Source organism: Tauraco erythrolophus, unplaced genomic scaffold (assembly GCF_009769465.1).
Source record: "Tauraco erythrolophus isolate bTauEry1 unplaced genomic scaffold, bTauEry1.pri scaffold_52_arrow_ctg1, whole genome shotgun sequence".
Lineage (NCBI taxonomy): Eukaryota > Metazoa > Chordata > Aves > Musophagiformes > Musophagidae > Tauraco > Tauraco erythrolophus.
Window position 1 is genome coordinate 69886 of NW_028238620.1, and position 123209 is coordinate 193094.

The window sequence follows — 123209 nt, forward strand, 5'->3', positions numbered from 1 at the left end:
AACAGCTTATAACATGGAAGTGCATGTCCAAGGCTGTCTTGTCCTCAGTCCAATTGTAGATTTTTGTTGGCGTAACACATAGATGAATCTGGCCAAAATACATGAGAAAGACTTCAACACCTGCCTCTGGGGTATTATTGTTCATCTCTCTCCTTTGGAAATCACAACGGACTGGAAGAAAATTACAGCCAGTGCTTGGAAGGACTACTGCCTCTGGCTGCTGAAGGTGAGATGTGTGGTCAGGAAGCCACGTCCAGAACCATTCTCATCAGCCATTTACTCAGGCTGGGTTGCATCACGAGAGTCTGGCCTGACAGGAGCTTCTCTTTCAGCGTGTCCTCAGTCCCTTCACATGCCCCTCGGGCTGCAGGGACCTGGCAACTCTCTCTTTATTTTGGCCACTGCCTCTCCTGGCTGAACACTGCTGTCAGCAAGTTAGAAAGGCAGTAGGAACCGGAAAGGCACTGGTTTGATTCATAGCACGGTTGTCATTATCTTATCCCATCATTTCACTTCTCCGTTTCTCTGTAACTGGATTGTCTTTGTTGGTGTTTGAAGGCACGATCCGTGCCCTTGCTCAGAGGTTCCTGCGCGTGCTTTAGGAACGGCACTTGCCACGGGCCTTCTGCAGCAGTATGCTGGCTAGCAGGGTGTCTGTAGCTGTGGGGGATTAACAGTTTTCCTGTAAGAGAAACTGGAAAGAAGGAAAGTTTGGAGATTGTCCGTGTTTTAGAGGGGAGGATAGAATAGGCCTTACTGCTTTCTTGTTTTGGACTAGCTGAGATCTGTCTTTGTTTTCTGCAACACTGACTAATGGTGACCTGCAGAGAGGATTTGAGTTTTTCCCTGACAAAGTGCATTCACCAGATGGTGCGTGATCCCGTGCTACGTATTGCATTGTGCTTGGTTGCCTTCCTTCAAATCTTTTTCATTTCTCAAAAACTATGTAACCATACCCGTATCAGAGTTAGAACCTGAACCTTGCAAATCACATCATTTTATGAATAGAGAGCAGTGACAATGGGAAGGAGATTTTTCACACAATATCCAGAGGGGAAACACAAGAAGAGAGAAGACTAAACAGGACCATCCAGTCTAGCCCTGAGTGCACAGATAGGCCTTAATGGCCCTCACCAGCCTCTCCTGTGGCCTTTACCCACACCTGTGGTCCATGGGTCCAAGATCTACATGTCACCTCGAACCTGTGCCTTCTGTCCTGCTTGAGCTACAGCACAGGAGTACTGGTGTCCAGCCCCACGACAGCTGTGCCCATGCCTGGCTCTGGCCTCAAGCCCTGGCTGAGCACCCAGCTCCATCCCAGACCCACCTTGTCGTTGTGGACCTGCCCAGGTGGCAGCTGTGTCTGACCCTGGTCACTGTCGTTGGACCTGACCCTGACCAGTGGGCTGACCTCCCAGTTTGAGCTCAGACCTGCCTTGTCACCACCAGCTTGTCTGGTGGTCTGAACTCTCAGCGGACCAGTCTGCCATCACCCCTGGGCTGCCCTGCTCCCGCTGCCCGGGCACTGCAGGACCGAGCCCTGGCTGGCCAGACCACATTATTGTGCTTGTCCCCAGGCTCACCACCCCTTCAGGAGCAGCTGGCGCTCTGCAATCCCTGCCAGTACACAAGAGACATGTTACCTACCCCAAAGAGACCATAAGCAGAAAGAAGCCAAGGTGACCTGGAGAACAGGAACTCATCTTCTTCCGAGTCGCTCACTTCAGCATTTCAGATCCCCTGGACTCTGTTGCAATGGGAGAGGAGACGGTGAATGCGCCTTTTGACTTAACATCTGCGACCAGTAATTGCTGCTGCTTCTGGTTGTGGTCTGTTCCAGACACTTCATTTGTATCGATTACATTGTCTGGGGTAAGTGCAGCTTTGCTTGCTTCCTTCTGTCTATCTAGGCTGAAGTTGTTTAACAAGATCTTCCTGGTTTTATTCCAACCCAATATCAAGAAGTCACAGGTACTGACTGGCCCTGAGCACTGACCTTATGTTTTATGCAGTGAACACATGCTTTATGTATCACTGAAGAATTCACAGGTCTCCAGGCTTTGACTTCTCAACCTTGCTTTCCTGACAGGTGCTGAAGAAGTCTCTTCAGAAACTTGCCTGTTTCATTCCCCTCCCAGTTCTTCATAATATTTTTTTATTGTAAAGAACTCTTTTTTTCCCCAAGTGTGACTGTGGAGAAATCCAATATTACTATGTAATTACTATGCTACAAGGTAGCCTTGTGTAGTTTCGCTATTATCCTTAGACATTTTTTGGGATTCTTAAATAAAAATTACCTTAAATTAATGGGCTAGATGGGGAGTAAAAGAGGAAGAATCACTACTGTGAGTATCTTTTTGTACAGCAGCATTTTTTGGGTACCAGCACAGGGAGGGGGGTTTGTTGTATGGTTTTGTTTTTTTTTTTTCTTACCAGAGAGTTCTGCTACTACAGCTGTCCTTTCCTTCCAGGGAAAAATGCAGGAGGTGACCTAGTGAATGAAGGTTCCTGTGATCAGATAACTTGGCCTTAACCTGTGACTAGACTGGTAAATCCCCAGTGCAGACAGGGTGGTATTCAAGTTCAGTGTGGCTCAACATCCAGTATGATCCAATTCAGAGAAAACACATCTGCTGGGCCTGGCCAGTTAAAGTCTCCCCACATGAAAAAGGCAGAACAGATCTCCTGTGCCCAGAGCTCATCGCTCCGTTTGGCAGAGTCTCTATCTTCAGCTATAAAAGTCACATTTTAATTTCTAACCTTGACTTTATACAAACCCATAGTGTAGCATGTAGAGAAGACGCACAGACTTTAAAGTCAGAAGATGCTCTGAGTGTTTTTTCTGTCCTCCCTGAAAAGATGAAAGAACAGCACTTAGCAGTGGATGTGTATTTTGGAAGAATGTTGGTTTAAAGTAATTAAATAAAGAATTCAGCAAAACCACAGGCAAATAGTTTCTGAAGAACTGCACCTTTTTATTGTCTGAAATTGTCTAACTTCAGTGTCCAGCTGTGGAGCGAAGGGGTCTGCAGAGCTCTTCCGGAGTCTCCGTGCGCAGGAGCACTTTGCTCCGTGTCCCGTCACCTTACTCACTCCAGCTCCCTTTTTTCTGCAAACTCTCCAGCCTCTCCAGTGCACCTAAGGAACACTGTACCTTAGTTACAGATGTGCCTCCATCCTTCGTAGCGCCGTAACTTGCACCTTGCTGAGACACTTCTGCCCTGACACGCCGACGCTATGGGCAGTGGGGCACCGCGCACGGACGTGCCACCCCCGCCGCCTCTGCCCCCTCAGCTCCGCTCCGTCCCCAGCCCCCGGGAGCAACTTCAAATTGCTGGCAGCGAACACGGCGCCTGCGCGGTGTCACTGCAGCTTTTGTTTAGCTTCCTGAAGTTCCTTCCCATTGCTGTCTTCCATATTTCAATGTAATTTGCTCTTTTCCGTTTGCTTTTCAGAAGATACGGTAGTCAGCTATGTGGTAACCTCCAGAAAATTAGAATGCACAAAAATCAGTGTTATGTACAGCACGTTTTAATTCACGCCTTGCGAGTTTGCACCTAGAATGATGTCCCAATGACATTGACTTCCCCTCCATACCCGCAGTAGCAGGTCTCTGATTCACTGTTGCTGCATAATGCCTTCAGCTGCAAGATTCTCTCTTGCAAACCTTCTACTTAACCAGTTGTACTCTGGTCTGTATTTGTGCAACCTTGAAGATCTTTGCATTGTCCCTATAAAATTGAACTGCTTTTTTTCCCTATTTATAGTAAAACGTCCACCCTAAATAAATTTCCTAAGTTAATGAAAACTAAGAGCATCCTTCTGGCATGTCTAAAAACTAAGGGAAGCTATAAAGTTCTGAAAAATATTTTTTTGGTTGTCTTTCGCAGTCTTTACTCCAATAGCAGAGATGATTGTGTGCTAGCTCTGTGGATACTTTGAGTTGCTATCATAAATCAGATACTCTTGCATGGACACCTTTTCTGGACCTTCATCTAGCAGAGCATTTGGAATTAGGCCCTACTCTCTTGCTTCTCATCAGCAGCTTCGTCATATAAGAAGCAAAGCTGCTGGAGCGATTTTCTAGTTCTGAAACTCTTCTGAATATACTTGCTGTTAAGAATTCCAGGGCACCTTCCAACACAGCAATCATCTCTGGCCTCCTGTTCATACCCTAGCTAGAAACGGGGCCTTTAACATGGACCCTCTGGGGAAATCAAACAAATGAGTGTGGATTTCGCCCCTCCGCCCGCTGCGTATGCGATGGACAGGTATGTTATGGGAGGCTTCCAGGCTGCCATTTCAGTGAGAGGTGTGTGTTACTACGTGCTTTTGTCTGAAAAAAAGATGCTAATGAGCTGCTTCAGTTCTAACAAGGATGCTAACGACGTTTACGAGAAGGTGTTTACTTTTGTCTAATTGTCCATTGCGTATGTCTGAATCGCGGCTGGGTGCGTTAGGCAATGTGTACGCACGGAGCAGGACACCTGGCCCAGGAAAGCTACAGTCTAAGGGGGAAGAAAAAAGATACTGAAATGAGGTTCTTTTTGAATTCCATTTTATAGGAGAGGACCTGTGAAATACATTGTTTGAGTCTGTGTAAGGCTACGCTTTAGACTCTTTAACCCTCCAAGCTGAACTACGACAAAATTGTTCCTGTGGTACCGTGGGGGATGGTGAGGTCCTTTTCCACCTGTACCTGCAAGCGAACAGTTGCAAAGGACGGAGAACGAGGCCAAGGTCCAGCATGACGCTGTTTCTAGAAAAAGGAATTCCACCCTCTTCCTACCGAGGCTGCTTCTCTTCCTCTGTGCCGGCACACCTTGGTGGCCACCCATTGATCCAGACTGAGGAAAACTTGTTTGGGCTAGGTGAAAGGTGTTCGTTTTTTGCCAGTTAAGCTGTATTTTTGAAAACTTTAATCATGTAAACAAAATAGCATTTTTTTTTTTAAGCAGAACCAACTTAAAAAAGCCAAGAGGCTTAAGGTGTTGTAATACCTACATCAGCTGATGAGCAGGGCTTGGGCTGTGCCTCGCTCCCAGGCCACTACCGGAACGGACACCTCGTGCCCAGGGGCTTCTTCGCGCACACACGCGCTGCCGCACACTGCCCTGGCAGCGGGTCGGATGGAGCCTTTGGGTTGGTGCTCCATGAACTCGCCCGCAGCCGGGACACGCGGGGCCGGAGCAGCAGGTGCCCCAGAGCTCAGTGGTGGCAGAGGGGACCGGTGCTCAGTGCCACAGACAGCAGCGTGGCACGGGGCAGCCTGCACGGACAGGCCGGGCACGTCGGTACGTTTCGTGCCTAATCAGGCCCCCGCATGGATGGCGTAAGAGTCTCTGCAGTTAGATCAGAACTTGCCATTCCTGAATTTACCTCCCTCTCCTGTATGCCATGGACGGGATGCTGGTGTTCCAACAGGTGTCACTGCTGAACATGACAACCAAACCACTGTACGCTCCATGTATCATCTCGCCTGTTTGTCCCCGTTTCCTTTCCCCACATCTACAGCTTCTGTGGAGCAGAAACCTTTGCTGCCCTCCCTCCCCCCAGGAGCGAACTGCTACTTCCAACAGCAGGAGTCCCTTTCAAACTGCGGAACGATGGAGCTAACAGTGGTGTAGGTTCTCTTCTTCCTCTTTCAGCACAGATACCAGTTTTCTACCAAATTTACATGAGCAGCATGTGCTCATCTTGATATTCCTGCAGTTGGCATTGATTTAGGTGACCATTAATTTCTGCAGAGAAAAGCAGGAAAATCATTAGTATGTTTGCTAATTACACGGTGACTAATAGTCAGAACCGAAGCATTGACATAGAAATTGCAGACTTCACACAGGGCAAACCACATTAACTAAAGGCTCTAAAACGTAAAGTAAACTTTATTATCCTTGAACCACAAAATAGATTTCTTTGGTTGTACAAATGTCACTAGTTACAGTCTTGATGCGCTAATTTTCCCTCAGAGTCTCTCAGGAGAGAATGGGAGAGAACCCAGAGCCTGGCACCAGGTACCGCAAAGGGAAAGGAAAAAAGAATCACAAGTTAGTCACCAAAACCAATCCAGATTGTTTCCAAAATTGCCGTTGTTAAAAAGCAAACACTAAAATTAGATTTAAAAAGGAAAAGCTCAAATTGCTGATGATGGAAGCAGTCACAGCTGCGGTTTGAGATTATCAGAGTTCCCCCTCAAGTAAAATAAAACTATAAGAAGTCAGTTAACATGATCCACTGGATTTTGGCATGAAGAGAGATTCTCAACTAAAAGAAACTGCATCCAGTTCTTTCACTCAGCAAATATACACGCAGAGGTGCCCGTCGCTCCCAAGCCACTTCGAGTCACTAAGAGGCTTGAGGTCCAACTCTGGCCTTACTGCTGGAGGGGTTCAGCAGAGAGCACCAATGTATCAGGGTGGACAGATCAGATCACTGTCAAGCTCAGATGCCTGTCTCCATATTAGAGGCATTAAAAAAAAAAAAGAAGGGATGTTTTATTTCAGTAGTGGGCAGTAAAGCAGCAGAGACTGATTTCAGACTATCAGCAGCACCAGTCTCCTCCCCCCCTGCAGAGCTCACTTGATGCAGAATCTGTTCACAGCCCTCGTTCCACTCACGGAAAGCAGGAATCACACCCCTGTTCTTTTTTCATTTTTTCCCTCTTGCATTTTCCCTATTCTACATGGAAAGGGGCCTGGGCAGCGAGTAGAACTGTGTAGTTATTGCAAGGCATAGGCCAGACCCATCCGACTTCACTGTGCTCCCTGCCTGGCGGGCGCTCCTGCAGAGCCCACACCGGGCACCCCGTAACATCACGTTTCATTTCACAGCTAGTGGCAACGCAGTGGGCTCACCCACTAGCATCCTCCTACCTGTAAGACCCCATTACTGCTAACCGGACCCCAGCAACGCCACTTCCTACCCTCCCCTGTTTCCTGCACCCTACCCCACTATCCTGTCTGCTGTTTACACGTCCTAGCTCTGCCACTGCATCCTAATCCCCAGCTACTCTGCTCCCCGTCGCTGTCGCACACGCACGCTGCTACACTCTCGCTACGGCTGTTCGGCTCCTTTCCCATTTCTGCCCCAGTTCACCAATTTAGCCACGGTGCTGCCAGAAGACAGATACCTGTCCTCCTCTGACGCTCGGTGGGTGTGCTTGTAGAGCGGTGCACACTGTGTGCACGAGACACGCACGGTTAGGTGCACGTCTGGGTAGGGTCCTGTCTCCCAGGATAGCACACAGCACTGGCAGAAGCAGTTTCCTACATGGATAGATTGCTGCGCTCACAGAGGCAGGTGGCACAGAGCTGGCACAGGCTCCTGCTGATTCAGTCACCTTTGCTTGAGCACATAGTGTCAGTGTTAGAGGGAGGCACTTCACTGAAATTCCTTTTTTTTTCTTTTTTTTTTTTTTTTTGCCTCCAAGCGACCCATTTCCACATACTCCCAAAAGAAACTGAGGTGACACGGTGTGGGAGGTGGAAGGAGATGCTTTTTGGCAAAAGACTGGAAATTAAACAGGAGCAAAGGCAGGCTGGACCTTCCTTCTAATCCATACCAAAGTAGAAGCTCCCATATTAACCACTAAAAAAAAATCCAAGTTGAGGAAATAACAGCTGGAGCCCAACACACTCTCACACTCATCTGTTCTCCCTGTCCTACCCTTGCCCCACACACAATATTTACAGGCTAACAAGCTGCAGCTGCCCACTGTCCTACCCACACCTCCTCTCCGTTCGCCATCAGTAAGTCTAGTGTTGCCCCCCTTGGTTCAGGACATGCCCCAGTGCACGATCGGGTGAGAAAAGAGGGCGGTTCACAGCCTTAAAGGAAGTTAGTTGACCACAATGCTCCCCGGGGTGCTCGGTTCCCATCCAGAGCCCAGGAGGCAGCAGTGTGGGCAGTCCAGTGCTGTCCCTGGAGCACAGGAAGCTTAAGAGTCCTGTGCTGGGCTATTCCATCGCCCAGGTGCATCAGATCTTCTACGTCGGGACAGCAGCCTCCAAACTGCGCCGGCTGTGTCGGAGTTTGCGTTTGCTGCTGTACAGGGCCATTTCTTCAAGTGCTGATGGAGTAGGTGTTGATGAGTCACGCGTTACTAACATTTCCTCTTCCTCTGGCTGCCCATCCTGCTCCTGAGGAACTGTGTAGACAAGAAGAGTTAGGGTTCCCAAGTGGCAGGTTAAGGTAGAGCTGACGCGGTTAGCGCAGGCGCGAGGGCATCCCCGGCGCGGGACGTGAGGCAGCGCTGCCGTGCCCGGGACACAGAGCTGTCTCGTGCCCTGGGCCTTCAGGTGGCCTGTGGCTCCGGTGCTGACTGCTGCGGATTCTGGGAAGGAGGCCACGTGCGTGAGAAGACATCTGCCCCTAACACTCACAATTCCCTGAAAATTATCGGAAGTGTCGAGCCTTGGGAAAAATCAAGTACACTGAAAGGATTCAGGTGTGTGCTCATGCTCCCAGCATCTCACCAGTTCCACCTGCAGGGCAGTGTGGCTGCCAGTACCGTACGCCACTGCCAACGGGACAGGTCAGCGTTTCGGCCTGGCTTAATGTTTCTTCCACGACTAAGTCCTTTCTGCCGATCCAGACTGTGACCTGGGTCTGCCGCCAAAGGAACCCACCAGGAAAGACAGTCTGGCAGAGCAGGCTCTCAGCTTGGTCTCAAGGCCTTTCAGGATGTGTTCTGCACCTCAAGTACACTGCTGGCCCAGTGGCTCCTTACCCTCCTGAGCTTACCCGATGTGCTCGGACATACTCCTGGAACATCTGCCCTCTGCAGTAACTCAGCTTCAGCAACTACTGCCAGATACTTGTGTAAAAAGGGAAAAGTTCCGCAAACCCACAGATCTTTCCCTTCCAGTGCAAACTGGCTCCTGGGAAGCCTCTCTAAAGTCTTTGAACGTAGCAGAGAACCTCAAATACAGGAATCTATGAAGGTATTTCAGACCAAAGGTGCACAGTCTGCTGAGCTGTACCCAGTGGCCCACCCTCTGCTCTAGAGCCAGGCTTCGAGACGCAGCATCTCCCTTGTTGCGGTACCCAAGCGTGAGTAGTTACCACTCAGAATCCTCCTGAACTATCACCTGCAGCATTAACCTGTTTGAAATCTCGGAACCAAATGAACGTGGGTGACAAATGTGACATCTTGAAAGGATGTTGGGATTGGGAAGCAGATGACTGACTTCCAGACAAGGCAAACAGGCGTAAAAGAAAGGCACGGGCACATGCAGATTAAAATCCAATGGGGAGGAAATCAATGTGGCTTAGAGGAAAGTCATTCCTTTTAGACACTCTTAGACTGGAATTTGCCAAAGGAGCCACCAAACATGCACGTTAAGTGATCGACACAACATACCGAACCTTTAAAAAGACTTTTGATTGTTCCTCAGTCCAAGCTCTTACGGAAAACAAGCTGCCACGGGATAAGAAGGCGCATCCTTTAGTAGGTAAGTAGTTAAAACACAGAAAAAGCGCAGGAAGGTACGACCTGCTCTCACGACACAGACCAGCTATCTGGATTAGGGTCAGCATTTGGTAACTCATGCGGAGGAGCAGAAGTAATGAAGACTGTACTGAGAGAAGCTGCTGATGACACCAAGCTGTGTATCAGAGTAGTCAAATAAAACTCAACCACAAAAAAGGGTATTAGGATTTTAGAGCTGACTGAGTGATGTGGAAGGTGAAATTTACTGCAAATGTGAATAGTGTCAAGAAAGAAATAACTCTAAAATTAAAGGCCTCTGGCTTAGAAGGTGCTAAAACACAGGTTGTTGGAGCCTGGAGTAGAAATTCTGGAAGGAATCATTTTATGCTTTTCTTCTTTTATGCTCTTTTCTTGGCATTCCCAGTGGCTGGCATCAGACACAATATCAGAGTGGCCAAAACCTCGTGCTGACTTAGTAAGTTTATTTTTACACTACTGGATGATGCTTAAGCTCAATAAAAGTAATTTGATCCTGATTGCATACAAATGCAACATCCTTAAAATGAGATTATGAATCTGTAGTCATTAGGAGGAGCTTTCTGAAAACACTGGCACATTCTTCGCATTATCATTTCACTCTTCAGGATTAGATACCAGAAAAACCAGAACATACAGAGCACCTGCCACTGCATAGACTCATCCTTTACTTACAGTTGCAATACTACATGCAGTCCTGTTCTCCTTCTCTACCTTAAAAATGGCATAGATGAAAAAGGTCCAGAGGAGTGTGGGAACAATTCCCACAAAGAAGAACTAGGATTCTTCAGCCTGGAAGATAACTGATATCCAGCCCCTTGACAAGAAGGGCAACTAAACTGGTCAAGGGGCTGGAAAATAAAACTTATGAGGAGCGGCTGAGGGAGTTGGGGCTGTTTAGCCTGGAGAAGAGGAGGCTGAGGGGAGACCTGATTACGGCCTATAAATACTTGAGAAAAGATGGTGGGGAGTTAGGGGAAGGGCTCTTTACATTAGTGATGGGTGATAGAACAAGAGGAAATGGGCATAAGCTTAGTCAGGGGAGATTCAGGTTGGATGTTAGGAAGTATTTCTTCTCTGAAAGGGTTGTCAGCCACTGGAATAGGCTGCCCAGGGAGGTGGTTGAGTCTCCATCCCTGGATGTGTTTAAGAATAGGGTGGATGAGCTACTTGAGGATATGGTTTAATGGGGATTAGGGATGGTTGGACTCGATGATCTCTAAGGTCTTTTCCAACCTAGAAATCTATGAAATCTATGAAATCTATGATATGATACTGGCCTACGTGAATGGTACAGAAACAGTGAATACGACAGTTATCCACTGCATCCCAGAAGGCCCAAGGAAATTATCAAGAAACAGAATGAAAACAAACAAAATGCCTAACTATGGAACTCAATGCCACAAAGCATCATGAAAGATTAAATAAAAAAACCCAGACTTTTTAACTGAGGATCAATGCATTGATGATCTACACGATACAACACCTGGCTCAAGACATCCCTACTTAATAGGTGATTACAGAAAATTGAGAATATGCATCTATGCAAACTCGTCTTCTCTGTTTCTTAGAGTCTTTCCCTAAAAACTCACTTCTAGCCAAACAGGATACTGGTACATTCTGAACCAGTACAAGCCTCCCTTACATGCTTCCTATCTTATGACAGGAATCAGAAAATACTGGACGAGAGCACAGGCATTGCAACTAGTACGAATCCAGAAAGTCTGGCTTCATGAAGTTTTGGTGAGAAAGTCTGGAGAACGAAGAGGTGAAGGCAAGTCTTTGGCGTGAAGATGTGGCTAAAAAGGCTGGATGGGGATAAATTAACAACACCAGAAGGCGGAGAGATCGTCTTTCATTCCTCTGTGTATACAAGCTGCGTCCTGGACAAAAGTAATAACACAGCAGTGATTAGTCCAGTGTAGGATAAAAAGATCTCTTTCCTGTGTAAGTTGCTGTAGACATTAGACATCCCAAGTGGACAAAGGCCATGAGGACAAAAGTAGTTTCTTACATACCATAAGTAGGTGTCCAGTAGTAAGTGCAAAACAAAGTTATCAAGGGTCTATTTCTGAAACCTGATGATTATAAAATCGGGAAGCAAAAGACTCTGGCTCTAAGCGATCCGGAAAAGTTATGTCATAAAGCAAGCACACAGCACGGTTCCACCCTAAAAATGCCATTATGTAGTTCAGAGACTTCATGGCCTCTTGAAAACCTTGGAATGAAGGTTTTTAAACACATCTGAAAGACGATGACCCTGAAGCCAGACCCGAATGGAAAGAACTATTTCTTAAGGCCCATCTGCAATGGAGAGGAAGAAGATTGCTTGTGCTTTGAGACGTCCAGAAGAGAGAGATGCTAATGCTTTCCTGCAGCCAGCAGTACGGTATCCTTGGAGTTTCTCTTATAACGCTTTTCTAGCATAAAGTTTAGGAATTGCTTATGATTTTACCATATGACCAAAAAGCTGAAATCCCATGATCATGGAGAATTCTGATTAAAATCCCAGTGTGTGCAGAGGGGTACAGAGAAAAGGTGTCACTAACTGTAGCAATTAGATCTCTTTAAAGTTGCCTTAAACACCCACACGAGTGAACGGCCTGACAGGATGTGTCAAACCGGCGCCTGAAACGCCGGGAGCTGCAAACGAAGCTGGGAGCAGGAGGAGAATGGAGGCACAGAGCGTTGGTTTGAACTAGTGCAGCAAACACTGCTTTATCTTTGGTAACTGGTTTTCTTTCAGTTTCCTTTATGGTAAGGAAAAATCCAAGTAAAAATCACTCCAATTCTTAAATATTTTCCCAGAGAAATACTCTATTCCAAATATTTTCTCCATCTGTTCTGAAAAGGATACCTGAAAAGAGACAAAAGCAGGTCTAGCAGGAGGCTGAAACTGATGCAGAAAAGGAGGATTTTTAAAATTCCTCATACAGATGTTATAACTTGCCAAAAATCTATATAAAAATAAAAATCTGTATGTTGGCTGAAATGCTACATTGCCTGGGAGAATTAGGTTTGGGGGGAGGGAGGAATCTAAAAAGCACTTGAGAGCTTTGTCCCACACCAGAAAAGCTTAGCTGCATCTTCACCTGCTGTCCTTCCAAACTGATTTTGGAGCACCTGCATGTTTCTGGTACCTCACTCACATCACATCTCACCTCACAGTGGGGACTTAAGGATTACTTCAGGACTGGGTTAAAAATCTCTTAGTAGAGCACCATGCTCTTTTCTTTATGGCTTTTACTCTGTTTGAAGACCCAATGGACCGATGACAGTGAGGTCTGAAGCCCCGATGCAATTGCTGATTATTTCCTGGCCCTCTGGTGACCTCCTACTTACATACATGGACTGAACGGACGACCTCGAGGTAAGGACCCAGCGTGGGGCGCTTTGCTCCGAGGGAGAACAGATGTTGTTCTCAGGAAAGTAAGTTTTTCTTGAGTATCTTTGCAGCAGAACCTCCTTCTGGAATTGGCCCACACATGGATTAGCTGTCTGGAGTGGAGCCTTTACTCAGAGAGGTTTGCCATGATAAAATTGAGAGAGAAACTGTTTCTTGTGTAAAATTAAGGGGGGCAAAAATAGCTGCAAAACAGGTAGAAAAACCCCAGCACGGCTGTTGAAGGAAACAGAAGTACTACTGAGGATGCTGAGCTCTGCGCTACCACTACAGCCCCGGAACGAAGCAGGAGACAGTCTGAGCCTGTCCGTGACAGCTGGGACAGCACTGTCACAGCCAGGACAGCCTGGAGACACCCAGCAGTCGCAGCTTTAGCTTCTGTTTATTTAGGTGACAGTGCACACAGCTCTACTAGCACAGGCTTGGAGCCCCCTGGGTGCTCAAGCACGCCGGCGCTCTCAAGTCTCCAACCCGGACGAGTTATCTGCAGCTGCCTGCTGCGGGCAACAAGATGCCTGGCTGTAGCAAAAGGGGCACAAAGCAGACCCTGCATGAAGCAGAAGGGTCGTTACCCACTTACTGCAGGTGACAGAGCCCAAAACTTCCCACTCACATTCCACCACCACTCTTTACTCCAAAACACAAAACCAGCAGAAAACTCCGCATGCTCGTTACACACCACTGTCAGCAAACTGGCCATCACTAAAACACAATGCAAATATCCTACCCAAAACTGGACACGGTGAGCTTGGAGGTCTCATTCTAGAATGGACAAAACAGGACATTGCTTCAAGCAGCAAAAAGTTGAAGTCCTCAGGGCTGATTGCACAGGCAGGCAAAGGGGAACCCTCTAGAACCATGGTGGGAAGCAAGTGGTATAAAGACACTGCCTTCGGCCACGAGCTTACCTGAGTTGTTTCGGTCATCTACGTATCTGAGGTCATCAGCTGCATCAGGTGACTGGAAGAAAACAGAAGATATCAGCATCCACCTTTGTAACAGTAGTGCCAGGTAATTGCCCACCTCCAGCCTTCCACCACACTACCAAGGACCTTCTGCTCTCAAGGTGCTGGTAAGGCAGCAGCCGGGGCAGGACCCTGGGTGAAGGCACATGATTAGAACGTTAATCCTCTGGGCTGAAGTCAGCAGCCCGTGGCCGGAACTGCAGGATGAGGTATGAGTCTGCCCATCACAGCTCTCCTCTCCTTACTTGTGTAAGAAGGAAAGGATAGTGACAGGAGGTGACGTGAAGGCACAAAGAGGAAAGTCAGTAGAAACATGGGAGGAGGAAGAAGACATGAGCTACGCTTCCTTGAGAGCCCTGCATCCTAATTCTGCATCGGCACTGTTCCCAGGCAGTGTTTTCTTACACAAAATCAACTTTCTGTTGTACGTTCAGGTGAGTATGGTCACAGTAGCCACTGTCTGGCTCAAACGGAGTCCATGGCTCAGCGTTAGCACCAGACGTGCCGAAGCCTTAGGCTGAAAGCTGGGAGCCTTCACTGGGATATGCTGAACTTATGCTCAACTTTCACTCAGCAAAGGAAGGCCCCAAACTGGTGCGAACCAGAAAGATAAGGCAGCTACAACCATCAGCAGAACCTGCAACCATCAGATATGAAAACGAATGGCCGCCTGGAGGCAGGAAAAGGATCCAATGAGGAACAGAAAGACCTCAGACCCAAATACTAGTGTTGGACCAACCCATTGAGAGAGGGGAGGGGAACCTGGGTCGCAAGGGTGTAACTGCCCAGGATTCCTTTGCGCAGGGTTCCTCCCGGAGGCACTCAGCTTGAGCTGGAACCTGCTGCTGTACCACCAACAAATTCACCTGAAGGACGCTGTAACGGGAGGCTCTGCCTCGGGGAACCTGAAGGAAGAGCCTGAAGGAAGAGGAAGTGCCTGCGCGTGCTCATGGTCATGAACTTGAGGTGGCTTGAAAATCAGCACTACTCTGGGGACAGACATAAATATCCCAAGCCATGCATATTTTGCCAAAATAGATAATTTAATCTAGCTGTATATAGTGCTTGAAGGACAGAAAGGTCAAGGTGTTCTGTTGAGGTATTCCATTTCCCTCAAAAGTGGCTGCACTTGTCACTCCTGCTATTCCTTCTAGGTTTGTACACAACACTTCCACTGAGCTCAACGCTTCTCCGAACGATGCAAATGTAAGGACAGGCTTTCGGAAGAGCTCAGTATACAGCAAGTTTAAACTCCTCTAAAAGTTCTGGCCACTAGTGATCAAAATCTGTCTTTTAGGGGTCTTCTTGCTCAGCTCAAGAGCACAAGTGAGGAGTAGCTTAATTTTTCTTTAGTTGTAGGATAAAGGAGGGCAGCTCTATACACTTATATGGAAAGCATTAGGGAAGTTTTGCAGCTGTGAGTACAAGAAGCCCTCATCTCCACACAAACACGTAGTTTGTGCAAGCAGTGAAACTGGAGGCGGCAGGAAAGGGGGAGATTATCTCAGTCCACTTAGTGCTTTAGAAACAAAGTGAATGTTTGGTAGAAGTCATGCTCTCCATGAACAGCAGAGAGCAGAGCTTTTAGGGGTCTGTGCTGACTTTGGCATGTGTTGCTGAGGAACACGGCCCAGCCAGATAGCACTGCACTGATCCAAAGCGAGTGACATAGTTGTGCAACTATGGCCAGGAAGAAATTCAGTCTCTTAATCATAGAATGGCAGAACGGTTGGGTTGGAAGGGACCTCACAGATCATCCAGTTCCAGCCCCCTGCCATGGGCAGGGACACCCTCCACTACACCAGGGTGCCCAAAGCCCCATCCAGCCTGGCCTGGAACACTGCCAGGGATGGGGCAGCCACAGCTTCTCTGGGCAACCTGGTCTAGTGCCTCAGCACCCTCAGAGGGAAGAATTTCTTCCTTAGATCCCATCGAAATCTGCCCTCTTCCAGTTTAAAGCCATTGCCCCGTGTCCTGTCACTACACACCCTTGTCCAAAGGCCCTCTTCAGGTACTGGAAGTTGCTGGAAGGTCTCCCCAGAGCCTTCTCTTCTCCAGGCTGAATTACTGCACTGCTGAGAGAGGTCCAGAGGAACTGCCCGATTTGCCGGTGTAGTCTCCTTTGGAGGCACCTTCTCAGCTGTGTGAAGACCCAGTGCTGCACCGTGGCCTCAGCAGAAGACTGGGGAAACTTGCATAGTCCAGAGCTGCCACTGGGCCTGGAGTGGTCAGCCCTCTAACTCACCTGGTACAGAACCTGGGGCAGGTGCACACTCCAAAAGGGACAGGACTCTCAGAGAAAAAGATGAGTGACTACCAAGGGCTGAGCAATACCACCCGTGAAAGGAGTCAGACAAGAACATACGCATCAAATAACGTACAACTGCCTGAGAATCCTCAAACTGCATCTCTGCTAAAGTCAGCCTGGCTTTGGGGATGACACCTTGGACCTGGGATCTGTCTCATGACAGCAGGTTAAAGCTCAAACATGTCAGTACTTGCTAGCTCCCCACACGCAACTCAAACGTGACTGCAGGTATCTGCTTCATTGTCTTTATGTAAAACTAAAAAAAAAATAAATTACAGACATCTGCTCAAATCAGCTGTCACAAATGCAATCAGTTAATGACTAACACAGACAATAGCAGAAAGGCACCTCATGGTCCTGGGCACCTGGCTCTGCCTGAGCAGGGGGCTCGGACAAGATGACCTCCAGGAGGTCCCTTCCAACCTCAACCACTCCGTGATTCTGTGACAAAGCAGCTTAAATGAAATGAGGTTCTTTTAGGAGGGAGTGCCACCTCCCCATGGCACTCAAAACTTGGTGTTCTCTTACTACACGATTACTTCACAGTTAATCTACAGCAGAGTTACAACATATGAGAATTGTCACCACAGCTGCTGCTTGGGGAGGATGCTGGGTACATTCCAGTTCTAAGTTCACATTCGCTCCAATCCGCAATTTCTTGGCAAACATTTCTATAGTTTTTTCTTCCCTTTTAGTTCTCATCTTTCACTTAAAAATATTTCAGGATCAATTAAGGTGAAGATGTAGTTGCTTTATTTTTGCAAAGGTTTTGTCATTCACTTTAAAACCATCTGGACCAACTTTTTCCACAATTCCACTTGACTGAAGTCTCCAATAAACCCCCAGTTATACGGCATAGCTGTCCCACACAGACAAGGCCTTTGAAGAGGACTTCCTCAAATCATTCAGCCTCTGCTCTGAAGGTCATCACTTCACGTGCCAGCACATCCCTCAAACCAAGCCGTAACCGCTCTAACAGGTGGTTCAGCATGCAGTTTATACCTGAATTTCGTAAACAGGTTTGGAGGAAGGAATAGCAGCAAACTCCCGGTAGTCAAACTTCTTTTCAGACATGGACTAGAAAGGACAGCAAAAGAGAAGAAACAGAGAAGAGAGAGTAAGGGGAGAGAAATGGATGGAAAAACAGCAGCAAGCTGAGCAATCCATGCAGAGACAAAAGCAGAAGCAGAGCATCATTCTCAGTTAGTGCCAAGAGTGCCTGGATACAGCCTCTGAAAACGAGGCACCTCTGGGACATTGTCCTTTTAGCTGTTCTGGTGTCAGGACAGGGGCTCCAAGTTGCAGAGAAAACATTACGTGCTCCAGTAAACTGCGTATACTTGTCAAGTGAAGTAAGACACCTGGTCTCGTGGGAAAATTTGTGGCAAGATTCCTGATGGCTCTAGCAGTCAGGATTTCGATCCAGAATTGGCTGCATTGTGTGACCTTGGGCAAAATCAGGTTCCCTCTCTGTGCCGCTGCTCCCACTCTTCTGTTTGTCAGTCTTACTAATTTTGACAGTTCTCTGCAACAATGTCCTGTTGCCTTTATACAGTGCTTAGAAAAAGGAAAATGCCGATTTCAGCTGAACTTCTCAGTTTCATGCTATTTAGCAAACAAGGGGCCAAAGTCTCTGAAGTGAAAGGCTTTCTGAACATGGAGATGGAGCAAACAAACCACAAAAGGGATGAAATAATAAACCAGGGAAACCGAAAACAGATGTTACATTGTAGAGGTGAAAAAGAGGGGATGTCTCTAGCAATGGGCATGGCAGAGCTCCATCCACTGCGCTCTTCACAGTTCTGTACATCATGCCACCAGACCTGGCTTCAGTATTTAAGCAGGGATCCCATGGCCCAGATGCAGTCCACACCCAAGCTGAGTAACAGAGAAATCCCAGGATTACAGGCGAGATAACAAAAGCAAGCAGAAGCACGTCATACCAGCCTTCCCGGTGAGGTGACGTTTCTGGGACTGCAATCTGCAAAACAGGGCAAAACAGCACTATTTAGTGAACGGCTGTATCACACGCGGCGCTTCCCCGAGCGCTGCCCCGACACTGCCCCTGCCATTTAGCAGCACTTAAACGTGACGACGGACTGCGTTCAGGAAAGACACTGCCTTCTCACAACACATGTCTCCTTCCCGCCTTTGTAGTCATGATGCTGGTTTTATTTCTGCTCTGCTTTCCTGGAACCACACCTCAGATGTGCTCTCGTGTTTTCTAGCGCTCAGGCCCATCCCCTATGCTGAAAGGTGTCATACGCCCCAAAGGATCTTCCAGTCTGGGCTGAAGGAAGAAACTGCTTTCAACAGGTCTGCCTTCAAACACGTGAAGCTAGAGAGCCATTCACTTTTTTCCCCAAAGACAGCAATGCAGTACCTTCCAGTGGCGTTGGCGACGGGGTAGGAGCAGGTGAAGGTGACTCCGCCAGCTGCTCCAGCGTGCTGCGCTTCTTCCCCTCCTTGGACTTGGCAATAACCATTTGGGCTTTAAGAGCATCCTGTTCGAGCGATTTCATCCTGCCTCAGAAACGAGGGAGGGAGGAAAAACCATCAGACATTGCCTTCTCTGTCAGAGACAACGCCGCCTTCTGCGCCCAGCAGCCAGCCCGCGGTCACCGGGCTGAGCGCGGAAGGCGGGCAAGCACCCGCGGCTCCCCGGGGCAGGCAGGCTTCAACGGGCTGCGGTCACCCCGAAACACGCATGCCATCACGTGTTGGAGAGACAGAGTCGGGAGCCAAGCACCAACGCACTGAGAAGCTGCAGGCCTTTCCAGAGGTGCCGCATCCGATGGGAGAGCAGCCCAAGCTGGGAAAGGAACTGCAGGGGCTCAAGCGAGCAGGATCAGTTCTCAGGGCTTTACTCTCCTCTGTGCTCTCAGCGTGTTGCTGCTTCACCCTCTGCAGCCATCAGGAGATTATGAAATAGCTACGAAAAAGGGGGCTCGGCCCTCGGAAACGTCTGCTCCCTTCTCCCCACCACACTCGCCCAGCATCCCCCCGACTCGTCGAGACAACTGCCGGCAGTCTGCGAATGTCAGGGAATCGAACACCAGCAACCGCTGAAACGTCCTCCCTGCCCCTGGCAGGCCACGGCTGGCAGCACCGCGTCAGGGACGCAGACGGGACCGCTGAGCATGCAGCTGGCAGGGAGGGGGCTGTGCACACCTGGATTGGCTTCCTGACCCAGGGGTTCTCGAGGCGTGACTCTGCTTGGGACTAGGCATCTGAGCTGGCCTGGCCCCGGGAGCAGGTGCCCACTGTCGGGACTGGTACAGCTTCCTGGCCAGATCCTGCTCGTACTGTTTAATACTGTCTTCAAGAGTTGAGGATCTGAGGAGGAGGAGGAGGAAGAGGAGGAGGAAGAGGAGGAAGAGGAGATGATGGTGATGAACATCGCAGTGGACAAGCGCAGGGAAAGAAACAGACAGATACAGGAACATACCCTGGCAAGGAGAAATATGGGTCTGATATAGGGGTAGCCTTGAGTAGAACAGGCTCCTATATCTGATCCTGTCCAACACCAACTGCTGCAGAAGAAGCAGGAGCCTCCAGAGGGCAATCTGCGATGACGTGCCCAGAAGCATTGGCCTTCGGAGCCTCAGCCCCTGGAGTCTGCCCTCCTCATGGGCTAGCAGGAGAGGACTGGACGCACCCAGCGGACCAGTGGGAAGGCCCAGCAGGTAGTTACAAAGAAGCGTGTGTATGTGAAGCACGGGTGAGTGTGCACACACATCCAATCGTCTCTTAGTGTACGTTTACATAGGTGTATCTGACCACCTGCTGGCATGCACCTTTGGCCACGAGAAAAGGGGAAGCCAAATGGACAAGCACATTACAAAAGGTCTGTTTGCCACAGGCCCCGGAACACATGCGATCGAAGAGGGAGCGCGTCCGTAAAACAGCCTGTGCATGGTAGGAAAAGTGCCAAGATGCATACAGCCCTTGTGGGCACCTGCCCCTCAGTACGGGCCTGTCCTTTCTCAACCACACTCTTCCTACGGCACGAACGCCAGTGGCGTGTGTGCTCAGGACACCCATGTAGCGTGGGTCCCAGTCTGTTTGTCCCGACAGAGCACGGGGGGGCGGTGCTGGGGGGGGCGGAGGGTGCACATCACGCGTCCTGGCAGAGCACTGATGACACAGGGAGAAAAAGGAAAGCCCAAGAAGGTGCAAACTGATGGGGTCACGAGTGACAGCACACAGACCAGAGAACTGGAAAGAAGCAGAAGATAGAAGATTAGAAGGAGTGTAACAAACTCAGTGGCATGCACTTAAAGAAAACACAGGTTAGTGAGGCTGCAGCACCGCGTGCGGGGCAGCGCAGTCCTGCCCCACAGCACACGCGGGGCTGCCCGGGGACCGCTGGAAGTCAGACCTGCGCCCTGGCTGCCAGCATGTCACTGTGCTGCTCGAGCACTTACAGAAGATGGGCCTTAGGAAGACCAGACCATCCTGGGAGACCTGTGGTAGCAGGGAACAGTCCATCCCTGTCTTACGAAAAGGAGCACACTATGGTGACTGACTGATTCCTGCCAATGCCAAAATAAGCAAGGTCCTCACCCTACCCAAGGAACGAGCCCGGCACTTCTACAGGAGCTGAATAAAAAGCTACACCTTGGTATCAGAAGCAAAGTGAGAACCTGGTCTGCTGAGCTTACAAACAATCACACCGGATCTGATAACTGAAAAGCCAGACAGCTGCAAGTCCCTTCTGCTTGCTGTATATTCTTACCTCTAAAAGGCTCTGCCTTCACTAGATCGCTTTCCACGAACAAAACACGCTTAGAAGAGACGGGACTGAAGTCTGGGATGCAGCAATCTCTCTGCTGCCCATAGTGGACAAAACCACTGTACTCGACAGCCACCAACCCTTCTACAGTGTAACGTAAAACTTTTTCTGTGCCCTAAGCAACTTCAACCCAAAAGCAGTCAGGTGTACAGTAACATTACATGGGCAAATGATGTGATCACCTAAAAAAATCCTGCCCTCCCCCCGGCAATTTTCAGATTTCTTTGTCTGCTGGCAACAGCAAGAAGCTCCTGGAAGAACACAGCATCCTGAGGCACGTGGTGCACTGTGACATGAGCAATGTCCTCCTAATGGCTTTGCTGTCAGAGGTTTGAGCAGGACACGTCATGCTTCTCCTTTATACGCCCATCTTAAACAAAGCTTTTATTACAGCGCTCCTTGGCTATGTCCATGCGTGGGCTTAGGAGGAACCAGGGCTGAGGTTACCTCACAAAGCCTGCCCCAGCCTATGAGGAAATACGCATGGGAAGAGGAGGTGTGAGGGAGAGAAAATCCTGCGTATCCAATGGGGAAGGGATGACAGATCAGTCTACCACCTCTCCAAGCACAGTGATGTCGATGTGCAGGAGGAAAAGCCTGACAGACAACCTCTGTTTTGTTGGGCCAAATAAAACAGCGGAGACTTTTTTCTTCAGGTGCAAAGATTGAGCAGCAACTCTGTGCAAGATGTCAACTCCTGACGATACCCCGGTGCTTGCACAGCATCACATTGACAGTTTTTAATGTATTCAACACTCAGAGCCTTCCTGGGAGACAGAGAAGTGCCACTACAGTCCTCTCTCTGTGCATCTGCAGCACAGAGGGACTCAGTGATCTATCCACCATCGCAAGGAAGTATATGCCAGAGCAAGAATTCGGATCTGGTCACCTCAGTCCCAGCGATGGTCTGGAAGCACATGTTTGGCTCTACAACACCTACCCAGCTTGTGGCCCTATAGACAAGGGCAATGCATCTTTTTTGGCAGGCATTGTTCACAAATTCTCTTCCACTTGTATTTTCGTAAAAGGGCTGTTCCTGGCTTAATATGAAAATACAGAACTTCCATTTGCAAATGATGCCACCAGGAAAGTTGTGCCACAGGAGCCATGGGAACAGCATCAACTAGAACAGGCACGAGATGCCAACTACAGCAGCACGTTCAGTGAATCAGAGCAGCAGACAGAATCCTGCAGTATTTGGAGCATGAAACAATAGCACAGGCTGGAAAAAGTCCTGCCAGAGCACACTGGCTGTGCCTGTCCGCCCGCATCCCCGTTAGTGGGGAGCTGGGGAAGGAGAGATTGCGAAGTACAGTCTCACAGAGTAATTCAGGCTGGCAGGGACCTCTGGAGGTCATCTGATCCAAAAGCTGCTCAAAGCAGGGCCAGCTTCAAAGGTCTAACAAACATGCTACAAGACGACAGAAATCCATCACTTCCAAACCAGGGTTCCATCTCACAAATAGGCTGTCCAGTGACCTGTTCAGCTTTCTGACATTACAGGTCAGTGCAGTGGAACTAAGGCAGTGCTTCAGAAAAAAAACCTCCAGCTGAGACAGACCAGGCAAAGGACTCATCCAAGGCAAAGAGCTGGAGCACACCAAGAAAGTTTTTCTTGACAGGCAAAAGCCCTGGTACTAGGAACATCAGTCCCGCTCTAAAGAAACCACAAACAGATCTGTTATATGATCAAGTAACAACGGGAAGCTTTGCACCCTCAAAGCCCTGGATAATTAGCCAGCTCTCACTGAGGATTCCACTACGTACTTCTTCATCCTCAGAGTCTCCCCAGAAGGGGACAGCACTATTACCATGCATGTCTAAGCACAAACACTGCAATTCCCAAGTGGTAAACACTGGAATTGCCACGTAGTATCACAACTCACGGTAACCCCTCCAGCATCTTATCTAGCAGGCTGGCAAGGATGAGTCACTGGCAGCCCTGGTCCTCTAAAAGCTCTCATTCAAACCCCAAAAGAGACTGTTTCAGATTGTCCTTTGAATGCCTCCTATAGGAACATTACGGAAAGAAAATTATAATTAGTTATAGGAGCAGTTTAACTAATTTTTGAAAGGAATTATATGACACAGTAAATGCCTGCGTTAGCTTCAAGTCTTAAGTTCTGAGGCAGGAAGTTCTCTTTCTTCCAAAACAATTTTCAATCATTGTTTCATAGCTGATGAAACAGCTTGTGTGGAAAAGAATGCCCTTGTCTTGCTAATTGCTTGACTTCGGCAGTTTTCTGCTCTAGCAACACTGGATATGTGAAACATCCTTTCCATTTTGCATGTTGAATATGGAGCTTCAATGAATATCGTATCTTTCATGTGCTGCGTGCTGAGAGGGAAGGAATGCATTCACCATCACATAAAGGTGTTTATGTTTTTTATAAAACTCCACTGTCTTCATGATTGTGCAAGCGCTGCTGAAAGATGAGAGACATCTCGCCCACGTAGCTGTCCGAAGCAGACGAGCTCACCCAAGTGGCGGATGCTTTGCAGTGTTTGAACAGGTACTACATGACCTGCCCTAATCTCTGTCTTGGGAAGGCTCGTCTGTTCCCCGGGTTTAATACCATGTAACTCAAAAGACATGCAGGAGGTCCCCTTTTCCTGAACTAGCCTAGCAAAGAGAACAGTGAAGGTTCTTCTGTCTCACCGTGCTGCCCTCCACATGGCTCGTTTCTCTGCCTCCAGAGCACGACGTTCTGCTGGAGAAAGCTCCTTCTCTTGACCACTCAGAAGCTCAGGACTCTGCATGCGCAATCGCTCCTGGTGCCGCCGTTCAGCTTTGGCTGTCCGCACAGGTGCCACTGGATCCCCTGCTCCAAGATATAATGGACTCAACCTGGGCAGAGAGAGACACAGTGAGAGGCAGGCTGGCCTGATCCACCACAACTCTTATCTGCCTGTTTTCAAGACAAAAGGTGATGACCAACACCCTCCATCAACTGTTTAGTACCACATCCAAGGACATCATCTTGGGAGATGGAAGGACACATAACAGAGGTGAGTTTCTGTTAAGTTGGTTCTGATCACGGTTTTCCCTTCTCCACAAAATCCTTTTACACCCTATGTCTGCTAAAAAGCAAGATCCATCTGCTCCATCATCTGGCAATTCCTAGGCAAAGGACACTGCTGACCCACTTACCCAGACATGGAGCTGGTTCTCTGTTCGGGCTTGATTCCCTCTTCCAGGGAGTTTCTCTGTGAGCTGCTGTTCTCACTGACCTCCGAGGGCCTAGAGCAAAGGAAGCACATCAGCGAGCAGCTCCACACGCTGGCATGCCCAGGAAAGGTTCGGAACAGATCCAAGCCCCAGAAAACAACAACTAGTTCAGTCTGAGGACACAACCTTTAATGATTTTGCTCAACAGCTCCTTCTCCGTTGCTGCAGGACTCCTTTTTGATTTCATAAACGTTGATGCTCACTAACATCAGAACTAATCTCCTTCACTTGGAGGTCAGCCATGCTCCCTCCACTAACACCCCCCCCTTCAAATGTAACGCATCATGTTTGCTGACAAGTTCTTGCACAGTTCCAGCCTGGCTCTCTCCAGCTCTCATTACATGATGGGCAGCCTGGCTGCTCCCAGCTTTTTCCTTTGCTGATGTCAGACACGCATGAACGTTACCAACGGATGACCTTCCCGGGTTGTAAGTGAACCACGTGTGGGCTACGGACGAACGCCCAGTGATGTCAAGCAGTGATTCCCAGCGTGGCCACTCTATGCACAACTGCTTGACACGCTGAGGATTCATGCTCACAACCAAACTGCTGTGAGCTTCAGATCAGCTGCGCTGCCATTACCGTCTGCCCTCCAGCTGTGCGCACGCAGACGCGGCGCGGTTTGATCCGCAGGGCACGCAGGTCGCACAAGCCTGTTTGCCACGGGTTAGGAACACGCGCACGGTTGCTGTGGCTCCGTTGGCAGTCAGAAAGTTTATCATGACTCTGAGCCCTTGTTTTTACTGCTCAAGTTTACTTCAATTAAATTTCTGATTCTGCGCTAGCACGACAAAAAAAATATTTCAAGAAACACAAATTCAGTCTATTCTACTGCGTTGCCTTTGTTCGAGCATAAGTAATAAGCACTGAAAGTTCCTGTTCTCTGACCTCCCACGTTTCAGTATGAAAACAGCAGGGGCAAGGGGGCCTTCACGTCAAACCAAGAGGCTGGTTTGCCTTTGGCTGCTGTCCTTCCTTGGAGCTGCCCTGTCGGCACAGGAGGCGGAACGTCACGGTGCATTCATTATGTGAGAAGTTCCTCAACAGAGACTGGACAGAAACAACGCAGAGAACTGAGCTTCAGAGTGACAGGACAAACACTTTCAGCCACTGAAAGACTGATGGTAGAAGTGTTTGTGATGAGAAGAATGTCCGTACCCAAGTCTCAGAAGAGAGCCAGGTAAGGACAGCTTCAGCTGCAACCTTAGTTTTATCTGAAGACTCATGGGAAGCCTTTTCTCGTTCCCCAGTTCTATGCCTAAGAATTAGAAAAACATCAAGGCAACTTGGAGAAGAAGTCCAGGAGAACCAGAAATCAAAAGCCCAAATAAACCGCAAGCCTAAGTTCAGCATCAGGGCTTATCTTGAATTAGCTGTCTCTAAAAATCAACATCTCTGCACACCCAAGTGCACAGCCGACGGGGCTATTTTTCCAGCTCTTTCTTTTGAGAAGAACTCACCCTTTTCTATGCTGAAGAAGAACTACTGCCCAGCCCTCTTCCCTGAAAACTACTGATACTGGGACACCTCCGATGCTTGTGGGTGGTACTGAGCTACCCAGTCGTGTCTTACCGCGTTGCTGGAGCCTGGACGCTCCTTCCATTTAGTCTCTCAATCTTGTACTCAACTCCTTCGATGATGACGCTGGACTGCGTGCTCCTCTCATGCACCTGCTTCACCATCTCGTCCTCTTCTGCCTCTTCCTCCAGCAAAAGGCTGCGTTTCTGCTGCAGTTTTCGAGCTGCCAAAATAAGACAGACTCATCTTATCCCACAACGCACTTGCTAAACCCCCACGAGGACACAACCTCCGGGCAGGTCCTTACGAGCTCAGCGTCCCTGCAGGCCTGCGCTATTTTAAGTCTGTACCCTCTTCATGGATGACTTTGTTTCTCTACTCCACTAATGGTTCAGATGTAACAAACTCTACACCCTTCCCTCAGTTCCTCCTCCCTTATTCACCAAACTTCCATTCCCGAACGCTCTACAGAATAGATTCCCAGCCGTTCATCATGCTGAGCGTACTCATCCTCAAACTGGAAGTTGTGTGCAGACTCTTCTGTCCCCTTTCCCAGGGTGGACGTGCACCCTATGAATGTGCATACATAGAATCCCAGAACAGTTTGGGTTGAAAGGGACCTGAAAGACCAGCCAGTTCCCAACCCTCCTGCCATGGGCAGGGACACCTTCCACTACACCAGGTTGCTCAAAGCCCCATCCAGCCTGGCCTGGAACACTGCCAGGGACGGGGCAGCCACAGCTTCTCTGGGCAACCTGTGCCAGTGCCTCAGCACCCTCAGAGGGAAGAATTTCTTCCTCAGATCCCATCGAAATCTCCCCTCTCCCAGTTCAAAGCCATTGCCCCGTGTCCTGTCACTACATGCCCTTGTAAAAAGTCCCTCTCCATTGTGAAGTCTGATCTTCCCACTCGTCTCCTGGAGAGACCAAAGCCTGGAGAGCTGGTGACAGGCCTGCACGTGTGGTGGTGGGACAGGGGAACCATCAGGCAGCCGGACACACAGGCCACAAGAGGATCAGGGACCAAAGGGGCCAGGGCAGCAGGCTGCTCTCTGCAGGCAGCCAACTTCTTACGTTGGACTTGTGATTCTTTTGGCCACAGCGCATTGAAGGAACTCAAAATGACACGTTGCAATTTCTTTTGCTTCCTTCCTTCCTATCTGTTACGACCTTACTTTTGTCTTGAAATGTATTCATGTTCCTGAACAGCCTCGGAACAGAAATATAGGCGGGAAGGTGGGAAAGAGAAAACTAGCTATTTATAAATTCTACAACAATCTTTGCAAGCAAAAGAGTCACAGCTTCCAAACCCAGGAGTCCAATTCCAGTTGTATTTTCTTATGGAACAGGACAGGATTTCAACAGAAGCCCTTTTTTTCTAATTAACATCATTCCTCATCACCTTTTAAAACAACTTTCAAGCAGAAGGAAATTACATCAAAAACTACGGCAGTGATTCTCGCTCCTGTTGCAAGCCCTGTGCAAAATCAGAGCAGCACCCTGAGCAGTGAAGGCTCTGCTGTCAGATACTGCGTGAGGATGCCATGGACAACCCCACGTTGCTGCACACCAGCCTGGGCAGCTTACAAAGAAACATCATCATTTATAGTAGCTTTTTGAAATTTTATTGACGTGTTTGCCAACGACGGGAAACCCTGACACCACGGCACTTCCACCAGTCCACACAGTAACGGTGGAGCATCCGCGAAACTCCTTCTCTTACCTCAAGCTACTACCAGGACTTATGAATAACCAGCCGTGGGCTTCTGGCAGTGCTGGACCTCTGGTGTGGGCGCTCTCTCGTGCCTCCCACTGAGGAAGGACTCGCTTAACAGGCCAAATGTCCTTGCACAGACTCTAACGTACCTTCCTCCTCTTTCATTTTCTTCAGGTCATCCTCTCCTACCAAGGAGACACGCTTGGGAGGCTTATCCATCTGCTGCTGCTTCACCTCGATTTCAAAGTACTTCTGCCTCTCGCGGAAGGATCTCTGCTCGGGGCTGTGCAGTCCTGCGGGGCTGTGGGCGGCCACCTGCGAGAGCCACAGCGGCACTGCCCAACCGCCCCGCACGCCCCACGCCTGCCCGCCCCAGCCACGCGCTCCGCACCCTCCTCCTCCTCCTCCCCAGCCCTCCCCTGCGCGCCCACGCTGCCATCCTGCTCCGCATCCGCAGTCCGGACAGCTGGAGTCCTCTGTCAGCCCCATCCTCCTTCCAGCTCCCGCCACCAGAACTCACCTCCGGGGCAGTTTTGGGATTCTCTGTGCTGGTCTGACCCGGCAATTCCTGAGGATACAAAGAAACGGACACGTTCCAGAAAGAAGGTTTCCTGCCACCACTCGGGCCCTCCGGCCACGCGCCACCGACGCCACGCGAACAGCAGCAGCCCCGGCCACGAGCCCTCGGACGGGTTCACCAAACCGTCCCAGAATTAACACACGGCAATGCCGCTGCAGGCTTCACGGTCGTGAGTGACAGCGATTTACGTTAAATTAAGGGCTAAACAGGAACAGATGGTGACAAAAGTTTTCTATTTTAAAAGGGTAGAAACTGAAAAACGTGGGGAAACAGGTGAAGAACAGGAGCAGAGGGCTTAGCTTAAGACGGAGGCAGCTTACGCTTCCTTTAAATCAAACACGCATCTACTGAAATTTTCTTCTAAGAAGTGGAAATACCATCAGGAAAGAAATAAATCCATATCTACCAGAATAAATAACAGAATATTGGATGAGCAGAACTACAGGGGGCAGAAAAAGAAATCAATCCACAAAATTAATCTGTGAACCAGAAATCGGCAAAGATAAAATGAGAACTGTCAGCCCCAACTCCCTCCCTGCCTGTCGGCTGAGGGAGTTGGGGCTGTTTAGCCTGGAGAAGAGGAGGCTGAGGGGAGACCTGATTACGGCCTATAAATACTTGAGAAAAGATGGTGGGGAGGTAGGGGAAGGGCTCTTTACATTAGTGATGGGTGATAGAACAAGAGGAAATGGGCATAAGCTTAGTCAGGGGAGATTCAGGTTGGATGTTAGGAAGTATTTCTTCTCTGAAAGGGTTGTCAGTCACTGGAATAAGCTGCCCAGGGAGGTGGTTGAGTCCCCATCCCTGGATGTGTTTAAGAATAGGGTGGATGAGCTACTTGAGGATATGGTTTAATGGGGATTAGGGATGGTTGGACTCGATGATCTCTAAGGTCTTTTCCAACCTAGAAATCTATGAAATCTATGAAAAAGTTATTAAAAATGTGTGGTTTTTAATGACACAAATGAAAAAGAACCACAAGAAGAGAGCAAGTAGACCATCTTCAACTTCATTCAAATGCAGTCAAGAAAAACCCAGAAAATTTTCATTTTGTGTAAGTAAGGAGAAGGGCAGAAGGAAAAAAAAAGGGCAAAATAACCTGTTTCTAGCTACGAAGAAAATATCTGGAAATAGAAATTCTTGCTGCTAACACAGAAGAAAACCTAAGAGCTCAACGCACTCATCTACAGGCCTGGCAGTGTTCCAGGCCAGGCTGGATGGGGCTTTGGGCAACCTGGTGTAGTGGAGGGTGTCCCTGCCCGTGGCAGGGGGGTTGGAACTGGATGATCTTTAAGGTCCCTTCCAACCCAAACCATTCTGGGATTCTGTGATTCTGTGACAAGACAGTCACTGTTCAGCAGTTCTGAATGAAATGACTTGTGAAGCTGCAAGTCTGCCAAGCACAGATTTTTAATGGACTTGTTCAATTAGGTGGCAGTTCATGTCTAAAAAATAGCTAATATCTTCTTAAAAAATCAAGAAGCAGGCAAAAATCATTTGAGCAGCAGAGCTATCAGTCTGTTCAGTTTCAACGGATGAATGTAATTAAACCAAAAATAAATAAAAAAGATTAAGCTGGAAGCAGTGAAGATCAATCCAATATCCTTCTTTGACAATATAAATAATTTTTGAAACAAAGGAAGTGCATAGATTTGTCTGAGACTTCAAAGATCAGTTTTGTGACCAACCTTGCTTAACATTTTCATTGCCAAACTGAACTCAGAAACCAGGACGGCGTGAGTAGGATTTGTGACTGGCAAGGACCAGAACACAGATTCAGAGAAATGCAGAGTTGTCCAAGGCCTCTGCAAATTATTTCGTTCATCCCACTCCACTGAATGGGGACAAGTATTGTCAAAATTCAAAGTAGTCTGGAATATCATCCTGGAATGACAGGTTAATTTGAGGAGGATGAAAAGAATTTAATTTAATAGTGCAAAATACAAGGTGATCTACTTCAGGACAAGTAATTGTTTCTTAAACCATGACGCATCGGCTGGAGACTATGGAGATGGAGAAATCGTCTGTGTACAAGATACAATCTGGCTCACGAACTTAGGGCATCTGGTAGGTCACAGATGCCAACAGAGACAAGTTCCTCTTCCTTTTCATCCTAGGCTTAGCTAAAAACCTCCCTGAGCTTCTACTGACAGTCATCTGACTCTGAGTACATCAGTCCACAGTGCTAAAATGGCCAAAAATCAACCCTACAAACAGTCAAGAAAGACTTGTAAGCCATACTCATTTTCCGAACCAGATCAATCTGATGCCAGATCAGCACCAACACAGGACAGAGCAGACAGTGGGAGGACAGGATTATCTCGGGTACAACACATAGTTACTGTCACGAGTCACTGCAGAACAGCCATAGCTCCCAGTACAGCTGGATTATGGAAACGTTCGCCTGATCTATTGACGTGTAAGGAAAGGTATTGTCAATTAAGAGAAAGCAGAAAAGAAAGAAGGAAAAAACCAACACCACAGGAGAAAGAAATCTGTGAAATAGGATATCTCATTTACACCAAAGATGTGCCAGCAAGAATTCAGACAGGAAGAGGTGAAAAGGAAGCAGTCGGGTGACCAAGAGAGCAGAGGGTCTTTCCAAACGCAAGGTGTGAATGGGACGGCGTTTTGCCTCTTTAGTTCAGTAAATGAAGCGACAGTGCGACTGCCTGTAAGCGGACAGCTCTGGAGATCCCGCACAACCGGGGCGCTGCCGTGCACGGACACGAGCTCCTCAGGAAGGACCGGCAGGGATGGCAGCACGGGTGATGCCCCAGCAGCTCGCCGAGCACAGCTCAGTGAGATGCCTTGGCAGAGCAAGGGCTGGCTGCACACGGGTCTGCCCGCACACGGCGCGCAGCCCGCAGGCCAGGGAGCAATCCTTCCTCCGTTACTGACACCAGCAGCGCGCCCAGTCTGGGGCTCCCCAGTACCGGAACGCCGCTAACAGCCTGCGGCACGTCAGGCAGAAGGCCATCACAACGACTTAGGGGGCTGGAGGACATGACATTTGAAAACAGGCTCAGGAGGCTGTGCTTGCTCAGCCTGGAAAAGAGGAGGCTCAGGAGAGAGGGATCTAATTCCCGTGATCACCTTCCCAGAGGAGGTTACGGAGCACAGGGTCAGGCTCAGGGGTGTGCTGCAGAAGGGTGAGAGGCAACAGACACAAGTTGCAGTAAAAGAAATTCTGATAAAACACATAGAAGGAGAGATGGTCATACACTGGAAGAGCCTGCCCACAGTGACCTCACAATCTCCGTTTCTGGAAATTCGGAACTCAAGTGGACCAGCCTGGGCAGCCGCATGTAACGTCCCAGGTCGCCCTGTTTGCATGGAGGACTGAGGCTGATGAGCTCCAGGGCCTCATCTGGCCTGAATGGCTCCACGATTCAAATACGTGGAGGGGAGAAGGAACGGTTCCAATTAAGTTAAAGCTCAAAATCTAATCAAAACTTCCTCAGAACAGGTTTAGTCTGGCCCTGAAGTTCAGAGAGTTTCTTTATACCAGAACAGCTCAGTTGTACAACAGCATCCTAACGGCCAGGGAGAACAACAGCGACATGAAATTCAATGAGCTTCCAGGACCTCGTGTTCATGGACAGGACTCCGCAGGGTGACCATCCACAACACGGACAGACTCCAGCTTCCAAAGGGACCTCCTTTGTGCGTGTGCCCCTCCTTCAAGACAGCTTTCTTTGGCAGTAATGGATCACCACCTCTGTCCTGTTCACACTTGCCTTGCTCACCTGCAATGCTCAACCTCCCGTTTGTACCAGTTTGCGGGACATCCCCCCAGCCAGCACCAGTTACCTGTGTCTCGAGCAGAGGGTGTGACAAGGGCACTGCTGCAAAGGTCTTGTACGCTTGCTTGACATTGAAGGGGATCTCGTCAGGAGACGGTGGCGAAGGTGGCTTTTGCTACAAGGACAAAGACAACCACAGATGTCACAGAACACCAAACGTGGGGCACACAGCACAACTGCCAGCTGCAGGGCGGAACACGTACAGGGACAGCTCCTGCAGCCTTGGGCAGGAACAGGAGCAGCACTGTGTACACGCCGTGTACCCAGCACACCTATCACGGCCCCGTTTTACTTCTTGGATGGTGGAGGAATGATCCTTCCGGTGGTACAGATCCTCACTGACTTGACCAGAATTTTGTGACTGATCTCTTGGCCAAGGGGCCACATTGCTGTCACCGTGCTTAAAGATTTCCACCCAACCCAACTAGCATGTGCCTACTACACTCAGTGGGCTTTTGGGGCTGGGACAGGACATCCACACAGTTGACTCTGACCCCTACTTAGGGCTGAGAAAGCCACATGCAGTTTATTAGAAAATTAACGATAAGCCCTGGCCTTATCTGGCATCTGACTAAAGGGTCCTTCATTATGGGAAGTCATCTATTAGTCTCATTCAATTTTTTTTTTTTCCAGTGGCTACTGTACTTCTGTTTATAAAACGACCAGTGCGTACCTCTGTGTACTGCACGGCTAATGGTGGCAGTCTCCTCAACCGAAGTGGCAGCCCCTTCAGGGATCTATGATCTGGAGAAGACCTGCCTTTGATCTCAAATTTCCCTTCACAGAATTCCACTTACTCAGAAACATCTGATAAGGTCCAAGAGGACCTTGCTTCTGCTTGTCACTTGTCTTTCCTGGTCTTTTCCTCACCTGTCTTCCCCATGACCCCTCCTGTCACATTCATTGAGGAAGAAGAGTTGGGACGATCTGCTCAAAGCATCACAGAAATGAAGGGGAGTAGGGGGAAAACAATACCACCACCTTCCTTTCCAGTAGGAAGCAAATTCCCTTTAGTTGCTTCACTCCTTCGATCGCTCTAGCTGCACTAACTCAGTTTCAGGTGTCTGTGTTTTTTCTTTGTGCTGGACTGAGGCTAAATTATGTTGTTCGATGATGTTCCCTTCTGCATAGGCTAAGGAACAGCGCGTCAAGATCAGAAGAGGTTGTGAATCTTGGCCAATTACATGGACTATATAGAGCTCTTTGTCTGCAAATCAAGTCTCTTATTTGGTATCACATCGTATAAGCTTCAGTAAAAAGAGAAGGGCTATATTGCAGGTATGCAAGTCTTCTGTCATGACAAAAGACCAAAATACCCAAATATTTCTCTCCCATCAGCACACAGCCTAGGGAATATGAATCTTTCAAAACCAATAATTTTGCAAATAATAAAATTTATTATCAGGAAGATGGTATTGGCTCTTACTCCAAGACGCAAAACATTGACAGACAAAGGTTCTGAAAGACTTACGCCCCAACGGAATGCAACACCTCATAAATAAAGGTCTAACTAACACTGTAACTGCTCTGTGGATTTCAGCCGCAACACAATTGTTTCAGCAACGCTAACATCTTGAATGGGTAAGTGAAGACACAAGGCAGGCTGGTGAGGCTCATCTACGTTAGAAAAATGAGTAAGATGGACTGACCGTGACTCTACATGTCAAGAGTATGGGTTCTTACCCAGGGCATCCAGACGGATGCATAAGCAAGACCAGTCTCAGCTAAGCCACGTGATGTTTAAACTGCAAAATCACCACTGGGAGAGTGTGTTCAGCCTCCCCACCACAAAAAGTGGCACTACAGCAGCGCAGGGCGGACAGGCACAGCTTAGCAAGAAGGAACTGCAGGCCACTTACAGAGTTCTGGATATTGACGCACAGCTCAGGTTGCTGGAAAGGATTGGGGCTGTCCCCGTCCTCCGAGTTATGCGAGGCAGTGTTTTGTCGCACGCGGGAAAGAGGCTGAATGACGCCTGGCTTGGTCTGCTTGTGTCAGTGCCACACGACAGGGGGAAAGGCAGAGGGAGGGGAGGGGGGTGGAGAGAGAGAGAGAGAGAGAAGAAAAATGAGCAGTTAGGGCAGCAAGACGTCTGTGCCATGCACGTGAGTAAGACAAATCCATGCATCTGAGCTCAATTCCGACTCCAGCTACCAGACTGGGAGGGAGCGCTACTGAAGCAAACACCAAACAATGCCTCTGGTGCAAGTACTTTGGACAGGCAAAGAGAATCAGATGAGTCAGGGTCATGATAGGACCAATGGGTTACAGAGAAAGCCAGGACACAAGGAAGACTTCGCCATACAATTAGCAGCTGCAAGGGCCAGAGGGGCACGGTGTGAGTATGTCAAAGCTTAGGGAACATAAGCATCATGAACGGAAGATGCAGTTGGGAAACATCAGCCAGGAGAGGGTATTGGCAAAAGCCTGTGATGAAAATGAGCCAAGACCCAGCTAGGGCTCCAGTTAGAAATGCAGACATAAGAGCAGACACAGGAGTCTGAGATTTGGCCTAGATGTCATCACTGCTGGATGCTGTGTGGAAGTGAACAAAGCATCTAATACTAAAGACAGCAGAAGCAGCAACTGAGTATGCCAGCAAAAACTACAAGCTGCAAGGGTAAACAGGAATAAAAGCTGCAAAAAAACTTGCATCAGGTTTTCAAATTGACAATATTTAAGACTTGGTGCACTTGTACAAACGAGGTATAGTGGAGGGCTGAAGAAGACAGAGTAAGAGCCAATGGTGAGACTTGCAGGGCTGGAAGTGAGCACACGCAGAAGGAAGAGGCAAGCTTCATGTGCTGGAAAATGTGTGGGAATGCTACAGTGAGGTCTCATGGCAGATGTACTTACTGATTTACTGTCGTCCTGCGATGTAATGAAGTTAATGGAAGCCTGAAAACAGAAATACAGGCGTAAATTTGGAGACGGTAGAGGAGGCCTTTAGTTTACTCTGTTCTATACAAAAAGAAACAAAAAACCCCTCCCCTGCCCCACCACCCGCCCTGTACAGGGAAAAGCCCCCAGGTCCCACACTAAGCCCCACCGTACCTTCTTCTTCATGTGAGGAGCAGTCCGGAGCCCTCCCCCAGCAGCTTCTCCCAGTTCCTCTGCTATGTGGAAAGGCTCTCACAGCTCCTTCTGCACATGTCTGGGCAGGGACCCCCACCCTCCCCCTCTGCACTCCAGCTCAGCTGGTCCTGGCCCTGCTTTACATCCCCGGCCCTTGCACTTGCCACTGAGCTTCAGCAAAGCCATCAGCACTACAGCTGCTCTGCCAGAAGCGTTCACAGATGCCATCTCAGCCGTGGCGAGCAGGGAACAGCCCCTCGTGCTCGGCTGGCGGCCCCAGGGCTGCTCTCCGCAGCGAGCCCTCGTGCGCAGCAAGCCCACGAGCCGGGAACGCCGAGCTGGAGGAAGGGCGGCAGGGCAGCGGTGCCGGGTGAGAGCAGCACGGAGCAGCAGCGCACACTGCACACCAACAGGCACTTACAAAGCGGGTCTCCCTGCCCGGCAGGTGAGCCGGCCGAGGGGCTGCGGGCGTCTGGAGAGGGGCAACGCCAGGGAGGACCATCAGGGAAGAGAAGGGGAGAGAAAATGAAGAGACCGGGTTTTCTGCGTGAGAGGCTGAGACAAGCACCTTCCCCAGCACAGAGACTGCAGTGACCCAGAGTCGTCGGTGTCCCCACACAGCTCCTTGCTGCCTGCCGTGGAGAAAGCCCCTCTGCCCTCCTTGGCACGCACACACGGACCCACCACAAACACCTCCTCCCTCCCCTCGCCTGCTCCCTTCCCCACCAGAGCTTGCAGAACTCAAGGCCAGGCAAGACCATCACGATGCCAGCCTCAGCACAAAGGATTCAACTTCCCTCAAGAATTCTCCAAGAGCTCTGAAATAAGCCTATAAATTCTGGCTGGATTACAAGATGTCAAACCCAAAGAATTCGCATTAAAAATAGCAGCAGAGAATTTGAGACGCAGTTCCTTGGAACTTCTACTCCAGAGCAACCACCTGAACATTTTGCCTAACATTCACTGTCCAGAGAGAACTAAATCTACCAGATACAGCCTTACCTGACACGCAGGAGACTGCTGCGGAAGGCTCTGATCCAAAAAGTACCATGTCATGTAAACGTGACAGAAAGCTCACGTACAGAACGCGGGGCTGAGAATGCCACTAGCAAGACAAATGGCTCAGCACTGCAGCACGAAGGCACCTTCAAGAACAACTGCCAGTCACTAATTTGTAACAGCCACAGCCCAAGTAAGGAAAAAAGGCTATCAAAATGACACACAGACTTGATCTCAGAAATGAAAGCAGTGAGCAAACCTGCTGAAGACCTTAAAGGGCTAAAATAAAGGACGAAGTCATGAAATTGGCTCTAAATGCTTGAAGAAATGAATAGAATCTCTCATGGCATACTCACCTCTGAACAAAGAGATAAAAAGAGAAAACAAGAAAAAAGCTGTATAGATTATTCAGTACATTGCTCAAGCTACAGAGAATCCATGACACGAAAAACCCGAAGCGATAGAATAGACTACAAATTACAGCAAGTGCTACATAACAGAGAGTTTGAGACACCCAACTTCAAATTGGAAAGACAAACGCCTGCATCTGCAAAAATGCTGCTGAGGTGTTCTTAACTCCACAGAACACATTAGTGAGATCTTCTTGATCCCTCTCAGAGCCTACAGAGGAGACTGTGAACAGTTTCACCAGGAGAGGTTCACTGTCAGAGCAGTGACTGCTACCAGGAGACAAAAAGGTCACTGTTGCCAAAGGAACTGGATCGTGATAAACCACCAGACTCTAAAGACAAACAATTTATCATTGAGCAAGCCTATCCCCAGTTAGAAGAGCAGATGGCATCATAGCCAGAGGGTTGCTAGCTGCAAGGCCATTGGCACTGAGCTTCCAATGCCAAAACACTGATAAACAAAAACAAGGGCACTACAGAAGTTGCCTACGACAAGCAGTTTCTACTGTAGAATGAGTATGACCCCACCCTGTTCCTTCTAGATAGAAAGAACTCTACCTCAAAGAAAATTTGCACTTGTGAAAGGAAAACTTACAGACAAACAGCCCAAAATAAACATCCAATCAGCAATTAAGTACACATGTGCAGCTGGAACAGAAAGCATCGAAACAGCATTACTACAATGAACAGTATCTTCTAATCTTATCGTGCCCCGGCGGTCACTCAGTCTCAAAGGATCTAAGAACTGAGGGAGATGCAAGACAGGCCAAGGAAGCAACAGAAGATGGACTGACCTGTTCCTCACCACAGCTCCGCTGTCCTGTTTCACAGCTCCCAGCTACATGGTCCTGACCTTTCTCCAGAGTCAGTGTTAATTGTCACCTCACCCCAGGATGATGCAACCCATCTCACTCAACTGAACTAACCTAGCAGAAGTGCAGACAGCTTTTGTCCCGTTTGAGAAGTGAAATGACTCAGGTAAAGATCAGGTAAGTGCCAGAGCTAGTGAGATCAAACAGTGAAACTTGTGGAACCTACTGCCACAGGATGCAAAGTGAAATCCAAGGCTTGGCAAGATTTAAAAGAGAAGATCAGAGTTGATACGAGAAATAAGAATGGCTAGTGAGAACAGGCAGCGCTTACAAAAAATAATCAAAAATTACAAGAAATAAACTTCCCATTTCAGAGTGAAAGCTGGCCCCTAACCAGAGAGTTTTGAAAAATCATTCCCTAAGGGCAGGCTAACCTAGAACTGTCTGCTGCAGGATCCTTCAGCTTTCTTCAGCACAGCTGACGTGGGCTGCTGGCAGAATCACAAACAGAACCAGGGACCTCTCTGTCAGACTGAGAAGCAATGGCTTACAGACCTGAGATGATCCTCCAAAACCTGACTTCTCCATTTCTTCTGGCAGATCAATTGCCAATTTAAATACTCTCTGTACAAGGTTGGTGAGGCCATTCCCAAAAAGACAGACAACTACCATTTTGCAGTCACTCTAAGTACTCCCCCTGCTCATTACCCTGAGAATTAAGTTACCCCTCAGAGTAGCAACTTTCCACTGGGTTTATGACTAGCTAATTACACTCCTGGGTCTCTGAGACATTTTGAAGGAGCAGAGTTCTTCCCCTGGTTCTCCAGTTGCCTTCTGTGATGGATACCCTCCATCTCAAAGGTATCGCTCTCAAGGATGGAAATTGTACTCAGCTTCCTCCGCCCTCCTGCCCTGGTGCTGTCCTGCCCTGTGAGCAGCCCCCCCTTCCCTTCCCAGTGCTGCCTGTCCTGGGGCAGTCTCACCTGCTGGTTACCAGGAGAATAGGGGGTTTCACGCCTGGAATTTCCTGTCCCAGACTCGCCGGCAGGAGCCTGAAAGAGAGAAGACAAAGCTAGATAGTTACTGCACAGCAGCAGCTCCACGCGTCTCCCTTAGCAGTGAGACCAGGAGGCAAGGGAGACCACGGCATCCAGCCCAAGGCCAGCTATGGGCCACCACGCTGCGCGAGAGCAGAGTTAGCACTGGGCCCAACAGCAGCTGTCACATGGCAGAAACTTGCAAAAAGCGCTAGAAACAGCAAGGGAATGACATTAAACATTGGAACTGAGACCATACCCAAATGTCCTGCAAGGTCAACTGAAGCAGGTTAAAGACTTCTGCCTTGTAAGACATCCCCAGGAATCCTCTCCCCTGATTTCTCTTTAGCCCTCAACAGACTGGGCCACAGTCTGGGCAAACGTCCTGCTGTACAGACACTGAGCAAAAAAAGCCACTCACAGCTGAAAGGAGACAAGATTCACCCCCAGCCACGTCCATTGCTGCTGGCCAACTGGTAAGACCTTTACAAGTAGCCCAGAGCACGGGAAAGACAGGGCTCTCACCCCTTCCGCAGGCACCTGGGACCACCGCTGCTCAGGATGAGCCAGCCTACAGCCAGCCCCAACAGCTACAACAGGAGAGCAGGGTCCCAGGAATTACCTGCAGCCTGCCTGCAGGGTCAAGGAGCACAATTTAGAAAGTATTTTAGACACCTAAAGATGGAAACAGGTCATTTGGGATTTAGAGAACTGGCTAAGCAAATCTATGGTTCCGCAATCATTAATACCACACCCATGCACTAATGAATCATGCTAATTTGATCCGAGTCAGCTTTGGGCAACTGTATTTCTACTGACGAAGCCAGGAGATGTGACCTGAAGCTTATATTTGAGCACAGAAAACATTTGATCCTTCTTAGCACTGTGATGACAGAGAACACGGCAGTACCAACTCATCTCCTTCCATGCCTCCACTGCAAGGAGTGTTCTTGTCACCCTGCTTCTGGCTACTACCACCCGAGTCCTCCCATGTGCCAGCACATGCAGTTCACCAGCCCACCACGGAAGGAACTGTTCTACAATGCTGTTTTCAGGGACTTCAGCTCCCTCACCCAGCTGACACACAACTGCTCCGGTTCTGGTGTCGGCACACGAGAGGAGAACACGCAGACAGGGGGAACTGATCCCTTTCGACAGCAACGTGGAATCAGATGAGCTCCAGCTAACCGTGACACCCACCTCCAGATGGACGACAGCTCACCTGGCCTGAGGTCAAAAAGGGACCCTTTCAAAAAGGGTCAGTGCTTTGTCACTGCTGCTTCTTTGTTCCCTTGCACTGCAAAGCTGGACGTCTATAATGTCCAAACCACAGCCTTTGACTTTTAATATACTGAGAGGTTACAGAGATTTAAATACATGCCTTGCTCTACGGTTATTCGTCTGCACATCTGTGAAAAACAAATTCTCACCAAGGAGCTAAGCTAAAAACATCTAAGGGAAAGTGTTGTTTCATTTTTTCTTCTGTGTGTGCGGGCTGTTTGTTTGCAGCCGTTCTGCTTCTCTGGCTCACGACCTCCCGAAAGGCTGAGACAGGAAAAGGGGAGAGTGGTGTGGTGCTCAGCTGGAACATCTTCAGGTCTAGTCCTTGCTCTGCCACAGGCTTCTGTGCAACAGTGAGCAAGTTAAACACAGCCTCCCCGCAGCCGGAGGCAAAGCCCTCCCCTGGAATCTGAGAGCCCGGGCACGCTGCAGCGTGCCCCCTCGAGGAACAGCCTGGCCCGGCTGAGATGAGCTGTGCCAGCTGCACAGCCTCTTCGTTCTCCGCCGCCTAAGAACGGCTGTCTGTCCAGGCCCAGACGCCTAAGTGGGACACCAAAACCCTTCTGCACCCCCTGCCGACTCCCCGCTCTCAAAGCGGAGCGGACGGGGATCCCCACCGCTCCCGGCCTGCGGCACACCCGGAGAGGTACCAGGGAGAGCCGCCTGGCATCACTGCCACCCCTCGCAGAGGGGCTGAGCAGCAGCATGCGGGCAACGACCGCGGTGCATTAGTGGCTGGAGGACAATTCACCATTGGCAACCGACGGCCCGGCACGCGCCGCTGGAGGAGTGCAAGTGTTAGGTGGGACGCCCCGTGGCGCCCGGGGAGCGGTGCCCGTGCGGGGTTTAGCAGGACGCCAGTGGCCTCGGCTGTGCGATGGCATGCGGCACGCCGAGGGGCTGCTTGCCTTGGAGTACAGGTTGGTCTTCAGCACTCCCCCCCGGCCGTAGCCCAGCGGCGGGCCGCCGAGGCAGGCCGTGCCCGCCGCCTTCCCCCTGCGGTTGGCCACCACAAAGGGGTTCTCGCTGAAGAGGATCGGCTGAGAGTCGACCATGCACTCTTGCTCTGGCATCTGTGGCGTCTGGTCCTGGGACAAGGGGCAACCCGCGGGGTCCTGCTCGTCTAGCCGGGGCTCTCCTGCCCCGCTCGGGCACTCGCCGGGTGACGCAGGGTGCTGAGGAAGGCTGGCCGCGCTGCTGGTGACGGGGCCAGCAGCTGTTTCTGGGCACGAGTCCCGGCTGTCCTGTGCCACGGGCAGAGACAGCACAGCGCCGTCACCCTCCATTCTGGAGCTGGCCTTACTGTACTGAGCGAGCTGAGAGGAAAACAAAAGGATCAGAAAGAAATAAGGAGAACAGAGTAAGGAGAGGAGGGAGAAAACAGAGCAGCTGCTGCTGCGGAAGGACAGGGAGAGATACTAATGCCCACACAACCATCCCTGCCCTCTCCTCTGCTCTGCCACCCAGCTGGTGACCCTGGCCACGACTCCCAAGAGAGGACGGTGCTGTTGGCATGCAACACACACACCGAGCAGCTGGCAGGCACGGGCACACCCCCTGCGCTTTCCCAACTCCCATACGTGTTCCAGCCTGCACTTAGCAGCTCACCAGTTACACTGCTGCTCTCCAGCAAAACCGACTGCCAAAACCTGCACAAACACACGTCCTCTCCCATGTCACTGCAGCGTATCCTCGATTCAGCTCCACCTTCACGCGGCCAAACATCAGCTGTCTCAGCCCAGACCTCTTACGAGCAGTTCCAGTACTGCCACACAGAATAACACCTCCCACCTCACCCCAGTGCGTTTCCATACAGTTACACAGTCACCACCACATCGTCTACCCCATGCAGTTGGAATCAGAGAATCATGTAGGTTGGGAAAGACCTCTAAGATCATCGAGCCCAACCGTTAACCCAGCACTGCCAAGTCCACCACTAAACCATGTCCCTAAGCACCACATCTACATGTCTTTTAAATACACCCAGGGATGGTGACTCCACCACTTCCCTGGGAAGTTCCATCATACCTGCATGGGCAAACACGCTTTTATGGCCCCACTTCATCGTAACACACACCAGCACGTAACAGAGAGCTAAGTCACAGCTAACACAGACCCCTCTGAGCACTTACTGAAGGCAGGACAGAGACAGAGCTCCAGCTCTGCCTGGGCCCAATGGCACCCATCCAAGATAAAGCACTAACCTTTCCTCCTTCAATACTGCAAAAGAGAGCTTGTTACCCCAGCCAAAGCCTTCTTCAGGGGAGCAGAGATAATCGGAGCGCAACGATCGGATCTCCTTCTATCCAACTGCCTGCCAGGCAGCAGGAAGAGCTCTTCTGCTCAGGGCACATTCTCCAACTCCTGTGTCATGGCAGCATTCACAAAAATAGCTCTCAAGGGCTGGGTGGGCTGGTGACTACAATGGCAGCTGAGAGGCTCAGGAATTTCTGAGGCCCTCCTCCAACCCCTCAACCCCAACCCAACCTAAAGCACTGGCTGGCAGAGCCCTGGTCATATCATATTTCTTCAGACAGTGAAGCCTGTGCTACCCTTAGAAATTTTGCTATTGTAGCTATGTGACTTTCCAATATAAAAGAACCCTACGAAAAAAAAAAACAAATTCCAACTTTCTTCTCCCAGAATGCCATAAACTACACCAGCAAAAACTCTACTGCACGTAAAGTTATGCAAGGCAAGAAGTGCTTTCAGGAACATCATGCGTTCAATGAGGGTGCAGCAATGAAAACGCCACCAGCAAACCACCACCACCAAGGGTTTGCTGGTCCTACAGCTGGGCACCTCTGAGCCTACTGCCACGTTCCCTTGCCAAGCAGAAGAGCACCAACACTGACCCACCTGGGTTCCAGTGAATCCCACCAACGCCAAGGCCCACCTTGCCTTGCACAAAGGGAAAAAGTAAACAATGCTTTTAGGGCACTGTGGAGGTGGCCATTTCACCAAGACCATATGAAGTCTGACAGTCGATGGGGAGCCTCAATCCCTGTCTTGTTCATGGACACGACTGGAACCGAGCTTCGTCTACCCCTTGCCTGAATCTCCAGCGCTTTGGCTGCAGCACTGTATTCCAGTGCAGGATGACTCGCTCCCTCCACTTCGCAGTGGGCTATTTTTATCAGAGAAGCAACAGTTTCTATTTTGAGTAAGCAAAGATTTTGGCAATGCAGTGTGCTTTTCCCAGCTGTGCCTCTGTCGCTCCCCAGTCTGGCAGACAGGACAACCCATTTTACCCTGCACCCTCCAAGGCAAATCCAGAAGAAATGCATTTGCAGTTCTGATCCGTCGCTTTGCCCCAGACGCTGAAACGAATCAAATTTTAAATCTAACGAACAAGCACCGAGAAAGAATCAATGGCTACAAGTCGAAGAGAAATAGATTCAGCCTAGAAAGTACAGATTGTTAATTAACCATGGTGACACCTACTGAGAGATGTCAAGTATTCTCCATTTCTTACAGTCCAGAGAGCAAAAATAGATTTTAAACGTTTTGCTGTGGCCAGGTGCACTCATCCATGGGTATGGTTTTCAAGGTTGTCCTCTGAAGAAGACAGAGACTGTCACAGCCTCTGTCACTGCGACGGCAGTATCCAGACATTGTTGTGCACTGAGTACACTGCAGACACTGAGTACACTGAGAGGCTGGCACAGCCGGAGGGCATCGCCAAGATGAGCATTCTCCTGCAGCTTTCAACTGGAATTTTTCAGCTGGAGTTTTAAAATTCTATGAACAAAACAGGCTTGCATCTCAGTAAGCCTTTGTCAAACCTGGCTCACAAAAGGACCAATACACCACAGCAATACAGATTACTCCAAGGCAGACAACCATCTGCTCCCTTCTTCGGGGGCAATTCTTGGGGAATCCTCAGGACAAATTCCACCCACAACCTACAGCGGTCACGACAGAGGTTGCACCTCCGCCTGTTCAGCAGTGTGAAGAACAGCAAGCCCTGCAACTCCCTTGCAGGGAACAATACAGCAACAAAAGATAATAGACACTGTTTAGAGAAGAATGTAGGTGGTGAGAATTTGGCCTAGAGACAGGAAGAAAGAGGAAAATACTGTGAGAGCTGGGCAATGGCATTAGTCACCTTAATCCAATCAGACTGTCTGCAGATAGACCACCTGTTAATTGAACCTCATGCTCTTCTGCTGGCCACACTGATCCGTGTTTGAGCGTTCCAGGCAGTCACCAAGCAGGCTGGGTGCAGCTCCTGAAGGGAAGCTAGAACCTTGCTGACCTTGGAGCCCGTATCTCCCCGTACTTACGATCTAAGCATACAGATTTTTTCAAGCAGAGCAAAGACAGGGCTGGGCAAAAAATACAGCTGGAAAGAAAAACATGGGCACCAATCGGCCCTTCCCCTGGAACGAGACATTTATAGATGCCGCCCATACACCCCGGCATTCCAGCGTGTTCGGCCCCACATTCCAGTGCAGGTCTCAAATGCTGCTCTGCTCTGGACGACACCAGGGCTGTCCAGCAGAGAGGCAGCTGCTTGCGTGGGGCTGGCTCTACCCTTGTTTCCAGCTACTAAGTTACACTAAGAGATGCTAAAAATACGTTAAACCTTTTCCTGGTAACACTCTTCTGTGTGAACAGCCAGGAGAGAAAACCCAACAGCTGGGGCGTGTGGGGAGGAATAGAATGGGACAAAGCTGGAGACAAAGCAGGGCTCTAATCAGTGTGAAAGCAGAAAAGCAAGAGGGCCAAAGGCAATGAGAGGACAGGTGAATAGGAGAGGAGACCTGTCTGGATGGAATGAGATGGAGACAGTAAGAGATGACCCTGAAACAATGCAATGGGAACGCAGAAGCTGATGACCACAGAGAAGAGGTGGTCTTGCCGCAAAAGGAGGAAAGGAATGGAGGTGAAGACTGAGGATGTGTGTGAAGGAGCAGGCAGACACCCAGTGGAATAGGTATGGTGCAGGGAAGATAAAACATGACCAAAGGAAGCACAGATGGAGAGGTGAGGTGAGATTTTAAACAAGACGGGACAGACAGATGACTGTGACGTATATGAAATCTGGATTTTCTCTTGGCTGAGCTGGCACTACGTAATCAGGGGCTGAAATGCAGCCACAGGGGCAGGAGCATGCCAGGCTGTACCAGGGCTAAGTCAGGATATGCAACCACTGCCACGCTGCCTTCTGCAGTGCCAGATGGATCTTGGCTTTCTTTTAATACTTTTGGTATCAGCACCCTGCATCCCTCCTCCTTTCTAAACACCGTCCCACAATGAATTTACAACTTAGCTGTGCACACAACATTGTCATCTTCTGTGTCAGGAAGAATCTTCCCCTCCCTCCTCTGCAGCTTTCGGTAGCTGCTTCCTTCTGTGTTAAATCCCCTGCACTCTCTCATTCACACGTGTCCTTCTCTCCTGCTCGGCTGTCCTTTCTGCCTTCTTGGAGGCACTTTCTTTTGCATCTCAGCAATTACACGGGCCACCTCCCTTTCCAAAATGTAAAGCGACCTGGCTCTCTGCTCTCCTCATTTTTCTTATTCTAATCTTTCTGTTGTGGCTTCCTCCTGTTTCAGACAGTGTCAAAGCCTACCAGAGTTGTGCCTCCGAGTGTTCCTCCGCAGAGGGCTGCCCTCTCCCACGCCAGGGCTCACGGAGAGCGCAGTAGCAGAACGACCACAGCCTCCCCCCTCAGGGACCCCCATCTCCACAGCCCCTCACTTACGGTGCGGTTGATTCTCTGTAAGCCACTGCTGGGCAAAGCAGCCAGGGTCCGGTAGTCCAGTCTCAGAGGTTCACTGGTGGCGTTCTGGAGAGGGGGTGGGGGTGGAGGGGCAAAAAAACACAAACACCAGGAAGAGATCAGGCCAGAAGTCGACTAAATCAACTGGAGAGAGAGCAATTAAAAGGACACCAGCCCCAGCAACAATCTTATCTCCAAGCTCTGCAGGAAGTTCCCATTGCTGGGAAATGAACCTGGAATTGTTCCAAACGCAACCATGGGGAAACGTGACACTGGCTGGGCTGAGAAATACTGCAGAGACCACGTCGCTCTGGGTCCGGGTCACCCACCAGTGCACAGATCCCACCATTCCTCCGGCCCCCACATGCTCACGTCCACTCCCGCACAGGGGGAGAGGAGAACGTGATCTACATACCAGTTTTCTCCTATTTGGAGAAAAAAATATTTCTGCTATTTGCATCCAGAAAGGCTCTGTCTAGATTTGGAGACACGTGAGAATGCAAATCCCCAGCTCCTTTACAGTATCTTTTCTCAACCCTAACTCAGGCGCATCGTATAGTTTCGTTTGATTTCGCCTCCCATCTGCACCCGTCTGCCCTTCAAACTCTAGCCATTGCTCTCACCGTTCCTTCCTCAGCCACATCACAGATTTCCTCCTTTCCACCGCCTCCTCTTACACCCAACAGCGAAGCCCCTTTGCGGGGGCGAGCGGAGAACAGAAGCCAAGGGGAACAGGCACTTCTGGAGGTTCCTCTGGCCCTCAAGTGCAGGGGCGGCTCCTTCCTGCCACTCTCCAACCCGCCCATCGTGCTCCTCACCTCCGCCTCCTCCTCCAGCTGCTGCGCGGCTGCCTCCCGCTCCCTACGCATCCACTCCTTCCGCGGACAGGACAGAGGCAGAGCAGCATCCCGGCAGCGCAGGCAAAGAGAGAGGGAGAGAGGTCAGCACCGTGCTGGGCAGGAACCGAGCAGCGGCCAGCGGAGCAGAACAGCGCCGGCGCCGGGACAGGGCGAGCAGAGACCAGAGACACGCCGGGCCTGGGGACAGGGGGGCTGGAACTCTGCACGAGCTCGGTCATCGCCGGGAAACGGACAGGAACAGACACCCCCCGGGACAGCAGGGTGAGCGGAGCAGAGCAGGTGTCCCCGAGAGCCTCCGCGGGGTCAGTCCTGGGGAACAGCGCAGGGAGCTGAAGCCGCCCCGGGCACGAGCTGCGCCGTCGCCAAGGGAGGGAGAGGAGTGCTGGTTGCCAGAGGAGGCACTTGGGCAGAGCACAGGCTGGAGAGGCTGGGAGGGAATGGGAAAACAAAGCTACAGGGCGCAGGCCCAGTTGTCACTAAGGAAAAAGCCCTAAAAAAATGACGTGCCTGTAAGAGCAGCACAGCCCAGAGACCACGTGTAGGGACAGAAACTGTACGAGCGCAGGGCAGGGCTGAAAGCCAGCCGGTCGGCTCGGCGCCGCTCGGCGCGGCACCGGAGCCCCGCAGGAGCGACCAGCGGCTCGTGCCACCGCCCCAGCCGAGGGCTCGGTGCCAGGCTGCGCGAGGAAGGCACGCAGGTGCTGCGTGGTTACCGCACGGCTTCTGTGCGCTTGCACTTCTGTGACTTTGTGCCCAGCACCCGTGCTGCCGAGCGCGGCTGCGGACAAACGCAGCATCGTTCTTCCGCTCTGCTGCGTATCGCAACCCTCCTGCCTGCAGCCCCCAAACAGCAGCAACCAGACGGCCCAGGGCTCCAAGGGCTGGCAGGACGGGAGGTGGGAGGCGTCTGAGAAATACAGAGGGAGCTAACTGAAAATTCTGGTGTGCATCTAGGCCCTTCCTCCAAAAGCTTCTGTGCACTACCACTAGCAAATAGCCAGTGTCCCACATCACACCCCTGAGCTCCAGACAATAATGAGCAATATGAGGAGACATTAAGGACCACAAGACCCACAGGGATATTTAGGGATATTTAAGCTAAAGTCTGTTCTGAATCTGATTATGCTTATTTTGGACAAGTATTATCTGCAAGGTTCAAGCTGACAGTGATCTTGTATGCGATCCTTCTCTGAGGTCTTAGGCTGAAGAGAGGCAAGAGCACCAGCCTGCTCAGATGGAGCTGTGCAACGTTCAAAGTTCATCTCTGACAACATCTGGAGAGCCTGAGGAAGCTCTGGATTAAGACTAGGAAAATAACTACAGCTACAGAGCTGGGACAGAGAAATGCACCAAGAATCAGCCCACAGAGATTTGGAGTTACTAATATTGCTATCTGAATTATCAAAGAACTGAATTTCAGTTGTATGCAGCGAGTGCAACAGTGGTACTGGAAAACCTCTACAGGACTAACAGCGAGCAGAGCAAAGCCAAAATTCTTCCCATGTCTTCAGTTCACAACCTTACTGTACAGAGACATGTTTGAGCTCTATCACTCTCGTGCAAAACTGAACATGAAACACCAAAGGATTAGAGGAAAGGTCCAAAAATGGTGACACAAACAGCGTTACTGAGGATCGAGAGCAGCCCTGAGGAGAAGGACTTGGGAGTACTGGTGGACGAGAAGCTCAATATGAGCCGGCAATGTGCTCTTGCGGCCCAGAAGGCCAACCGCGTCCTGGGCTGCATCAAGAGGAGCGTGGCCAGCAGGTCGAGGGAGGTGATTCTCCCCCTCTACTCTGCCCTCGTGAGACCTCACCTGGAGTACTGCGTCCAGTTCTGGAGCCCCCAACATAAGAAGGACATGGACCAGTTGGAGAGGGTCCAGAGGAGGGCCATGAAGATGATAAGAGGGCTGGAGCACCTTTCCTATGAGGACAGGCTGAAAGAGTTGGGGCTGTTCAGCCTGGAGAAGAGGAGGCTCCAGGGTGACCTTATAGCGGTCTTCCAGTACCTCAAGGGGGCCTACAAGAAAGATGGGGAGAGGCTGTTCAGGAGGGCCAGTTGTGATAGGACAAGGGGTAATGGGTTTAAAATAGAGGGAGGTAGATTCAGGTTGGATATTAGGAAAAAATTTTTTACCATGAGAGTGGTAGAACACTGGACCAGGTTGCCCAGAGAGGTGGTGGATGCTCCATCCCTGGAGACATTCAAGGCCCGGTTGGACGAGGCCCTGAGCAACCTGATCTAGTTGGAGATATCCCTGTTCCTTGCAGGGGGGTTGGACTAGATGACCTTTGAAGGTCCCTTCCAGCCCTGACCATTCTATGATTCTATGATCTGACACTGAGGTGGGAACTTCCCACAGCCTTACAATGGCTACCATACAGTGCTGGCTCCACCAGCAGCATAAACATCAGCAAAACCAGTCTTAGAGATAGAATCCCAGTTTCAAGGTCATGCTAAAAGGCAACAGCAGAAAAACGTGTCTTTGCTCTTGAGTCTCAGGCCGTCGATTCCAAGAACTCGGGAGTCAGGAGCATCCATCACTACCTCCCGCTAGTACCCCAGTGAAAGGGGCGCCAAAAAATATAAATCTTTAAAAGGCACAGGCGATTCTGGAGGGAGTCTCTGCTGATCACCAGGCTCCAAGTGCACTTCTCAGCTCTTCAGAGGCTGGGACAGACAACATTGTAAATATACTAAGCCACACTATAGTGAAAGAAAAGGCAGTATATGGGAATATGGACCTTAGAAGTCCTTAAATACATGTCAGTGCAACCTCAGAATATTGCTTTTAAATCTGTCAAAAGTAAAACATCCAAGAAAGATGAATCAAGATTATGGTGTGTTGTTCAGCCTCCAGGAATAATAATGATATTTGTTATAAGATGCCTACCATTGTTTTGAAATATTGCTGATGGCTGAATGACTAGTTATTGCTAAGTTTTTTTCTTTTAAATTTACCATTTTAATAAAATTTCTAATTTTCCATAAAAAGCTATCATAATACCATCAGCACTTTTAAAAATGAGATATTGCCAAGGCTACATCACCAATCATAAAGGTTTTTCTGTTTTTTTGACAAAATCTCTGGGGTATCTTTAAGTAACCTCAGCGTAAATTTTGCAAAAGTCTTTATCTAAGACTGAACAAATGCAACCTGCTTGGACAGAGCAGCATGGCTTTGGGGCCAGACTTGCTCTTGGTTTATTCAGAGGTGTTAGAAATGCTGACAATGGCTCATAGTATGAAGTCTCCTAGAAAGTATTCAAATCCCTATGCTACCAACACAAAACTGGTAGGAATACCCTGTGCTGTAACAGTAACACTATGAAACCAGGTTTTCTGAAGCCACAACAAACCACTCTCAGTTCCTTCCTAGGCCCGGAACAAGAAATTTTATAGAAAAAAAAAAAAACCAAATCTGATCTAAATTGGCTCTGAGCTGAACCAAGTGACCTGCAGAGGTCCCTTCCTACCCAAATTATTCTGTAAGGTCATTCCACTGGAAGAATTCCCATCTACCTACAGATCTCAAACACCATCAGAACACCTTGCAGATTCTTAGGACAGAAATCCCTGTCCTCCTCCTGCCCATGCTAACATCAATATAAGCTGTAGGTCTGCAAAAATAAAGCAAAGCTTCCAAAGGGAGTCCCTACCCCAGTCCTTCATGAAACGGTACTCTGCATTCCTTCAGCCACTGACAGCAGGATTATGGAAATATGAAATATATTTATGTCTATTCAATGATTACACATACCACGTGCCTGAAGGGGCATAAGGCCATTTTCTTGTTCATTGCTCTGTCCTCTTAACAGTCTGTGCCATTGACTATTCAAAACACTCACCATTTTTTCCAAAACAGGTAAAATCTCAAGTGTAAAGTAAATGATAAATATCGCCTCCATCCAATTGCCAACATAACTACAGTCTTATGGGGTGGCAAACGTAAAAACAAGCCAAGTGATTACAACTAGAGAAAGAACCTGGAGAAATATCAGGTGTATCTGACTTGGAAACCTGAAGAAACACTTGCAAAATTCCCACATACTTATATGCCAGGAGAGCAGATTCCTAACTGATGATACTGAAGGATTCGATTTTCCTTCATCTTCCAAAAGAATCTGACTGAATAAATCACCATTTTAAGAGGGATAACTAGAAAACCCAAGTCCTTGAGGGTCTTGACTCTGCTAATCTATCTCTATGAAAGGCTGAAATTGTGGCAGAAACACAGAATTCTCATAACCAGTCAGAAAAACGATCCAGTAAACCGAGGAGCACAAGCTTGGAATTGATTAACAGTGCCACTTCTTCCCATTGTGCCACTCCAAACAGTGCCACTTCTTCCCATTGTGCCACTCCAAACAGTGCCACTTCTTCCCACTGTGCCACTCCAAACAGTGCCACTTCTTCCCACTGTGCCACTCCAAACAGTGCCACTTCTTCCCACTGTGCCACTCCAAACAGTGCCACTTCTTCCCACTGTGCCACTCCAAACAGTGCCACTTCTTCCCACTGTGCCACTTCTTCAAATTCAGGGCAACTCTGAGCTGTGTGTTCTCATCTTTGCTCACAAAAGCTCTGCCAGGTCATGGAGTGCTGTAGAGAGAGAACTGACTAAATTGGGACTTCCAGGCTAACAGGCCAGTTTTCTCCAAGTTGCAGCTTGGCCAGAAACTCCCCGCAGGTCACAGAGACGCACTCTGTGGGCACCACACGAGCACCACCACCGAGGTACGTGGGGTGGCATGGCAAAGGCGAGAAGCAGCCAGCCTGAGCGGAGCACTACGGAGAGAGCAGGCTCAGCCCCGCACGGCACAAACGTTTGGGTAGAGACAATCTGGAGCATTTTCCTTCGGGCTCACAGCCTTGGCAGAACCGCTGTCAAGAACAGATTCTGCTACGTGAAAAATCTCTCACCACTTTCTCCACTTCTTCTCTCTCCCACTGAGTTGCTTCTTTCACCATTTCCATCTCCTAGGAGAGACCAAAGTTAGAGCCACTTCACCCAGTGCTCTCTCCCCACCTGGAGCACCTGTAACCTCCTGAAGATTTCAGAGCCCTGTCCTAGCGCGTTCCTGATGAAAGTGCTGGGACTTGCTGATCCCATCAAAAGGAAGTCCACCACTCCTTATGTTGCAGATTCCACGCAAAATGTCTCCTTCCAAAGGAGACATTAAAGATTTTTCAGAAACTTTTTCCACTCCATAATATTCTCCCAGCTGTAGCCAGAATACCCACCTTCTGTAGGATCTCCAGTTCTTCAGGGCTTAAATCCCGATCAATAGAAGAGATACTTTCCAGGCTATTCTTGCGTCCAATACCAGCAGCAAAAGGGTTTGCAATGATTCCTGGGGACATCTACAATGCAAAAAGGTGACAAAACATGGCAGAGGCCCATAGTGTGCCATACAAAACATCCCATATCCTGGGCTCCCAGATGCAGAGTACCAAGGTGATCCTGGGCAAGTCAGAATGCTTTCACAACCTGAGACCTTATTTCAGCTGTCAATTACTCAAGGAGCTTGAGGTCTGAGAAAGATTAATTTAAACTGAAACAGGTACAGAAAGGGGGCAAGGTGGCCAGGGATTGGGTACATATTCTAGAGGAGACTAAAAAAGCTTACTTGCTAAGCCTCAAAAACCAGAAAGTAGAGAAGGGACGGGATTACTATGGGCAAGTGCTTCCCTGCAAACACCAATAAACAGACAATTTACTTTAAATATAACATAGGCACAAGAAAATATAGGCATAAATAGCCTGGAGAAAATTAGCTTGAAAACTACATTTCTAACCAGTGCAGTGATATTGTAAAACAATTCTGTAATCAGCAGAAGAGAGACAGTCTTCAGAGAGTATCACTTCTATGAACTGGCAACCACCTCCAGTTCATGTAGTAGGAGACCAGACTTTGAAACCTGGGACCTCGGGGAAAAAAAAAAATCTACAGCAAGAGGTTGGAAAAATCCAGTAATCTTCTCTGAAAAAAGGGGTGGGACCCTTGTGGTACCGGTCACCACGAGGGCACCCCGCACTTCAGTTCTCACCTCGATGGCAGCTGCAGCCTTGGGATCAAAGCCATCGCACACCAGCACTAGGAGCGCGTCACCCACACTCCGGAGTATCTGTACGGCCTCTGTGTGTGTCATTCCCAGCAAACTCTGATGATTCACCTCCAGGATCCGCATTCCCACCTTCAGACGGCCATCCCGGGCCGCAGCCCCCGAGGAGCTCACCTGTAACAAATGGGGGGAATCAAGGTGTCACCTAAGGAGGTACGAGAAGATTAGACGGCATGGGGACCATCAGGAAGAAGGAATGAGAGAGGACAACATACAAAGGGAATGGGGAGAAAAGACTGTGGCTACATGTCAGGGAAAGAGTATATATACTTACGGAGAGGGTAGAAAGGGAAGAATGAGCACGGTTTGGTAGAGGAAACAGGTGTGGAGATATGGGAGATAAAAAGAATCTGTATTTGAAATGTGTTGTCCCAAGGAAAGAAACTGCTTTTGCTTTGTCAACGAAGCAAGTCAGAAAGACAGCTCACACATCCATGATTTACCTTCACAGAAAAGCAAGTGTAACCGTTTTTTGTTGGGAGACAGACGGAAAATGCAAGCAAAGGGATCATTTTTGTGGGTAAACGAGGCATAAAGACTTTTTGCTGTCTTTGTGGTAGAGACAGGTGTAACAAATCACACGTATCTGTCATTTTCCATCCTGTCTGGCAGAGGAACAATGTGTAACTCCTGTTTTCTTTCCTCAGCGAGTCACAAGGATTCGCACTTGCCTCATGTGCACGAGCTGCCCAGGGGAAGCAACGACACGCAGCGTGTTGATAAGGCACAAAAAAAACGGGGTTTGCCTTAAAGAGCGCAAACCTCCATGTCTGTTTGGAGAGAGAATGACAGTGCACGCTCGGTCAGCGGAACAAAGGCAGCAAAGGCAAGGAGTTTTTCCCTTTGGAACAGGGAAAAGAGACTGCAGGACTTGCCGTGGGTACAGAGAAAAAGAAAGGAAAAGAGAAAAAAAACCAAAACCAAACAGGCAAAGATGAGATTTTGCTCAGGAGAAATATGCAAGCTAGGGAAGGGAGAAAAAACTGAACAACGGACGTAGGAGAAGCTCCCATCAGGAACTGGACAGAAATACAGGATACAACTTCAAGTGTCTTAGAGAAAGGAAGAGAATCACCAAACGATCATTACTTTTTCTCATGGGAAACCAAAAAACTTGGAACAAAACGGGATGTACACACAGCCCAGCCAGACCAAATGACGACCTTGGTACAGTCGGTATGGGACAGACTTGGAACACCAGAGACAAACGGCTTCACTTCCAAGGCCCAGACTAAAGCCAAAGAACTACCCTGACTAAGCTTGACAAGGAGAATTATGGCCAGTGCCACACAAGGCCTTCGCGGGAAGAACACATTCACGTCAGGGGTCTCACGCAGAGCCCGTGGATCGATGACAAGAGAACGGGGAGAGCACAGGGGCAGGGCTGGGGAAAGGCAAGGGCTTGCGTGACGGGCTGTCAAGGTAGGATGGAGGCACAGGTAACACCAGAGGAAGGAAAGAAAGGACAGACTACTGCACACCACATGTTACTGGGATGAGAGAGGCAAGAAACCCCAAATAAACCAAAGGCATGGGAGTTTATTGGATTTATGAGAGCTGCTTTGGAGAAAAACAACAGATACATGTTTAATGAAGTACCTGTAAAAAGAAGAGAAAAAATGCTGCATGCGTTTGTTTATTTTGCTTTCGGTTTGGGGCAAGGAAAGCAGCCATGCACGCCCCACGGCACTTCTCCGGGGAAAGGCAAACCTTTACGCTGGCGTGAGTGCGTGTGCATGCACATGCAGCTGAATGGAAAAAGACTGAGTACTCACAATTTCTTTTCCAGGGAGAGCAAGTGCATAAGTGTGACAGTAGAACATCCAGAAATAATGGGAGGAGGTGAAGTTAATGTAGAAAAATACCCTTAATGCCAATTGTCATCTGTGTTATCGATACATCACTGAGGGACACTGAGCTATCCCCATTGAGACAGATCATGAATTGCAAATTGTAGATACAATTTATATTTCTCATGGTATTCAACTTGTAATACTTCATCAAGAAGGTTTTAAAAAGGAAGAACCAGATTACAACTTTTTTAAAAAAATTACAATTAAGGGACTCAATGGAAATGCAAATTAAGAAAAATAAAGGCAAAAGAAGGTAGTAATCAGACATCTACAGAGGAGGAAGAAGAAAAAGCCCTACTTTATCTCTCAGTTACTAGAAATATACAGACAAGATAAGAGAAGCAGGAAAGACACTCTGGCTAGGACAGATAAGAGGAATCAAGCCGAAGTAACACGGCTGAAGGGAGAGCAGAAAGGTTCAGTGCCTGGGTTCTCCACAGGCTAAACCGACTTCCATCGAAAACCCTGCCCTGGGGCTAAACCGTGCGCCTTCCCGACTCCTCACTGCTGTCACGCTGAAGGAGACAAAAATAAACCTCATCACGAAAAATAACAGTAGGTTACAATCACTGACGGTTTTCTTTTACTGCTATTAAAAATATTGCAGTTGAAAGTGCAGCTTGACTTTGATAGAGTGAATTTACTCTTTTAAACTTAAAACTCGGATAAAGAAGTCATATGTAAGTAATAAGTGCCGAGCATTCCCGTCCTTTGAAAGCAGCCAGTTAGTAGAAAGGGTTAGCTGGCAGTGATGGAACGTCCACCATCCCGTAAGGACTATTAAGATCTCTAGAGCTAGAGCAGAGTTTCTACCCTACCGTAACAGCTAAAGAGGGGAACCAGTGACACCAGTGTGAACATCCAGAGTCCCACTTTGGTCAGCAGGAAGACCAAAAATTACACCACTTACCACTGTGCTTTGTTGCTAAAGAAGAGGCAACAGCTCTTGGTGAGGGTTGGGAGGAGCACAAGCTTACACACCAGTATATTGTTGGAAAGAAAACAGGCGTCACTCCTTGGGGAAAAACGACGTGGCAAATCAGCAGGCAGCCACGCAGCCGCTCACGAAGGGAAGGGAACAGAACGCCGCATGCGGAGCAGGGCGCAGGGGGAAAGGTGAGCAACCCATAATGCTTTCGACGGGAGGAGGAAGAAGCACGCGTGTCGAGTGAGCAGGAAGGCCACAGGCACTGGGGGAAGCAATAGGAATGGAGGGGAAAAGGAAAGGTGTATGGGTTCCTGTAACACCAGGCAAAATAAAGCAAACTAGGAAACGAATGAAGAAATTTTGTAGCTGTTGTAGAGGAGGAAATATGAAAGGAAACAGGAATGTCTCCTTCAGTGGGAGAATACTCCAGGAGAACTGATGTACCCAGTGAAAAGTGGAGAGAGCACATGGAACAAATTCCACAGGGATCACCCTTTTCCCTAGCAGTCCTTGCATGCAACCAAGCTGCAGAGTTAGTGGTCTGATACCTTAGAGATGAAGATGCCTTCATCAGTGGGATCAAATGGATTTCCAGCATGACCTTTTGCTCCACCTCGGATGCTGATGCCCAGCTTTTCTCCTGGAGCCTTCTCAATGCATATTTCCTGTGAACACAGAAAAGGAGTTTCTGGTCAAGTTCAGGCTGGAATTATCAAGGAAACACTCCTAGTAGCTGGCCATATTCTAAATACCCCGAAAAGGACCTGAACTAGACCTATCACTCAGTTGGCACAGTTTATTCTTTCGATGAGGCTCTGCTCTTGTCTGTACTTCTGTCTCCTGTTCAAGTCCGGTCTTCATGAAATCTGATCATTCTCTGATCACAGTATCACCACGGGCACGGCAAGAGACCCTCCACAGCCCTCAACTGGATACAAGAGACTGGATTCAGTCACAAGAGAAGAGCATTTCAACCAGAAGTTTGCTTGTATCCTAGTCCCAGGCTTCCAGCTAGGTAAGAAATTGCCCTCAAAAGTGATCTTTCTATAAAGAAGAGAGCGATTCCCCCAGTTCTCCTACTCGGGACCTACCTGCATACCAGGTGGTGGTGGATCTCGCCTTACTAACATCGTCAGCTCCTGGGTGTTGGAGAGCAGGGCATTCACTGCCTCCTGGTGGGTAGCATGGCGCAGGTCAATACTATTTACTTCCAGGATCCTGTCCCCTACACGGAGCCCACTGCGAGATGCCAGTCCACGGGGAATGACCTACAAAGAACCATTAATGTTAGAGCTAGAGAAGGAAATGCCATCTCTCCTCGGAGAGACACTGGTTGTGGCTCTCTGCCAGCGTCCTCTGAGGCCTGTTTTGACTTCTCTCCCTGCAACCAGACTTCCACAGGAGGTAATGTATCTGTGAACAATGGCAAAGAATGAAGTAAGAGTTGCTTTAAAGTGTCATTTGGTGTGTTCTTATATTCTCATTTTACCATTTTCCTCGGAACCAGGCTGTGTCAGCTTTTCCACTATTTTGCCTGTGACTGTAACCAGAAGATAGCTTTCTCACAAGAACTCTGAAGGAACTCAAGTGTTAACTGCAGGACTGTCCTTGAAAGTGCATCACCTGCCATTAAAAATGGCCACTGTACCAGGACTGACAGCGTCAGCACAAATCCAGTCCTCAGGAAGGGCTCTAGAAGGGATCTTGAGATCCACTGACCAAGAAACTTAACTTCTATTCCCAGTAAAGCAATCAAGTCAAGAAAGAGTCAGATCTGTGAGCACGTGGATAAGCAGGGTTTGTTGGGAAAGAGTCTGGCTTTGCTAAAAGCAAATCCTGCTTCACTGACCTGCTGAAGCACTTTGAGAGAAACAACGAACGCATGGAGGGAGGAAGCCGGTAGACGTAACTTCTGGTTTCCAAATGTCCCTTGACAAGGTCTGAACCTAAAAGCTATTGGAGAAGCTGTGTCCACTGGGTGAGAGGAAATGCCATCTTAACAGACTGAAAGCTGGTTAAAGGAGAGGAAACAAAAGAGCAGGGCTGGACAGCTGCTGCTCAGGACACAGAAGATTCACTGGTGGGGGGCTTGAGGGATTGGTGCGGGACTGGTGTTATCAGCATGTCCATCTGTGACCTGAAGAAAGCAGTGAATAGTGAAATCTCCAGGTCTGCAGATGATACCTTGCTGTTTTGAGCACCCAAAAACCACCCTGGTGGCAGGGAACTTCAAAGAAAGTCAAGAAAACTGGACAAAAAGACATGGCATGAGGTTCAGTCACCTTAAACCACGCACACACATCACTGAACTCAGAAACAGTGACTGAGGAAAGTTCCTAGAGACATTGTCGCATGTTCTCTGAAATCATGGGCTCCACACGCAGCAAGAGACACAAAAAGTCAACACAATTTTGGGAATCATCAGAAAGGCTACTGAGACCAAGACAGACAGAATCCCCACATCTCCAGGACTGTTCACTTCTCTGCTCCCAAAAGGCAGAGCCGAAGGGGACCCAGCAACTGCACCGAGGACTGTGCAAGGACGATGGTGATACGCCACAGGGTAAGGTCCCTGGCACCAGCCGGAATATCCCTGGCACTTCAGAGGAAGGATACAGCTTTCAGGGTCTTGGGCTACAGGGAGTGCCTGGGACCTCTCCGTGAGGCTGGTGGTAGCCTCAGCAGCAGCAGGTGTGCCCTGGTCAAGGTGCTGAGCTGGCAGGTGAAGCAGCTACAGGATGAGATGAGCACCCTGCAGAGCACCAGTGAAAATGAATGGGAGAGCAAACAGCTCTTTGCAGAAACCCTGCAGAGAAGAGTCCCAATCCCACGTTGCGTGGAAGGAGGGTCGGCTAGAGGCTGTGCTTAGCCAAACAGCAGAGGCTCCCACGATGGGGAGCGCTGGGAGCCTGAGATTGCTGGCAACAGAGGGAAAAGTCCTTCTCCAAGGACATCCAAAGGCATGCAAAGAATAGGTGCAGTGCCTCGCAGCAGATGAGGAGAAACAAAGTTTGCAAAAGCCATCCCAGAATGAACCACATGCCAGCACCAATGGAGGGCATCAAGTGAAGGCTACTGGAAGCCTCCTGCAAGGGACAGAGGCACCCATCTGTCAGACAGACCTGCTGCTCCAGGAGGCTCCCTGCCAGCCAGAGGCTCGGGCACCACGACAGACAGTGCTGTGCCCTTGCAACAGCAGAAGGTGTGACCAGCAAGTCGAGGCCAGTGATTGTTCCCCACTGGTCCGTGCTCGTGACTCTGCATCTGGAGCACACGACAGACACTGACTAACTGGAATGGGCGCAGAGGAGGGCCACGAAGATGAACGGAGGTGTAGAAAATACATTCTACAAAGAGAGGCAGAGAGACCCGGGATCCTTCATTCTTGAGAACAGAAAGCTGAAAGGGATGTTGCTGCTGTCTTCAACTACCTTAACACAACGGTACAGAGAGAACACAGGTCAGGCTCTTCTCAAAGGTACATAGTGGTGTAGGGAGAGAGGCAAGGCATGCAAGGTGGAACAAGGAAAATCCTGGTTAGATATTAGGAAGAAAGCGTTTACCATAATCGTAGTTAAACACTGGAAGAAGAGTCCAGAGAGGCTGCGAGATCTCCATCTCTGGCGATACTCAGAACTCAACTAGACAAGGCCCTCGGCAAGCTGATCGAGGCTGGCCCTGTGCTTTGAGAGACCAAACCACCTCTGCGGTTCCCCTCCAACTTGAATGAACCTGTGATGCCACATCTTGAGAAAGACATTGCTGTTTAACATCTTTGTTGGAGACATGGACAGTGGGATCAAGCGCACCCTCAGCAAGTTTGCTGACGACACCAATGGTGTGGTGTGGTGGGCACGCTGGAGGGAAGGGATGGCATCCAGAGGGACCTTGACAGGCTGGAGAGGTGGGCCTGTGAGAACCTCATGAAGTTCAACAAGGCCAAGTGCAAGGTCCTGCACGTGGGTCGGGGCAATCCCAAGCACAAGGACAGGCTGGGTGGAGAATGGATTGAGAGCAGCCAGGAGGAGAAGGACTTGGGGGTGCTGGGTGATGAGCAGCTCAACATAAGCTGGCACCGTGCACTGGCAGCCCAGAAAGCCAACTGTGTCCTGGGCTGCACCCAGAGCAGCATGGGCAGCAGGGCGAGGGAGAGGATTCTGCCCCTCTGCTCTGCACTCCTGAGACCCCCCTGCAGTGCGGCCTTCAGCTCCGGGGTCCCCAACATCAGAAGGACACGGAGCTGCTGGAGCGGGGCCAGAGGAGGCCGCGGAGATGCTCCAAGGGCTGGAGCACCTCTGCTCTGGAGACAGGCTGGGAGAGTTGGGGCTGTTCAGCCTGGAGAAGAGAAGGCTCCGGGGAGACCTTCCAGCATCCTTCAGTGCCTGAAGAGGCTACAAGAAAGCTGGAGAGGGGCTTTGGACAAGGGCGTGTAGTGACAGGACACGGGGCGATGGCTTTAAACTGGAAGAGGGCAGATTTCGATGGGATCTAAGGAAGAAATTCTTCCCTCTGAGGGTGCTGAGGCACTGGCACAGGTTGCCCAGAGAAGCTGTGGCTGTCCCATCCCTGGCAGTGTGCCAGGCCAGGCTGGATGGGGCTTTGGGCAACCTGGTGTAGTGGAGGGTGTCCCTGCCCACGGCAGGGGGGTTGGAACCGGATGATCTTTAAGGTCCCTTCCAACCCAAACCATTCTATGATTCTGTGACATAGTGGAGTTAGAGAAGAGAGTTTTTCCAGAGACAGGCAACTGAAATAACGAGGGGATGAAGCAGCACCTTGCAAAGAGAAACGAGGGCCACAACTCTTGTATTTGGAGACAAAGTCGATGAAGGAGAATGAATGAGGTTCACAACACTGAAGGTGGTGAGTAAGCTGAATACAGAAAGGCCACATAAGAATGGAGGAGCACTCAGTGTAACAAGTGGGATGTTGGTTTAGAGCAGATCAAAGAGTGCTGCTTCAGCCAGCAGGTAATGATGTTCTGGGACTTGCAGCCATGGCTGTTAGAGGAGGCAGATTCAGCATGTCAAAGGGTCAAGAGGCGTATGGATGCAGAAAGGGCCGGGCAGAGATGTCCTCTCTAACATCCCTAATCCAACGAGCGTGGATGTGCAGGAGTGTGCAGGGAACGAGCTGCAGCCAGTGGCGGCCTGTGTGCTGTCTCCAAATAGCATCGGCTGATGTCACCACTGGAAAGAAGATGTTGGGTTGAAGGACACTGGCCTGAATGCAGAAGAGCACTTCTGTTTTTCCTTGCAGTTACTCACTCGTTCCACTAACACCTTCTGAGTAACGACTGGTTTCCTGAAATGCCTGCATCTTTCCAGGATTCATTAAAAGCTAACGTAAGCTCAGCAATTCCAAAAGCCAACTCTCCCCAAACAGTTCAGCACGAGTTAGACACGTTTGCAGGTTTCACATGCCATTTAGATTCCTGCAACAGCAGCAGTGTGTCTCGGATAAGCTAACTCTACAGATGCAAGCATCCCTCCCGCATCTCATTCTTCTAAAAAATTTATACTGTACTTCTCAGACTCTTGCATCAAAATCCTTCATCTTAACCCAAATAATGGAACAGCTCAGAAATGTCCACTGCCAGGCTGCCCACACAGGACACTACCTTTGAAATGAAGACACCTGGTTCATGAATCCCAAACGGATGGCTTGAATGGTCACTGCCTCCCACGATGCTGAGTCCCAGGGGACCACCTGCTTTTACAAGGTGAATTTCCTTGAGGGAACAGGAAGCAAAGTCAAAATGAATAAGGGCTATCACATAAGGACCACACACACTGACAAACACGGAGTCGGGGACGTTTTGTGGGAGCGAGCACAAGGTAAGTACCCACAGGACAAGGGGGTTCCCCATTACTTCTCAACACCCGCATGACACAGTGGACCAGCCCTCATCAGACCACCAATTTTTCAAATGAACAATACCCAAGATGACACTATCCCCTACTCCAACAGACGGACTCACCTCAATGGGATACTGATCCTCCAGGCCTTTAGACAGATGGTTCCTTTGCAGCAAAGGCGTCTCCTCTGGTGGGCTCTCCCCATGGCTGGGGGGTGGTGGTGGGGAGTGCATGCGCACTCGTGGCACGCCTGGCGAGTCTCCCTCGCTGAGCTGCTCTGCACCCTCTCTCTCTACCAGCAGCACGATGGTGGGGGAGGATGCGGTAAGCAGCGCTACTGCCTGATCATGCCTGGCTTCTGTCATGTCTACCCCATTGATCTAGAACAACCCGCAAACAGCGTCAGACCATCGCCCGCGTACACCCTGTCATTTTAAGCACTTAGCCAAGCACCCTAAGGGACCCCACTCTGCTGGAACACTGCCCCTTCTCAAAAGCCTGTTCCCCAAAGCACTTTGAAACTTACCCCACACTCCTTCCTACCTGGCAAAAGGGCACAGGCACCTGCTCATTCCCACCTGAGCACAATCCTCTTTCCATACTGCTTATCAGCCCCCTTCCCACCTTCCCTGTACACCTCCAAGCCCTCACGGCATCAGCGATGCTCCAGGGGACATGAAGACCAAGTACGATGCTCGACCTCCTGGCGCACTACAAACCTGGCTATTGCCCGGAGTAGGCCGTGGCTCACCCATTACCAGGATGGTACCTGTCACTCCTTCTTGGCTTTGCATTCCAGCTTTCCTACTGGGCCATGACAAAAGAAGCCCAAGAGGCTGCACTGAAGGAATGGTCCAAAGATCTCAGTATGGGAAGAAGGCAAACAGTGATTCCCAGAAGGGATGCCATGGCACACTGATGTGCTGTGGCATCAGCTGCCTTTTTTTGCCAATATCGATCACTCTCAAAAGCCCACACACAGGCACTGAAGAGCACGATCTGATGTGCCAGAGGACCTGTCACAGGCCCAGTGGGCTGCTGTCCACCCAGGCTGGGCAAGGCCACGGCAGTCTCGGGGGGATGCCAGTTTTAAGCCAAAAAAAGTGTATCCTAGGTATAAAAAGACTTGGAAGCATTGAGAAAGAGACTCTGCCAGTTCTCAGTGACTGCCTGGCTGACACAAAAGGAAAACTAGAATTCTGCTGGACAGGAAAACATTGTCCAATATGCTATGCCAAATAATTTCACGAATACACCTTGCTGGGTATCAGTGAAAGATATAATGCTTCAGACAAAGAGGTACTTCCAGTACCTAGAGGGAAGCAGCAGTGTCATTCACGCAAAGCATTGACGAGAACTCATCTGGAAAACTGTATACTGTTCTCATCCTTCACACACACAAAAATTATCTCACATAAGTTAACAAGATGTGCAGAGAAAAGCTGCTACAACAGGCAGGGGAACAGAGAGCCTTTCCTACAAAATTAAGATTTAAAGCAGCTTGCCTAGGAAATCAAAGGAGCAGAAAGGATGTGACTGTTCTCCATGAATGTATGAGGGACAGAATACTGAGAGGAGAGGTAAGCTAGAGGAACACTGCCAAAAGGATGAAACTTGCCATGAAAATGTTGAAGCTGAAAATTAAAAGGTTTCTAGTCCTTAGGTTCTGGAAAAGCTTTCCAAAATGAAAAATGAGGACATGGAAATAACAGCTGTTCAGATGGAGTTTGATCAGCCTATGAAATAATGCTGTGACTTCGTAACATCCACGGAAACTGATTTTGTAGCCTGACTCCTAGAAATACTGTAGTTACTCCCCAGCTCCTTCCAAGAAAGCAGTTTCTGGACAAAGTTGACGGCACACAGTCCGACAAGGCTTTGTCCAGAACCTCCATAAACACCAAACCCCCCCACTCAACCTGTTCCATCCAATCCACAGTCAAGTGTGCTGCTCCTGGTATGACATGGAAGAAGACAGGCAAGACAACTGGTAAAATTCAACTTGGACTAGCCAGTAAATAGGAAGCCAGAATGTAGAAAGACCCAACAGCTGGCCCAGAAGCTGGATAAAAGGCTCAGTGCCTGACCAAAGAGCCCTGAAGAACTTGATGCTTGGGCCAGAGACTGAAGAGACCTGCAAACATGAGCATCTGAGTTAAGTGAGGAGGTGTGTGTGCATGTTCCACCAGCAAACCTCAAACCTGACTAGCCAGAGGGCAGGAACAGGGTTCAGCTGATGGTGGTGTTCATGCCCTATGAGGACTGTTTGTGTTTAAGTGGGTGCCTGTGAAAGCACTGCCCCTGCTTCTTGTCCGTGTAAACCTGTGGCCACCCATGTCTGCAGTGTGCTTCATCTTTGGAATCTGCACTCAGCCTTCCCGATGGCTGGACCAGGGAATGGGGAAAAGCAGCAGCCTTGTGTCCACTGGGCTGGGAAGGGAGCATCCCCTCGGGCCCCCCATCTGCCAGATGCAGCGATTTTTAACGCAGATGACATGCAGAGAGACTTGGCCCTTAGTTCCTCAGCACCAGATCACAGCCCAACACACTCCACAGACAGACCTGCTGCAGCAGCATCTGCTCTTGCCTTCACACTCTGCTATTTTTCTGCCACTGACAAGAAGATGCGAATGGTCAGACTCGGTCAGACCGAAGCATACAGTGGTACTTCCCCAGCCGAGTGAACAGGGGTGCAGGAACTCCCCAAGTCCTACACACAGTCTCACACACAGCAGCCCTTGACAGCACTTCCCTCATTACCTTCTCCATCACCTGGCAATCACGATGCCTTCCACGCTTTGGAACGGCCAGTTTTCAGTGCCCCTTACTGCTGCGTGTCTGCTCAGCAAGAGAAAAGGCCAGCCTGTGCAGTTCGGCTCTCCAAGTGCCACGGGGAAGGGAAAGAAGGTCATTTGTCCTTTCCCAGCTCCACATATTTTTCTGTGTGCCAGGGAGTTATACTATTCTGGCACTTTTTTTAGTGATCAGGCTGCTCTCATTAGGACCCTCATGTGCCGCCTGGTGCTACTACTGTCCTAAATCTCCCCCAGAATCAGTTTTCTTCAGTCTACTCCCAGTCCTGTCCCAAAAAACTAGCTGGCCTCAGGCACTGCTCCCAATCCTGCACCCTCCCTGCTACATCCCCATCCCACAGTTCAAACTCTTCAACGGTCCCCCCTTGCAGCCCCCTGCCCCATGCCTTCCACTACCAAAACGACTCTCAAGACGGCTGCGATGGCTCTCAAGACACGCCAGAATTCAGGGAAAGCTGCAGTTAGTAGTCAGTCACTGGCGAGTTGTGCGTGGTGTTAACTCTGAAGAGGGACCTGGGCTGGGCTCTTCAAGCCATGTGCTCAAAGCTCCCTCAAGAAAGCAAAAGGAGCGACCCCGGTCCTTCCCCTGCAGAGAAGTCCAGGGCGATTTAGAGCACAGGGGAAGAGTATGAAGCTGTGCTGTATTTCGTTTCCCAGGAAAACAAAAATTCTTTGGCAAAGTGAGAACTGAGGCATGACTAGGACACCACGGCTTTGGAAACGGGCCTCTGCCTGCTGGACCTACGAAACCACCTGTGTCCTAACACGGGCCCTCCTGCTCTCCCCGAGCAGATCCGGGGAACACGTGCAACCTGCGCCGCACGGCTCAGCAACCAGCACATCTTGAAAGATTTTCCAATACAAACGGGCAACCACTGCTGCGAAAGAGTTGTGGTAAGCGGCCAATTTAGGCAACGCTGTGCGGGCACTGTCTGCAGGGGAACAGACCCTCTCCCAACATCCAGCATCGCGGGGCCAGGGCAGCCCCGCAGCTCCAAGCCAGCACCAGAGCTCGCCAGAGACGGGGCGAAACTCACACAGCTGCTCGTGCTTCTCTTACAGTGAGCAGAAATTCTTGAGGACAAACACCACCGAGAAGACACGAGAGGCCTCAGGATGTAAGACCACCACCGCAGGGACATCTTACTGAGCAGTGAACCCCACCAGCAGGAAAGGCAGAACGGCAGCTGCTGCCAGGAGGCACCGCTGCGGGAGAAGCGACAGTCAGACACGCACTGGAAGGCACAGAGGTGACGTGAACAGTCCAGACTAGGTAAGGATTGTCCTGGAAGACAATAATTTATTCCTGCTTTCATCATACCGAGCACAAGATCTGAGGTGCAGCCCAGTACCAAACCTTTTATGACTATGCACTCTTCAGCACAGGTCACTCCCTGGGAGCAGAGGACCGTGCTCTGCAGCATGGACACGCGTCCCACCTCTGCAACAGCCCTGCTCTCCCCAGGGCAGCGGGGTGTGCCAGAGAACGCACAGCAGCATGGCCTCGACTCACACCAAAACCTAACACGGGCCCTGAGACCACGCGCTGCAGGCGGAAGACACTGCAAACTGCTGCTAGGGAACCAGATCTGCTCTTCCTATGAAGCTGCCCGCAGATATAAATAGAGTTGCTAACGGGGGTGGAGGCAGGTTTGACTCCTGACTCTATTCTGAGATCTTGTGTTTCCTTCGAGCCACAGGCAGAGCAAACCAACGCCGCGCGACCGGCTGCGCGCCCGCAGTTACGCCTCTCAGTCATGCCTCTGGACCAGTGGAGCACCAAACAATGAACAAAATCAAAATGATTCAGGTTATCTGGCAACAATCAGGGTCAGGGCTCGATTTTGGGAGGAGGGGGGAGCACCAGCAAGGAGGGAGAGGTGCTGTACCAGTTCAAGTCGCCTGCCAGCATACGAGTGCCAGACGTGGGCCAGAGCTCTGCTACGATGTTGTGCCCGAGCAAATACAGCACAGCCCCAGCCCAGGGATAGAGCAGACAGAAGCCAGCACTGACGAGGCTGTATCAGTGTTTACTCACGCCAGCTCTGCGGTGACACGTGCTCTCACCACAGCAGCTGGATCAGAAACCCACCACCAGCACCAGGATGCAGGAGCTCGCGGAGGCAGCATGCGAGATGGGAAGAGGGTCAGGAGACTCAGCGGACGCCCCGCAGGAGGGGAGAGAGTGGCACATCAGGCAGAGACTCGAGGTGAGAGGCAGCAGTGAGATCCACACCACTGGCACAAACGGGAAGGGAAGCTGGGGCCGGAGCCCCAAAGGAAAGCAGGGGAAGCACTGCGGTGCGCCCTGCCCAGCCCCCCTCCGCCCCGCGCTCCCCAAAGGGCTCCCGTCCCACCGGCCGTGCGGCCGCGGAGCGCTCCGAGGCTGTCCCACCGGGCTGCAGAGGGACCCCAGGCTGGGGCAGTGCTGTCGGATCATCCCTCTCCGGCACAGCCGGGCTGCCGCTCGCACGCAGCGCTTGGGGAAAGGGGAGCCATGAACTGCACCCACCACCAGTCGCAGGCAGGGCGAGAGCCACCACCATTAAATACTCTTCCAGAAGGCTCAGGAGCTGAAACAAGGACCCTCCAAACGCAGCTTCGACGACAGAAAACCAGCCCATGTACAGGCAGGGCGCCGAGTCGGACCCCTTCCCTGCACGCCCGCACTCACCGAGATGACCCGGTCTCCTACGTGCAGGATCCCGTCCCGATGGGCCGCACCACCCTCTGCGATCCGTGAGATGAAGATCCCCTGAAACACAGTCAGCAGGGTCAGAGCAGCCCCCACCAGGGCACGGCTTCCCAGCACCGCTCCCCGACGCCAGGCAGGTCTCAGCCCTTTCCCCTTCGCAGACCCCTCCCCTGGCACATCCCATTTGTTCCTCGCTCCACACAAGCCCTCCTCCGGCTGCTATAGCCACCTGCAAAACCTCCGGCTGCAGCAAAGCCTTCGTGTGGCCGAGAGCCCAGAATAGATATATATGCCCAGAGGACAGCGTCAGGCTTAGATGTCCCTGGCAGGGACTGCGAGCCTCAGCCCCACCTCCTCCCCAACTTCTCTCCTTCCCTGACTGAAGGACGGATTTTGGCTCTCAGAGCCCACAGGCGCTGGGCCACCCTGTGCTGCCGCTTGCCCATGGGCAAGGAAGGGCCCGCGCTGCTCCCGCGAGCACTGCCGTGACTCGGGGATCAAGCACCCTCCTTCCCAGGGACCATCACTGACCGTGTCGCCGGCCCGGTAGGGCGTGGAGCCTTTGCCACCAGCGATGCTGAAGCCCAGACCCTTCTCGTTGCGCACGAGGCAGGTGGAATATCTCTCCGTGGGAGGTGTCCCCTCGGGCCGCTCCGGGAAGCGCAGCCCACCTCGCCTCTCCCGAGGGCTGTAGTCATCCTCGGGGCGCAGCGGCGTGACCGTGATGGCATTCTCTGGCTCCACCATCCGCTCCCGCAGAACTGTCATGGACACGGAGCTTCCCGACCCACGCAGCGCTTCCACCGCCACGTGATGCTCAGCGCAGTGCAGGGACACGCCGTTCACCTGAGGACGGACAGAGCCAGGCACAGCTCTTACCTCTGCGGAGGGCTCTTCCAACAGCCTGCACAGACAGCTCCAGCCTTGACAACCGCTGCCCAGTGGAAGCACAGCCCATCCCGTGCCGCGCTGGGTCAACACCTCATTCCCACAGGGGTGCCCAGACCTCACCCGCTGCCTGCAAGGGACCTTCCCTGCACTGGCACAGCACAGGAGGCAGTCCCAGCCAGGGCAGCCCCTGCCAAGTGCAGAAAAAGGCCCTTTCAGAGGAATTCTCCCCACCTTGGGCAGCTCCAACTCCCCTATCACCTCTGTTATCCCTGCAGGCAAAAAACTCCCAGGCAGATAACGCTCACCCAGAACGATCTCCCCTAATGAATTTCAGTACAACTCGGGTCGACACAACTTCTTGTTCACCTTCAGGAAGGACATCTACCTCCTCATACCCTGAAGCACCCATTTCCTTCCCCTCTGCTAGTAAAGTCCTTGCAGGAAGGATGCCAGGTTCTGCAGCTCTCACGGAAGCAACCGGCTTCCCTCCACTCTTGCTTCCCTGATTTCAGGAAAAGAAGCCCTACCACATCAGAAAATGCAAAGTGCGGGCTCATGAAGCCGAATAATCTTCTTTTCATGGCAGCTACCTCATTTCACACTAACACACACTTACAGGAAAGACTGTCTGCCGCTCAGCCTGAAAACTAGACATCCAAATCTACTTCCTCCACTTCATGGCATTTAGGGTCTCCTTCCATCGTGGCCTTCGTTACTGAGCAACGCTCTGTGTCCCTACTCCAACAGTGAAGAGCTATTCCTTACAATTCATAGCCAACGAGAACGGGACCCAAGTCTGATTTGCACCAGCCGTGTCTTACTTGTGGACATAACACAGTCTTTTAGAAGGAACACAACACATCTAAGTCATGCTGTGAGGGCAGATCCACTTCTGCAGCAGGCACTGATGAACAGGCACCACGGGAAGCGAATCAGAAGTGAAAACCCAGCCTCTTCCCAAAGCTGTAACTGAAGAGGGATCTACTTTACATGAAATAGATCGGTGACAAGAATTTAAGATCTGACTCCCTTTTGGAAGTTGTTCTGCAGCAAAATACAGCACGATGCATGCAGCACAGGGATGCTCGCTGACATTTAAGGCCCTAAAACACACAAGGGACCAGGCGAGATCAAGGGCACGTTCCTTTCTTAAGGCTTAAACTTCACAGAATTATCCAGACAATCCGACGGTAACTGCAGAAGCGAACAAGGTAACTTCTGAAACTCCAGAATCAAGTATTTCTCATGAAGTAATATAAAAACTTCTGATGACAGAACCATACAGCACTTTACTTGACTTCTACCATGGGCAATGCCACGTCAGCGGTGAGAGAGACTGAAGCATCCACCCGGGCAAGCGCCCAGGCCTGCGCTGCTAATGTGCCGGCTGCGGCGAGCAGGAGTGCAGGAGATACCCGGAGATCCCGCACCGGATGGCACAAGCATGGGCCAGTGCCCCACACACAGACCACTTATCCCTCTGCTCTCTGTCCAGCGACATCCATTTCCCCCATCACGCCATCAATCCTTCCCCAAGTGCGTCTCAACCCTTTCTGATTAAACACGTTTTTAAATAATTTGGAGACAGGCAAGTAGGACACGCGGCTGGCTCCCTGGGTAACAAGTTATCTTACAAGGTCCACTTCTGTCCCCACAGGAAAGCAGAAGCCGACAGCACGTAACCTCACCTGGGTTACGCAACACTTCAGAGCTGGGGAGAGCGAACGCAGGAGCGATTTCTGTCCTTATAAAGCATCAAAAGATTAACAGTAGCGTTAATTAACTACTGACTTTTTGAGCCAAGCGGTTTCTTTTGCTCTTGCACAGCTCCTGACGCCTAATTTGGCCTACAAACTGAGGCGATGCAAAAAACCACCAAACCACACGTCTCCCTCCACTCAAGTCACCCGAAGCGTTTACTCCTTCAGAGCAGCTAAGGTTCTTACCTCCAGAAGCTTGTCCCCGACACGAACCCCACCACGAGCTGCAGGACCCTCTTCCGACACGCGGGAAATAAAGATGCCCTGGAAACAAAACTACTTGTTAGAAGAGGTGGAGCTCAATCCTCAACCCCCTAAAGCACGGAACAAGAACGCTCCACCCCATTCAACCTAAGGGAAAGAGGAAATCCCTCGCCAATCCCATACCCTGGGTGTGGGGACACGACAGCTACATCACTCCATTCGGGAGCTGGCAAAAAGGGGAAACAAATCCTATTGCAGGGCTACCCCACAGCTGACAACGGGGAAAAGGGAATGACAGTTCAATCCTTCCCAGGGACAAGAACATCTTGCAGCTGATGCCACCACACGTGTGTAGGACGAACCCATACACTTCCTGGTGAGTCCTGCACGTCAGGACACAGATGGGAAAGGAAGAGCTGTTGTCATTGCTGCTCTCTGCGGTCAGCAGCAGAAGGTGCAGGTTGTGCTCCAGAGGCAGGAGCCTGCTCAGCCCTGGCAGCCTCCAGCCGCGGGGTGGGTGGGGGCTGCTCCCACCCTGCCCTGACAGCCCAGCCGCGGGCAGAGGCGTACGGACACCCAACCTCCAGCCAGAGAACCAGTCCCTGCACGCGGGTGCTTCGCCAACCGCACCGTGCGGGGCCTTACCTCGTCGTCTCCCTTATAGGGGGTGGAGCCCTTGCCCCCCGCGATGCTGATGCCCAGCCCCCCCGTCTGCCGCACGATAGTCAGCGTCAGCTGGAAGCAGAAGGGACACAGGTTACGGGTCAGTGCGGAGCGGGAGAACGCCCAACATACCTGGAAGAGCAGGACTGACTACTTTAAGCACAAGGTGCAAACTTTACCCACGTGCCTTTGCTCATGCGTTTGTCTCGGCTGTGGCGCCTGTGCCTCAAAGGCACTGAAGCCACAACATATTTAAACAAACAAATCCTTTTTCACAGTTGAGTCTCAACACCAAGAGCCAGTTTGCCTGTAATGAACACGTCGGAACGAGATGTCCACCACAAAGTAAACTGAGCAGCAGTGGGACGGGACTGGATAACGACATGGGTCGTGTTCACCTCACAGCCCAGCTCTACCCCACGGCTGCCTCTGGGGTGCAATCCCACACAACTACGGGGAGATTAAGTGTCACCCCAACACGGTGTGCAGTAACAAGAAAGGCACCTCCTTCGGAATACCCCGGACAGATACTTGGCTTTGCTCTGTTGATGGAAATCAACGTGTGACTCCAGAAAAGCCATCTGCTCTGTCCAGCTGGCTCCCTTCTCTTCTCCCCTCTGCACAGGCAGGCTCGGGACTGTAGCTGTGCAATCCAGAAGTCTCTCCTCTTTCCTGTCTCCCACCTCTACGAACCAGATTACACCCACTTCCAATTGCAAAACTTTCAGTCAAACTGGAACTGCAATTGCTTATCTTCAGGACACCAGCATCAACTGTTCGTGTTGCCCCAGTCATGGGATAGAAGACGTAGCAGGATACAGGGAAAGGAATGGGATAGACAGGGCTCTCTCAGGGATCTGTCAGGGCCAAGGACCAAGGAGCTGGCGAGGTAAGTGACACAAATATACATAAGACTCCTGGAGAGAACCAAATTTGCTGTTCTCCAGAGGTCACCTCCCGGGAAACAAAGGCCAGAACAGAGAGCGGCTGCTGCAGAGGTGTCTACTTCAACATCGGGTCCGCTTGGCCCAGGCGAGCCACAGCGTGGGCAGCAAAAGCAGCAAGAGCCTTGCCTTCCTCAACCCTCCCTTGAGCCCCGCGCTTGCTACAGCGACCGAAGTAACAGCCTGTGCGGCCTCACGTTCTGCTGAGTTTAAAACCGAAACAAAACTGAAAAAGCCACCCCAGGAAACGCAGAACTAACCCGAGGTTCCTCCATTGCCTCTGGTGCCCAGTCAGCAGCGTGGCAGAAAGCTGCTGGGATCTTCACAAGGAAATCCCTGACTCTAGACAGACCGTAAGTACGTCGCCTCCGGGGCAAGACCCAGAGACTGAGTAAAATCCGAGCACTGAAAGACATGGATTGTCCAGGTGAGACGGAGAAACGTGGTGGTCGTGAGACGCACCGCGTGCCATTGATAGCACACTTCAACACCAGCTACAGACTAGACTAACACTTCTTGGGTGAAGAAGCATATCAGGATCTAACTAAACTGCACTTTAGTACTGCTTTAAAGACTTGATATCTATATTCAACACAAAAACTTCTAAAGATGATGGAAAACTGGGTCTCCAGACAAGGACTGGAGAGTGTTCTAGTAGCAGGATCCAGGCATAACAAGTAAGATAGCTGAAGGTTTTGCTCAGTGCCTGAGTCAGTAAGACAGAGTTGCTATTTTTGACAATGAATGAGGAATACACAATGTCACTGGTTACAAAAAGTCACGTTCAGTTGCACAGTAAGTTGATTGTCTAAACTAACTGAAAGATCGGCAACGAAACCCATGGATTCCACGAATTCATAGGAACCAGACTGAAAACGTTGGGAAATCGGCCAGAAAAGTCAACTGGACTGAGGGTTTATGAAGACACAGGTAGATGAAAAAGGAGGAACCAGACCTAATGCAAACGGGCTTGAATCTGACATAATTATATTTAGGCCAGAAAGAGGATTTTGAACTCCTAAAGTCAATTAGTTCTCCCATAAAACCAGCACTGTAGGAAAGTGAACTGGTGAATGCTTGTTTGACGTTTATGAAAAGAATAAATGACATGAACCTGAGAATGAAATAACTGGATCCAGTATCCTACAATGGCCTTTCAGTTTCATATTCAGTATTTCACATCACAGCCCAGACACTGCTTTTTGCACTAACCCAGTAAATTATTCCTTCCCAAATGTGCACCTGTCCTAAGGCTGCTTCAGAGCTGCCTTGACTTCATGACATCCGGACTGGTACTCTGGGAACACAAAGAGCTGCCCTCACGGCAGGGCACAGCCATCACTCCTGCCAGAGACCCTCCTGGGTGTTTGTCCTGTCTTGCTTTTTCTCCCCCAGAACCAGGGATCCACCCGCCACCCAGTACTGGCTCATCTCAGCTGTAAGGGCTGATCTGGAACACTCCCACCCAGAAACATGCTGCTCAGCCGATTCCAGCTCCCTCCTCTGCAGAGAGGGCAGGCCACCATTACGCAGCATCATACCCAGAGCTTCCTCCTAGGCATGGACCGAGCGACTTGGAACAGCGTTCAGCGCTGCGCCTTGCAACTGCCCGCTAAGGGATTCTGCAACCCGCTCGTGGCGAGGGCACAGCAGACACAGATGCAGCACGCCAGACATCCACAGGATTCAGCTGCCAAAGTGTGGAACTGTTGCACTTCAGAATCTGCGGAGAGAACGAGTTGTTCCTCCAGACATACCCAAGGGAGCGGGTTCAAGGGCTTTATTTCCAGAAGGCAGCAAGTTTCTGCACATACAGGCACGTTTTTATAACATGCTATACATCTGGAGGCAGGTAAGTGCCTAATCCCTGCATTTACATCCCTTGAAACTTTAAAGGAGACTGGATTGTCAACGACACAGAAAAGGCACCAGTGCCATAACCACTTCTGATTTGTATTTGGACAGAAACATGACGATGCACACGCATGACATGTAGGTGATGAATCACACTTGAACAGCAGCTGAAGAATCTATTTAATAGCATCAATAAGGAATAACCATTTTAAAAGTCAAAACGACAGGATAACTTGTATCCAAGAGTCCTAACAACTGACTGAGTATTTATACAGAGTATTTATAACATTCTGGAATCTTGATACCCTGAAACAGCATTGACATTGTGCTGTTAGACTCAGAGGTTACACAGGATGATGCCTGTAATTCAGCAGCTCGCCATCCTAGCACCAATTCAAGAAAAGCTACTGAAGGACATGCGTGCCTCTCTTCAGGCACGCAGAAACAGCACTCCTGCCAAACTGGAATTTTATGAAAATCAGGTCTCTCAAAAGCCAAACATACCCCTACTTCATTCTTTCACAAGACTCTGAACTTGGCTGATAAAGTAATAGTAAAGATTTGATAAACAGACTTTTGTGAAACGTGAAACTTGTTATCACAAGACATTTTTACTGGCATCATACGATGTTAGTTTTAGGTGTATTTTACACAAGCTCAGAACCAGCAGAGGTCAAGTACTCGTCATCAGTGAAGAACCAAGAAGGGATCTGACAAGAACTGCATCAGGCCTGATCTTATTTCAAATCACTGACAGTAAAAATGTTAACGGTTCCATATGAGGGGAGGCCATCAGCCTTCAGATATGGGAGGGGGAGGGACAGATCTTTTTATAGGATCATAGAATGGTCTGGGTTGGGAGGGACCTCACAGACCACCCAGTTCCAACCCCCTGCCATGGGCAGGGACACCCTCCACTACACCAGGTTGCCCAAAGCCCCATCCAGCCTGGCCTGGCACACTGCCAGGGATGGGGCAGCCACAGCTTCTCTGGGCAACCTGTGCCAGTGCCTCACCACCCTCAGAGGGAAGAATTTCTTCCTCAGATCCCATCGAAATCTCCCCTCTTCCAGTTTAAAGCCATCACCCCGTGTCCTGTCACTACACACCCTTGTCCAAAGCCCCTCTCCAGCTTTCTTGTAGCCCCTTTAGGCACTGGAAGGTGCTGGAAGGTCTCCCCAGAGCCTTCTCTTCTCCAGGCTGAACAGCCCCAACTCTCCCAGCCTGTCTTTGTAAGAAAGATGCTCCAATCCTCGGATCATCTTCATGGCCTCCTCTGGCCCCGCTCCAGCAGCTCTGTGTCCTTCTGATGTTGGGGGACATCTTTTCATGCATTAATAACTTTGTGGGAAATGATTATTCCATGTTTGTAACAATAAAGGAATTAGGGATACCCCATGAAATTTAAGCAGCAGGCTTAAAAATATATTTTTAATATAAAGCGCAGTTAAATTAGTGCTTATTACCACTAAATTCTGTACAACTAAAATGTATAAAAGGGACTGGAGAGATCAGACAATTTCACAGGCAGCAGCTCCCCCATGTCCAGCACAGTGGTTTGCACAGTCCAGAAATCCCAAACTACAGATTGCGAGGACCTGGGAAAATGCCAGTGAAAGGACCACCAGGTCCTGCTAAGGTGTGCACTTCTTAATCCCCACGGGAAGTCCCTCGCACCCATCAGAGGCCTCTCTACATGGACATGCCATTCAATGCTGTGCATCCCTCTTCCAGAAATCCCAGCAAAGAGAGAGTCCTTGCGTGACACAAACGAAGAGACCCGAGGAGCTCGGGGCCAGGGGCACTGACTCACCAGGTAAGATTAGCAGAGCTAAATCTGTCGGGCTGCAGTAAGCAGCAACTCACGGAGGGCACGGGGACGGGCTGAAAATATCCGTGACCACATGGGAGGTGGGAGATTGCTGCGTGAGGTGTTGAAACCAAATTAAAACCGAACAACAGAAAAAGGAACGCGAAGGAAAGATCGTGTCCCGGCAGAGGAGCAGCCTGCGGTGTGAGCTGAAGGCTCTCTGTCTCCGATGCTATGTCTTCCTCTCTTCAGGGGGTGGTTTGGCTACCACAGAACGGGTACTGGCAAGGCAGAGATGGTAGGGCACAGACCAGAGGAGTCAGGCACGTCACTGCCTTCTTACTGGACACCTCTCCTTGGCACTGAGCAGAGAGCGTGCCAAGGCAGAAAAGCGTGCGAGGCTCCGCCAGTGGCAGCAGCATTCGGGACAGACAGACAGGCAACCTGCAATGCTTCACACTCTGGTGTCCTGCAGAGCCCCTTCCCCAAAGGGATTCCAAGACAGAGAACAACATTTCATTGAGGATGAAGAAATGTTGCATTTATGAATGTATTAAATATGCCAAATTTTGAACCATCAATTAAAAAATAGATACGATTAATCTTGATATTAATACACACAGAAATGAATACGTAGCTATCATAGATATATGAATCACATATCACGATGTACATATGAATATTTGTGTCTATATATGTGTGTCTACAAGGAGATACGATTTCATCTCAGCCTAAGAAAAAATGTTTACAGCGAGAACAATCATTCACTGGAACAACCTCCCAGGGATGTGGGAGTCAGGGTGCTGGATAACCTCACCTAGGTTCCCTTTCCCGCAAAAGGCTGGACCTGTCAAGGTCCCTTCCAGCCTGGGCTGTTACAGGATTCTGTGATTAGTTCTTTCATCAATGAATTCCAGAAATAGGGATTTAAGAAGCTAATACTTCCTCCTCATCACAATGGGCACCCAGGTTTGCCACCGGCACGGAAACACCAACAGCAAAAGAGGGGATCCTGAAAGGAAGTGGGCTGGCTAACCCACGGAATGCAACAGGACAGAGTCCCTCCGGAACGGAAAACATTCAACTTCTTAGATAAAGAGGAACAAAATGAGTGTTGGACAAAGCTACCGAGTCCTGAACCATTCCCGGAACTGGAAACGGGACAAAAGCCTGGACACAGAAGTCTTGTGGATTCAGCTGGAATGAGGGATGCTGGAACACATTATATTTCTTCCTCTCTTCAGCAGTAAAGAATTTTTATTCTTATTCTTACTGGTTCTTTTTGTGTAGCAAAATCATTGGTCTAGTCATTCATTTTGCATCACTCAATACAAAATTTCACTTGGAACCTCCTGTCAGCCCAGTAATTTCTTACTGCTCTAAGGGTCCATTTCGGCCCACCATTTAAAATACAATTAAAAGACTGGAAGGACTGGAAGCTCAGAACTCTCCCCCGAGATCTGTTTCGATGGCCAGCCTCACATTAGGAATTGTCCTTCACTCCCACGTTGTGCTGCTAAGGGCAGACAGCACAGCAGGAGCGTGTTTGTCCGTGGTGACAATGAGATAAATGGAAAATTCTTGCACTAAACCTGGCACCACTCGTTAAAACACACGAGCAGAGACGTGTTTGAGTACACCAACAGCCTGGAGGACAAAGCTTACTAAGGACCTTGATGCTGACCACAGGGACAAAAGCTGGGTAGCCAAAGCAAATGGACTAAACCCACGAACAGAAACTACTACATTTGAGGGGGACGAAAAACTACGGAATTTAGTGAACTAAAGTCTGAATAAACTCTGTCGTGTTTTCCACAGCCAACACACTTGAATTAAACTTGTTATATACGTCGTGTTTTCCTATTCCAAAAGCAAAAAGTAGAACGGATGAATGAAAAGGCAGTGAGAAAGACAGGGAATGGAAGTCTATCTTACAAGAGAACATGAGAAGAATTCGCTTTCTCTGATCTTGTACGATGAAGGCCAGAAGGAGATGTGACTAATGTCCCTAAAAATATACCAAGCACAAGCAGACACAGGGTCAGATAGCAGGAAAGAGATTTTTGAGGTAAAATTTAATGGAAACAATGAATTAACAAATGCAAGTTCAGCTTGAAAGTAAGTTTTCTAATAATGCAAGAAGTAGAAATCTGGAGAAGCTCTTGGTTTCTCCCAGTAGGGGGAATCTGAGTGTGTGCACACTCGTCAAGTAACAGGAGAAGACAATCTAAATTTATTAAAAAGTTTGACTGATTTATGAAAGAGAGTACCGCACCCGGTTGTTAGTGATGGTAGAAGACATGACTTCAGGATTTCTTCCAAATTTTCTATGTCATCTCTGTCATAAATTTAGCTAGTTGCTCCTGAACCAAGCACAGCACTTTTTCGGCTAAAGCACATCTTCCAGAAACAGCGACCTATCCCAATCTTGCCTCCTTTCAGTTCCCAGATCCAAGCTGGAGACTGTTTTCCATCACAAGGTCTCAAAACTGTCCTACCAGCTCTCCTCCTGGCCTGCTGACGCGGTCAGACAACACTACTGGGTCTGCAAATAGGGACCGGTTTTTAAAGACACACAAATGCTTAAGTCCCATTAGTTTCTACAGGGGTTATTTGAATGCCTAATTTTTTTGTGTAATCCTTGTCCTAAGCAGCGAGACTCGTACCTGTTATATACACCGTGTTTTCCTATTCCAAAAGCAAAAATCAGATTTGCAGTGGGACGCTTTGTTTAAACACAATATCTTCTCTCCCTGCTGAAAACACTCTTCTATTGCTTCCTGTTCTTCCTGCTCGAGCAAGCGACCCAGACCATCGCTCCTGGAGCAGGGAAAGGAAACTGCGACAGTTCTGCATTTGTGAGAAATCATTCCACAGATTGCTACTTGGTCCTCAAGAAAGCTCCAGATTAGATCAAGTTTGCAGTTGACAGTGACATACTGTGATGAATAAGCAGCCATCACACAAGCAACCTGTCACTTTGCAGTGAATCCTGTTCAGACTGTGCCTTGACAGACCTTCGCTGTGAGGCTGCACCTCCGCGAGGAGGTCACAAGCCCTGCCTCCCAACTGCTGGGGGGTCGCCATGCAAGAGAGAATACTAAGGGGCCATAAAAACATTCCTATGGCAATAAATTAAAAGCCAGACAAATTCAAGCAGAAAACATGGCACATTTTTCCGTGCTCAATGGGAAGCTGAGTCACTAAAATATTAAATGAGAGAAGCAAGAGAACTTCATGAGGACTCTGCTCTGTCAGCAGGTGTATTTTGGTCAAGCCAGCTGAGCAGACGCAGGTGATAGGATCTTTCTTGCGTTATACAAGAGAGGTTTATGAATCTTTCTGGAGTTTAAAATCTACAGGTCACATTGTGGGGAAAACCAAGTTTGCCACGTAAGAATTCCAAGCCTGGCAGTGCCCTGGCGAGCGCACAGTCCCACCCAGCAAAGGCAGAGCACGGCGCAGAGGGGCAGGAGCACAGGCAGGTCCAGGAGATGCACAGGTCCCTACGCACCGCGTGGGCCAACCTTCCGAGCCCGAGCCCCGGCACACGGGATGCTTCGGGACGGAGCGGTGCTGTCACAGCCTGCCTCTGGCAAACAGCAACCGCAGTGCCACGCGCGAGGCCATGTCCAAACACGAACAGTAATGTTTCTGAGCAATCCCCATGGGAGAAGACTTGACTTGCTCTGACTCCAGAGCGCCAGGACGTGACACCCGAGCAGAAGCAGCTGACAGGATCTTTTCCACCCTCCGGCGAGGAAGTCAAGGCCATCTGAACGTCTGAGATCAGCCTAGCTCTTTCCTTGGGAGGGCAACTGGCAGCACACCCTTTCCAGGCAGCCTTGTGCAGCTGGGAGAGTGTGTCATGGGAGAAGCAAGAACCTATAAAGCGCCTCGGCCAGCACAAGTTTTTCCAGCGCAGGGCCCTTCGTGACTCCTGTATTTCCAGGTGCTCTACAAGGACAGGTTAAGCCTGTGCGAACACAGGATGACATCGAAGCATCAGCCACTCAAACAGAATTTGGGGCTCTCTTCCCACTATTATCTTCAATCTGCACAGCAGCTCTTTCTGGACTATTTCTTCAAAAATTATCTGAGAACATACAGACTTCAGGTGCAACCTCATGCCTTCAAATAGCAGCTCGATACACTTCTCCTCCGAGAGCGTTCCTATAACCTACACACGGCCATTTCTGCAGGGCAGATGGAGAGTGAGACAAAACATTGGGAAGAGAGCAGTGGAATCCAGATATCCACTATCAGATAGCATGTGCTTTAACAAAAGTATTTCTTCCACTGTAGTAGAGTCCCACTGAAGGAGCTCTGGAAGCACCAGCTGCATGCACAGCACCAGGCTCCCTCCTCCTTGACCTGGGGTGCTGGCAGAAGTTAGGCAGATGTCTCCAGCTCTACTCCGGCAAGGTTAGCCTTTGGGTCAGGATTATGGTTTAGGCTTAAAGAACACACAATCTGTAGTTCCTTCTCTCTAAGAACTGTACAAAATTACACAAGGAATGTGGTAGCAGCATTATGAACTTAAACTGTGCTGCTCCAGGGGCACCAAGCTCTCCACTCTGCAATGGTCTTGCTCAGTTTTATCAGCCCCATTGGTTCAGCTGTAACAGGCTCTTCTCAAGGGCATTAAATTGTCCCTGCAAACAGCAGGTTGATGCTTTATCTGGAATCAGTCTCTCCCCAAGCTAATTCTCTACTCAGATGCTAAGTAGTCATAGAATCATAGAATGGTGTGGGTGGGAAGGGACCTCAAAGATCATCTAGTTCCAGACCCCTGCTATGGGCAGGGACACCCTCCACTACACCAGGTTGCCCAAAGCCTCATCCAACCTGGCCTGGAACACGTCCAGGGATGGGGCAGCCACAGCTTCTCTGGGCAGCTTGTTCCAGTGCCTCACCACCCTCTGAGTGAAAAATTTCTTCCTTATATCTAATCTAAATCTCCCCTCTTTCAGTTTAAAGCCATCGCCCCTTGTCCCCTTGTCCTTAAGGCCCTGAGTATTTCTCCCGTTGTCCTCCACCTGTTCCCCGAGAGGCACACGCTCTTCACAGCCGCCAGGCTAAGGCAGACGGCAAGGGCACCCCTCTAGGCGAGGTGTCCCAGCCACAGCGCCGAGCCCAGCTCCCCCTTACAGCACCCTCAGCCCCAGTCCCACCGTTTGCTTTCACTGATGTTTGCGGAGCTGTGGTCCTGGTGGGTGCCCAGCACGATTCCACTAAGATGACAGAGCATCACTGACTGGAGAGGTCAGCAGCCATCCACCGAGCGGAGCACTCCCCCAGCGCTGCAGGACAATCCATGGCTTCCCAAAGCCGGTCTGCTCTGGGGTGACTTCAGCTACCACCACCCACCTGGTGGACCTCTGTACGCCTGTCCTTGGGAGGTGCACTACCACACCGAACAGATCTGCACACAGGGACACCGGAGCCAACCTGGGGCCTCGAACCAGCTGCCCTCTGAGCCACCGCAGAGAAGTCCCAGGCACGGCCATCGGACGCAGGTGGGGCACTGGCAGGAGCCAGGGAAGAGGCAGGCAGACTGCTTCCCCATACAACACTGAGGTTTCCTCGAGGAGCAAGAAAACTCTGCAAATGGAACACGATCTCTAACAGCTGGAAAGAAGGACCAAGAGCAAGGATTTCCCAAACGAGGGACCAGGAAGCACCTGACTATACTCAGTTTTGTCTCTGAGTGACAGAAGAGCTATGGAGGAGAGAAATGCAGGAAATATGAATGTGTTTTTCAGTGATCTAAGACGGACCGATCTTCAGGACACACTAACAGTGGACCACATCGGAGCCAGCTCGTGTTTCGCCTTAAGTGGAAAGGATTTGTCATCTCCCTCCCAGAAGGTCTTGCTCCAAAACCAAGAAAGAAAAGCCTCCATTTTACACTGGAGGGAGGAGCAAAGAGCCACGCTGACAGAGACAACCTCCCATGGAACACATGGGTCTGGTACCGCCGTGCTGTCCTAAGGGAAGAAACCTTCGTCCGACAGCACTGACGTCAGTTCTGCCACGTGCCGGCAGCAGCAGCACTCTGCTTCCAGTCGCTCCCTGGAAACACCGCTGCGGAAAGCCCACTGACCCACAGGATCAGGCAAGGCTACTGAAAACTTGGAAACCAATTCCGGAGCTGATCATAGTCAGAGAATGAGCTAAGGCAGAGACGCAGCGGTTTGAAACGCTGGCGCAGAACGCCACACGTGTGCCAGGGGCTTCACGGACTCTGCGGTGCCACCGGCCCCTTTCTGACACCCCACAGCGCAGTGCTGCACGTCAAGACTCGAGGGGATCCTACAGCGGCGGAGCTGCATGAGATGCATGAACCATGAGCTCCAGTCCCCCTTCCTCATGCAATGGCACGGTGTCCTGAGTCACATCCCCCTCCCTCTCCCAAAGGGTCATACGTAGCACTCAGCAGATTCCCGAGGCCTTCAGGGCTACCCGCCACTCCCAGAAGTATGCCTTTATTTTCTTCCACCTCCTCCTTCCTCAGGGCACAGCAAATAGGAACTGAACTTTCCACCTCAGCCCCCTTTGGTTTTTTTATTTACATTTCTTCCATCCCACTCCTGATCTGCAGCAGCCATTCTCACCTCAGGTACGGAAAAGTAGGGAAAGGAGGTGAAAGCAGGGGAGGAAACAATCATTGTGTGTTTGTGATCAGTCAGGTCCAGAAGCCACTTGACCCAGAGAGATCAGAGTTTCCCCTACAACAACGGTGAGCCTGGAAGCAAATCAAGCAGACTGAATGATTTTTGGCAGAGAGAGAACAGTAGGAGTGGTACAGACCTCTTCCTCCTCAATGCGAGCAGGTTCAATCAGCAGATTATTGGCTTGATCAAACGACACCCCCTGTTAGGACAGGAACCAGCAAAGAGGCATGCGGATTAGTGGAGCATCAACCAAACCCACCACCACGACTACCACCACCACCCAACACGCAAACGCACACCACTCGGACAGGTCTGGCCACGCAGCTCCAGAGCAGACCCCACTCACCCCACTCCTGATCACCACCTGCCAGCGGGTACCAGCGACAGGGCTGCTCCTGGGCTCGCAGCCTGCAGAGTGCCAGTGCTCGTGGCCCAGCCAACTGGAAGTTGCACCTGGAAGGCCACATTTTGGCTGTGCTGGCACTCTGAGGCTGTGACCACCGAGCTCACAAGCTGAACACTACTAGCTGACTGCACCCGCTCCGTACCAAGTCATTCAGGGAAGAAGGAAGGATTAAACAACACAGGAGAAAAGCACAAAGGGACCTCTGGTGCCACCCAGCTGCTGCACAGGAATGAAGCCATCCCAGATCAAACTGGACTGGTCCCTCCTGCAAAGGGAAGAGCCTGCGGTGGAACAGTGCATCCTGCGAGACACCCAGGGATCCTGCTCCCAAATGCAGGAAACCTTAGAATTTCTCTTGAAAACCAACTGTCTTTGCAAAAACCCTCTGGTTTAAGGATTCAGCCTCCTGCACACCTTCTCCAATGCATGTATGCAGCACCTCTTACTTGAAACTCCACCGCACAGGGACACTACTCCCCACATTCCCACTTCTGGAAGACAGCTCAAGAGGCAAGCTAATAAACCTGCCTTCACGGAGCAAGCCTCCAACCCAGCCCCATGACAAGGAAAACTGTGATTTCCGAGCAGAAGGCTTAGCTGATAACGAAGGCAATTTTCTGATGGACACACCGAACGTGCCGTCTCAGCGCCTAGGGAGACTCAACAGCTTTTGCCAATGGGTCAGTGCATCCTCAGCTTTGAGACCCTGACTAAAATAAGTTTTTTGGGTGAGGGCATTTCCCAAGTACGGCAGGTCTTGGATGAAGGGGACACAAGATGGCCTGAGCAGCAGCAAAAACTCCTTTCATTCTGAAGAACTTCACAAACAGTAAGGAAACCACGTGCCTCGTCCCTAGGGAACAAGGGACGAGCTGCATCCGCTCAGATACTGCAAGGCAAGCTCCACTGAGAGAAAGGCTCCAAAACAACCTTGAGTGCAAGAACCTTCCCTGAGCAATCTGAACTCTGGTGTGGGACAGAAACGATCCCAACAGTCTGGAGCGTGTGCAGTAACAGCAGGAACAGATTTTACTCCAGCATCTTCCACCAGTTCAGAGACTCACATCTCACCCACGAGATTTGCTGGTGTCAGACTATGATGGAGACTGAGCCACATCCTAATCCTCACCTGCCAAAATCATCACACTAACTTCAGTAAGAACTAGTCTGACCTCAGGCAGTGTCCCTCATCAGCATACTCCTGTTCCACTGGGAGGATCCTCCTCAAGCAAGAATCTCTTGGTGTCCCTAATCGAGATGGCGATTCCACTGAGTAGAGGCAAGGACCTCCTATCTCATCAGCCCCCAGCATCACCAGAAAGGCCCATCGCAGCCCCAGGGCCCATGGTAATGACAAAATCCCAGAGCACAAGTTCCCCCAAACCTCACTGCACACTTCACCAGCCTGAATCTGTGCTAGGGCAAGCACAGGGCGGAACCAGTAGGAGGGACACACTCCGGTCTGCTCTCCCTACCCACTCCTCTCCAGGAAGCACTGTGGCAGAAAGACTAGTGTAAGCAGCCTGAACACGAGCCTGAGATTAGATCCATCCAGGGACAAATCACCCTGTTGCAAACGAGGTGCAACAACCAGCAAGTGAGGAGGCGACTGAAAGAAACAGAAGAACCTGTCAGTGGTGGGACAAAAGAACTATTCTTGCAGCACAGAACTCAACCATCACACATAATGGGGAGGGTGCAAGAATCTGGGTACAGCACAAGGGTCAGACATAAGCAACGTGGCACAGCTCTTGGACAATCATATAAGCCCCAGAAAGAACTTCAGCTCTCCCACCCTGAGCATGTCTCTCCTGAAGTGCTGGAGCCTCTTGCCAACGTTTTCGTTGGTACCACATCAACCTGGTTAGTAGTTCAAAGCAGCAGAAGGGAGGTCTGCCACCCCTCTGACCTTCCCCCCTCCCCACAAGACCTTACCTTCACTGATGGCTGAGCAGATAAAGCTCCATTCTTTCTGTCATCCTCATCCCACGCTTCCTCGTGATCATCAGGCTCCGTGTTGTTATTGCAGCCTCCCAACTCCTCTTCCTCTTTGGGGACTCCATCACTGTTCAGCCCCTGGAGGAGTGCCACCACTGCCTCTGGCTTGGGCAGTTTAGTTATCTTAAAATGTTTCTTATAATGGGGCGTGTCCTTGCGGATAAGCCTCTGCTTCTCCACTGGGAATGGTCTCTCTTCATCTTCATCCTCATCCTCACTCCGTATCAGTGTGTCCTCAGCAAAGTGTACAGTGGGCTACAACGGCAAAGTCCCAGACAGGCTGTGAACCTCAGGTAAGAGCCGTATCTGGAGGCAGTGCAGAAACCTGCTGTGTCCCCCCGCTCACCACCGGCAAAGCCGGTGTTGCTGCTCTTATGCTACAGAAGATGCAGGAATACACATTAAAATTCCAACACACTTGGTTTTTTCCATATCAGCTCCTTCACCCAGACACATTTTGCGTCAGCTCCAAGGACTGAGGGCACTCAAACCTGTAACCCTGATTTTCCCATAGTCCCTGTCTGGCTCCCACACTGTCCTTCCCAGTCTCCCACGGACTCAGCTCCCACGGGCTGCCTGAATCTCTGCACTTGGCTTCCACAGCCTCTTGTCGCCTCCACTGATTCCCAAATCACACTCAGTACATCCCTTTACCATTTTCTCCAAAACTTTCCAGTCCTTCCACTTTTTATCATGATCCTGCTGCAGTTCCTCGGCTCCTACCTCATTGTATTCCACATCTTCCTCCTCCTGGTCAGCAGCTTCCTTACGCTCCTCTTCCGCTCGGGGCTTTGCCTCCTTCTCCAGCTCCTGCATCTCAGGCACCTGCCCGTTCGGCCACCTCCTGTCTCCCTGCTCTCCCTGCTCCTCTCCTCTGCAGTCAGCAGAGGCGGTGCTGTTGGAAAGGCGGGAATCCTCGCTGCGATTCGACGTGGCGCTCAGGCCTCTTCTCCTGAGGAGATGATGGTGAAAGTCAAGATGGAAACCAAAGCAGCAGATGGAGCAATGTACCCTGACTGGTACAAGGTGGGGTACGATCCAGTACCAACAGATCCAGCTTTTTCTTCAGGCTGCCCACTGCCTTCCCCGCCAAGCCTGCTGCATCCCACCCAGGTCCACCCCTCTTCCCCCATCTATGTAGGCATTTATTCTCAGTATGGCACCTGGGCAGCAAGACGCCTCCCCCGAGCGCTCCGTTCCCACCGTTCTTTGCTGGCAATATCAGAGCCTTCTTTTCCTCTCCCTGTGTTGCCACAAAAGCGGTACCGACGCACGCCGTCCCCCTTAGGCTGTTCTCTGCACCCTGGTCACGTCTCTTGCTCTATCTCGGAGGCCCCAGCTAACACCACAAGGCACATCCCGACCTTGGAACCCAGGCAATTCCCGCTCGCTCCCTCCCAAGCTTTCCCAAAAGCAAGTTCTTTCCGCTCAGCTTGCACACACTGCCTCCCCACTCCCCAAGTCCGTGACACACGATTCCGGGATTTTTTTATCCACTTCTCAGTGAGCAGCACTCACTTCTGAGTTCGGAGAATGCAGGTCCGCGTCAGCCTTTGCAGCGTACCCCTCGCTGCGCCACACTTCAATCACTTTCTTCATAACCTTCAGCTCGCTGGGGTGCGGGGTCGCTCTGCGCTGCAAGCCCTGCGGAAGGAAAACACTCAGAGCCGGAGATTCTGCAGCCAGAGCAGCATGTGCCGTGGCTCCAGACTGCACCAGCTCAAACAACACGTTTTATCGGAGCGCCGGAGCCCCGGCTGGACACCACCCAAACGTCACGGTGCAGGACCTGATCTGGGCCTCTCCACTCCTGTAGCCTGCAGCTGGAGAGTGGAAAGAAACGGAGGCAGGTAGCACTGCTCGGAGCACGCTCTCAGACATTATCCTGCTCTCCATCTGATAGAAGGACTGGGAGGAGGATACAGATGGGAAGTTTTAAATTGCACTTTAGGCTTAGCAAATGCAAAACTGCCAACACAGAAACCCGTAAAGGAACACACAGGTGGAATATCTTCTTGATCCCTCTGGCATTTCTTAACATGCCTGACAAGCCTGTAAGCTAGCGGAATGTGTGATGCTTAGCTAGTCCCACCTTAGCTAAGAGTCAGAAAAACAGTATTCTAAAATTAATAACAATGTTAAAAGCAATCAAAAACACCCCACAAAACCTTCCAACACCAGCAGCATATCCATGCTGCAAGGACAAATGCAAATACAATTTATTAGAAGGATTCAGATCTCAGGAGAATCTCTCTCCACAGATAAAAGAGAAAAAATCCTGCACGATTTAAACCAACAGAGTACTTGCTGAAAACCGAAACTTTTATCCTGTCTTTTGCATCTGCAACTAAAGCAAAATGATCTGCCATAGTTTTTGAGGCTGTCTGTCTACAGCGTCCAGCTCCTTTAGTAATGGGACAGGCCACCGCATGGGCTTGCATCCGGCTCCATGCTTGGACAGGTGGAGACTGCCTGGCCCGAGTTTGGCCGTGCAGCTCTTCCCCGCAAGAGGAGTCACCTAAAATCCAGTCCTGACGCTGCTCTGGCTATCGGGATCTCTGGACTACCCGAATGCTCCACGGGCAGGTTGGCAGCCACAGCTCAACTCTCACGGACAGCCATCAAACTGTAAATCTGCACAAAGGCTCTCAGGGAATTCTCTTTCACACCTGCTGTCTCCTCAGGGCATCCAATGCCCTTTGGACTTCAAAAAATATAGTCCATGTCTGCAGCCGTATTACAGGAGCTGTGAAACATGAACACCATAACGGCTCCCCATCTTAGTAAAAAGTTTAGATTGTGCTTGTGTTTCCACAGGGATCTAAAAGTCTCCAGAAACTCTCCTTCTTACCCGTCTCTCAGCTCCAGACTCCTCTTCATCATCTACTTTGGGTTCATCCAGGAACTGAATCACACTGACTCTATTTAAATTGGTGTCCGTCCAGCTCTCATCCACACTGTTCTGCAAAAGATTCTCTGGGGAGAAAGATAACACAGTGGGAGCTACTTTCTGAACAAGCAGGGTTGTAGGCTTGGATGGAAGACAGTTCTCAACCCATTAAGGTACGTCTGTTGTCTCCATCCATGGCATCAAGCCACAGAGGCCTTGAGGACAAAGGATGTAGCCTCCAGATCTTGTCATCTGTTGCATGTCTCCCACCAGATCTACAGCAGCCTCTACAAAAGGTACTGACTGGTTCAGCTCTAGCACTCCTTACCCAAGAACTAAGGAAAAAGGTAGGATTAAGGCATGAATCAGAAGTATTGACACCAGAACATCATCATGACAGGAAGCAAACCTTACAGACAACGAACAACTCGGTCAACAGATCAAAGCAGAAGACTTGAAGACTAGGCTGTAGCTTCTTTACCACCTGACAGAGAAGCAATTTCTCAGTTTTAACAATATCTGCCTCTGCAAGTTGCCACCAGCCATCGAGGAGCCCAGGTCTGCTACAGGTATCACAGCAACAGAGAACAGTCCGAGCAAGCAGACAGGAAGGTTCGCAGTCCCTGCCCTGCAGCGCTCTCCAGAGCACATGGTGCAGCATTCAGAATCCACTCTCTTACCTAGGCTAGGAGAGGGCTGCTGGGGAAGCAGGTAACAAGTGAGAACCTTCTCTCCTGTCTTTTCATCATCTTCCGTTTGGAATTTCAGCATAGGCTGGGACTGATTCTCTGCCAGCCACAGGGCTTTCAGGTTAAGGTTTGTCAAAGCAAACGGCAAGTTCTGCAGTCTGCAAAAGAAAGGAAGAGCTGTTGGTTAAACTTACTTGGCAACGAAGGAACTCCAGCTCAGCTCCAGACTGCCCCACCTGCACTGGAGAAGGACAGAGCCGAGCCACTGCGGGATCCCTCACTCCGACACGCACGGAAGCAGCTGCCTCGTGCTGGATATGGCTCTGCCACAGGCTGGACTCCCGTAACCCACCCGCACCCGCTTTTCGCAGAGGACAAGTCCTATCAACAATGCACAAATGGTGAACTTGGAGGGGGGATCTGAAGACAGAAAAATGATGCTTTCACGGACCAGTACACCGAGAGCCTTCCAAAGAGAAGCTCTGGTCAGCTTCCAACTGCTACAAAAAATACCAGCCTCAGCGAGCACAACTGTAGCTGAAATCTGCAGAACCTCTCAGACCAGATCACAGGCATTGCACTCTGGGGGTTGTTTTGGTTTGGCTTCTTTGTAAGTTTTTAACTTGTCTACCTCTAGTCTCCGAATTCCAGGCTTTCTAAATATTAAACTGCTGCATGTAACACAGCACCTGGCAGAAATTTCATCTTTCCGCAGCCGAAATACAGAAACAGCCAATGAATCACAGGCAAATCGGGAAGGAAAAGGTCTCCATCCCTGCCTTGTAGCAGGCTGCGCTTTCTACAGGCCTGCTAACAGGACTGGATTTTACTCTGTAAATGCTGACAATCCCAGTAAGACACCTAAAGAGCACTGGCACACTGGTCACATTGAAAAAACAATGGAGAAACTGAGCTGGCACTGGCTGGAAAGAAAACTTGAGGAATAAGAGCCAGGTGCAGCCCTCAGGCACCTGGAACGAAGCAAACCCAAATATGTCTGTATTGGCACGGAACTGACAGCGCTCCTGGTGCTCAGCTCAGGCACTACCAGGGGCCGAAGGCTCAACAGTCTTGGCATCAAAACCAGGTACAGCCAAAAGCCACTCTAGAGCTCATGTGTTATGATGAAGACTATGCATGAGCACGTGTGTGCGCGCTGGGTGGGGAGTGTTAGAATCATGGAATGCTTGGGGTTGGAAGGGACCTCACAGACCATCCAGTTCCAACCCCTGCCATGGGCAGGGACACCCTCCACTACACCAGGTTGCCCAAAGCCCCATCCAGCCTGGCCTGGAACACTGCCAGGGATGGGGCAGCCACAGCTTCTCTGGGCAACCTGTCCTAGTGCCTCAGCACCCTCAGAGGGAAGAATTTCTTCCTCAGATCCCATCGAAATCTCCCCTCTTCCAGTTTAAAGCCATTGCCCCGTGTCCTGCCACTACATGCCCTTGTCCAAAGCCCCTCTCCAGCTTTCCTGGAGCCTCTTTAGGCACTGGGAGGTGCTGGAAGGTCTCGCCGGAGCCTTCTCTTCTCCCGGCTGAACAGCCCCAACTCTCCCAGTCTGTCTCCATAGCAGAGGTGCTCCAGCCCTCGGAGCATCTCCGTGGCCTCCTTTGGACCCGCTTCAGTGTTGATGAGAGGAGGAGAAGGTGTTTTTCTACTGTACTGGGAAAAGCCTGGATGAACACTGTACTGCTCCAGAGATAGCCTTCAGGGACTCCAGCCACAGAGGTGTCTGGTGCACATCATAAGACTTTGGCACTGATTACCTGAGGACTGATGACACAAACCTACAAAATCTGCATGAAGGCAGACCAGGGACTTCCCCTGATCTTATTTCACACATGGCAAAATGCCCCACACTTCTGCACTAGCTCTACCCTGTATTAAATAACACGGAGAAGGGCTTAACAGGCAAAGCTTGAGAGATAAACACCCTCCTTCCAGAGCCCTAAGCAGCCAAGCTCGTCTGAACTGTGGATCCTGGGATCAGCACGGATCCAGCATCTCCCAAAACAGACCAGGGTGCAGCCCATGCTGCTCCTTCACAGCAGCCTCTTTAGGAACACGGCTGCAAGACTGTGTCCCCTTCCTCCTGCTGACCTGTTCCCGGCCACGTCCAGGACGTGAAGCTCAGTGGTGTTGGCAAGCTCTGGTGGCAGGAGGACCAGGCGATTGTCTCGCAAGGACAGCACGTTCAGATTGGCACAGCCTCCAATCTCAGCCGGGAGGGATGTCAGCCGGTTCCGATCCACGTTCAGGTTCGTCAGCTTGGCCAGCTTGCCAAGGGACTTTGGTAAGGCCTGGGAAGGAGATGATTCAGTAGTCGCACAAGATAAGAGCAGCAGAAAAAAGGTATAAAGGCATAAAGCCCTCTATCTGGGGGGGCGGGGGGGAAGCTGTCTTCTGTCCTTCCAGACAAATGTTGGGAATACAACATTGGGACAGATTTTCCCTCAGGTTCCCAGACTGTTACAGCTTCACCTCAGCACAGAACACTCAGAACACCGCTGGTCAAGATCCTTCTCCTGTTCATCTGTTCCACTCCCAATACTTGTGTTCTAACAAGCAAATCATGAGCAGTTTGGAGCAGGGCCATTTTACACCCCATTACTCCATGGCCCCTCACCAAATGCAGCTTTTCCTGCAGTCCTGCTCCCATCAGACTGGACAGGCTTCAGGACTGGCTATCCTAGAGCCAGCACCTCAGCTATCCCAGAGAATTTTTCAGAGAAAACAAATAGTGAGAGAATACAGCTTCCCCCAGAGTCTTCTCAAGAGCCTGTGAGCTAGGTGAAACTGTGTGGATCACAGCAGCTGAAGGAGAGCAGCTGGAGCACGCTCAGGAATCTGGCTCAGAGGCCAGAAGATGGAGAAGATCCTTGGCACGTGGCTAAGCTGAGCAGCACAGGAGAGGCAGGGTGGCTGCTGGTGTACTTACTGTCAGCATGTTCTCTGTCAAGATGAGTTCTGACAGATTTTCGCAGTCCCCAATTGACTCTGTCACCTCTGTCAGCCGATTCTGGTCCACCTTGAGGATGGAGAGCTGCTTCAGCTGACCTGGCCAGGGCAACAAGCTAGGTGTGAACTATGCCACAGAGACAAGGACGCTGTTCCATGTTCATCTGGCTGAAAACGCCTCCCGTCAGGGACTATGCAACCCAACAACACAGAGACAACCTTTCTTCCCCACCAGGCTTGTTCACATGCATGGTGCAGACCAAGAACCTGGTCTTGTCCTGTAGAGTTCTGCTCACCACCATCATCTACTGCTTCTGCTCTCAACTATTGTGAATATGTCCATCAAGCCTGAAGCACCCCCACCAGGAGTATCCCCGGGGCTGTGAAGTCCTGCACTGCTCCCCATGCCACAATACTCACCAATCCCATCCGGAATGCATTCCAACAGGTTCTGCGACAGGAGCAAGTCCGTCAGTGCTACCAGCCCACTGACCTCGTTGGGCAACTGCTCCAGCTTGTTCTCCGACACATCCAGCAGACCAAACGGCGGAGATTGCCCAGCTCCTAGGATCAGAAAGGAGACAGTACAGCTCGAGGGAGCCGCTGAGGAAGGGAGCAAAGTGGGGAATCAATGGCCCTGAGCAGTACTCACTGGAGGCAGGGATGAGAGCTGGTTCCGGTCTAACCAAAGCTCACGCAGGTTTGGTAGCGCTCCCAGAGTATCCGGCTGAACAGAGAAGGACAGTAACAGCATCAGTCCCTTCCACAAGGCAGAAGCTGCTCTAGGATGCTACAGATCACAGCACATCTCTGCAAAGCTGGACATGTTGTTGCTTTCACACCTCCTAGAACTGTTCACCAAACGATTTACGAAGCAAATGTGTTGGCGTGCCAGAACACAGCGGCACGTGTTTGGAAATGACTGGAATGGCACGCTGGCTGCAACAGGTCCCAACAGGAAGCACATAAGACAACAGCAAGGACTGTCTGGAACTAAAGGAACTAAACAGGGTCTTGGAAATTCTGGCCCTACAGAAGAAACAATTTTCTCCTCTTCCTCCTCTCAGACACCAAACCAAACATTTGGATGACACCAGCCAACCCAAACGTGACACAGCAGCACCATCAGCAATGGCAGACGTACAGAGCATGACTCCACAAACACCCCACACTGCTGAACACTTGGGTTTGGAGCCAACGCATCAGTGAAGCGTGGTGAGCATCAGACAACTGCTGTCACAAGCGAGCCGCAGCCTTGCACAGAGCGAGCCGCGGGAGCAGCTCCTTTGCTTCCCAAATTAGTCAGCTTTCTGCCAAAAAGCATTGCAGAACGTTGAGAAGGATTCAGTAACAGCTTAATCCACATCCAGAACATCACTGGATATCCCTGAACGTCAAGCCAAGCTGAATTTCGAGACTGCGCGCTGGCTCTCAGCACGCTGACGTTCAGAGCCCTCCATGGAGGCACCCCAGGCCAGAGGGCACACCCCACGCCTGGCTGACTTCACGGCCAGGAGCAACAGGGAATGGCCCTGCACCTTCTAGTAGAGAAAGCAAATCAGAAAGGAGAAAGGCAGAAAGTTGGCCTAGCAGAAGTGAAGAACAACAGCTGGGGGCAGTGCAACACAGAAAAGAAAGGAAGCACCAAGCAGAGAGTTGCTTTGGAAAAGAAAGATCCTCGGGCAGCTGGATAGCACGAACGAACACCCAGAGCAGAGCGAGTTGTGCACGAGGACAGCAGGAAGCACGAAACCACGGCCAACGCACGAAGAGAACATTCTGCTGGGAACAACGACTAAGCCACGGTGGGCAGATCAGAATTTTCCCCAGCAATCTGAGGGTCTATTTCTTTGCGTTTCAAATTAAAACCCATTTGCTTCCACAAGGCACAGGGTTCTGCCCCTGCCGACCACCCACAGTCCCTCCCCACCGTCCCTCACCTACCAGTACTTCCAGGTCATTGCCACCAAGATCCAACTGTTCTAACTTGACAAGGAAGGAGAGTGAACTGCGAGATACACGGAGAGAGGGGAAGGGGGGGGGGGGGGAAAGAAAGAAAGAAAGAACAGAAGGTTAGCATCTGGGACACATATGTCACAAATTACGTAATTTTTAGTAACTCCTAAAACAGGTGGGGCAATCCTGACCTTCTTCATGGTCCCTCTGAGCCAAACAGTTTATGGGACTTGGCACCCTGCCCTAAGCCAGACCACCTGCACCAGGAAACTGGGTTCAACAGCACACAGCAAACCCAACGCAGCCAGTTTGCACTCTGTCACCAGTTTGCCTTCCCTGCCTCCCACCATAAAATACTCTGAGCAAAAACATGACACGTGACAAGCCACACCTTAACATTGCTGCCCATTTTTGTAGCAAGGATGGGGACCTGAGCACAGGCTAATGGATAACAGGAGAGAGTCAGCAGAGGACAATACATGTTTGGGAGGCAAGGGGAGCACAGCTGTAGGGAGAGGCAGGAACGACAGATACAACAGCCTCCATTTCCCTGAACGGGATGCCCACGCTGCTTAAGAGGAAGGGAAGGACAACACTGGCACAATGTCTCAGAAGAGGTCAAGGTGCACAGACAAGAAGCTCACTGGGCAAGATGCTGCGAGAAGCCTGCATGGGAACCAAAGCCTGTCACCGCTGGTGGTCCAGGGACGTGCCCTGAGCATGCAACGTGTCACGACCCGGCGATGCAAAGGCGGCAGTCTGCAATCCCATGAGGCCAGGATTCAGTTCTTCTGACATGGCCCAGGTGTTCACGTGTCCTCAGCTCTCAGTCCGACCCCATCAGCTCCAACCCCACGTCCCCGAGCAGGGGTGGCTGCCTCTTACTTTGCACTAGGGCAGAACTGCCACCTCAGCCCTGCCGGCTGCCCCAGTACGGAGGGTCTTCGGTTCTTGTCATTCTCTACATAATTGTCCCAGCACAGAAATCACTGTATTTCTCTGGAAATAGAGCTACACATCTCAACGTCATCCAAAGGAAGTTAGGGGCTGCAAATCTGTGAGAAGCCACAAGAGAGATCTGTCCCGGGGCCAGGCTATGAAAATATTTGGGCTACACCGGAAAAGCAAGTTCTTACCTGAGGCAATGGTGGATTTTGAGATATTACATTAACTCGAGCAAAGGTTTATCAACAGGATCCCAAAGAGACTCTGTTGTACAGCAGCCTCTCATCACGCCCGTACATTCGCTTGGACTTCTCCGAAGCCTCTACTGTCTCTTTGCACCTTCACAGTCTGAATTCCCAAAACAGGGACAAGTTTGCTGCGGAATCCCTAGTGATATACGAGGTCTTGCAAAATGCCTCAGTATAGATCACCTTCCAGGATTCATGAGAATCCTACAATACCAGGTTGGAAGGGACCTCAAGGATGACCTGACCCAACCTGTCACAGTCTAGACAAGATGGCCCAGCACCCTGTCCAGCTGAATCTTGAAAGTGTCCAATGTTAGAGAATCCATCACTTCCCTGGGGAGATTATTCCAATGGCTGATTGTTCTCATGGTCAAAAATTTCCTCTGCGTCCAATCGGAATCTCCCCAGGAGTAACTTCTACCCATTACCCCTCATCTTTTCCATATGACTCCTCATAAAAAGGGAGTCTCCATCTTCTTTGTAACCACTTTTTTGGAACATGGTGATAAAATAACATGGTGTATTCCATAAGAACACATCAACGAAAGCTACCCTTCCCAAATTATTGGCCAGTTGTGTCCATCTGCATGAGAGAGATGAGAAGTAATAATCAGCTGCACAAGATGAACTATTTCAAAACTCAGTTGACAGCAGAAGACGAACCAATGAAATTAGATTTTGACAGGTACAGGTCATTGCAAACTGGATCTCTTAAGGAGCTCAACAACAACAACAATAAAAAGGACACTGATGCATTACGCAGTCACAATTCACAGTACTGAAGCCCACCTACCTACTGGGCTCAGTAACCTTGAAAACTGGAAGCACCATTCGTTTCAGTAAGTCATTCTACCCTTTGGCAAGATCACTTGGACTTGTTAGAGCCGGTTCTTGGGCACAATTTGCACTGACTAAGTACAAGAGCTTCAGATCTGGGTAGAGTACCTGGCAGCACCACTGAAATTTCTTTGGCTGTTGATTTCTATCTCATATTTGACTGATAGATCTGACGAACCGCCTTGGCTTTCGAGATCCTCCTTCTACTGATGGAAATAATTCAAAAGTAGAATTTGGAGAATTGAGGAAAGATGAAAAGACGCTGGAATCGCACTGCAGAATGAGTATCAAGCCTGAACTTTCAGAGAAAAACTCCAAAAACTCACAGCATGCTACAAATATCTTGCTGGATGGCATACCAGTCTAACGTAGGGAAACAAGGGAGCACTGGGCATGAAAGAGCTCCCCAGAAGCCATATGGGTTCAGTCACAGACTGAATTCTCAAACTCCAGATACCTGCTGGTTCCTAGATGGTGAAAAGCCATTGGGACCATTCTTCACTGTGGTTTCAAAGCCCAACTTTGGATGTAGCTATTGCACCTCTTGGTTTATATGGTGTGTCGCAGTGGTCATACCTGTCTATATGAACACAAAGAACACGCGGAACAGACAGCAGTGGGTCCCAACACCAGGACTCAAACTCCTCCTGCTTGCCTGTTCTCAGCCTGGCATAAGGAGCTTTGGCTCTCATGTTCCCCCTCATGGCTATATTCCATGTGGGGCCATCTCAGTTGGTCTCTTTAATATCGCTTTTCCATGACAGGGTGTTAATTCTGACAACTTCTGTGCAGAAAAGATCCGGTGACTTTGGCTTCAGAGGCAAGATGACAGTGTTAATTGGAACTATGCTTCTACATCGTGTAATCACCAGATGTGAAGCCTGGGAGCTGACCACTGCAGACTCTTTCAGCTCCTTTTTGGAAGTGTCTTGTCCTCTGCGTCAAAGCTGACGCATGAATTCTGCAAGCAGATATAATTGATGTCATATAAAGCCTGTACTTGCAGGTCCCAGAGGGAAAAAAAACATCACCATCAGGAAGAGCACGCACCTGAGCCAAAGCAACACGTCACAGTGAGGGAGCCATGGCCATCACAGAAGCAGCAAGACTAAGCCCTAAGAGTCTCAAAGCCTTGCTTGAACACTGTATCATCAGAATGCCTCCTTCACCCTGTTTTTTAAATGAAGCAGAGGAGCACGGGGGAAAAAGTACAGGTAGCCAAGTTGAATACTTGCCATGAATAGTAAGAAGGCACAGAGGAAAGGCAACAACAGTTGCATGAATAGTTCACACATTCACTGAGGAGTTTGCGTGTCCCAAAACACACTGCCATTCAAAAAGAGGTCAGGTAGAATCCCTTCCAACAGATATTCAAGGAAAACTGAGGGAATCATCAGTTAGATGGATAAGCAGGCAGAAAACAGGCTGACAGAGCTCACGTAGGTTAGAAACTCAAACAGCTCTCATGGGCTCCAAACCAGAGATTCATCCACAGACTCATTAGTTCTCCACATCCTGTCTACTTGATAGCATCAGCTGTACCAATCAGATCCTCTACCAGGAACTCACCTCTGTTCCTAAATCTCTGAAACATTTAACAAGACTTACCTCTGCTCCCTTGCTGGCTTGTTTTTTGTCTGCTGCAGGAAAGCCAGTTATCCCACCCATTCCCACAAACTGCTCAAACAGAACAATCAGAAGGGATACTCAAGAAAACAGAGATGTCAGAAGCAAAACATATCTGCTGCTCTTCAAATTATGAACTTAACTGTATACAGAGTTCTTCCTATACCCACATCGGCACATTTTTCTCTCCTTTTTCCAAAAGAATCCATCATCTGCTCCACTTCTCCAGGAAAAATGGTTCTCATCATTTCCAGCAGCTTTCTTGTGGAACCTTGTCCGTTCCATATCAATCCTGACACAGAGGCTGAGCACAGGCTCTGAACATCCTTCCCTGCTCTTAGGCCCTGTACCATCTCCTTCCTCCTCACCCCAATTTAGGAGATCCAGCCAGATGCAGCAAATTTAAGCAAAGCCTTGAGCCCTCCCAAGCAACGTGCTAGAGCCTGTACTACAGAAACAGCAAGTCCCTGGGGAATCAGTAACAACAATCAGGCAGGAGACTCCTGAAGCCACCAGACAGACACTCACGTGGGGAGAGTCTTTAGCAGGTTCTCACGTAGCTCCAAAGTCACCAGGTTTGCCAAACTGCAAGAGAAAAGGGAATGAGAAAGCCAGAGTCACTGAACAGGGCTTCAGGGATACAAGGAGATGCTCGTGTCCCCTCCCTTGGGACCACCCTCATGGCCTGCACACCAATGCGTATGCATGAGTCTGTACACACGGATGGAATGGCACGGAAAAACAAGAACCAAGGAGGAAATTAAATGACTTCTGATGAAGGCGACTGCTTATTGCAAAGTCATGGGGAAACAACACTGTGCCCAAACTCAGGACAAGGAAACGTGGTACCACATACAGAACTGTCTGCCCCAAAAGATAAAACCCCTCACGTGTAGAAAGCCAAATCCCATGGGAGGGGCACTGCGCCTCATGGATGCATGCCATTTGCTGGCAGCATGAACCATTTTGGCATCACTGGGTAGACCACATCTGTTTGGAAAGGGGCAAACAGGCACTCAGAAAATGAGACAGAGGATTTGAGAAGCCTGGACGCACTCCTTGTCTGGGCCACAGACCACAGAGGAGAAGAAGCAGCTGAGACGAGGAAATGAACCTTTTTAAGAAGATTTTCTTTTAACAGGATAGTGCTTAGAGGTGCTCCCGCAGTATGTTCAGTACAGTGGCAAGCTGTAACTGGGATGGCACGCCCTTCCCCTCCAAGTCCTGCTGGTGTTGCCACCCCAACAGCTGTAACTGGGGTGGCACGCTCTTCCTCTCCAAGTCCTGCTGGTGTTGCCACCCCAACAGCTGTAACTGGGGTGGCACGCTCTTCCTCTCCAAGTCCTGCTGGTGTTGTCACCCCAACAGCTGTAACTGGGGTGGCACGCTCTTCCCCTCCAAGTCCTGCTGGTGTTGCCACCCCAGCAGCACGGTGTCCTCAGCCCAGCCCTCCTCCCGTTACGAGGAACGGGGGCATACTCACTTCCCAATGTCGTTGGGGAGGCTCTGCAGGGACACGTCATTCAAGGCCAAATGGCCCAGGCTCCGAAGCTGTGTGAAGCCCTCTGGAAGCCTGTGAAACCATGGCAGAACAAACCACCGTTAATTCCATGCACAAAACAAGCCATACATTCCTCACTTAAATTCCAAAAAGCCAGTCTTATCCAATTGGTATCGATATGTGGAAAGGAGCAGAGCAGGAACCAAGCCTGACTCTGGCTCCTGATGCAGGATATGCCCATTTCCAAGACAATATTGCCTTGCACCAAAGTCACTAGATGTCCACGTGTGCTAACTTGGCTCTGCAGCACTCAAGTACGAATCCCAGTCTAAATTACGCCATGCCATCACTTAAACTTGGAAGCAGGGAGGGCTACCAAGTAATCCAAACCCATCTAAGGATATTTCTGCAGATGACCCTACAGCATTCCCCAGGACCAAGCAGTACCATCATAACAGCTCCGAGGTGTAATAGAACAGGGAAAGACCTTGTGAAAGGAGAAATCCTTTGCTGTTCACAGGCAGTTCCTGGAGCTTCCCTGCCCCACTGCTCATGACACACCTCTCACAACTCTGGGCCACAAAAAGACTGACAAATAACTTGAGCAGAGAAGCGCCGGCTGTTCCTGTGGAACACGGATTCTCACCGACTGAAAAGCTCGTCCCATTCTGGCAGTGTCCGGCACCACCAGAGGGAAGCAGAGTTACTTCTGCTTCAAGGGCGACTTGGGCAGTGCTTGCCCGGGAGCACCAAGGGCAGCAGGCACCTGGAGTCACACTGGCATCTACAGGGACCCTGGCAGCTAACGCATCAAGACACCAGAGTGTGAAAGCATGGTTCACCAAGGCAGAGGAGCCACACTAAATTCCTAAAACATTATGGATTAGGAGCTGTAGAGGCAGAAGACTGAAGAGACCAGGCAGAGAGCCCCATTCCTGGACACAGCTTTGGGCACTGAGATATCGGGGAAACCCACCAAGCAGAGTTAGAAGGACTGCCTTTCAAGTTACGAAGAAGAAGGCGGAGAGCAGGGAGGACCGACGGAGAGCACGGAGGACCGACGGAGAGCAGGGGACAGCACACACGCCTTTCTCAACTTCTGTGTAGCACAACGAACCCACATTCATCCTGGTTTGTGCACCAGGGTGAAGGGTTGAGGAGGGAGTAACAAAACTCCAAGAGGACAAAAGTCCTCACCAGTCACACCAGTGGCAACAGTATGACTAAAGGATCCTCAATCCAAGCCACAAGCCCTGCAGAAGAGAGAGCACACACCGGCTCTTCCCTATGCTGAGTGTTCCACCTGTCAGGAGAGCAGACATCCACAGGTCTTGGCAAAGGCAGGGTGATCCCAGGCCTTGACTTCGAGGGAAGACAATTACAGGATGAAAACCAGAGAAAGCAAACAAAAGGCTTGCATATGCCTTCCTACCTGGAGAGAGGATTCCCACTGAAGTCTGCGATTTCCAAGGATTTGCAGAATTTGATGCTTTCATGGAATTTCTGGATGTCTGGAAAAAAACATGTGAAAGAAAAAAAAAAGAGGCTTGAAAAGAGCCTATCATGTGGAAAATGGGTGATCAGATACTGGTGACAACCTAAGATACAGCAAGACAACCACGTTTTCGTAGCTCAGGACCCACGAGAGGTCACTCTGCAGGACTGGTAAAGGGCACTGCCTCCTCCAGAGCGGGAGCCCAGGGCTGCGGGGCACCCGCTCCCGCTTGGCTTTGGCCTTACCGTTACGGGAGATGTCCAGTTCCACCAGCTGCATGAAGTTGGCAACTTCAGGGGGAAGTCTCTGGATTTCATTGTCACTCAGCCCCAGCTTGCGCAGGTTTCAGGAGCCTGAAAAAAGGCTGGCAGGGCAGAACGAAACTGGGTCAGCAGCAGTTCAGTGGGAAACCTGTGGTCTCAGCTCAGGGCAAACCTGAGCATCCACCCCTGGAGCCAACTGCCTTCCTCCATAACCTCTGTCCTGGTGAGGCCCTCAAAGTGCAGTCGCTGCACAAAGAACCCCAAGTAAGGTCTACAGGAGTCGAGAGTGAAAGAAGAAAGGCATTTAGGAGTTAAGCTTCACGATTCATTTAACATCTCTATTATCCCACTGCTCTTCTCCTTCCCTGTAGGATACAAACCAGATGCTCCTTGTTTCCTAAGGTAACGGTTCATCTCAGGCACTCAAACACTAGCGTCGTGAAGAGGTCGCTACAGAGCAGCTTGCCAGCAGACACTACAGCGTCCAGAGAAGCCAACGAAGGAGAAGCTTGAGGACTGAAGTCCTGTCCCTGCTGCCACACATCTCTGCTGTACAGTACCTTTTGCCAGGACATCAGTGACAGGTCCCTACACCAACAGGGAAAACATTTGTGCCACTTGTACCGGAAAATCAAGGAGCAGGCAAGCTCTCTGTAGGGCCCAAGCAACACAGAATCGGAGAAGGAAAGAAGATTCCTTTCTAGAAACACCATGGTCACAGAAACGCTGGCTGGAAGGGCATTCCAGAGGTCTTCTACTCTAATAACATCCAACTTCTTCACACCTACTCTTGTCCTCAGCAGTCAATTGTATTAGCTATAAATGGTAAATTCCAAGATTCATCACTCATACTCTTTCCAGACATCAATGGCCTCTCAGTCAGCTTACTGAACACAACGTAATTATCAACCCAACAAATCTTGCAGCTGCTTCTAACTATTGTTGGACATCGGATACGGACAGGACGGAAAGCAAGGCTGTGGCGTTTGCTGCATTTCCTGGACTGTTTCACTGCGTCTGGAAATAACAAACAAACAACACTGGGCCACTGCAGAAAATAAGATGGTTTTAGAAGTTTACCCACAATCCACAAACAGATAAAGGCAGAGACTGTTGCATGGACGGGCAGTAATTCTGACTGCGTGTCTGGGTTCTGCCACAGTACAGACAAGTGCCCTGAGTCACCTCTAGCAGTCCAGGAGTTTCAGATGGCCAAACCTTATGCAGCCAGTAGCTCAGCCATGATGCAAAAGGAAGGAGCGACGAACAAGCCCAGGTCTACAAAGTGACACTCAGCAGCCGCTTCTAATCCACGTAATCATCCTGTCTGTCCTTCGCCAGAGGCAGAGAGGGAGCTACAGGAAGCAACGGAAGACGTGATTGCAGGATTACTTACAGGTCAGAAAACACGTCCAGAGAGTCAAGGCTGCTTACACGGACCACACCGAGAAGGATCCAACAAGAGTCTGAGGTCTGAACTCTCTCAATTGCCTTTCTAGTAATCCATCTGCACAAAACGTTGCTGAAATGAGCCTCCCCAGGAATGGCTGCGGGAGCACTGAGATTTGTTGTGGTTTGGGGTGGTGGGACACCCACAACTGCCACTCGTAACATTGCAAAGAACAGTAACACCGACCAGACAAGGGCAGGGCAAGGAACGAAAAGGTGATGTACAACTCCACTGTGAGCGATACACAGACCATGCAGAGAGCTGCTCGCCCTCCAGAAGGTCTAAGAATCCAACTGGAGAAGTTTCCCCTGCTGTAGGTCAGAACCTCAGCAGTTTCCCACAGAAATGTCTCAGGAAGCGCTGCTGGGAACAAGTGCACGTTGGCGGGGCTTGCGGGACGCGGCACGGCCTCTGCTGCACTGCGGCGGGCGCACTGCCACATCACCACCCGCGCTGGAAGGGAGAGTGCTCTGGGATGGACAGCAGTGATGTGAAACGCATACTCCTCAGGTCCTAAAGCAGTACAGTAGACCATTATCAGTAAATAAGTACAAAAAGAAGAAAAAAAAAAGTCCTCTTGACAATGCACAGCGCAAGTTCTTCTTAATTCAGTTTATCTAATGCAAATCAGTTTAGCAGAAAGGAAGTAGGTGAAAGTCTAAATGACAACAAAGGTTCAAGTCAGAGCAGGAGGTTTAGAGACTTGATTTGCTATTGTTTCCTAGATCCTTCTCCTAATTTTAGAACGCAAGGAAATTCCAGGCAAGACATTGTGTTGACCTGCTAGAGTCTGCAGGCTGGAAATAACGAAGGGAACGGAACATCTATAGCTCGAGCTTCTCGCACTTCTGCCTACAAACTTCAGTGGTCCCAAAATAGACGCGCCGCTCCCTAAAAAAACACTTTTCAGGAATAAAACCATGCTGCATGTTGCACTGCACGACACGCAGGAACCGTTTATTGACACGGCAGAGGTTTCAAAGGTGACTGTCGGTGGGGCAAGCCGGTACTGCGAACACGGACCGCAGTTTTGCGACAGTTAAGCTCTGCTTTCCCAGCCAGGTCATCGAAACCAAACCCAGTGACACTTCCCTGCACAGCAGTTGTAGCCGTGCAGCTCAGTGGGATCTAACAGCACAAACTGCGTCACAGGCTTTCCCCAGCAGAGCTGCCTGACCCAAGGGCAGCCAGCCGCACCCACACGCCTGCGGCCGAACGCAGACCAGCCCTCGGAATCAGGCTGTCCCACCAACTCTGCTCCAGGGAGACATCTACTACCTATAACGTTCCAAGATAACTTGCTTTGGATGCTACTTTTCTATATTGGTTGAACAGCATGTTTTTCTCTCCCAGCTTTTTCTTTTTTTTTTTTAAAAAAAGGTATCAAAAAACCTCCAGTGCTGATGGGCTGTTATCAGACCCGTGCACAAATTTCCATTTGAACAGCAAGACTGCAAGATTAGGGCATCCCATTTCTTAAGATTCAGTTAAGTTGGACTTGAATAACATATTTTGATGTGACATAAATTCAAACTAGTCAGAGTCATCAGCAGAGACCACAAAAAACAAATGTGGAATTACAGTGTTCCCACGCAAGAATTAACATTTTATATTTGAAAAAAAAAAAAAAAAAAAGAAAGTTCAGCAGAACCCAAGTAAGCCACCATGGCTCTCAGAGTCTCACTCTGACTCGAAAAGACTTCTTGTTAAATGCCAGGTTTTCAGAAAATTAACAAGCAGTTAGGAGTCTGTTCTCATTTCTACCAGGACTATAGTTAATATGATGTAACATACGGCAACAGGATGCAGCCAGGAACTGGTTAGTCTGCAAAGCCTGTATCTAACACGACACATGTAACTTTCCAGTTCATCATTTTGTGAACTGGGTACTTCAACTCATAACTCAACAGCCAAATTTACAAAGCCAGACTGCACAGGAGCTTCATCCGTGACACTGGAAATGCAGAACAAATTAATTTTAAATTGTTAATGCAACTAAAAGTGAGAACTTCAGCAAAGAGAGACTCCAGCTTCTCTGGAGACTGGCAATTATCCCTTTTCTAATCACGTTAACCTTGTTTCATATAGCTGACAAAAAAGTCACAAATTTAGCACTGCACTGAATGTCTATTGAGGCGAAACATACACAACTTCGAGATTTTCTGAACACCAAAAAAAAAGGAAAAAAAAAATAAAATCACCAAATCGGCATGACCTCGATCTGGCCCAAACCAGACTGATACAAGATCAAAAATAGAAGTCTGAAGAAAAAAACCCAAGCAGCAACCTTTCACCGTTCCCTGGCACACCCAGAAGCCTACGGACCACACGGAGCGGCCCGGGATGAGCGCGACAGGACTCGGCACACAGGAATTCGGCCGGCTCAGCACGACGGAGCGTGGCAAACAGAGAAAGGCTGAAGCCAGAGATCGGGGGCACACCAATATCCCCACAGCACAGCTGGGTAACTTGGGAGGAAAAGCCTTTGTCACTTAGAATACATGGAAAGACACTCTACTGCTGAAGTACGTGAGCAGTCTACAGCACGGCAAAGATGGAAAACAACTACACAACTGGCCTGCACATCGGATTCCGAGGGCATGAACTCTTCCCATGCCCAGCGCCCTCGGTAACGTACCGACTGGCTGAAAATTAGCGAAAGGTGTAAAGAGCCCGTAAAGCACCGTAAGCCGAAAGACAAGAAATACTCCACGAAATCATAACATTGCAAAAAAGAAAGAAAACACGCAATAGGGGCTCTGCGGCACGTTTTCAGCCGCGACACCCTCCTTCAGCAGCCCCTCTAAAGGACACATGAAACAAGCACATGAGAAGTCATCCAAGAGTTATCTATGATTTCTGAAATGAAACGGAATTACTTCCATCTCTTTAAGAAAAAAGGCCACTAGTATCCATGGATTTTTCAGTCAAAAGGGACAACGCAATAATATCCCTCTAATCCTTTGTGTATCACAGACCTTTACCACAGAACCATGAAATAATTCACGTTGGAAGGAACCTTGGGAGGTCTCCAACCCACCTCTTGCTCAAAGCAGGGTCAGCTACGACGTCAGACCAGGTTGCTCAGGCCTTTGTCTAGTCAAGTCTTTCAAAACCTGCAACGAGGAGGATTCAAGAATCCTCTGGGCCCCTGGGTCCACCATTAATCATCATCACATCAGAAAAAGGTTCCTCGTTCCCACCTGGAAGCATGTAGTTCAATGGCAGCCTGTGCCTCCCGTCCTCGCTCACGCACTGCCGGGTTCCATCTCCGTGATAACCCCCATACACACTGGCGGCTGCTGTGACGTCCCTCCAAGCAGCATTTTCTCCAGGCTGAAAAAGTCCCGCTGCTGCGGCCTGGCCCGTCAGAGCAGGCACTTCAGCCCCTACCCACCCTACGGACCGTCCCCTCAACTCCCACCAGTTGGGCGATGCCCTTCTTGTAGCGTGGGCCCTACAACGGATGCGGCCTATGGAGTGCGGAGTAAAAGGGACGAGCTGGTGGAGCAAGTCCAGAGGAGGCCACAGAGGTGCTCCGAGGGCTGGAGCACCTCTGCTCTGGAGACAGACTGACAGAGTTGGGGCTGTTCAGCCTGGAGAAGAGAAGGCTCCAGGGAGACCTTCCAGCACCTCCCAGTGCCTAAAGGGGCTCCAGAAAGCTGGAGAGGGGCTTTGGACAAGGGTGTGGAGGGACAGGACACGGGGCAATGGCTTTACACTGGAAGAGGGGAGATTTCGATGGGATCTAAGGAAGGAATTCTTCCCTCTGAGGGTGCTGAGGCACTGGCACAGGTTGCCCAGAGAAGCTGTGGCTGCCCCATCCCTGGCAGTGTTCCAGCCAGGCTGGATGGGGCTTTGGGCAACCTGGTGTAGTGGAGGGTGTCCCTGCCCATAGCAGGGAGGTTGGAACTAAATGGTTTTTGAGGTCCCTTCCCAAACCATTCCATGATTCTATGAATCATTCCCCCAGTCTCAGAGTATGCTCCTATCGACACGCCCCCTATGCTGTTGGCACCTCCATGACGCCAGGAGGACCCCGCTAGACCCTGCGAGGAGCTGAGCTCTAAATACACGGACCAAGGATGAAAGCTGAGCACTTTGAGCACAACTTCCAACAGGAAGAGTGGAGAGGCGGTGGTCATGTACAAAGACTGTTGTTAGCAGTAGTACATGCAACATTAAGTCAAATTCACAAGTCTTTTTGCATAACCAAATAAAAATCTTCAAACGTCTCTTTTTTGCTGTTGCCAGGCAATTACTGAAGTGTGAAACCAGGATGAACAATGGAAGAGAAATACCAAAACTTTAGAGACCCCTGACTGTGACAAACCTTTTGCAATTAAACCACACCAGTCACTTGGAAGCTACACTTACGTGAGTTACGCAGCTGCCTGCTATAAATGGGTTGGGTTCCCAAGAAACTCCAGGTAAGCCAACCAACCACCCCGAGCCATTTATTCTGCTCCTGTTAGAGCACAGGACACCAGCTTGTCAGCAAGGTCCAGTCAACCACAATTAAACTGGAAAGACTCTACCTCTGTCTTAACGATGACTGATGCCTCAGGAACTTCGCAAGACCCACTTCAATAATGAAGTACCATGATATGGGCAGAAGTGGGAAAGGAGGAAAACCCACTGCAATTATTAATGAACCTCTTGATTCAGATCACAGCCTTTGGAGTCATTTTATAGAAGAAGAATATCAGGCTAACAGAGCAGAATCACTGCTGTGACAGTCAAACTATCGTCATTGCAAAGGGAAAGAAATGTCAGCTTCAAACGGAAACGTTACAACCAGCGAAGCAGAGAGCTGTCCTGACCACACAGCACTCATCTTCAACAGTTAGGTCAGTTCTACTCAAGGAACGTTTCCAAACAGCACACTCTGGTTTTATTCCAGGTTATCCAGAGAAACAGTAACAGGCTCAGCCAGTTTACGAAAACAAGAAACACTGGTAGCACCAAATACCGGCTCCGTTTGGCAGCTTCACCTTTGGCTTCTGCTGAGGATCGGAAACACCTGCGTATTGAGCAAGTCCTGAGCCTCACGTACTGATGGTGAGGCCCACTGATCCAGGACACATCTCCTACTGACAATGCAAGGATGCCTGACCCCACTTTGCAGAGTTTCTCACCCAGCGAGACCCAAAAGCACAGAAGTCCCTGACCCCATGGAGCTCAGTACACACAAGTGTTTTGCCTGCACTCCATTTACAAGCCAGGTAAGCCCAAGGCTCTGCCTCTGGTCAGTGGGGTACTCCTGCCCGGGAAAGCAGAGCGAATCCAGGAAAGAGGAAATATCTGATTTAGAAATGAGTTTCTGGCCTCACGTCCTCAACATGTCACAACGGCTCCCCAGCAAACACGGATGTGTGGCACTAGAGATGGTGCTGGCCAAAATTAAGAGAAGGAGACGCCTAACTCCTGAATAGAGACAGAAACCTGACAAGTCCCCTGTATCCCTTCCTCACCCATTACGTGAGGACTCTGACTGTCCAACTCCAAAACTGGCTGCACCAGCCACCCCCTGTTCTGCAAGAGAGGGAACGGAGCCACCACTGCCTTCACCACACGAGACAGGCATCTCAACTGCCTACGGACACAGCAGAGTTTCCAGCTAAATTAAGAAAGCAGAGTAGTTTCCAGAAAGTCAATGTCTGCAAAAGTGCAGAGTACGTTGCAGGGACAGTGAGTGAGGGATGCAGATTTCCAAATCCAGCAGTTCACTCAAAAAGGCAATTTGCATCATGGAGGCAGATCCAGCAGAACCACAGAATGGCTGAGGCTGGAAAGGACCTCTCAAGATCAGCTGGTCCAACCTCTGCTCAAAACACTGTCAGCTACAGCAGGTTACCCAGGGTTCTGTCCACTTGGGTTTTAAATATCTCCAAGGATGGACATTCTGCAACCCCACCGGGCAACGAGTTCCAGTGTTTGACCATCCCTTCAGTAAAAAAAAAAAAAAAAAAAAAAAAGTAAAAAAAAAAAAGTGTTTCCTAAAACTGTTTCCTTATGTTTAAACAATCCTCTATTTCACTCTGTGCCTACTACCTCTTGTCCTGCCATTGGACACTGCTGAGAAGAGTCAGGCTCCATCTCCTTTGCTGCCTGACATCGTGCAACGTCAGGTAAAATCCCCGTGAGCCCCCTCTTCTCCAGGCTGAACGGTCCCCAACTCTCTCAGCCTCTCCTCGCATCACAGATGCTCCAGTCTCTTACTCATTCATGGCCCTTCGCTGAACACACTCCTGTATGTCCACGTCTTCCCTGCACTGGGGAGCCCAGTACTGGACACAGTCCTCCAGATGTGGTTTCACCAGTGTGGAGCGGAAGGATCCCCTCCCTTGACCTGCTGGAAATGCTCTTCCTAACTGCTGGTCAATTTATGGTCCACCAGGATCCCCGGTGTTTCTGCCAAGCTGCCTCCCAGGTGGTCAGTCCCCTGCTTGTACTGGTGCACGAGGTTACTCCTCCCCAGGTGCAAAAATTGGCATTTCCCGTTGCTGAACGCCATGAGACTCCAGTTGGCCCATTTTTCCAGCCTATCAAGGTCCCTCTGAACTGCAGCACAACAATCCAGTACGCGCAAAGTCACGCACGTATGTACACAGCAAAGTGACAAAGGGCCCTCGAAAGCCCAGTCCCATCTGTACGAGGTCCTGGAAAAGGTCTGAAGGAGATTCCATCCTTCTCTCTGCAGCCAGCATCCACCAGCTAGTTAGGATTTTCAGCTTCCATACGTGACGTGCTAATACGGATCCTGGGCTGCATCAAAAGGAGCATGGCCAGCAGGTCGAGGGAGGGGATTCTGTCCCTCTGCTCTGCTCTTGTGAGACCCCACCTGGAATAATACTGTGTTCAACTCTGGAGTCCCCAGCACAAGAAGGACATGGAGCTGCTGGAGCGAGTCCAGAGGAGGCCACGAAGATGCTCCGAGGGCTGGAGCACCTCTGCTATGGAGACAGGCTGGGGTGAGTTGGGGCTGTTCAGCCTGGAGAAGAGAAGGCTCCGGGGTGATCTTAGTGCAGCCTTCCAGTATCTAAAGGGGTACTTTACCTACAGGAAAGCTGGAGAGGGACTTTTTACAAGGGCGTGTAGTGATAGGACACAGGGCAATGGATTTAAACTGAAAGAGGGGAGGATTTAGATTAGATCTAAGAAATTAATTTTTCACTCTGAGGGTGCTGAGGCACTGGCACAGGTTGCCCAGAGAAGCTGTGGCTGCCCCATCCCTGGCAGTATTCAGGCCAGGTTGGATGGGGCTTTGGGCAACCTGGTGTAGTGGAGGGTGTCCCTGCCCATGGCAGGGGGGTTGGAACTAGATGATCTTTGAAGGTCCCTTCCAACTCAAACCATTCTGTGATTCTATGACTCTATGATTCCGCTGCAAGGACTGAGCACACCAACACTGCCCGCTGTGTTACTTCTCCTTCAACACAGGCTAAGGGGATCCAAGGCAGAGGTTTCGCTAACTTTCCGACCCTGGAAGTGCCAGTGATAAGGACAGGTCCTCCTTACATCTCATTGCTCTTAAGAGAATTTCACATCCAACTATCAACCCTGCCAGTACAGTCCCACTGCCTGCAGCAGGACAGCACATGTTTAATTAAAGGCAGGATCAGACCGTGTAGCAGGAAAATAATTACAACTCTCATGGTGATTCACGAGCAAGGAGAGGGCCTGGTTTCCCATGCCACCAGGGGCTGGGCTCACAGCAGCATGCGGCAGAGCTCCATGTCTGTCCCAGCCAGAGGGAATGCCCGGGACTGCCACCGTGGGCAGGAGGTGACTGTCAGCAGTGACATGCAGCAGCTCAGGCAGCTCCTCGAGAACGCTCCCAGCAAAACCAGATCACGTATTTGAGCCTCGTGTTTCATAGATTCATAGATTCATAGATTTCTAGGTTGGAAAAGACCTTAGAGATCATCGAGTCCAACCATCCCTAATCCCCATTAAACAATATCCTCAAGTAGCTCATGCCACCCTATTCTTAAACACATCCAGGGATGGGGACTCAACCACCTCCCTGGGCAGCTTATTCCAGTGGCTGACAACCCTTTCAGAGAAGAAATACTTCCTAACATCCAACCTGAATCTCCCCTGACTAAGCTTATGCCCATTTCCCTCTTGTTCTATCACCCATCACTAATGTAAAGAGCCCTTCCCCTACCTCCCCACCATCTTTTCTCAAGTATTTATAGGCCGTAATCAGGTCTCCCCTCAGCCTCCTCTTCTCCAGGCTAACAGCCCCAACTCCCTCAGCCGCTCCTCATAAGTTTTATTTTCCAGCCCCTTGACCAGTTTAGTCGCCCTTCTTTGGACTCGCTCCAGGAGCTCAATATCTCTCTAAAGCGAGGGGCCCAAAACTGGGCACAATATTCCAGGTGCGGCCTCACCAGTGCCGAGTACAGGGGCAGGATCACTTCCCTGCTCCTGCTGGTCACACTATTCTTGATACACAATTCATTCACAATTTCATTCGTGTTTCCTGGTGAAACGCGGCCTTGACATCTTACGCGCTGCCCACGGAGGAAGCGGAGACTGTCCCGCGTGCTCTGCGGAAGCATGTGTGCCTGCCTTTCCAGCCTTGGAGACCTACAGGCGGGAGAAGCGTGAACAGAACAGGGATCCCCCCCGTTTACATCTCTGATGAACGAAGAGCTGCTCTTTCTGTGCCAGGGGGATTGCCTTTGGGAAAGGCAGCTGTACGAGGGACCGGCGCAGAGCTGGGAGCAAAAACTGCAAAGAAAAAAACGCTTGGGAGATGATCGGCTCCAAGGTTAAACTCCGTCCTTTCAAGTCACTGTGCTCAAAGCCAACACCTGACGGGTGAAGCCACAGAACCAGAAAGACTTCTTCTATCCCAGCGCTGGGCAGCGCAGGCCGGGTGCCAGCCCCGGAGGCTGCCCGGCTCCGCCGCGCAGCAGGAGTAAGGCCACCTCCAGCAGAGCCAACCACCGCCACCGAGCACCAGGTTGCATCACCAGAGCAGCCAACTCCAGACACACCTTTCCCTGCATTGAGAGAAACAACCCAAGCAGTGTACAGTCCCGGCACAGCTGGATTCCAGGAGAACCGCTCCACCTGAAATCTAGGGCGGGTAAGGGAGTTAAAGGCAGCAGAGGTCAAAAAAGTGATCACCACCGCTGAGAGGTGAGAACATCGGTTTTGAGCTCCGTCGGAGAAACTACACTCAGCTGACTTGGGGAAGCCCTGGCACCCCGGAAAGGGAGGCACAGTACTGCTATCCCGGTAGACCCTGGCACCTGGGCATTCCTCACAGAGCCCGTGCCACCCGAGCCACCGTGGGACGAGACCACAGGCAGTGGACACAGACCCATTTACCACCCTAACAAGAGATCTCCCCAAATAACCGACTCCAGCTACAGCAGCGTTTCATTCTCCGCCCCTCACGGAGTTTGCCACAGACGCCGAACTGGCCGCAGCCTCTCCCAGCCACGAGCTCGTCACCGGCACCCGACCGGCAGCGACTCGGCAGAGGCCCGAGGGGAAGCAGCTGGTGCTCTGCCAGAGCACACGCCGGGCACAGCAGCCCTCGGCCGAGCTTTGCTCCGCAGCCGGGCTGCCGTGGGCAGCCGCCTTCCCCGCGCTCCAGCAGGGACGGCAAAGGGGGTGCTCCTGCCCGCCAGCCCCCCCAGCGCAGGAGAGGGACGCTCCCTGCCTGCCCGCCCCGGCAGACCCACGGGGAGGAGATGCACGGGTGGGTCTGGGGGGCAGGGCACCCCCCGAGCACGCCGCCACGGCAGCCACTCCACGTGCCCCACGCATGCCAGAGCCCCAAAGCGGGAGAAGACCCACCTGGCACACCCTGCTGCCACCGACTCAGCCCTCCCTGACGCAGACCGGGCGATTTCCGACTGTGCAGCCCCACGTATCGGGCCCTGAGGAACGTACTGCAGATGTACAGAAGCCCTTAAGCTCAGGAACGCGTTCCAGCTAAACAAAGCACCTTGTCCCCGAGCCAAAGGCTCACCAGCTGCTTCTTCCCAGGCGTCCTAAGCGGGGACGGCGGATCCCTCTGGGGCCTGGACCGTGGCAGCGTGCTCCCGCAGACGGCTCGCTGCCGCCAGCACAGCGCGGAACCAGTGGGATCCTCTGCTCCACACGGAGCCACAAACCCATCTGGGCCACGGGGAGGAAATCCCCACGCCAGAACCAGACCAGACACTGCAATTAACCACCTCGCTCCTGCGAAGGGCTGGGGGGTTTCACCCCAGGACTGCAGCGATTCACGGCCTCCGACGGCACCTGCAACATGACGGCGGCACCCCGCGACCGCGCAAACAGAGGGCCAGGGCGTAAAACCAGCGCCCGAGCGACCCGCACCCCCAGTCCTGTGCTGGGCTGGCCAGAGTCCAAAGGACAAGTGCCACCGACGCATCAGCACTACCTGCAGCAGACACGGAGCATCCAGTGACGTTTTCTGCTGAAACACTACAAAAGCATTAATCTGAAGAGACTCATGAGATCATTTCATGGGACGGTGTTCTGGCTACAGATGAAGAAGCAAAACCTAATAGAATCATGGAATGGTTTAGGTTGAGAGGGACCTCAGAGACCACCCAGTTCCAACCCCCCTGCCATGGGCAGGGACACCCTCCACTACACCAGGTTGCTCAAAGCCTCATCCGACCTGGCCTGGAACACTGCCAGGGATGGGGCAGCCACAGCTTCTCTGGGCACCCTGTGCCAGTGCCTCAGCACCCTCGGAGGGAAGAATTTCTTCCTTAGATCTCATGGAAATCTCCCCTCTTTCAGTTTAAAGCCATTAATATATCCCAAGTACTACTCAAAGACCTCTTCCCCTTTCTTACCCAGCCTACCACTCATCTCCCCCCACCCAGCCCTCCCCGGCACATCAGCACCTCAGCAACAGCCTTCTCCAGTGTAATGAAGGAACCTCTTCCACCCATCGAGTTCTCTTCTTCTAAACCATCTCCTGACCAAAGAAGGGTCAACTAGCAATTACGAAAAAGTAATTTACTTATCTGTAATGCCACAAATATTAGCAACAGGGAAAAATGCCAAGAGTTAGAAAATGACCTGTTCCCATTGTTTCAAATTGGATTGTATTTTCTTGAGGCGGAAATCATACCACCCAATAAGTTTATACAACAGATGCATCTCCAGCACAGAGAGGCACCATAAAACAATAAACAAAAAAAAATCCAACAAGTAAGCTCTAACCCTGAAACTGGGAAACTGAGACAAGGCAGACAACATCAAGTTTATTAAAGGGTACAGAGCAGGGTATTCAGACTGCAGCAGACTGTACACTCGGGTTCATGGAAGCACATTTGGGGGACCGGACAAGTCTTACAGAAGAACTGAGCGTCCCTGTGTGGAAGGAGACAGCAGGAGCTTCTCAGACATACAGACACAAACAACTCAACAGGAAGAGTACAAAGAACAGGAAGGTGCCAAAGCAGCTCCCAGGGGAGCCGCTCAGACAGGCACCACTAAACACCCTGAACTAGAAATGGAATAAGGAGGAGTCGGAAACCACAGAGAACCTTGCAACGCAAGAGCATTTCGGGCACCACATCCCTCTGCCTCAGCACGCCAGGTGTCTTAACATCCACCATGCTGCTTCACCACTGCTCCTGCCTCATCCCAGTTTCTACTGGGGAGTCAGTGAAACAAGGTCAGAGGAGACCGAAAGAGGTTAACCTAGTCCTGCCTTTATCCCTACCCATCAGTGAAACACCACTCACTTAATCCACTCCTGGCAGATATTCAGACAACAGCCAAAGGGAACTATGAGAGATCTGAAGAGGTGCAAGCAGATCGGGTAATGAGCAAATGCTTTGTAGGGCCACTGGGACACGGCATTTGCGCTTTAGAGACAGCATCCTGGGACAAGAGGAAGGGAAGGTGAATCTGTGCCAGTAACTGTCACTGAGGAACAGAAGGAATCCCAAAGGTGCGAGCTCATTCCAAGCAGGCCAACGCAGCAACCGATGCACCCAAAGACAGGGATGATGCCATTGACCACGACAGAGACGTATCTAGAAGTTTACAATAACTTGGTCAGCTGAACCCAAGGGGAAGACAGAGTAGGTGCTTTCACTGATGACCTCCCTACATTGCACAAAACCAACACGGAGGAAGATTTGGTGACAGGCAGCACCATTTAGGCCACAGTCACCTAAATCTTCATGAAGCTCTTTGCCGCTCAGTATGCCTTTTTACCTCACTGTGATGCTCATTTGAACTTTCTCCAAGACCTGAGCTCCTTTTGAGACCCACACAGGGTAACACACCCACACGCTGTCCAACAACAAAGGTGATTACACACCTTGGAGCTCACAGAGAAAAGAACATTAACAGTCAATCCTTATTTGTAGACCCTAACACATGAAATCACTTCTATGCTCCTCTTTCCTGCTCTCTGGTTTGTATGTCCAAGAGTTTTATTAGCTCTTCTTTCCATAACTGAACCTACACTCAACTGTTACCACTCTGGCACAAATCCTAAATCCCCCAGTCACCACCCAGGATTTATAAGACAGATAGTTACTGCACAGGGAGAAAAGGATGAGGGTGGAATGGCCTGCATTTATTTCAACTTCTGGGCAGCAGCACATCCAGAATATCTGGATTTTGGAGAAAGAAAACCACGTTCATTTGTACACATGAACTTGTACGGCTCCCGAACTCCAGGAGGGAACAGAGAGGCGTGCCAACTCGGTGGGTGCATGGGTCTCGTAACAACCAAGTGAAACCAGTTCCTTGGCTTGCTTTGTTAAACAAATGCAGAAGTGGCAGAGCCTGTGACGCCAAGAGCTCACACGCAGAGCAAGAGCAGGTGCAGACCCCGCTCAAGCCTTAGTGGGCACCAAAGGTGGCTCCGTCTCCTTACGGCACGGAGAACCACGGAAGAGTCCAGTCACTGCTGATTCCCGGTTCCCTGACTTTCTCAGGGAAGGGCAATTAGCATGGAGAGATTAAAAGCAGCAGCTTTACTCCTCCATGGAAGTAAATAAAACCCAAGATCCTCCTTGCCCGCCCCAGATGCCAGGAAATTAAAAGCTGCTCTTAATTAGCTTTGCAAGGCCCCACCTTGTCTTGGGAAAGTGACAAATCCTGCTCTCCGGTTTCACCCTGCTCCGTGCAGCAGGATCCCAGGCTCCGGACGAAGGACACCAATGCTCTTGCCCCAGGCTGATGGCAGCCGAACCGGAGGAACGGCTGAATCCCAGACTGTTGCTACCAGCCTGGAAACGGCCTTGCCAAGACACAAATAGCAACAAGCCAGGACAGGAGGGAATCTGCACCGGACCCAAAAGGCCTCCTCGCCCTGCTGCTCCAGCCAGGTGTCCATCTCTCATAACTTCCAGTGCAAACTAATAACAGCTCACCGGGCAGCAGAAAAAAACACTTTTCTGGACTGGACCCGATTTGTCACGGGAGCTTTGGCAAGGAAAAAGCAAAGCAGAGAAACTGCAGCCCCTGCATGAGACATCCCATGGGCTTGCCTCCTGGGCACCACCACTGCTCAAACCCTTGGCATCCAAGCTGGCACTCTCGTTTCCTCCTTTTGGCCCTCTCTGCGTGATCCCTCAGCCCGCCCCAACCTCACTGCACTTCCGACCCAGGTACGCTTCCAGCAGAACATCCCTCTGCACGCTCCTGCTGACACAGAGGAGAGGTCTCCTCCCTCCTCCACACAGACTTTTTTCAGTCCCTACTCAGCTCCACCCTCTCTTCTTCCTCCACCAGGTCCTACAAGCTCTGCTCCACCCAGGTTTCTTCCAGCCTCTCCCTCTTGCCTTCCCCTACACCAAACCTAAGTGCTCCTCTGAAAACCCAGCAAGAGCCTCTGGATCCCTGTTGATCACACTCCACTCCTGGGCTGTGACCAGCCTCGTCCACCACCTCCAAATTCCTCCTCCAAATTCCAGACTGCGTTCATTCCTTTCTGGTGAGACCTGCACCTCTGAAGCGCTCACGGAGAGTGGACTAAATGAGTCAGGTGGATTTTGCAGCTCTAGTGCAATGATTTAGCAGGCTGTATCCTTGAAACCTACACCCCCAGCCGAAGGACCCGGTATTTATCCTGCTGATGCAGCGTGCCACACGCTCACAGTCCTGCAGAAATCACTTTCTGCAAGCCAGGTACAGCAGGAGTCAGCACAGGGCAAGGCCCTTCCTCCTCTGAAATTCAGACACTCTTGGTGAAGAGCACGGGGAAACTTATCAAATGGAGTTTCTCATTTTCCATTAAATCATGCTGTATCACCCTGGCAGCAAAGCCCTGCAAGAAGGCAGCAGATGCTGCTAACACAGATTTAATCTCCACTTCAAACGACCCGAGTATAGCCACCATAATGAAAAATCTGGACTCAAAACAGGCGAGATTCCACACGGGACAAAGGAAAAAGAAGCAAGAGCAGACACAAGAGTATTCGGCACCGCAGGACGGGGAGAAAGAAGCGTTCACTCCTACAGCTCGGAAGGGAGAGCTGAGGAGAGCGCGGTGGGGTAACCCAGAAGGGCCAGGAGGCAGGCAGGTCATCTAATCAGATCAAGAGCAAAGAGGCAGCATGGAGGGGACGTGGGAAGCTCTGGTGCAGAAGAAAATGGTGCTACAGAAAGAGACAGCCAGTGTTCCCGGACTCCGGAACGAGCGGAATAGAGACAAACAAAAGCACGTCAGACAGGGGTGGCCTGGCAGTGGGTACTAGGGAAGAAAACCCACAGGACTCAGATAAATTCAAACATTTTCGAGGGAAGTTGTTTGCCAACTGTAAAACAAGATGACCTTTCCGAAAGCCGGCCATCCCTCGGTTGTTTTGCTTCAAAAATCACCTCCGCATGGAAGCCTTGCCCAAAAATCCTGCTTGAGCCCTTAAAAACAAACTCACTCCGGTCAAACTTGCGACCAAAGACCACAGGTACTCTCTCGTTCTCTTTTTTCTGACTGATCTCCATTTGCTGCTCTCCCCTCAGTAGTCCTTTAAACTCTTCTCCCAAGGAAGGGGTACAGGCAGCCCCGTTCTGTGAAACAAGCACACTTAACCCTTTCCTCCCACCTTCCTTCATGGCACGCACGATACTCCTCCCGGTCTCTCTCTCTCACGCAAAAGGCGTGTTTCCATGAAGCGCGGCCCAACTGGAAAGCATCCTCCTCACCTCGACCACAGACCTCTGCCATCGCCCTCCCTCAGGGAAAACGTGCCCAAATCGAGTACTGCTGTCCTCTCCTTCCCTGGAGGAAAGGCAATTTATATTCAATTTTCATCCCATACCCACCTTAGATAACACGCCGATTCTTACCGCTACGTTAGGCATCTGTCCCTATCCATACGGAACGCCCTTCCCGCGCGTGATTTCCATGCCTGGAACCAGACAGCGCACCTCTCCACTGCTCAGGTAAGTTCTATCAGCACAAACCATGAGGACACACACTGGTCAAACTGCAGGTGGATCTAACCTCACATCCTCATCCCACCAAACCGCAGATCTCCTTATCAGCTGCCTCCAGACCACCCACGGCACCAGCTGGAGGAAACTTGGTGAGGGGCTGGAAAGGGGAAAGACTGTGGGGCCCAATTCTGCTCACTCTCCCCGCCACGACTCCAGGGCACAGCATCTTTGGGCAGGCAGCATCCACCAGCTCCTTGGCTTTTTTCAAGAGCAGCTGGCACTCAGGGGTGCTCTGCTTGTTTCCCCTCCTGTTCCACACCTGTATGCATCCGACACACCTGGCTTCGGAGGGAGGGGGCACTGAGGGATGGGCTGAGCCCCGTCACCACTGGGCAAAGCCCACCGCAGCTGCAGACAGTACTTGGTACAGAAGAGTGGCAGCACAGCGAGTCCAGAACAGAATTTCCTCTAAGTCTCTCCTGGGACACACAGCACAAGCAAGACTGTATCTATATATACTCATTTGTGGATGTTTGCTCTCTCACAAACTGGTCCACTTCTTTCCTGAGCTCATGTAAACTTTGAGCATCCGTTACATCATATGGCAAGTAGTTCCACACTTCAGCTTCACTGCATTTTGCATGAAAAAATATTTAACTTATTCTGAACTGACCCCTTTCTGGTTTTGCTTAATGCCCTCCAGCCCTGGTGCAGGAAGCCACAGTGGTCAGTTGCTCCCTGTTCACTCTCTCCAGGACGTTTCTGATGCTCCAGACCTCTGCCATCTGATGGAGGAATGGCACTAGCTTTTCCAGACAGATTGAAGAGATCTTGTAAACGTTCATATTCCTTGTGCAAAAGCTGTTGCACAGTGGGTCTGATCATGCCATTTTCTGCTCCCCATTCTCTGTATCTCTTCTGACATTACTGCCTCCCTTTCGAGACTAGACATTTGTTTTTCTAATAATTTCTATTGTTTTTCTAATAATTCTTTGCCAGAAGAGTCTAAAAATTTTGGGGAACTCAAACACCAGAGAGGAACCCATGATCCCAGGATAGGTCACAGCAGGAGCTCTGATGCTCCCAAGCCAGACAGACGTAGGAGCTGGAGTTAAACAACAGCGGTCACCAACAGAAGCTCTCTGGGTGACACGAGGAAGGAGGCACAGTGCTTAGGACAGACACGCAGCACCTGCTTCCTCAGACAGGATGATACCTATCTGACCACAGAGTGAATAAAACATTGCATTTATAATCCAAAAGGTGCTCTTCAAAAGCAAACCAAAGCCAGTCCAAAGGGGTTCCATGTAAACAGAAGGTAGGACTGTGCTCGGCAGGACACGAAGGAGCTGAACACCACACGGACCGGGAAGTTCGCTGCAGGTGTGTCGCAACCAGCCTCCTCTGCTCATTCGTGGGCCCTGACCTGCCTATAACACACGTTCTCCAGCAGTTTGAGAAATATCCCCGTCTAAAGCATAACAAGATCCCACGCTACACGATGGAAGAGAGCTGACAGAGTACCACACCGGTGACTCCATAACCAAACGACGTGCCCTCACAACCGAATCTCACAGCAGCCTGGCTCGCAGTGATCCGAAGGAAGACAAGCAGGAAAGAGAGAATGCAAAAATATTGGAGACATCAGGAGATCTGCCGTTCCGATGCAAGAGAATCTGCTTAGGTAGGAATGCATAAATTGAGCGGTTTAACAAAACTGAACCAAATTATTCTGGCCTGAATCAAAAACAAGTTTTGGGTTGTACAGTGATTCGTTTCCCAGATTTCATGGCAAATTTCATAACACGTCCAGAACTCGAGAGACTCTAAAACAAAAAACAATCACCTATTTCTCAATTTTTTAAATAAAAAGGTGACTTGGTGGATATTCATTGACAAGCACCTATACAAACAAGCTACAGCCAAATCCTTTCTCTCTCTGGCTCAGGTAATGCTCAACTAAACTTTTTTAAAATGGTACAATTTCTGCAGGGATACGCGGTAAAACTTCCTGCAGAATACCCCGCAGCCCAGTAACATCTCAAGGCCTTCTCCCTCCTGAGAGGCAGGTTCAAATTCCAGTTCCTGTTTGCAGCATCCCGTGCTCCAGCTGACCCGGCAGAACAGGAACGTGACCGTTTGGGTCCCTGCGGAGTGGCACCGCAGGGCGCAGGCACAAGCGCTCGGCCTGTGCCCAGGGCTCCTGCCCAGGGTGCCTGCACCCACCTGGCAGCTGCCTGCTGAGCCCATCTCCAGTGCTCTGCTTCCATGGAGGAACCATGGCAGCGCCTGGCACCACGCTGCGGCCTCGTCCCCGGTGCCTCTGCGGCCGAACGGAGCCGTGGAGGAATCACAGAATGGTTTGGGTTGGAAGGGACCTCACAGACCACCCAGTTCCAACCCCCCGCCATGGGCAGGGACACCCTCCACTGCACCAGGGTGCCCAAAGCCCCATCCGACCTGGCCTGGAACACTGCCAGGGATGGGGCAGCCACAGCTTCTCTGGGCAACCTGTGCCAGTGCCTCAGCACCCTCAGAGGGAAGAATTTCTGCCTCAGATCCCATCGAAATCTCCCCTCTCCCAGTTCAAAGCCATCGCCCCGTGTCCTGTCACTACACGCCCTTGTAACAAGCCCCTCCCCAGCTTTCCTGCAGCCCCTTTCCGTACTGGAAAGCGCTTCCAGTCGCAGGCAGAGGCTGAACTCCCGGGAAATACGCGCAAAGCCCCGCGACGGCTTTTACCGAACGCACTCGGCACCTTCCGCGGGTCACGGGCTAAACCGGAGCTCGCAAACCCTCGCGGGCGGCTCACGGGCGGCTCGCTGCCCTAACGCGCTTCTCCCCGGCGGGCGGGAGCCCCGGGACCCCAACGCGCCCCCGAGCGCCCGCGGCCGCCGCTCCCCCCCCGGGACTCCCGGCCCCGCCGGTTCCGGCAGCCGCGCTCCCCACCGCGGTCGCGGCGGAGGGAAGCGGCGCGGCCGGGAGGCGCGGGCCGGTAGGCCGGGGCAGCAGCGCCCGCCGCCCCCGCTCACGGGCCGCCGAGAGCGGCCTCCGGCGGGGCCGGGCGGCGGCCGCGCTCCCCGGGCCGCAGCGGACCGAGGCCTCTGCGGGGCCCCGCGGCCGAGCGCCGGAGGCCCGCGGCGGGCCGCGGCCTCACCTTGGGCAGCTCGCGGAGCTGGTTGGCGTCCAGCAGCAGCTCCTCCAGCGAGCGGCTGTAGCGGTAGATCTCCTCGGGCACGGCCTGCAGCGAGCAGTGCCGCCGGTCCAGCGCCTCCACGTGCCGGTTGCAGCGCCAGAGCGGCGGCATGCAGCGCAGCATCGCGCCGGGGCTCGGCCGCGCTCGGCCCGCGGCGGGAGCCGCCGCGCCGGGAAGGGCCGTGCCCGAGGGAGGGCCCGGATGTGCGGGGGGGGGGGGGGGGCGGGCGCTCCGCGGCGGCTGCGGCTCCGCTCTCCGGCTGCGCCCCGGCCCGGCTCCGCGCCGCCCCTCGGGCCTGCCCGCCGCCGCCGCCGGGGCCCGCCGCTGCCGGTCGGTGCTGGGGCCGCCCCGCCCCCCGCGAGCGTCCCTGGGAAGCGCAGCCCGCTCCCGCCGTGCCCCGCGCCGGGCGGGGGGGCCGTGCCCGCCGGGGGGGGGGGGGGCGGCTCTGCGGGCGGCACCGGGCGCTGCGGAAGGCGGTGCCGGAGCGACACCCGCCCGGCGACACCCGCCCCGGCGGCTCGCGGTCCTCACGCGTGAGAAGCGGCATCCGAAGGCAAAAGCGTCCCAGGTTTCACCCGCGGTCAGAGCCGTGATGGTTTCCCAAATAACACCCCCCCCCCCCCCCCAATTCACTCTTATCCAGTTTATACTGCGAGATATTAGGAAAATACTTTGGAAAAAAAACCCTGTGCCCCCGTGAAGTTCCGCGAGGCATCAGCGCTTCTCCTTCAGTCCGCCGAAAGCGCAGGAAGGCAGGCAGAGCATGGAGGAGGCTTCGGAGCTCCAACAATGCCCGCACACAAAGGGACGCGGGCCGAGGGAGACACGACGGGCTTGTAAAGCAAGTGCTGCAGAAGGAGAACCGAAGAGCATCAGCGCCCATCTCCCCGCGCAGACGGGAGGGCACCGCCGAGACGACAGGCTCAACATCCGCACGTGCATTCCGTCCCGGGACACCGCCCCAGGTGTTGCTTTGCAACAAAACGTAAAGCTGTTACCTCCGAGTTGTCCACAGGACAATGCAGCCCTCCTTGTTCTCACCCGGCATTGCTCTCACCGTTTCCCAGGCCCTTTACCACTCCGTCTTTGGTGCCCAGTTACTTCTGCTCATTTGTCACCTCTCCCTTTCCCACCTCCAGCCCAGCTGTGTCACCCGGTCATTACGCTCATCTCCTCTCCAAAGGAGATGCTGTCCCAGCTGGTTTTGCCTTGCACACAGGTCTCCAGCTCCACGCCGGCTCTTAGAGCGGACATTTATCTCACAGTAAAACTTTTAGAGATCAATTGTTCATTTCTCGCTGTTCAGATGTGGCATCTCTTCACACACACACTGTGCAACGCTGGGCAGAGCCCAGCACCCCAGGAACAGCCCTGGACACCAACCAACCCCAGGCAGTACACGGGCTCCTCCTGTGTCCTCTGCTTTCCTCATGCTGCAGAGGCAGAACCGTTTCTGCAGCAAGCAGAAGGGTGAGGGCACTGGCACGCGGGAAGAGCAGACGGAGGGGAGAGGTACCAAACAACTGCAGGGCCCTTCAGCCTCACTGTTGGTAATGGGCCATGGCTGTGAAACTCTGAAGGAAGGAATTTTTAAACATTTGTGTTCATTAATCTTTCATTTGCCTCAATTGCAGTGTATTCTACCATGGAGAAATCACACCACATTAATTTTTTTTTCTGGGCAAAAGTACTGAGTGGTATGATGCCTCAGTTGGCGTAGCACCCCAACAGAAATCACGAAACTAGCAAGGAAAAAAAATGTGTGTGACTACAGGGACTGTAAGAGAGATGACGAATCAGCCATCAGGAAATAGAAAGATGAGATTTAAGTTTTAGGACCGGCTCGTAGCATTCCCACCAAAACACAGGAATGTCCCAGCTACGTCTCCTAGAAAACAGAGGAGCAGCACAACAAAACAAAAACTGTGATATTGCGAAGCCGGTTTCACTAATAGATCTGCCTAAACTTCAGCACAAGTGCAAGGTTATCTCAGAAACAAAGAACAATCATTTCTGCTGCGCATAAGCTCACAGGTTAGACATGACGTAGGAGAAACAGAAACAATTCACCCAGGACAGAAAGCACCCCAAAAAGGGTGCCTGTGAGGGACCCGAGATGACGAGGACTGTTGGGATGTATCCAGTGACAGCAGACAGGTGAGCAACTGGTCACACAGGTACTTGGGGACATCTGACATGCCGACGTTCTGGTCACTTCTAGTTCAAGAAAAAAAAAAGAGCTTATAAATTGTGTTCCTGTTCAGACTGCCTTCTAGAACCACCAGAATAACTGAAAACTCTTAAGGAAGCAGATTTTATAAATTTGATTCATCTAGCCTATGAAAGCACTAATAATAGCAAGAAATCATATTCTATGGAAGCGCACGAGTAAGGGTAAGACCAGAAACGGACCCGTCTAAGCCAAATGAAGATGTGAAACCAGAGCAGGTATGAAACTGGCTGCTAATGTCAGGTTTCCAACTTGGGCAAGTTGGGAAAAATCTATCTGTAAATCTCAGCGTTTAAGAACGTGCACTCTGCACATCTTGATCTCTAAGGTCTTTTCCAACCTAGAAATCTATGAATCTATGAATCTTCCCAGTACTAACTTCGTTTTGATACTGGGCTCTGTAAGTGGGAAGAAAATGGTTTTACTAAAGAATTAAAATCCTCAAGGTAGAGCAAAAATTCTGCGAGGCCTTTGAGCCACGGAAGCCATTTGACAGCAGGTGCCCCGACAGGGCAGCGTCTGTAGGCGCGCAGGTACGGAAGCTCCGAAGGCACCTAACACTGCTCCTCTTCCAAACCACTGAGAGGTGGAGATGCCGCTGAGCCCGACTGAGTCCCAACAAATCAAGGACTTGATGTGCTTTCCTCTGGACACCTGTCTTCCCTAACATGTAAAGGAGGAAACTATTTTCTGTGGAAGCTTCTCTTGCTCCATCTGCTGTGCCGGGTGCTCCTGCCTCCTGCTGTCAGGGTTCCACCAGCCCACCTCAGGAAGGGTCTGGTGCTGAATCAGCACTAACACACACAGACTCGCAAACCAGAGGATAAAGCTTACCAAGGATTACTGGAAAAGTCCCGCCACAGCCATGTCCCCCTCTCTGTGTGGTGCTGTCTTCAGCTGCAGGACCAAGTTTCGGAGACGACCAGTTTTCTGTGACCACAGCTCATGGTATTCGGATGCTCAGCCGCTGCAGAGCGGACACTGTTGCGCAAGGAAATGGCTGCTCTGCCCCGCGTTCCAAGCCACTCGTGTTCTGTTTTCCCTGGAACACTGCACCCGCTTTGCCACGCGGTTTCATTGCATGACAGGTTCGTCGGGAAGCTCGGACCCAACGTGTGTCCTGAAAACGGCCGCTCAGTTCTCCCTGTTGCGGACTGCTGCCCTGCACCCGCCGGTTTGGCATTTACTCTCTTCTTTCAGCCTCAGAACCCCCCGAACGTTGCCAGATCTATCACCCATGGAAGCATCTACAACAGCTTCAGCAGGAACTCATTGAACCAGGCTCAGGGAAAAAAAATTATTTTCTGAAAAGCCTTAGAAGTACTTCTGCTTCCGAGCCAACTGGCAGAGGGCCAAGGACAGCGGGAGAAACGGAGCTGTGCACGGAGGGGTCCGACGACAGCCGCCCTTGACTGCTTCAGTGGAACATGATCCCAGAGGGATGAGAGATTCACCACGTCCAGCACGGCACGATGCCCCAGAAACTGGGATTTAGCGAGCGGCGCGTGGATTGACACAGCCTCTAACTCAGGAAAACCTTTGCCTGTAAGTTGCTGGCATCTGAAGCACATTCATTCCGTGCCTGCCTGGCTCCACGCTTTTGTGTGGGATCTGCACAGCCACCGCCGCGGGCAGGACGGGCCCTTTCCCTGAACAGTAAAGCTGGCACTCGGTGCAAGTCCACTTGCTTTCTTCTGCAGAAAGCCAGGGCTGGGCACTGGGAGAACTCGTGCAAGCTCAGGTGATACAGTCCCGTTTATGGAAAACGAGCCAAGTGCCCAGGCATTCTACGGACACTGTGGGGAAATGACTGCGAGGTGAAGGAAGGCAGGTCGAGGAGAAGAGGAAGACCCACAGCTTCACGGCTCCTGTCCCTCTGCAGCAGTCCCCAGGAGTTACCGGTTGGATCCAAGAGGAGATAAAGGTTCTCCCAGTGCAACATGCATGTGCGAGAGAGAGATCTTCGCCGGCAGCACCGCACCAGCTCTTTCCAGGAAAGAAGTATCATCACGGAGAGGTCTAACATCAACGGGAACAGAGAGGACAAAGCTGAAGCTC

The 123209-nt window shown here is 50.7% G+C and overlaps 1 protein-coding gene across 1 annotated transcript; it reads right to left on the reverse strand.

The window, feature by feature from the left end:
- Positions 1–6703: 6703 nt before the first annotated feature.
- SCRIB (scribble planar cell polarity protein) lies at positions 6704–119044 on the reverse strand. The gene is given in 48 exon segments (XM_086630835.1): positions 6704–8146; positions 13778–13829; positions 17145–17219; positions 18086–18123; positions 18526–18665; positions 19314–19478; positions 23597–23785; positions 24089–24178; positions 25739–25907; positions 27550–27715; positions 27921–27968; positions 31794–31901; positions 33646–33771; positions 34643–34684; positions 35283–35333; positions 38066–38134; positions 40309–40716; positions 45111–45194; positions 45947–46003; positions 50915–50971; positions 51236–51355; positions 52043–52231; positions 55447–55563; positions 55990–56166; positions 60519–60629; positions 60879–61136; positions 66244–66324; positions 66796–67110; positions 69102–69179; positions 69765–69854; positions 81204–81266; positions 83409–83726; positions 84195–84415; positions 84986–85115; positions 86323–86447; positions 87042–87208; positions 89154–89353; positions 89992–90110; positions 90432–90545; positions 90548–90575; positions 90664–90738; positions 91956–92019; positions 96152–96208; positions 97107–97196; positions 98557–98635; positions 98865–98964; positions 98966–98983; positions 118883–119044. Coding segments are annotated over 48 exon segments (5961 nt in total). The 3' UTR covers positions 6704–7985.
- Between the last annotated feature and the right edge of the window lie 4165 nt (positions 119045–123209).